Below are 113,892 nucleotides of genomic sequence, written 5' to 3' on the forward strand. Positions count from 1 at the left end.
AAAAACTAAAATAGAAGAGCTTTCGTGTATTTAGAGTTTGAAAGAATTAAAAACTTTCCATTTTTTTTCCTATTCTTTTCCCTTTTTTGATTTCCTTTCTCTCCTCCCTTCTCCCTCCTCCTCCACACCCCTACATTAAATCAACCCTTCCTGCCCTGCCACTACTGCAGCCACTCCTCTTTTTTTTTTTTTTCTTTTCCCTTCTCTCCCTTTCTCCCTCCTTCTCCTCCTTCCGCTTTCCACTCTCTTCCCTCCCTCCGCCCCTCCTCCTCCTCCTCCTCCCCCTTTCCCCTGCTACTCCCTGGTCACCAACCCCTTTTTCATTCCCTTTTCCCTCTCTAGAAAGGGGAAGGAGGAGGAGGGGAAAAGAAAAGGAGAAGAAGAAAGGAGAGGGAGGCAGAGGAAGGGAGAAAAAAAAAATGCAAACCACCAGCACTGGTGAGTGAGGTAGTGGCAATGACAACGGTAGGGTGAGGTGGGAGGGTAATGATAGAAGAGGAAGATGATGTATATTTTTGATATTTTGAGGTGTGTATTTTAAAACTTTGAAAGTATTTTTAGAGTTTACTATAGACAAAGTTATTAAAAAAAACTTATCTAATAAAAACCTCTTAAAGAAAGCAGACCCAAATAACCTAAGTGGGAGTTATGGTGATGGATTAGCCTTGAAATGCCTTGCTAGCTGCAACCTGTAAAATTTGTTAATGTGGTTGAGTTCAGGAACATCTCTTTGGTGAATATCAATACTTGCTTAACTTTTCCAATTTTTGGTTAACTTTTCTAGGCATAGGGAATGATTGTTGGCATTCTTCATGTGAATTGGTCCAATTATTAATTTTAGTTCTCCATGTTTGGAATTTGAGGCTGGCTGCTGTTATTTTTATGTTATTTTTAGTTATTGTGCCATATGATTGTAAATAAGAAGTGACTGTACTCCGCTAGTTATTACTACTGAGTAACCGGGGATTTTCACCTAAAGTGTCGATTCTCGCGTCAAAAGGTAGTAATTGCTATGAGTGCGTGGTCCCGTAGCGATTGGAACTGAGTAACCGGGCTCCTCCATCTATCAAATGTTGGAGTTCGCGTCAAAAGGCTCTAATGGCTAGAAACTAAGTCTTTTGTTATTATTGAAAAAAAAAATAGCAAAAAAAAAAAAAAAGAAATATAGAAAAGCGTGATAAAAAAGGTGAAGGTTGTGTAAGTGTATGTCTAAAGTCAGCTTACCGATCTATGGGTTAATGTTATTAATAGTTGGACCATTTGCTGATAAATGTGAGCAACCATTCCTTTTGCTTAGATTAGTTTGCTTTAAATTGGAGGAGTTGGTAGTTTAGATGTTAACCGGGGTGATTTTTCTTGGATCTTGACCTGTGTCGCTTGATATATGATTTTCTTGGTGTCTTGGCAATACGGTAGTTGGAGTAACAGCCATGGTCAAATTTTGGTGTTCAATTGTTGTTCTCATGCTTGAGGGCAAGCATGATTTAGGTGTGGGGGGAATTGATAGGGTGTTAATTGTTGGTTATTTTATTATTAATTTCCCATTTGTCCTTGCCAATTGTGGTTTTAAATTAGTAATATTTACTTATATTTGGTATTTGGAATCAATTTCAGGGAGTGGAACAGAAAAGTACAAAAAGGAGGGACTTTCTAAAAATAATTGAGACTTCAAACAAGCCACGAACCTGGCCCACATGGTGATACGGACGGATTGTATTTCTGTTGGCTGATTGGGAGTGTCTTGGGTACTAAGAGTCCTAAGAGCAACGAAAGACGAGAGAAAGAGGAAACATCAAGAGTCCTTGCCTGTTGTACTTTGATTTTGAATATGCAGCGGGGACCACGGGAAAGCATTGAGTCATTTTTAGCTTTGGAAGGAAAGAAGCGTAGGGAGCTTTGGCAGTGCTTGTTCCTTATCCGGCGGAACCACGGAGAAAAGTTAGGCAATTGTTTTAGAATAGGGAACTTCGTTCTTTTGGTTTTCTCCAATTCTTTCGTTTATTTATTTGCCCTTTTTCCGTTTCTTCGAGGACGGAAACATAGCTTTGTTTTAGAATAATTACTTCTGCAATTTTGCATGAGATTTCCTCCATGAAGATGAACTAATTCATTTCTTCTAGTCGAAGGTCAATTTGAGGACTCGGTTCCGAACATCTGTGAGATCTAATTATTTTTTTTATTTCTTTTATTTATTGGTATTTGTACGTTTCCTGATTTAATTGTTTATGATTGTTTTGTTATTTGAATGTCAAGGGCCCGATATTCGAATTAACCTAATAATTTTGTCATATTAATTGATTGAATCCGTAATTGTTCTATCGAGTAATACCAGTGGCGACTAGCGTGATTGGTTTCATGTTAGGGAAACGTATGATCTAACTTAAACAAACCCTCGTAGCGTGTTTGTTGGTTAGGGTTGGGCTTTTCTAATTATTAATGCAGTCAAGTAATTAAATCCTATGGTCGTACCTAGGGTTATTTCTTGGTTAGAGAAATAGTTAACGGTCGTACCTTAACTATCGAGAAATTAAGGAAAGGCTGGTTGTTCATCGCGTGTATGGCAACTATAACCAATCTATTAATGAGTAATTGAATTATCTTTGCGTCGATGATCAGTTGCATAGACCGTGTCTGAAAAGTTGTACTTTCGGCTAGAGTCATATTGGTTATTGATTAATTTCTATTAGTTGTTTTATTAGTTAGTTAATTAGTTATTTTATATTCTCCAAAAAAACCCCACATACTTTGGACCTTAAAAGAAACGAATTATCCCCAGTCCCTGTGGATTCGACCCTGCTTATCACTATCTACAGAAATTATATTTTATTTAAGCAGGTATTTATTATTGCACAGGTTCGGCACTTGTCATTGATATTACCATTAAGATTAACATGCTTCACTTCGTCAAGGGAAAAATAAATAATAACCACCAAAACTAACATGCAGATGGGTAAATTCAGCACGAATGGCAACATGCACAATCAAAAGAAAAGAAAAAAAGCAAATCAATGACCAACACTAACACGCATTGATTAGATAATTAGAAAAACAACATGCAAGCACCAAAGTAGGAAAATTAACGAGCAATAAACCAACAATCAAAACCCAAAACTTAGGACATAAACCCTTACAAAAGCCTAAGTTGGCCTTTGAATTGGCCACCAAAAGCAGAAGCAAAGTTGACAAATTCAACGGAAGAAGAAGAATAAGTACCTAAAGGAGAGCTGTAGTTGGATGTTTATGCTGAGATGTTGCCAAAATGACTCAAAATGTGTAGAGTGAAAATGATGTTTGGGCACTGGAAGGGAACATCAAATTAACACACTAAACTAAATGACTATTTTAGTTGACCTAAAAAAAAAATCTTCCATAAACCCCACAAATATATACAAAGTCTATTGAGGTCAAGAAATGCCAATCTTTATAGCATATGCTTTCCTGGCTGAGTGTGGTAGGATAGTCGGAAAAAGTCTGAGTATATTGATTTTGAATTGAACTTCGCCACCTCATTAATGCACATTTGGCAAATCTATATGCGGCCAAAATAAATTACTACTACTGCCATATTTGGTAATATTCTTTCAGTGGTCTGTGTCAGGCATTCCCCGAATGCTTAGAGTGGACGCGCATTCTCAATCAATGGCTTTAGGAGCAGAAAGCGGGTTTCAGCAATTGTGTGTTATTTGCACCATTCGACCTGTATGTATAATAACAAAATGGATTCAAAAAAAAGGGTAAATTATATATACGCCCCCTATGGTTTCATCTATTATCACTTGACCTTCTTAACGTTTTAAAATGACCACTTCACGTCCCGATAATTTTATGTAAAGTGGAAGTTTGACAAAAAATAATCTATATAATATCGTTAATTGAAATATTAAGGGTTAAATGCAAAAAACCCCCACAAACTATATACCGAGTTGCAGTTTACCCCCTAAACTATAATAATAGGCATTTTTCCCCTTTGAATGATATGTTTGGACAAATCTACCCCTTTTATTTTAAGCATTGTTATTTTTCTTTTTTCCCTATCATTTTCTTTTTAAATTCTTCCTTTTTTTCTTTAAACATTGTTTAAATAAGTAGACTAGATTAGTCAAAATTTGTTTATTTCTTAATTTCGTATACTAATATTTTATAAAAAAAAAATCTATGGAATACAAGATTTTTTTTTCCAAATGTTGAAGTCAATGTCATTTAAGAAATTGAACTTTTCAAATGTATAATAACAAAATACAGAAATTGATTAATCAATCATTAGTAGTATCAATAACAAAAAAGATGAACTACTATTGTTGTTTATTCTTATTTTTTATTTCACTACAAATAACAATTGCTAACTTTTCTTTTTTATGTGATATATAATGTTACTTTTATTATAAGTAGTTGAGTAACTGTGAACTTTTAATTAGTTTATAGGTACTTAAATTGTTGAATTACTAGATTAATACACTTTATAATATAAGCTACATATATTTTGTAATAACAAAGAGTTTATGACAAATTATTAAGAATGAATTTAACAAATAAACAAATTAAAAAAACAGTTTAAAAAATATTAAAATTTTTGATGTAAGTCTTTTCACATCGGAGAGAGATATTGGCTAGTTCCAAGAGACAAGAAGAGCAAAAAGAAAATAAAAGGAAAAAAATGAAAAAAACTAATAGAGAAAAAAAAAAAGAAAGGATTTAAGATAGTAGGGGTAGTATTGTCCAAACATATCATTCAAGGGGGCAAAATGCCTATTATTATAGTTTAGGGGGTAAACTGCAACTGGGTATATAGTTTGTGGGGTTTTTTGCATTTAACCCAAATATTAATAGTGTCCTTTCTTAAATATTAAATCAATCGATGACTTAACTACTTTATATAAAAATATAGGAAGATTACGTAGATAAATGCAAAAATACATGTGGTAAAGTGAATATTTACATAAACTATAAGGGGGTTACATGAAAATTAAAATTTTATCACACGTACTTTTAGATTGCATTTGATATAAACACTATAATTGATTGTACATTTTGTTTATTTTTCACTTTACATAAAATCATAAGAGAGTTATGCGACTATTTTGAAACTTTAGGAGGATCATGTGATATTATGTGAAATCACTTGACGGTTATAAGTAATTTACATCAAAAATAATAAAGTACATAAATATAATAAACTTTTTTCATTTATTAAAAATTGTGTTGAACAATCAATACGGTTTAACTGAATTCGAATTGCACCTATATGAACAATCTATGGCGTCGTGCTATAAAAGAAAATCCAACCCAAAGGAAACGATCACGTCAGGCTAGCAATTTGAGGCTATGACTTCAGGCAACCTCAAAGCCAATAGAATACTTCCCTTTGAAGCACATAGATTGAATAAGATAAAATGCAAAATGTTGAATCATCTTTAAAGATTAAGGGATTTCTATTAATTAATGGAAGAATGTTATCAGTAGGGAGAAGTTTATCAAAATGGTTTTTTGACAATTTCACTTCGGCCACTCTCCTTATTTTGAATGTCAATGTAACAATGTCAGCCCTCGTACCTATACAATAAAAAGATGAAATGCTTAAAAGTATTTTCATTTCCAAATTGCCATTCGATGGCTTATACATAATTGATGTCACAAATTCAACTAAAAAATAACTTGAAAATGCATCAAACAGATGAAAGAAATTTGCAACAAAAAATCGGATAAAGGTTATAGCAAACAATAGAGAGAATTGATGTCCAATTCTTGATGCTTGAAATACGTAGGATCACAAGAAATTTGAAGTAACAAATTTAACTTTTAAAAGAAGCTTAAAATTTCAATACAGAAAAGGGAGGGGAAAAAAGTGCAATTAGCAATGATGTAGGATATTAACAAGGAAGATTATTTCTCTACTACAGTTCGCTGCTGCAAGACATTAGTGCATCCAGATATAATAAGTTGGATGACAGCTTTTACAGTAAAATGGCAGATTTACAATCTTAAACATGTAAAGTTTGTATATTCATACACCAACAGCATCACATCTATAGATACAATCCTATTCAACAGCGGCATTGCCAACGATATGTAAATCAGTCTGATCTTCATTGCCGGCTCTCTCCAATGACATTGTTGAAAACATTGTTGGATCAACAGATATTCTTGACTCTCAGGCTTCTGCAGGTATATTGATCACGATACAAATTGTCTAGGTTACATTACGGCAATGAAAGAGCTATAGTGCTAGTTATCGTCTTCGCGAAAAGTTGTCTCTTTCTCATCTTCTTTGCTAGGACCATAAGCCTTGCTGCAAATGAGGAAATAAATCATGTTAAGCACACTTAAGCCAGCAAGAACCCAATAGTAATAATCATAGTGACCCTTATTGATGTTGGTCTCAATCCAGCTTTCTTTTCCTCCCAGTTTTGAGAGTTTGTCAATGGCGTTCATAAGAAAACTTGCAACAAGATTTGCCGCAGACACCCCAAGTGAGAACAAAGTGGAAGATATACTTGACATGCTTCTTGGAAACTCGGAATAATAGAACTCATTCTGTGCAATTGCGCTTGCAGTTTCAGCAGCGCCGATCAGGAAATATTGGGGAAGAAGCCAAAGTACTGACATGTCCACCACTGCATCTAAATCATCTGAATATCCTTCTCTGATAGCCAGACTACGTCGCTTAGCCTCCACTGTTGCTGTCACTATCATGCATACAAAAGACAGGGCCATTCCAATTCCCATTCTTTTCCTTGTCGAGAGATGAACAGGTCTCCCCATAATTCTTGACGCAACAGGCAAGAATATCTGTTGATAAAGAGCTATCCATAGTACTGCACTGACAACGGTAAACATACCAAAAGAACCTGCTGGCATCTCAAAGTTTGGACCAAATTTTCGGTTCATGGACTTTGCTTGAAGTACAGAAAATGAGCCCTGGCTGACATTTATTGACATTATCATTCCTGTGGACCATAAGGGAATCACTTTGAGAATCGACTTCAGGTCCTCAACTTGATTTACTGTGCAAAGACTCCAGGGATCTGCTACTCTTCCATCTGTTGTCAAGTCTTTCTCAGGATCTATGATGATGCAAGCTTTATTTAAGAACCTGGAAGACAAATTATTGAAGCTTCCATAAGAGAAACATTGTTTAAATGACCTAATAGGAACTTCTCTCTTGAATGTTCAAACTCCAAATGACTTTAAAGAAAAACACTCAGACTCAAAAAATGCTTTTACAAATTGTTGAATTCGCCACCACATGAAAAATAAAATAGGATTAATTGCAAACCAATTATAGCTACCAAATACAGGCAACCTTGTATAATCAAAATAAGTTGCTAAGAACTTGAAATTATTCAGATATATAAATCAAGAAAGAAATACAGCCCCAGTCTGAGAGCGGAGCCAATCGTTTTGGATAAGAGAACATCAAGATCAAGGGGACACTACTGTGAGGATGAAAATACACTCACCTTAGTTTTTCACTTGGAAGACAGATTGATGGACCCCTGTGGTGATGGTACAGCATTTTTGAGCTCTCTGTTGGCAATTCTATATGCCGTTTCCTATAAGAGGCTACAGCCACTTGAAACATTTCAACAATTAAACTTGATTTAGCCTTCAACTTGACATATAAGTGCGAAGCCAGGGAGAATGACAGAGTTGACAACAACATGAGCATGACCGGAATGCCAAAACCAACTTGCCATCCCAAGTTTTCTTGTACGTAGACAATGCAAGGTAAAGCAATTAAAATAGAAATTGTGCATAACGCATAGTACCAGCTGAAATAACACTCCAGAGCCCATCCATTGTTCTGCCCACCTGCTCTTCTCAACTGATCAGCACCAAAAGCCAAGGATGAAGATCCAATTCCTCCACCTCCAATAGACAGGAGTCCAAAACAACAACACAAGAGAAAGAGTTGCAAACTTGTCGCTGAGCTACAATTGTTATTCGATTCATAACATGGAGGCGGCTTTGCTTGTGGAATCATAGTTGTTAGCCATAAAAGAGCCATTCCCTTCAATCAAAGCAGAAACTCATTTTCAGATGATTCCATTAAAATCAGAAATAATATAGTAAATTTGAAGAACCAAATCTGGTCAGTAGTGTAATTTTTTCCGGCAGCAGCACGACTACTTTCATGCACCAACAATTGAAGCCTTAAAGAAAGATGCAGAGGATTTAAAATTCTTTAAGTTATTGTAGTGTAATGCGCAACAAATTATCTTCTAAAAGTCAGGTTCCTTTTCAGTTTTCTTCACTGCACATGAAAGATCAATGGAGCAGGATTTGTAACTGAAACTAAAATATAAAGCTGTTGTATGTGTGAAGAAACTAATGGCCTGCATTTTGGGATGACATAATGCCATATATGATTGGAATCCTCTCGGACAAAAAAAAGGATGATTATGGAGTTCCAACCAAAAAGTTCAGAAAGAGCTAATGTAAAATGAGAGTGCTAGAAGCAGAATTAGACAAGAAAGTCTAAAACATGCCTTCTCTGCAATTTTGTATCACCAGTTTCCTATGTGAACATGTTGGTTCATAATTCAAATGATCAATTATGTTTCTAAGCACGGGGTCCGAACAGATAGAATTATGTCATTGCATAAAGATACAACGTGAGAAATGATGTATTTTTCCGAAGCATCTGACAGTAACCTGAATAGTATTTCCACCCCTTTCAACAAAACCACCAGCAGGAAAATGATTTGCGCCATTCTTAAGCAACAATGGTGTAATTTTAAAGTACACCCCAACTCCCCCTTCTCACGATCATTGGAATATTCTTGTACTTTTTAATTTTTTTGGGTGGCAAGTTTAGTATAAAAAAGCTACTGTATCCGTTGGACTCGCCAGTATTTGGTATTGAATTTCTCACGAGAGTATTCAAAATAAATGCCATGGACATGAGATTGATGTTTCTAACTCTTAACCCCAATTTTCTTATGAAACTTAGCCATATTCCCTCCGTTTGAATTAGCTGGTTTTGGGGTGTTTTTAAAAAATTTTACTATTGTAGTGTATATGAAAAATTTTTACTATAAAATTTTTTTAAAATATTTGATATATTATATGGATGAGATATTTTTTGAGTTATTATGTATTACTGTAGTATTGTATTTGAAAAAATGACCAATCCAAACGGATAGTTATTGGTTTTACTATTGTATTTATATTTTACTCAATTAATAGTTATTGGATCTTAAGGAAACAAAAAAGAACTAAAATGTGATGTTTATATAGGAGAAATAGCAATATAATAAAAAGTGGCACAGACAGTGGCACAGGGTGTGGGACAGAAGATCCGTTGCGCCTTTTCTCCCTCTTTAACTTTATGATCCTATGCAGAATTGAAATTTAGTGACACATGCTTAATTATCAAGGATGGCAACGGGGCGGGGTTGGGGCGGGGGACTGCCTACTGTCGCGCCCCATTTTTCGCGATGGAAAAGAAAAATAAAGTGTGAGGTTTATAAAAGATATGATTTTATTTTTAAACAAGTTAAAAGGGACCTAGAATGGGACTTAAAAAGAATGCGACAATTTGGGTCCAAAATTTAGTCTAAAAGGGTTTTTAAGAAAAAACAGGAGTCGCCACTTGGTATGGAGTTTTGGTGTACCAAGTCACCCAAAAAATAAAGTAAAACAAAATAAAACCCTTTTTGACAACTCCAGGTCTTTGAAAACAAGAGAAAATGGATTCGGGAGTCACGGTTGAAGAAAGGGAAGGCAAAGATTCGATTAACTCAAATCTAAGGCACCCTTTCAACCTAGTCTAAGCTAGTTGCGAGGTTTAGTCAAAATTTTCCTAATCTAACCCTTAATTTATCACATTTGGATGTTTTCTATATGAATGCAAATCTAAAAAATATCGCAAGGGACAACATGTTCATTCAAGGGTTTAATTGAACCAATCGCATTAATTGCGAAGGTCAAAATAGATCCTCGAAGGTGTCACAAGGATGCAAATGATGAAAAAGAAAAGAAATTAAATTATATACATATATATAAGTGATCAAAGAAAAAGGGAATGCAACATAAAGGGTACGGGAGGCAAAAAAATTCGTGACATAATTTTCTTATACAGGGATTAATGGGGTATTTAAACTAAAAAGTTATAATCACCCATTTCCATATTTGAAAAATAATTCTCCTAATATGCACAAACAAATGAGCTAACTTACTATACAATGTCCTAAATGAAATGCAATTCTAAATGACATGATTAACACATATAGAGGATAGGGGATAATATAATAGGAAATATCATGCAAATGGGAAAAGATCCTAAAAATGAAAATATGCGTGAAAATGTAATAAATAGCACACAAAGATGAATCTAGCGCAAGACAACCTAAAGGGTCTAGCGTTGGACTAGCCCATTTCTAATAGTCCTTACTAGCGTTGGACTAGCAAGTAAGCGAAGAGAGAAGCCACAACTAGCGTTGGACTAGTGTGGTGACGTCATGCATTAACAATTCACAGTGAAACAAATAAAACATAAATTAAAATAAATAAACACATAAGAGCACGTAGCACATAACACGTAAACATAATATCTAGATGCCAAAATCCTAAGAAAAGCGGATAAAACACATAACACATAAGCCACATAAACACGCAACCTATCTATTACATCGGGGAGCGCCTAACTACAATCTAGAAGGGAAAAATATAATAAAACAAATCTAATTATCCTATCTATTACATTTTTGAGGTATTTAAATGCCTCTTGAATCATTGTAAAAAATTAACTAAAACATATGTAAGAAAACTTGAATGAATATTTAAATCAAATAAATAAAGCATATAAAAATATAAACACATAGGAACACATAAGAGCACGTAATTGACATTGAAATAATAAAAATAGGGGTACCTCCCGTTTGAAGTGGTGACTAAATGGAGTCAAATTGTCCTATTTATACTCACAATGAACAAAAGGATCATGGCACCAATTTAATTGAAAAAGAAAATAATAATACAAGTACTAAATTCACACTAATATGTCAGACGTAAAGAGATTTAAGCAAATCTAAAAATTCCAAGTTAAGTATATTCTAAAGTAACATAATTAGCTATTAAAGAAAAGAAACAATCATAATAAAGAGAGTCAAAATTTGCCAAGGACTGAATTGCAAAAATTGAAAACTTTTGGGGGACAAAAATTATATTTTCCAAAGTTCAGGGGTCAAAATTAAATGAAAGATAAAATTCAGGGACCAAAATGAAATTAATTTAAGGGCCTAGGTGAAAGGAATTTAAAATGTTCTGGGCCACAATAAAACTACTCCAAAGATCAGGGGCTAAAGTGCAAAATTTGATTTCTGATTGGGGAGAAAAAGGCCATTGGGCCATTATTGATTTCTTTGGGCCGAAAACTACCTAAGCCCAACCGAAAATCCATAGAAACGAGCAGGCCAGCCCGTCATTTTATCACTCAAACCTGACCCAGAAATGCATGGGCTCCAGCCTCCTAGCCCATCCGAAACCCAAAAAAAAAAAATAAACCAAAGCCCATTTCCAAAACCCAACCAAAACTAACTCCTGGCCCAACCGAAGAAAAAACATTAGCCCAAACCGTTTTCTTTCTTTTCTTTTCTTTCTTTTTTTTTTCTTCTTCTTCTTTCTTTTCTTTCTTCCCCGTTCGTTCCGTCTCTTCTTCTTCCCAGGCGAGCTGAAGCTTCAGCTGGCGGCCATGGTGGTCGCCGGTGGCGCCGCCGCCGCCGACCGCCACCGCCGGTGACCTCTCCGGTCACCAAAAATCCTCAAAATACACCTCCCCACTCGATTTTTCGCGTAGACTCCATTTTCGGAGTTAGTTTTTACAAAAGACGATCTAAAAGTGGCCAAAATGTCAAAATACAGTCCAGTTTTTATTTTTTAAAACACCCAAATCTTTCACCAAAAATCATAAAAAATATATTACAATACTCCTTATAACCTCTACAATACAACTATGATTTTAACTAACCAGAAAACAATAACAAAAGACTACATTAAGGCAAAACAGTACCTAAAAATCTTTTTGGCATTTTTTCAAACAATTAATATGCATTCACAGACATCATTTCCTTTTCCTTCATCTAGTTCATGCCATTTCCAAATTTTCAGCAATGCAACAACAACAATACAAGGCAGCGAGCAGAAATGAAAGAAAACTAAACAATGAAGCATTGATTTAATGTGCTAGACAAAGACTAAAAAAAATACCTCAATGTAGGTGTGTGTGAGGTTGAGATGGAACCGAGAGGAGTTGGGGAAGATTTTTTTTGTTCTATTTGTTTCCTCCGCCCGAGTCCGAGAGAGGGAGAGTGAGGGGTCAGCTGCAAAATTCCGAGAGCTTCCCTTCCTCTTCTCTCGTGCGTTTCTTTTTTTTTTTCTGCCTCTGCCAAGTGAGCCCAGAGGGATTGGAGTGCTTTTTTTCTTTTTGTGGCTTGTCTTTTTGGTCTCCTGAAACTAGAGAGAGCCGAGGGATGTATTTTTTGGGGGAAGCAAGAGTGGAGAATTTTTTCTTTGTGGCCTCCCTGATTTTCCAGAGAGAGCCGAGTGAAGAAAATGGGTCGCCAAATTAGCTTTTTGTGCGTGTTTTCTCCTCTGCAAATGTTGAGTGTTGGCAGAGCCAAAAACTCATGGCCAAGAAGGAGTCAAATGGGTTTGGTTTCCTTCAAAATGATGGCTTCTGCGGATGAAAAGAAAGGTCCCTGGCAATTGAGTGTGGAATGGGTTAATAGTTGTTTTGGTAGAGAAAATGATTATGATGATTTTTTTTATTTTCTTTTTTGTTGTTTGTTTTTTTTTTGTTTGTTTTTCTCTTTCTTTTTTTTTTTTTTTTTTTTTTTTTTTAAAAGCAAACCTGCAAAAATGAGAAAAATGCACATTAAAATGCTAGAAAATAAATAATTCATTAAATAGAAAAATCTTGAGAAAATATTAAAAATTGACAAAAATTTGGTGTCTACAGCTTGCCCCTCTTTGTCTAGAGTTTCAAAGAAACTCAAGACAAAGACGTAGACACCAAATTGCTTACCTGTCTCTTCTAGCTGTACCTGAGCTAAAATAGACAAGCTAACACTTGGCTGAAATTATTGGACAAAATGATGCAATAACATTGCAGAAAATGTGACCGAACCCATGTAGAATTGCCTACGTATCCCACCATGGGAATCAGGTCAAACGTAGTTCGAATGCAAGTGAACCACAATGAAACAAGTGTATTGACAAACTGCGGTCTTTGCAAAGTCGAAAAAGTTTGAGCTCTCAGAACTTCTAAACAGGAAATACAAAATGAATGAGATAGCACAATTATCAATCAAAACAGTCAAGAAAAGTAACTTGTCATAATTAGAAAAAGATGCGCGGAGGGACGCGGTTACGCTCCAACAGAAAATTAAATTTGTCTTTTAGAAAAAGATGCGCGGAGGGACGCGATTACGCTCCAACAGAAAATTTAAATTGATTCTTCTGATCTGTCAAGAAGGGGAGATAGAAGGGTGCGCGGTGGACGCTGAGACTCACCAACAGGAATTTAAATTGATTCTTCTGATCTGTCAAGAAGGGGAGATAGAAGGGTGCGCGGTGGACGCTGAGACTCACCAACAGGAATTTAAATTGATGCGCGGAGGGACGCGATTACGCTCCAACAGGAAATTAAATTGTCAAGAAGGGGAGATAGAAGGGTGCGCGGTGGACGCTGAGACTCACCAACAGGAATTTAAATTGATGCGCGGAGGGACGCGATTACGCTCCAACAGGAATTTAAATTTGTCAAGAAGGGGAGATAGAAGGGTGCGCGGTGGACGCTGAGACTCACCAACAGGAATTTAAATTGATTCTTCTGATCTGTCAAGAAGGGGAGATAGAAGGGTGCGCGGTGGACGCTGAGACTCACCAACAGGAATTTAAATTGATGCGCGGAGGGACGCGATTACGCTCCAACAGGAAATTAAATTGTCAAGAAGGGGAGATAGAAGGGTGCGCGGTGGACGCTGAGACTCACCAACAGGAATTTAAATTGATGCGCGGAGGGACGCGATTACGCTCCAACAGGAATTTAAATTGATTCTTCTGATCTGTCAAGAAGGGGAGATAGAGGGTGCGCGGTGGACGCTGAGACTCACAACAGGAATTTAAATTGATGCGCGGAGGGACGCGATTACGCTCAACAGAAATTAAATTGTCAAGAAGGGGAGATAGAAGGGTGCGCGGTGGACGCTGAGACTCACCAACAGGAATTTAAATTAGATGCGCGGAGGGACGCGATTACGCTCCAACAGGAAATTAAATTGTCAAGAAGGGGAGATAGAAGGGTGCGCGGTGGACGCTGAGACTCACCAACTGCGCGGAGGGACGCGATTACGCTCCAACAGGAAATTAAATTTGTCAAGAAGGGGGATAGAAGGGTGCGCGGTGGACGCTGAGCAAGAGGAATTACGCTGAGAAGGAGGGACGCGGATTAAGCTCCAACAGGATTTAATTTGTCAAGAAGGGGAGATAGAAGGGTGCGCGGTGGACGCTGAGACTCACCACAGGAAATTAAATTGATCTTCTGACTTTTTTGATTTTTTTTAATTGATTTTTTTTGTTTTTAATTTTTTTTTTTGAATTTTTGAATTTTTCTTTTTGAAATAACAGATTGGTGGGATAGACCCGGGTCCAATGAAATACTGAAAGAAATGAAAACGTAAGTCCAATACTATCAAACTGAAAGATTAAAATGCATGTTGCTCAAGTTGGTGGATTTGCAATCTTTTTTAGAAGGAATGAAAGAAACACACTTTTTCTTTTTTCTTTTTTTTTTGAGAAAAATCAAAAGTGACGAATTTTAAAACTTGAAGAATACCAATAACAACTCTCCCCTCAAGAGATCTGAGAGGTACATACATATGTCACTATCTTCTCGACTTTAAAAAACTCTCTTTTTTTTTTCACAAAGCCGATTTAGAATGTATTACCAAAATTGGAGCTCACTTCTTTTGATATTTGCCCCAGTGTAAATCATGTTTAACGAAGGCCACATTTTTCATGCTTTTGAAAAAGCAAAAAAAAAAAAGTGATCATATGATACCAATACCATGTGATTCCTTGTGCTCCTTTTGGCCTTGAGAACCATGCAAGCATGATCTTTTGATGTCAAAATTGCTCTTCAAGAGTTGTGCTGCAACTTGTTTTGAATCTTCTCAATTTTCAAGCATCAGTCAGCCATACCTCACTTTGTACCACAAATCAACTTTTCTAATGACCAGATTTGAATGAATGGCCAGTATCTCAAGTATCAGCAACCCACTTTTCGTTCATGATTCTCTTGTGCTCCAAAATCTCACCTTGATGACCTTAACCTTTCGGATTTTCACAAAGGTCACACCTTTTTATTTTATTTTGTTTTCATTTTCTTCTTCTTCTTCTTTTTTTCTTTTTCATCCTTCTCTTTTTTCTTTTTTTTTTCTTTTCAATCCCTTTTTTCTCTCTTTTTTTTCATTCTTTTGAAGACACCCTTTCAGGTTTTCGACATTTATCAACTCAGAAATGTATTTAAAGAAGGGATGGCATCAGCGCGACAACCCTTCCCATGTAAAAATGGTGAAGGTGTATTGACATCAATTGCCATTTGATTAAGTGATTTTTATTAGAAATACCACTAAGGCGGAGGTCGGGAATTTATGATTTTGATGATGGGGTCATGTGGGGTGTAGAAAAAGTGTTAAGGTTTCAAAGCAAAATCTTCAAAGAGGTTTCAAAAACCCTAAGACCGCATTCTATCAATATTTGCCCCAGTATGGGGGTATTAAAACTGAAAAAATTGCGCCAGTTTGGCTTTTGACTTCTTTTTTTTTATGACAAATAGGAGATAAAAATTGCCCCAGTATGGGGTTTGCAATCTTTAGGAGGGCTATCAAATGAAAGGTTAAATTATTCTGGAGGTTCAATGGGGAAAACTAGGGATAAGATGTTCAAAGAGAAAAGAAGAAGGCTCGCCTTTGATCCGCCATAGATGGTATTTCAAAAAGAAAAATCACATAATCAGATAAAGAATTTATTACACATGTCTGAATTGATTGGCAGAGGAAAGACCTGTCCATCCAGTTCTGTAAGAATGGACGTTCCTCCGGATAGCACTCTTTGAACAATAAATGGCCCTTGCCAAGTTGGAGCAAATTTTTCTTTAACCTCCTCTTGAATCGGAAGAATTTACTTCAAAACCTTATCCCTCACTTCAAATAAGCGAGATTTGTCTTTCTTGTCATAACTAACGAACCATCCTTTGATGATAGCATTGTCCATGACAAACATTCAACTTCTTTTTCATCAATCAGAGACAGCAACTCATTGTGCTCCTTAATCCATTTGATTTCTTCTGCCTGAGTCTTTGTCAAAATGTGCAAGGACGGGATCTCGGTTTTGGCATGTATTACCACTTCCATTTCAGCATAAGAGGACAAGGTGTTGCCCCAACTTAGAAATGTAATCTCCAATGAAATGCTCCCAGAGTTCAATTGCAAAATTTGCAAAATCGAAGGAAAAACTCTTTTTCTTTTTTTCTTTTTCTTTTTTTTTCAATCCCTTTTTTTTTTTTCATTCTCTCTTTTTTTTTTTTTTTTTCTTTATTCTTTTCTACTTTTTTTTTCACTTTTCATTCCCTCTTTTTCTTTTCTTTTCTCTTTTTTTTTTTCAAGTTGGCTGCTAAAGTATGTACTCCTTTTGAGCAAATAGCCGATCCTCTACTTTGCAATGTAGCATTATTGCTCCATTTTTATTCGTGACTAATCTCCAAATTTGCAAGTTGAATTGCACTTTTTCCTCGATCTCAACCATAAACACCTGCATAAGGAGAATTTTTCAAAGCACTTGAATTTTTCAATTTTCAAAATTTTTTTTTTTGTTTTTTTTTGAGTAATGATATAACAATTAACATTCATGCAAAGTGTTGACTTATCAAGATTTGAGAAATATACTTGACCTTGGACATACCCTACAAATGTATTAAAAATTTTACCTCAATTTGAACCTATTTGACAAAATCTCACAGATATATTACAAAAAATTTTGCCCCAATTTGGGTCTATTCTAAAATTTTATTCGAGTGATTCTCCATTTATTCGGACAAAACAAGAAAACTGTGTCTTCCAAAATTTAAAAAACTAACATGCAATGTGAGTTGATGTATAATAGAAAAAATGCATTTTTCCACAAAAAACTTTAAATGCCATGTAGAAAGCTCCATGATAAATCTCTCAAAACAAAACCAAATTACAAAAGATCTCTTCCTCTTTTTGGGATCGATATCGAGGGAAAAGGGTCCTCTTCTCGTTGGCTCATCTTTTAGGACCAATCAAATGGGTATTACTCATGATTTTGAGGTGACTCAGGGAGATGGTATGTCAGGATCTGTCTTTTTTTTTTTTTGTGCCCAAATTGTATCCAACACATTCAGTATCACATCTTGGTGAAAGCAAATAGCTTATCACCCTTATTTCTTAAGAAAATTCAGTTAACATATAAGCTCTATGGGCTTGTAATGTATGGGTAGAAACGATAGTTAAACATATGGAAACAAGTTATGGCCTAATGATCATGAGTAATTGGTAAATTCCTTAAAGGCGAAATCTTCACTTCAAATTGTCATGAAAGATAAGTCAGCAATGGACTTTATGAGCTTGTAATGTGGCTTAACAATGATAGCTAAAAAAAATAGAATTTTCAAGGACAACGCACTTAAGATCGCCTTCTTTCACAAAAATTGCCCCAGTTTTGGATTTAAAATCCGGGACCCCCTTTTGACTCCCTTTTTCTTATCAATCCTCTTTTTTCTTCAACAATCACTAAGGGGAATGCAGCATTGGATGTCTTCGTATTTTCTTTCTTTTCTTCTTTTTTTTTTCTTTCATCATTTTTCATTTTTTCATTTTTTCTTTTTCTCTTTTTTTTCTCTTTTTTTTTTTTTTTACCAATACTGATATCCCAATGTCAATGATAAAATTGAAAACTCCCTAATTTGGAGTATAGATGGCCCCTGTTTCTTTTTGATATTGAAGACCAAAATATCAATGGTAGAGTCAAATTCCCCCAACTTGTAATTTTTCTCTTGCAAAAAATTTTGAGCATTTTTGCCATTTTTTTTTCAATTCTCAAATCTCCTTCCCCAGTGTGGGGGTGCAATCATAAGTGCTTTTGAAACGAACCACCAATTTAGGTTCAAATGAGGATGCAAAGGATAAGAGTGTTTAGATGATAGAAACGATGGCCAAAGCATCATTCTTATTTCTCATGACAACTAAAGTAAAGAATAACCCGTTGGAAAAACCCATTTCCATTTGACATTCGAAAATTTTTCCGTGGAGGGTCATGATCATTGAGGCTTTTATTTGAAACGAAACTCTAGTTTTTGAAGTCTGAAATGGGGAAATAAATGATAAAATCTGTATAGATAGAGAGACGAAAGCCTAAAGTATCATTCCAAATTTTCAAAACAAAATAAGAAGTAATGTGCATTTTTACTTTCACTTAGATGTGAATTGAATCTGGTTAGACACACCGGACATTTTCACGGAAAAAATTATCTCACTTTGAAACTAGTCAGCCAATGCGACTGATCTTGGAGGTTCAATAAAAGTGGACAAAAAAATGAAAATGAAAAGTGTTGGGGTTGATCTTTTATGACAAGCTATCAAATTTGAATGACCCCTTTTATTTCCGACTATTCTCATTGAATAGTTTAGACCACAAATCTAGTGTATGCAAAGAATTTTGAGAATTGGACATACATTCATGAATTTCGAACAAGAGGTCAAAAAATTTCAATTTAACCTTATTTCTTAGGATTCATCATGAAATCTCCCAATGAACAAATAAAGAATGAGTATATACAAAACAATAGTTGTCTAGATAAAACTTTATTATTCAAATGTTTGAAAATTTCTCAAATGTGATACATGTGAGAAAAATAAAAATCTCTAAAGAATACACTTTCAAATATATACACACTTTCTCTTTCTATCTTTTGAGACAAAATGGATTAGGAACAATGAATCAAGAGATTTTTGAGATGCTTTACACTAGCATTTTCAAATGGATTTTTCATTCTTTTTTTTTTTCATTTTTTTTTCACATTGTAGGATCTGCCCAAGAATCAAGTAACATTTGTAATTTTTCAAAATTTATTAGATCCAAAAATATTATCAGATATAGGAAAAATATTTTTTTACCTTGTTAAAACAACTTTTATAAATGCAGGGGAGGGGGAAAAAATAAAAGCAAAATACCCAGAGTTAGTAAGCAAAACTGCAAAATCGGTATGCATGTCCTATGGGGGAACCCTTTTATGCCAAGGGTTGGCCTAGTATGAAAAATGCAATCCTCTGGGATAGGCACCATACAATACCTGATGGATCCGATCGACTTATTGAGATTCAATGAAAAGACAATTTTGAAAAGACTGGATAATTGGAGTGACAAGAGACAATTTGTCCTAACAAAATGAGGACAAAGTCCGAATGAATTGACTGCTTTGATTGACACATAAAATGATATCAAAATCAATTTAGTGTATAAAACTTACTTTTGAAAGGATTGAAATGTCTCGACTAATTTCTTCGGTGAACTATAGATCGAAACTTTAAAAGAGAATAAATAGGTTTAATGAATCGAATGAAATTGATGGTTAGTTCAAAAATTGACTGGATTATCCTGAAAGTGAATAAAACTGATCCAATGGATTGGATGAAATTGAAAATTTATTCAAAAATAAAAAATAAATAAATAAAATTGATTAAAAGAATAATGAATTGAATGAAATTGATGATTAACTCAAAATTGATTGTATTGTCCTAGAAATGTATAAATTGATCATATGGATTGGATAGAATTGACAGTTTATTCAAAAATCGACTGGATCACTGACCAAATGAACAGAATGAAATTGATGATTTATCTAAAATGAAATTGAATGAAAATGAAATTAAAAATGAGCAAAATTGTAAGGATCGAATGATCTATGAAAAAATCGATTCAATCATCTTAGATGTAAAAAATGGAATGAATGAAATTGATGATTTATCAAAATCGATGGAATTGTCTGCCCATTGGTAGTTTCAAAAAATTCATTGTGATTCATTAGTCTATGAGCATTCTAAAATCAAGATTTGGCCTCAATTATATTTATCGTCTCAACAATGTGAAATTTTGTGAATTTTTTCAATTTAATGTCCTTTACGCAAGGGATTTTTACCAATTCTGATAAAATGGCCAAAAAGTGATTATTAAAGGCTCATATTCTAATGCGTAAAAACTGTTCCATCATTCTCAATGCCGTCACACGAAAGGGATCGAATCCTACCTTACCTTGTGCACTACCACTTTGGATGGTACAAAAAATATAAACGTGCAAGTCTCATTGGATTATATATCCGAGACAAAAGGTGGCTTATTCCTAACGCGGGATCCCCTATGCGGCATTCCCTCTAAAGTTGATGTATGATGCCAGTTTATTAAAGCGGTTAAATATGCAATGAAATACTTGACATATGATCTAAAAGTGCCCCATTTAAATGCCGGGGTAAGCCTAGAATGACATGCATAGTATTAATGCGATAAACTAAAATTTAAACGTGCTATTTACAAAGGGTGGTCTGCCTTAACGAATACCACGTCAGGACTCTTATTTCTAAGGTTTGTGAATGCAGTGGAGACAAAAACTAAGAAAAGTTAGTTCAATCAGATAAATTCACATAACACATTGTAGCAAAATAATACACAGAGATAAAACAATAAAAAGAAAAAGAGGGATTGGATCCCTCCCCTCGTGAATAGTGTCCCTAATAGGGTAAGGCAGACTCTACCCTATGTAAACTATCATGGATGCATGAGATATTGGCTTACTAATGCATCTAGACTCAATAGGTTTTAAGTCCCCGAGCCTTCAGACTTGGAAACCAAAGGTCATCAACCCCAAGGTTCTTTGTCGGTGGCTCGAGCGATTCCCTAGACATTGCTACGCGCACGTCGTGCCATGGCCACATGTCCAAGTGAATCTATCAAAAATCCTCAATCTTCAACTAAAAGCTAAAGGCTATCAACCCAAAGCTTGAAATGGAAGATTGAGTGACCCCTCGGATCATGCTACGCACACGTCGTGTCGCGATCACACGTCCAAGTGGGTCGCCTAATCCTAACAGGGAAGAGTGGCGTGACAAGCCACTAAAAGAAAAATAAATAAGGGATTAAAAAAAAACGTATGCACGTATGCCAGTGCTCGGTTTGGAGGGGAGGGATCGAGAACCAATGCGAGGCTCTAGGGTAATATTCCCCACCCCCAAATGCAAAGCGCGATACATATAAGTAAATAAACAAAAATAAATAAATAAATCATTCATCACATATACGAGGAACGATAAACGAATACGAGGGTGAAATGCAAAATATCCTAAAAGAGAAAAATGCAACCTAAAACATCCAAATATGATAAATATAAGGGTTAAAAAGAGAAAAAGACGACTAAACCAAGTGCTTGGACTCTCTTAGGTCCCCAGTGGAGTCGCCAAGTTGTCGCGCCCCATTTTTCGCGATGGAAAAGAAAAATAAGTTTTATAAAAAGATGTGATTTAATAATAAATGAAAAAGGACCTAGAATGGGACTTAAAAGAATGCGACAATTTGGGTCCAAAATTTAGTCTAAAAGGGTTTTTAAGAAAAAATAGGAGTCGCCACTTGGTATGGAGTTTTGGTGTACCAAGTCACCCAAAAAAAATAAAGTAAAACAAAATGAAACCCTTTTTGACAACTCCAGGTCTTTGAAAACAAGAGAAAATGGATTCGGGAGTCACGGTTGAAGAAAGGGAAGGCAAAGATTCGATTAACTCAAATCTAAGGCACCCTTTCAACCTAGTCTAAGCTAGTTGCGAGGTTTAGTCAAAATTTTCCTAATCTAACCCTTAATTTATCACATTTGGATGTTTTCTATATGAATGCAAATCTAAAAAATATCGTAAGGGACAACATGTTCATTCAAGGGTTTAATTGAACCAATCGCATTAATTGCGAAGGTCAAAATAAATCCTCGAAGGTGTCACAAGGATGCAAATGATGAAAAAGAAAAGAAAATAAAAGAAAAGAAATTAAATTATATACATATATATAAGTGATCAAAGAAAAAGGGAATGCAACATAAAGGGTACGGGAGGCAAAAAAAATTCGTGACATAATTTTCTTATACATGGATTAATAGGGTATTTAAACTAGAAAGTTATAATCACCCATTTCCCATGTTTGAAAAATAATTATCCTAACATGAACAAGCAAATGAACTAGCTTAAATGGGATGCAATTCTAAATGACATGATTAGCACCTATAGCGGGTAGGGGATAATATAATAGGGAATATCATGCAAATGAGAAAAGATCCTAAAAATAAAAATATACATGAAAATGTAGTGAATAGCACACAAAGATGAATCTAGCGCAAGATAACCTAAAGGGTCTAGCGTTGGACTAGCCCATTTCTAAAAATCCTTACTAGCGTTGGACTAGCAAGTAAGCGGAGGGAGAAACCACAACTAACGTTGGACTAGTGTGGTGACGTCATGCATCAACAATTCATAGTGAAACAAATAAAACATAAATTAAAACAAATAAACACATAAGAGCACGTAACACATAACACGTAAACATAATATCTAGATGCCAAAATCCTAAGAAAAACGGATAAAACACATAACACATAAGCCACATAAACACGCAATTTATCTATTACATCGGGGAGCGCCTAGCTACAATCTAGGAGGGAAAAATATAATAAAACAAATTTAATTATCCTATCTATTACATTTTTTTGAGGTATTTAAATGCCTCTTGAATCATTGTAAAAAATTAACTAAAACATATGTAAGAAAACTTGAATGAATATTTAAATCAAATAAATAAAGCATATAAAAATATAAACACATAGGAACACATAAGAGCACATAAGAGCACGTAATTGACATTGAAATAATAAAAATAGGGGTACCTCCCGTTTGAAGTGGTGACTAAATGGAGTCAAATTGTCCTATTTATACTCACAATGAACAAAAGGATCATGGCACCAATTTAATTGAAAAAGAAAATAATAATACAAGTACTAAATTCACACTAATATGTCAGACGTAAAGAGATTTAAGCAAATCTAAAAATTCCAAGTTAAGTATATTCTAAAGTAACATAATTAGCTATTAAAGAAAAGAAACAATCATAATAAAGAGAGTCAAAATTTGCCAAGGACTGAATTGCAAAAATTGAAAACTTTTGGGGGACAAAAATTATATTTTCCAAAGTTCAGGGGTCAAAATTAAATGAAAGATAAAATTCAGGGACCAAAATGAAATTAATTTAAGGGCCTAGGTGAAAGGAATTTAAAATGTTCTGGGCCACAATAAAACTACTCCAAAGATCAGGGGCTAAAGTGCAAAATTTGATTTCTGATTGGGGAGAAAAAGGCCATTGGGCCATTATTGATTTCTTTGGGCCGAAAACTACCTAAGCCCAACCGAAAATCCATAGAAACGAGCAGGCCAGCCCGTCATTTTATCACTCAAACCTGACCCAGAAATGCATGGGCTCCAGCCTCCTAGCCCATCCGAAACCCAAAAAAAAAAAATAAACCAAAGCCCATTTCCAAAACCCAACCAAAACTAACTCCTGGCCCAACCGAAGAAAAAACATTAGCCCAAACCGTTTTCTTTCTTTTCTTTTCTTTCTTTTTTTTTTCTTCTTCTTCTTTCTTTTCTTTCTTCCCCGTTCGTTCCGTCTCTTCTTCTTCCCAGGCGAGCTGAAGCTTCAGCTGGCGGCCATGGTGGTCGCCGGTGGCGCCGCCGCCGCCGACCGCCACCGCCGGTGACCTCTCCGGTCACCAAAAATCCTCAAAATACACCTCCCCACTCGATTTTTCGCGTAGACTCCATTTTCGGAGTTAGTTTTTACAAAAGACGATCTAAAAGTGGCCAAAATGTCAAAATACAGTCCAGTTTTTATTTTTTAAAACACCCAAATCTTTCACCAAAAATCATAAAAAATATATTACAATACTCCTTATAACCTCTACAATACAACTATGATTTTAACTAACCAGAAAACAATAACAAAAGACTACATTAAGGCAAAACAGTACCTAAAAATCTTTTTGGCATTTTTTCAAACAATTAATATGCATTCACAGACATCATTTCCTTTTCCTTCATCTAGTTCATGCCATTTCCAAATTTTCAGCAATGCAACAACAACAATACAAGGCAGCGAGCAGAAATGAAAGAAAACTAAACAATGAAGCATTGATTTAATGTGCTAGACAAAGACTAAAAAAAATACCTCAATGTAGGTGTGTGTGAGGTTGAGATGGAACCGAGAGGAGTTGGGGAAGATTTTTTTTGTTCTATTTGTTTCCTCCGCCCGAGTCCGAGAGAGGGAGAGTGAGGGGTCAGCTGCAAAATTCCGAGAGCTTCCCTTCCTCTTCTCTCGTGCGTTTCTTTTTTTTTTTCTGCCTCTGCCAAGTGAGCCCAGAGGGATTGGAGTGCTTTTTTTCTTTTTGTGGCTTGTCTTTTTGGTCTCCTGAAACTAGAGAGAGCCGAGGGATGTATTTTTTGGGGGAAGCAAGAGTGGAGAATTTTTTCTTTGTGGCCTCCCTGATTTTCCAGAGAGAGCCGAGTGAAGAAAATGGGTCGCCAAATTAGCTTTTTGTGCGTGTTTTCTCCTCTGCAAATGTTGAGTGTTGGCAGAGCCAAAAACTCATGGCCAAGAAGGAGTCAAATGGGTTTGGTTTCCTTCAAAATGATGGCTTCTGCGGATGAAAAGAAAGGTCCCTGGCAATTGAGTGTGGAATGGGTTAATAGTTGTTTTGGTAGAGAAAATGATTATGATGATTTTTTTTATTTTCTTTTTTGTTGTTTGTTTTTTTTTTGTTTGTTTTTCTCTTTCTTTTTTTTTTTTTTTTTTTTTAAAAGCAAACCTGCAAAAATGAGAAAAATGCACATTAAAATGCTAGAAAATAAATAATTCATTAAATAGAAAAATCTTGAGAAAATATTAAAAATTGACAAAAATTTGGTGTCTACACCTACAAATTCCACCCACCCCCGCCCCGTCCCCCATCCCCCGCTCCCCCCGCCCCACCCCGCGGGTGCTCCCGCGGGACTAATAAAAATTTGTTATATAATTTTATTATAGTTAAATTTTATCAAATAATCAAGTACTAAAATATCAACATATCACCAAATTATTATTCATTGTAATTTCACAATTGAAACTTATAAAAATAATCAAACAAAAGTTATTTGAATACAATCCAATATGATGAAATAAATACAACTAAAGTAGTCAAGTTCACTTTTGGCACAATCACTAATTCATTATTGTGCTTGTGCTTTTTTTTTGAGAAAAAAATGTTATTGTATTAAGTGTAATTAGGAATTTAGTATAAATGTATTAGTAAATTTAGTATAACCAATTAATAATTTGTATTAGTACACATATATAATTATTAGTATAATTGATAATATCAATTATATTACATGTACTAATATACATTATATAATACATTAACTAATAATATCATTGTCATGAGTTTGTAACTAATTAAATTATCTATTATATATATAATTATATACATATATATTTTATATATTTATTTTTTTTAAAGCGGGTGGCGGGGCGGGGGTACACTCCCCCGCCCCATTAGCCCCCGACGGGCCACCCGCCCCCATTGCCATTCTTATTAATTATACCTCAATTTCAGCAATCTGCAGGATAGTTGCTTAGCTTCTAGATTATAATCTAGATTCCAAAATAAAAAATACTCACAACTAAACAAAGCATTTTTATATGTTCTTCGCTCCTTCCTGGCAGCCAGATTGTAAATCAAAAAAAAAAAAAAAAAAAGCCAGGGATACTTTATAAAATTAGTTCATTTTCACAGTACAATCTGAAGTAGACAATGACATGACGGATGAAAATGCAAGAAATAGGAACAGACTGCTTCTTGTGCTATGAAAAATTAAACATAATCAAAATAAATATTAACTACTGAAAACACTGAAGTGTGTAAATGGGATTTTACCAGAAGACTAATAACACAACCAAATAAGATCATCCGAAATCGACCCAGAAATGAATCTGCAACTATAGCACCAAGAAGGGGCATGAGATGTGTTGCTGCTGACCAAAGAAAGAGTATGTTGGACCCAGTAGCCATGTTCAAATGATACTCTCTTGTCAAGTACAGAATCATGTTAGGCTGTAGCCCATAGCTTGCCACCTGCGCAAGAGACTCATTTGCTGCCCCAGAAAAAAACCATTAAAACACAGAACGGTCAATTCTTAACAGAAAATTTCACTAAAACAATTCCTCAATAAACTTCAGTTAAACACACGTAGAATGAGAATCAGAAATAGCCAGTTTAATAAGGGTCGTTTGTTTCTTGTTTTCAATCAAGAAAGAAAAAAGAGTTACCTAAAATGAATGGCATGGTTCTGAAGCCACCCTTTCCTGAAAAACCGTCATGATCATCATTAAGTAAAGGCTTTGTAATCAGACTTTCTCGCTCAGCATCAGCAGAATTCTCCATCATGTATGTAGGGACTTCTGCTTCTTCTTCTTCTACTGCAATAATATGTATCAAAGTATTTTGATATTGATTCTCGTCCAACAACCATACTGAGCACTGAAACTGTGAAACAATTATTACTATTTTATATGACTAATTCTATACTAAGCGACAGTTAAGTGACAGACACAAATATTTTATCTTCTTCTACTAGACTTTGCAGCTGCCGGTGCTGGTAGTCCATAACATTAGACAGAAGAGACAAGTGACTGGACTTGCGTCAAAACCTCAGGTAATTTGATATTTTTGGGTTGAAAAGGCTGAGCTCCAATGTGTTGGAATGTAATGATGTGACATAACCTAATGCCGCTGGCACAACTTACCTTTGTGATCCGTCAATTTCATACCAATTTACAATCCAACCGTCCAGATTGAATTGCTAAATCCCACCTAGATGCCCTCTTTAAACTGGATTGGGGTCTTTTACAATCAAACTTTTGATTGTACGGTACAATTAACGTGAAGATGGATTTGATTTGAAATTGAATGGATGAAATTGAAGGTAGGACATAATTTCTAAGGATTGTGAAATTTATTGTATTTCGGTGTATTATTGCATTGGTGTTCATCTTTATTGTGGTCGCGTCGAATACGTATTGTGCTGTTGGTTACATTGTGCCATACAATTATACTTATAATGCGGAAGTTTATATTATAATTTGTAACATAGAATTAGAAATGGTGATTGTAGAAGCCCCTAATCCTTAATTGTAAGCAAATTACCTTGTGGTCCTTTTGGATGGATTTGGATTTGAAATCCAAATCTCTAGTCCAAATAAGTGAAGAAATTTGGTTGAGAATTTAAAATTATGCCAACTACTCGATAGGCCTAATAATTTGTTTTTGGATTTTAGATCTTGTTATTACACGTTAATTACAATTCAATTTAGATTGTGGAGATTTGTGTCAGGTTCAAATTGGCCAAGGATATAGTTAATCTTGACGATAACAAAATTTCTCACAGAAGGGATTTAATGTGTTGAAATGGATTTCTTTTTCTTTTCTTTTCTTTTCTTTTTTTGGGGTGTTGAAATGGATTTGAAAACCAACACTCCATATCTCGTTTCTCCAATAATCTGCATCTTTCCAATAATCAGTCGAGCGCCGGCCCCGCTGCAGGTACCAGCGTCTCTTGTGGCCAGACAACATTGGCTCTAAAGAGAAGATGACTAGTTCGTTTTTTGGTGTTATTCGAGCACTTCAAACATGTAGTACAGACTATATCAATTGCAATGCCTTGATTCTAGCAGCCAAGTAGTACAGACTACAGGATCGCGTTCGGCCACGTAGAAAGAAAGCAAACATTCAATTTCTATCCCAAAGTGTTTTTATTAATTGTGAATTCTATTATCTTATGATATCTTTTGAGCCAAACGATATACTTGAAACAATGTGTATTTCAAATCTATTCATTTTGCCTCAAAAAAGAAAACCTATTCTTTTGAAATCCATTCATTTCAATTTTTCTCTTGAATTCATGGTCACCGCCATACGTAACCTTAGCATAAATTTAACATATGTTACTTGAAATTTGTGGAAAATAATGGCAAACTTTTGTGGCAACTCAGAAAAATATTGTTTAAGAACGGAAATTTGCGGGTTAGTTTTTCAATCTCAAGCAATTTGGACAAATTTTTGTGGTAGATTGAGAAATAAAATAGGGTTAAGTTAAATTAGGGTTTAATTGGAAATTCAACCTATGTCAATTGAAATTTGTGGGAATTAATGGCAGATTCTTGTGGCCACTAAGTGAAAATATTGTATAAGAATGGAAAATTTCTTACAGCTTAGTTTTTCGACATCAAGTAATTGGACAAATTTTTGTGATGGATCAAAAAATAAAGTAGGGTTAAGTATTTAAATGTAAACTAGTATTTCATTAGCACAGTTCTTTCTTATATTTATATTAGTTGAAAATTTATGCAAGTATGAATAATTCAAAAAAGGATCAAATAATATTCATACCTATTTATGAATATTTATGTTAGAAAATTAATGTACCCAAATGTTCAAGTACCATTTTAACTTTTGAAAACTTCTATTTATATACATTTATTTTATTATTATATTATGCATTAAATATGTGAGCTATATGAAAGATTGATAGATATTATTTGAATGAATTATCAGATTTTTATATGATTAAAAACCTAAAGCTAAATATTTATACTCAACTAAATACCAAATATGCAAAAATATAATTTTCCGCATGAACAAATATTAATTTCTAGCAATGCTAGTGAAGTAACAATTAAAATAAAGTTAAAACATACAGATAAGATAAATTAAAGTGAATTTATAGATAAAAATTTAGTTTGTTAGACGAGAGAGGAAACCTATAATGAAAATATAATATAAACTTATTAAAAAATATATTTTGTTAGAAGAGAGAGAAAATATGAGAAAAGTTGGATATTAATATGAGTAAAACCCAAATATCCAAATGATCTAGCGATTCTCTTCAATTAAGTATACAACTTAGAAGAAAGAATATGGGTAATTGAATTAAGAACTTTTAATGTGTGTGTGTATGTATCGATGTATATGAGGTAACAAATATAACGTAAAGCGCCCCCATACCCATAAATTAGACAGCACCTTAGTTTATGGCAATAGCTTTATTCAATTTTTAACCTAAAGGTTTTAGCTCGAATAATTTAATAGTCAAGCAGAAGCCAAATTGATTTAAGTTGATATATCCTTGTATATTTAATTTAAATGTAAACACTCACATTTATATTTCCTTGCATACACACCCTCACATAGTACATTTTCACATTTTTAAAAATTTAACACCTAAGTCCTCTTTTAATAAGAATTAATTAACACAGTATAAAAGGCAAAAAGATGAAAGATCTTCCAAAACATATGAAACAAATAAATAAATGCAGAATCATATTTATGTGTGTATACACTTATCATCAATTGCATCGTATATTTTCACATTTTTGAAAGTTTAACACCTAAGTCCTCTTTTAATTAGAATTAATTAACACAACGTAACAAGGTAAAAGATGAAACAAGATGAAAGATCTTTCAAAATACATGAGACAAATAAATGAAAGATCATCAATTGCATCATTTATTTGTACCTTTGTGAAAGTAACAACTTCACTTGTATCTGCCTAGTTACGTGTATGTACGCATTAAACTCCATAGAAAACCGCATTTAGACTTTTAGGAATAACTTGACAGTTTATGGATGGCCAAAATAAAATCAAGTAACTGTTATAAGTTGAGTGCAACTATGAATCACGCCGCAGCTAACTCTGGTGGATGCGGGGTGTTGGATTATGAGGAAGCGGGCCAATGAAAGTAGCACCAAGAGCTGGTATAGGTAGGGAACTGGCCCCAACTGGTAGGCAAGGCAAGGAAGCAGAGAGAAAAGGAAAACGATAAGAAAGAAAAGTGCCAAACGGAAAAGGACGAGAAAGACGGAAGGGAAAAAAAACAAATGGGAGAAGCGAAAGGAAAATTCCAGTTTTCCCTCTATTCTTGAAAAAAAAATCTCCTCCTCTCGTCAAAAAATCTTTTGTTGAATTGAATTGTCATAGCAAACAATTTTTTTTTAATTAAAAAAATTTAGATGGATTCGGCTCCAATTATCACTATGAGTCAAGGCATATTTTCAAGACCATAGTTTAATTATAGAAATTCTCACATTTGCTGCGAAACTCAAACATGCACCTTACTTAGCCAACATGTGGTGCCGTGGTTGCCAGCCATTATAAATATCCAGCCTTGACGTTTTCAGACTCTTCTTGTTGGGATCTTTTTCAAAACGTGAGGATGTCCTGTGATGCCAAAATTTTTGCATTATGTTCAGATAAGATAATTTAGGTGGAAGTTACAGGTGACGGATTTTGTATGGCCCTGGTAAGTGAAAATGGTTCTATCTGTGAAAATTGCTAAACTGAACTTGGCTACCGCAATGCATGTTTGCAGTTTCTACCAACTTAAAAAAGAAAAATCATAATTTTTGCTACATGAATATATTAGGTGGTATTTGTAATATTCCAACCAAATGCTTATATGTGGACTTACTTCTCTATCAATGGCTTTAAAACCATCACGTCAGACTAGCAATCTGACTCCAATGGAAGGCAAGTGCTCAAAGCCATTGGAACACTCTCTTTTGAAACACATGATTAAAAGAGTTTAGATTTGCTAAAGTCTTATGGGATTTCTGAAATTAATCAAAGAGTATTACTGGCATTAAAAGCAACAACACTGTATAAAATCAGTATTTGTTAGGAAATGCATCCCACTGTAACCAATAAATCTTGTAATAATGGACTATGGATGCTGAAAAGCCCGTGTTACTATTGATCATTTGGAGCAAAAGGTCATAGTCGAAGACGAGGCATATAGAAAAAGAGACGGGTTTTTTTTGTTATTTTATTTATTTATTTATTGTTTGTAAGTGAGAGATTTTGAACTCAGAATCTTCTACTTATAATCGCTCTACCTTACCACCTAATTCAACTCTCCTCCTAAGGAAAAGGAAAAGAGACAGTTATGAAAGTGGGGAAAGCAGTTAGTTGTCAACCTAAGTTTTTCTTCAATTGAATTAAGGGTTAATTACAATTTATCACTCAAAAATACACTTTGATTCTTACTTTACTCTCTAATTTTATTTTGTATCACTTAACCTTGTGAGAGACAAAAATACCCTTCTACTATACCATTTTTTTGCTCTCTTTTAATTTGTAATCAAAATTAATTTTTTTTCAAATTCTTATTTTTAAGCAAATGAAAAATTTTGCTAACAAAAACGTAAAGATATCCATTCTCTAATTTCTAATTATGAAGAAAATACATAGATTTTTTGCATAATTAGTTAATTATAAATCAATATCATTTATTCTCTAATTTAACAAAAATTTTGTATTCTAGTTTCTTTTAATTGGACAATACAAAGTCAATTGCTCAATGTTTTATTATCACACATTCACATGTTAGTTATTTGGAAATTTTTGTTCTTTTTTCCTCTAATGGATATTTGCTTATTAGGTTATTTTTTTCTTTGCCTTTTTAAAGATAATCCATTGTTGGTGTATTTCCTAATATACATACTCCTCTCATTTGAATCTTTACCACTATCAATTACAGTAGTTAAAATTAAACCACATGTTAAAATTCAATGAAAAAAGGAAACAAAAATTTCTCCATTATTGCCAGATCTAAATTTCTCTGATGGATTTTTTAATTAGTTTTTTAGGTCGGCAATTTCTCCATTATTATTAGATCTAAATTTCTCTTTAAATTTGAACCAGTTTTAATCAAATTTGATTGTCAGAAGATATGCACCGATGTATGGGATTACGTACATTGATTCATCCGAATGTAAGATATATAGGAGCACCAATGTTATCTTTATTTCTATTGATTTCCTAGATCTATTGTATCTATTGATTTCATATCTATATGTATTTGTGTCATGTTTGTTTGATTTATGTTCTGCCTTTAGTGGAGATTTATTAAATGAAATGATCTGACAATGTATCAGCTTTTTATAAGGATTAATTTTTTATGTACTGACCATGTATTAGCTTTTTATGCACTAACACTGTAGTGATTTTTTTACACTAGCAGTTTGAATATATATCACATATGCATGACTTAAATTTCAAATTTAAATTCATGTTATGTAACATGATTTAAACTTGCTGGTATAAAAATTTAAAAAAAAAAGAATTACACACTAACAATGTATTAAAAAAAAGTTAGCCTAAAAGAAAATCCAAACCAAAGAAACCATCATGTCAAGCTAGCCATTTGAGGCTATGACTTCGGGCAACCTCAAAGCCAATAGACTCTTTTGAAACACATACATCAAAAAGGGTTAAAATGCAAAATGTTGAATTATCTCAAAAAGGGTTAAAATGCAAAATGTTGAATTATCTTTAAAGATTATGAGATTTCCATAAATTAATGGAAGAGTAATATTAGTAGGGAGAAGTTATCAAATTTGTCCTGCGGTTTATAACATTTTCTCTTGGGTCCCTTGTAGTTTTGAATATTATATTTACTATCCTAATTTTGAATTTCAATGTAACAGTGTCAGCCCTTACCTATAAACTATTAATATGAAATGCTAAAACGTATTTTCATTTCCAAATTACCACTATATGGCTTATAGGTAATTGGTGTAACAAATTCAAAGAATAAAAATAACTTGACATGCACCAAATAGATTAAAGAAATTTATAACAAAAAATCATGTATGGCAGGCTAAAAGAGTTAAATAGGTTATAACAAACAGCAGAGAGAAATGATATCAAATTGTTAATGCTTGAAATAGCAAATTTAAGTTTAAAAGGGCTTGAAATTTCAAAACAAAAAAGGGAGAAATATATATTCCATTAGCAGTGATGTAGTAGGCCTGACCACATTTTAGACGACAAAGTCAGTTTTTGTAAGCACCACATGATGCCGAATGTGTCCTAATCAGGTCTTAATCGAGAATTGGAAAAGGCAACATTTGTAGCAAGATTAATCTGAAACTGCTCTCTTTGGATGAACATCCAAGGATGGTCGCTTGCATCATCATCCCTTTGCATCATCTAAATCTCCATTCTGTATCTTCTACAGGTACTTCCTAGATTACAACAATCCTACCAGATTAAATACAGCTAGTGCTTTTGGCACATATTTGCTTTTGGCATACTCTATGTGTGTGCTTATTCCAAAAGTATATAATTAATTTTTTAATAATAAGTTATTGTATGTATGTAGAATCATATTTGCTTTTGGCATACTCTATGCGTGTGCTTATTCCAAAAATATATAATTAATTTTTTTATAATAAATTATTCCACGTAGAATCATGTTAGAGCATGTATGTTTTTTTTCCAGAAATCTATAAATGCTGCTCTTTTTTATTTAAGGAGTTATTATATTTAAAATCATGGTAGAGAAAAAGAGAGGGATGTGAGTAATTGTAGATAAAAATTAAATCGTGATTGGAAAAAAGAGAGAACTTGAGTAATTTAAAAACTAACTTTAGCGAGTATTTTTGGTATAACATTAAAAGGAATCCTCTCCTATTTTATATAACATAGATATCAATCTGAGACCAAAGATGTTGGTCAATATTATGCCTGCATCACTGCATGAATTTTTATGCGTACATTTCAATCATATACATATATAAAATATCCCCCTCCACACTTTAGCAAATGTCACGTAGCACATCCTTTGCCTCTTGTGCATGTAATATTTTTCACCAAACAATCATGCACAATGAATTTAGCTAGTATACTATTACTTTCTCGTCAATATTAGCATTATGGGAAGTAAATGGTGTGTCATAATTAACTGCCTCAACATTAAGTAGCAAAAGTGAAAGCGTGAAGCTCTTTTTTTTATTGCATCATACAAATCGATTTTTTTTTTCTTTCCCTGCAGAAAAATGACATGCCTGTAATCGTAGACTCTGTACGGATGGTGCAGGTGGCAAGGCAACTTGTTTTTTTGGCTATGGACAAGGCGCCTTGTGCTTTCCAAATTCAATGCAAAGATATTAGATGTTGATGTAATTGATACACATACACATAAAAGTACGGGAACTTGTATTGCACAAATTTCACTGAGAAAGTGAGATTCAAGACGATGATCTTGACACATATTTGATACTATCCTTGAAATGTTATTTGCTTTCACTATATAAAGTAAAGTATTTGTTACAAGATTTATCTCTAAAATACAATAGGATTTAGAGAATCTTGATATCAAATCTCAAGTTTTCTTTTACAAGGAAAAGTTCAAAATTCTTTGATTTGCCAGAAACTTGTCATTTTTATAGTAAAAGACATAACTCAAGAGTCGCAGATTAATCGACCACCATCTCTCACATTTATAGGCATTAAGAGACGGCAATTAAGTTCCTTAAATGGATAGAACATGCCAAAAATGTTTCATAAATTTTTTGGCTTTTAAGAAGAATCCACAAACGGATCCACTTCCTATAGCCGCAGATCCGGTCGCAGAACCATTGTGTTGACTCACCCTTTGTTTAGATATGCCAAAAAATTTTTACTTTCCTCATTTCAACAAATCTTATTTCTATTTTATTTCACAAACTATTAGAACATTAGACTTCATAGAATACACATCGTGATAATGTGATGGAATGGAGACACTGGCTCCAAAAGAAATTTGGGTTTAAGACATTTACGTACCTCCCTATTGGTTTGACCAAATTATTAATATGTTCAATTTTCTGTGGAGTCAGCAATAATTTGTTGCTAAAAACTAGTCTAGGGTAGTATTTCCAGCCACAAGGTGAAGAAAGGGTTCAATCAATGCATCCATCACTTCTAGCAATAACTTGCTAAATCTTCTTACCTCCTGATGAAGCTAAAATTTCATTTAAAAGGCAAAAGGGAAATTACCAAGGAAGATTATTCCTCTTCTGCAGTTCCCGGCCGCCAGACATCAGTGCATCCAGATATGACAAGTTGGATGACAGGTTTTCAAGTAAAACGGTAGACTTACAATCTTGAACATTTATGGTTTGCATATTCATACACCAAAAGCATGCATCTATAGATACAATCCTATTCAACAGTGGCATTGCCAACGATATGTAGAGCATGAGTCCGACCTTCATTAGCAGCCGTGTGGAATGACATTGTTGAAAACATCCAGATCAACTGATATTCTTGACTCCCAGGCTTCTGCAGGTATATTGATCACGATGCAACTTGTCTAGGTTTAACCAACTATATTACAGCAATGAAAGACCTCTAGTTCTAGTCATCCTGTTCATGAAAAGTTGTCTCTTTCTTATCTTCTTTGCCAGGACCATAAGCCTTGCTGCAAATGAGGAAATAAATCATGTTAGGCACACTTAAGCCAGCAAGAACCCAATAGTAATAATCATAGTGACCCTTATTGATGTTGGTCGAAATCCAGCTTTCTTTTCCTCCCAGTTTTGAGAGTTCGTCAATGGCGTTCATAAGAAAACTTGCTACAAGATTTGCCGCAGACATCCCAAGTAAGGAAAGAGTGGAAGATATACTTGACATGCTTCTTGGAAACTCGGAATAATAGAACTCATTCTGTGCAACTATATTTGCAGTTGCGCCAGCGCCGGTCAAGAAAGATTGGGGGAGAAGCCAAAGTAATGACATGTCCACCACTGCATCTGAATCATCTGAATATCCTTCCCTGATAGCCAGACTACGTCGTTTAACCTCCACTGTTGCTGCCACTATCATGCCTACGAAAGAAAGGGAAATTCCAATTCCCATTCTTTTCCTTGTCGAGAGATGAACAGGTCTCCCCAAAATTCTTGATGCAACAGGCAGGATTATCTGAAGATAAAAAGGTATCCATAGTACTGCACCGACAACGGCAAACATACTACAAGAACCTGCTGGCATTTCAAAGTTTGGACCAAATTTTCGGTTCATGGACTTTGCTTGAAGTACGGAAAATGAGCCCTGGCTGCTACTTACTGACATTATCATTCCTGTGGACCATAAGGGGATCACTCTGAGAATCGACTTCAGGTCCTCAACTTGATTTACTGTGCAAAGACTCCAGGGATCTGCCGCTTTTCCATCTGTTGTCAAGTCTTTCTCAGGATCTATGATGATGCAAGCTTTATTTAAGAACCTGGAAGACAAATTATTGAAGCTTCCATAAGAGAACATTGTTTAAATGACCTACTAGGAACTTCTCGCTTGAATGTTCAAACTCCAAATGACTTTAAAGAGAAATTCTGTGACTCATAAAATGTTATTACAAATTGTTGAATTCACCAACAGATGAAAAATAAAATAGGATAATTGCAAACCAATTATAGCTACCAAATACAGGCAACCTTGCATAATCGAAATTATGCATATATATGAATCAAGAAAGAAATACAGCCCTAGCCTGTGAGCGGAGCTAATCATTTTGGATAAGAGAAAATTAAGATCACACCTTAGTTTTTCACTTGGAAGACAAATTGATGGACCCCTGTGGTGATGGCACAGCAATTTTGACCTCTCTGTTGACAATTCTATATGCCGTTTCCTATAAGAGGCTACAGCCACTTGAAGCATTTCGACTATTAAACTTGATTTAGCCTTCAACTTGACATATAAGTGCGAAGCCAAGGAGAATGACAGAGTTGACAACAACATGAGCATGACTGGAATGCCAAAACCAACTTGCCATCCCAAGCTTTCTTGTGCGTAGACAATGCAAGTATAAGCAATTAAAACAGAAATTGTGGATAACGCATAGTACCAGCTGAAATAGGACTCCAACACCCGTCCATTGTTGTGGCCACCTGCTTTTTGTAACTGATCAGCACCAAAAGCTATGGATGAAGACGTAATTCCTCCAAATCCAATAGACGTCAGTCCTAAACAAGAACACAAGAGAAAGAGTTGAAAACTTGTCGCAGAGCTACAATTTTTATTCGATTCATGACATGGAGGCGGCTTTGCTTGTGGAATCATACTTGTTAGCCACAAAAGAGCCATTCCCTTCAATCAAAGTAGAAACTCATTTTCAGATGATACCATTAAAATTAGAAATAAGATAGTAAATTTGAAGAACTAAAAATGCACCCCTCTGTATTACTGGTCAGTAGTGTAATTTTTTCTTGCAGCAGCACGACTACTTCGGTGCATCAACAAGTGAAGCCTTAAAGAAAGATGCAGAGAATTTAAATTTCTTTAAGTTTTACTTGTGTGATGTGCAACAAATTATCTTCTAAAAGTCAGGGGTTCTTTTTCAGTTTTCTTCACTGCCCATGAAATATCAATGGAGCAGGATTTGTAACTGAAAACTAAAATATAAAGCTGCTGTGTGCGTGAAGAAAATAATGGCCTGCATTTTCGGATGACATCATGCCATATATGATTGGAATCCTCTCAAAAAAAAAAAAAAAGAAGATGATTATGGAGTTCCATTCCAAAAGTTCAGAAAGAGCTAATATAAAATGAGAGTTGCTGGAAACAGAATTAGACAAGAAAGTCTAAAACATGCCTTTTCTGCAATTTGTTTCACCAGTTTCCTATGTGAACATGTTGGTTCTTAATTGAAATGAAACACAGGGTCAGAACAGATATAATTTTGTCACTGCATGAAGATAAAAAGTGAGAAATGATGTATTTTTCCGACAAAAAAAAGCATCTGACAGCGGCAGGAAAATGATTTACACCACTCTTAAGCAACAATGATGTAATTTTAAAGTGCACCCCAACTCCTCCTCCTCACAAGATCATTAAGCATTTTTAAATGTTCTTTGATCCATCCTGGCCGCCAGATTGTAAATCAAAGAAAAAAGCCAGGGATACTCTATAAAATTCGTCCACTTTCACAGTACAATCTGAAGTTGAAAATGACATGATAGATGAAAATGCAAGAAATCGGAACAAACAACTTCTTGTGCGATGAAAAATTAAACATAATTAAAATAAATATTAACCACTGAAAACACTAAAGTGTGTAAATGGGGTATTTACCAGAAGACTAATAACACAACCAAATAAGATCATCCGAAATCGACCCAGAAATGAATCTGCAACTATAGCACCAAGAAGGGGCATCAAATTTGTTGCTGCTGACCAAAGAAAGATTGTGTTAGACCCAGTAGCCATGTTCAAATGATACTCTCTCGTCAAGTACAGAATCATGCTAGGCTGTAGCCCATAGCTTGCCACCTGCGCAAAAGCCTCATTGGCTGCCCCCGGAAAAAAAACCATTAAAACACAGAACGGTCAATTCTTAATAGAAAATTTCACTAAAACTATTCCTCAATAAACTTCAATTAAACAAAGACACATAGAATGAGAATCAGATATACCTAGTTTTAATAAGGGTCGTTTGTTTCTTGTTTTCAAAGTGAGGTTTCAGTCCTTCCCACCCCACCCCTTCTACAAATTCAAAGGAAAAAAGAAAGAAAAAGGAGTTACCTAAAACGAATGGCATTGTTCTGAAGCCACCCTTTCCTGAAAATCCGTCATGATCATCAAGTAAAGGCTTTGTAATCATACTTTCTTGTTCATCATCAGCAGAATTCTCCATCATGCATGTAGGGACTTCTACTTCTCTGCAATAATATGTGTCAAGTGTTTTGATCTCGGTTCTCGTCCAGCAACCATAATGAGCACACTGGAAAACAATTACTAATATTTTATATGAATAATTCTATACTAAGCATACGACCTAAGTGGCAATGCAAACTGAAACCAATTTATAATGGGCTGAGGGAGTAATGATGTGACGTTAACTAGTACCGCTGGCACAACTTACCATTGTGGTCCATCAACTGGATACCAATTTATAATCCAACAATCCACATTGAATTGCTGGATCCCACCTAGATGCCCTCTTCGAAGTAGAGTGGGGTCTTTTGATTTTACACTAAAATTAGGCGGAGATGGATTTGATTTGAAATTGAATGGATGAAATTGCAGGACGATTTCTAAAGATTGCCAAATTTATTATTGTCTTTTTTGTATGTTATTATGTTTTTTTTTTGTCATTCGTCGCTATTTTATCTATATCCTACTCTATCTTAATCTATCTAAGGGGAGACCCAACTGGACTTATGGGAGGTAGATGGGGACTGAACCTCTACCGGACCAAACGGGTGTACTACGCATCTGCATGGATTTTTCAGAAAAGCCACTTATTGTGGCAATTGGTGGGAAACCTTGCTTCTCACCTCACCAAGTCTTAAGAATTTGGTGGTGGCCACCAGGCTTTGGGCTAGTGGTTAATCTTTGTTGGTATTCATCTTTGTTGTGTTAATTTATTGTGACAGTATAGTACAATTATACTTATTGTGTGAATGTTTATATTGTACGGTATAATTAGGACTAGTGATCGTACAAGCCCTTAATCCTTCAGTGTAAACAAATTATATTGTTGTGTTTTTGGATGAGGATATTTGGATGCGTTTGGATTTGAAATCCAATTCTCTTATCCAAACAAATGAAGAAATTTGGTTGAGAATTTAAAATTTACCAATTACTTGGTATATCGACTAATTAGTTTTTGACCAATGATGATGTTCCAAATAAGACTTTAGATCTGATTAATTACATGTTTAATACAATTCAAATAACATTGCCACCATTTGGCGGTTGCCGGCAAGATTGGCTCTAGAAAAGAAGATGACTCATTCGTTTTTTGCTGTTATTTGAGCACGTTAGGAATGCAAATGAATCGAGCGGCTCAATTCAAACTCGACTCGAGCTAGATCAATATCGAGCTCGAGTCGAACTCGAGTTGGTCGAATTATTTGTCAGCTCGTCGAGCTCGAGATCGAGTTCGAATTTGATAAAATTAAGTCAAGACTCGGTTCGATTAAGTCAAAACTCGACTTGATTTGACTCGTTTGCATCCCTAAGCACGTCAAACTTGTATAGAAGTTTGTGTCTAAACTATATCAATTGCAATGCCTTGGAGTTGGTGCTATCGCCGGAATTAATCTAGAAGCCAAGTAACACACAGACTGCAGAATCGCGTCCGGCCATTTAGAGAAGAAAGCAAAAATTCAATTTCTACCCAACTGTTTTTATTAATTGTGAATTCTATTATCTCATGATAAACAATATACTTGAACAATGTGTATTTCACATCTATTCATTTCAATCCTTCCTTTGAATTCAAATTCACTGGCATATGTAACCTTACATTGTATTTAACATATGTAACATATGTGTTTTTTTATCTCAAGCAATTTGGACAAATCTTTGCGATAGATCAAGAAATAAAGTGGGATTAAGTTAAACTGGAGTTTAATTGGAAATTCAAACTGTGTTAATTGAAATTTGAGGAAAATAATGGCCAAATTCTTATGGCCAAATGAAAATATTGTTTAAGACTGGAAAATTTCTTATAGCTTAGTTTTTTTTTTGATAAAATATCATAATTTCATTAAAATCTACACTAATGGCAGAAATTATATTATCAAACATACACATATATCAAAAAACAAACCAGAAGAAAGGATATTTCAGATTTGAAAAACAATAAAAATTACATTATAAAACTCCAAATTTAAAAAAATGAGATAAAATAATTGTAATTCCACAAACATCTGTGCATGCTTCCAATCACCAGATCTGCTGATTAGCTATTTCAAGTCCAAATATTATGGTGAGATCTGCCAAATAGATTCAAGAAATTCCAGATCTGATAATCAAAATCTAAAAAACTCAGATCTAATAAAAAAATGAAAAAAATATCAAAAACTCTCACAACCAATCCCTATGAGAGAATAAGGTTGTGTTTGGATTGCATTTTCCGTGATTTTTCATGGAAAAAATACTGTAGCTATTTGATGTATGTGAGGGAAAAAGATAATAGGGAAATGTAATCACGGAAAGCGACGTAATTTTTCGACGGAAACCGGCAATCCAAACAAGCCCTAACACTCACTAAAAAATTTAGGCGAAAAGAAAACTCTCACTAAACAGCCCTAATGAGAGAAAAACTCTCATTAAAAAAATTTTTAAAAAGATTTGATACACACAAATGAAAAGATTTCTAAAGAGAGAACTCCTCCCATAAGGAAAGATCAGAAAAATCTGATCTCTCTCCCATGGAAGAGTTGAAGGGAGTTTTAATTAGAGAATTTTTTTCTAGATAGAAGGTGGAGAGAAGGAGTTTAGAGATTGATTCTTGTGAAAATTAGTGTATTTACAGCTTATTTTTTTGAAGTCACGAAATTGAACAAACTTTTGTGATGGATCAAAAAGTAGGGTTTAGTATTTTTTTTTTAATTAAACTCTTGGATTTTTATTCAATTAAAAAAGGAATGTTACACAATGGAATTCCGGCGCAAGGGCCTACATCTACGAAAAGAGGGAAAAGCCAATCTGTCTAAACGATAATTACCCCTGGCTAAGAATGGGAGGCCCACGAAGGTATCATACACACAAAATCTCTGATCTATATGGGCACAGCCCACATTAGACAATATATCCGCCACTGTATTAGCTTCCCTGTAACAGTGCACGAACTGAACCCTTCTACGAGTTAGATGCAAAATCTCCTCCACCTCCCCATCGATGGACCAAGGACAACGAGACTCTTGCCAGAGAATTCGTACTAGCATCAACGAATCTGATTCAATAATTAGATTCTCCAAAAAACCTCGTTGCACACATAACTGCAGCCCAAGTAGCAAAGCCTTGGCCTCCGCCTCCGCCTGTAAGCTAGTACATTGCCCCAAGAACCCCAAGAATGCAAATAGCAATCTACCCTCAGAGCTCCGAAGGATCCCACCTCCACCACTCACCCCAGGGTTACCTTTCGAGCATCCATCTATGTTCATCTTGACAAAATGAGGTGGAGGAGAGTACCAACGGATCAACTTAATTCGGAAGACAACCTGCCGTTGCTCTACCCTGTCGAAGAACGTAGGCCAATCCCATACCTGCTGCAACTCCATGAACTCCATGCCATAAGCATCTTTAAGATCCCGGAAAACAGCACGACAAACAATAACCGGGTTTATCCTGACCCCTTGGAATCGCGTCTTGTTGCTAGCCTTCCAGATGTGCCAGCAGATAAGACTAGGCAAGAGCCGGAAGATGAATTTGAGTCTCTCCGATTTGACCCGCTAGAGTCACCAACTCCCGAAAACCCCTCTAACGTTACCTGCATAAGGGGAAACCCCACAAACTGAACCAAAAAACTTCCAAACAGCACCCGCCAGATCCCCTTCTGAGAACAAATGTCCCACTGACTCAGTCTGCGAAATTAAACAACAAGAACACTTGGAGGGCATGTGAAAACCGTATGACGCTAGAACGTCATCCAAGGGGAGGCGATTCCTCAATAGCCGAAGAACAAAAAAGGACACCTTCAGGGGAACCCTTGGATGCCAAGCCTGTCGATACAGAAAAGAGGATGCCTTGCACTCACGGAGCTCACTGTATGCAGAAGTCAGCGAAAACTAACCCGAAGATGATGCAGTCCATACCATTCTATCCGGAGAATCCCCGATTGGACAAACCACCGCCAGGACTTGTTGCACCATGTCGGGAGGAAAAAGCTCCGCAAGCCTCCCCTGGATCCAACCACCATTATCCATAACATGCTGAAATGAGACACCTTCCTTGACCTGTACGCGCAGATGGAAGGCCCCGTGCCCCTTCCAGTTATCGTACCAGAAGTTGCATCGTCCCACGAAGAGCCTCCAACCAATCAGCAACTCCGTAAATCCCCTAATGTCCAGCATCCGCCCCCAGGTTGCTTATCCCAATGTAGTTATGGAGACTTGACAAGGATGAAACCCATGACAGTATTTCGCGCGCATGAATCTTGCCCACAAGGAAAGCCCACACTTGAAGTTCCACCAGAGCTTACAGGAGAAGGCCTTATAAGTCTCACTAATCGACCGCAACCCCAGCCCACCCTCATCAGTGGGAAAGCACAAGTCCTTCCATCGGAGCCAATGAAATTTATTGGATTCCCGACTTAATCCCCAAAGGAAGTTCGCACAAACCTTCTCAATAACCTTGAATACTCCCTTAGGCATCACACCCAACCCCAAGAGGTAGATCGAGATACTAGACAGGACATGTTTAATCAACACAATTTTTCCTCCGAACGACAAAAGTCGGGACTTCCAAGACAAAACCTTGTCAAGCACCTTCTGACACAGGTCAGAAAAGTAACTCACCTTCGCGTGACCAATAAACAGCGGTGCTCCCAGGTACCGAACTGGGAAATCTTTCTTCTGGAATCTGGTGATCCGCGCAATGACCCTTTGCCGAGCCGGGGAAAGACGAGGGTGAATTAAGTATCCACTTTTGTGCACGTTAACCAACTGCCCTGAATCATGCTAGTACCACTCAAGTATCTGTATTACTCTCTTTAGGGAAGCCGCGCCCCCATTAGCAAAAATGATGACATCGTCAACAAATGCCAAATGGGTGATAGGGAAACAGTGCCTAGGAACCTTAAACGCCGTGAAACTGGATTGATTGACAAGAGAATTCAAGCCTCGGGATAGAACCTCCGAACTGATGATAAATAATGCCGGTGATAACGGATCACCCTGACGGAGACCCCTAGAGGATTTAAAGAATCCATAGGGCACGCCATTGATAAGTACGGAAAACTAAACGTTGGAAATCAACCTCCACACCATGTCGATGAACCTTTCTCCGAAGCCAAACCGGCGCAACACGGCAATAAGAAACCCCCATGAGACCCGGTCGTATGCCTTAGCCATATCTAACTTAAGCGCTAGGTTGCCCCCCCTGCACTTCTTTCCTATTTCGGACATAAGCTCCTGAGCAAGCAAATAGTTATCTGAAATAGATCGACCTTAGATAAACCCACTTTGCTGCGGTGAGATGAGACGTGGCAATACACCTGAGAGCCTACCCAACAAGATTCGGGAAATCACTTTATTAAGAAAGTTACAAACACTAATGGGCCGAAATTGCTTAAAGTCCTTTGGATTCATCGTCTTGGACAGAAGGACTATAAATGTCACCGTGACAAAGCGAGGCAACTCCGCACCGCAGAAGAAGCTCACGACTGCTCTATACACATCCTGACCCACAACCTCCCAGGCAGCCATAAAGAATTGACCAGTGAAACCATCTTGGCCAGCCGCACTATCACCATCCATCTTGAATATCACCTTGCGTACCTCTTCGAAGGAGGGGACCTCCTCCAGAATGGTATTATCAATATCTGAACTCAAATTAGGGATAATATGGAGGAGATGATAATTGACAATAGGACCGGCCGTGAATAGGTCACCAAAGTATCTGACAGCTTCCTTTCCTATTTCTGCATCATCCGTCACCCACTTCCCCCGAGAGTCCTTAATCCTGTGAATAAAAGATTGGATCCTCCGCTGCTTGACAACCGAGTGAAAATATTTCGAATTAAGATCACCGTGCTGAAGCCACTTGATCCTAGCCTTTTGTCTCCAAAAAAGATCTTCAATTGCTAACTGCTTATTCAAGTGGCTTTGAGCCCGCTGTAGTTCAGTAAAGGCCTCGACGGACGGATCAGATTGGACCCTGAGATCAGCCACCGTAGCTTCACCTTTTTTACATTCTCAAAAACATCCCCAAACATCTCCTTATTCCACAGATGTAGGGCCGGAGATACACTCTTTAATTTTGTCCGCACCGCATAAAAAGATGACCCAGTTGCCTCAACTTGCCACGCCATCCTGATCACATAAAAAAAATCCCTCCTGGCCGGCCAGATGTTTAAGAAACGGAACGAGCGACACCGAATGTTGGACCTAGGGGTGAAGGATATCAGGAGAGGTGCATGGTCCGAGGGTGCTCGGACTAAATGAGAGACCGAGACTGATAAGGAAAATTCCAAGCAGGCCATATTAACCAATACTCTGTCTAGACGTTTCCAGATTCGTGCTCGCCCGAGCCTATTATTACACCAGGTGAACGTGGGACCAGTGAATCCCGCGTCAAACACCTCTCCATCATACATAAAGCTCGACAGCTCTAACACTTCCGTCAGCTGAAAACGCCTCCCTCCTCTCTTTTCATCTACCGATAATGTGAGATTGAAATTCCTCACCACATACCAAGGCCCTTGCCGTGGCTTATCTTGCAACAAACCCTCCCAGAGCCGTTCCCGTTCAGCTAACTGGCATTTAGCATGAACAAAGGAAACAAGAACCTCAGTAGAAAACCTAGGGTGTCTCAGGAACAGAGAGATATGTTGATCAGATTGTCCCATTACTCGACCAACAAAGGGGGCCCGAAGGATTACCCAGACCTCCCCCGAGGAATTACACACTACAGAATCGAAGTTTAAATGAACACGAATCGACTCAACTTCAGTCACAGGGAACTTGGGCTCACAAATCCCCACTACAGCTAATTTGTGGATGCAAACTAATTTTTTGAGTCTTCTAAGGTTTGGAGGCTTGAAAATTTCCTGAATATTCCAAAAATATGTATTAATCATGAGATTAGAGCTGAAATGAAGTTTGAGATTTATTTGATACCGACCTGAGTTCTCTATCCGAAGGTACCGGGGCACAGACACCCTGTCCTCTAACACAACGGCCGTCTTGTTCTAGGATTGCTACCTGATCCAGGTGTAGTGTCTCCGCAACCCCATGCCCTCCAATTTTCCCGCTGCACCTCCCATTGTATCTCCGCGGAGATAACGAACCAGCACAAGTAGTGGTGTCCAAAACCGCAGCATCCGGCACCTCGTCAGCTTTATCCTCCCCCACCGCCGCCGCGTCATCCTCTTCAACAGCCATGGAGTCATCTTCCTCTACAACCCGCGTGGCCAACTCGTTGATAATGGCATCGGCAGCAGCGTGGACAGCGCTCTCAACCACCGTGGTCGCGGCTATCTTAAGGTTAGCATCTTGCCGCATTCCTTTTCCCTCCTCCCGGATCTGTGGAGAAACCCCATCTTCCCTGCCACCCTCCAAGCAGATCTCCACACCCACAATAGGGCACTCAACTTCTGACGTCATTTGTCCCGCGTCAGAGTCACCAAGAACCTGCCCGACCTCCAATACGATCTCCCCACTTGCACCAGGTTGCTCTCCTTCCACGTGAAAAGGCTCTGCCCCTGTGATCCTGAGAGCAACGGCTTCTCCATCTTCCAGGCCCAATGCTTGATCCTTGTTCTCCCGCGATGGTTTCGCAGCTAGTTGAGTGTCCATCTTTGACCCTACTTTCTGCTCACGAAGTTCAGGATGTTTAACACGGCAACCCGACTGCTCGTGGCCCTGACGATGACAATGGGTGCAATATTATGGTAAACTTTCTGGATTAAGCGGCTGCCAAAACCCGTGGCCTTTCCCTAGCTGGATCCACACCCGTTATGGCAACTCCTTCAGAAGGTCTATCTCGACACAGACCCGAGCAGCACTAGGTCTAGACATCGCAGCTGTTGCAGAATCAATGAACAACGGCCGGCCTAGACAAGAAACTATGGGGAACAAGCATTGTTTGTCGAATAAATAAACTAAAAGTTTGGGCAGACTGAACCATACGGGCACAAGGGACGACTCCCTATCAACATGAAAGGTGGGTGTCCATTTAAACACTCGCATCGGGCTTCCAAGAACATACCAGATGTTCCGCTTCCATACACGCAAAAAATCAGCCTCATTATGAAGCCGAATGAGGACGTGCCGAGCATCCATCAAGCCAATAGTGAAGGTGTCTTTCAAGTCCAGAGAACAGAAAAACTTATGGATATCTTTCATGCGGGGCCTGCCGCGAGAGAACTTGCCCACCAGCGCGTAACAGAGTGGTTGTACGATAGCTTCAATGGCATCATGGGAAAAGGAGACCGCTGGTTCCTCACGGTGAGTTGACTGCGACGCTGAAATTTGTGTTCGTTACTGAGGCTTAAAAAGCTCCGAGAAGGACTTGGAATGGAATGTCGGAATTGTGGAGGGATGCCCACCCTTAATCGAGGGATGGGCAGCCTCTACAGCCATCAATCGTGATTGTCAGTCGGCCAAATTCAATTAATTTGTCGGGCACTTTCAGCAAAAGTTTTCTACTTTTCAAACAGTGTTGGCTTTTCTCCAATTTTTCTCACGAGATCTTAGCTGTCCTTTAGTATTATGTTGACTAGCACTATGGTAGGTGGACCCTAATGTCTAAGCCTTACCAGGTAATCGGAAATGAAAGAATCTCACAACTAACAGGTAGCATCGACGAACAGGGCAACTCCCTGACGAAGATCACCTAGGATATGATTGCGATCTTGCGTTGTTGCGAGATGTCCAACGAACAAGATTGGCCAAGCACGGGCCTGCAGTCGAACGGTGGCAACGGAGTTGACCAGTGAAATGATGACCGGCAGCTTTGAGGGTAGCGACAGAAGAACGAGGGAAAAGGACTGATGCGTGGCAGCGCAACAATTGAGGGAACAACATCAAACCTGATGGCAGACAAACAAGCAGAAGTCGAGGCTTGTTACAGTAGTAAACGGTGGCCGAACGGATGACGATGGCGAAATGAGTGATGGGCTGCGACTGACAGAATGTGAAACTGTGTGATTGTCAAAAGCTTTGCCGTCAACCCCAGAAGCCAACTTGGTAATTCATATGTGACCTTGAGCCGCCTCCTGAGCTGATGCCTCCGAAGCTGGTGACTCTGGAGCTAGTCCCGCTGGATTTGGTGCCGCAGGAGCTGGTTTCCGCAGGAGCTCCAGAGGAGGTGCCACCGGAGCTGGTGCCTCTGGGGCTGATGCCGCTGGAGCAAGCAGTGGTGGTGAAGGAATGGCTGCTGCAATCTTTGAGTTTTATTTTTGGACTTGCTCCAGATCCATAATAGGGAGGCAAACGACCAAAGAAAAGTGATGGCTGATCCAAGTTAATTCTAATTGACTTCGAAAAATTCAAGACAACTGAAATAAGTTGAATTACAACTCTGGGTTTAGGGTTTAGTATTTAAATGTAAATGAATTAATAAATAAGACAATGTGTTTTACAGGGTTTAGATGTAAAGGGCCACCCCGTACCCTTACATCAGAAAGCTCCTTAGATTATTGCAAAAGCTTTATTGAATTTTTTAACCTAAAAGTTTTGGCTTGAATAACTTAATATTGAAGCAGAAGCCAAATTGATTTAAGTTGATATTTTCTTGTATATTCAATTTAAATTTAAACACTCATATGAATATTCCCTTGCATATACACCCTCACACAATATATTTTCACATTTTTAAAAATTTAATACCTTAGTCCTCTTTTAAATTGAATTAATTGACATAATATAAAAGGGAAAAAGATGAAAGATTTTCTAAAACATATGAAACAAATAAATAAATGCAGAATCATATCTATGTGTATATATTTATCATCAATTGCATGGTATATTTTCACTTTTTTAAAGGTTTAACACCTAAGTCCTCTTTTAATTAGAATTAATTAACACAACATAAAAAGGAAAAGGATGAAAGATCTTTCAAAATACATGAAACAAATAAATGAAAGATCATCAATTGCATCATTTATTTGTACCTTTATGAAAGTAACAACTTTACTTGTATCTACCTAGTTACATGCATGTATGCATTAAACTCTATCGAAAATCATATTTAGATTTCTAGGAATAACTTCACAATTTGTGGATGGCTAAAATAAAATTAAAAAACTATTACTAGCTGAGTACAACTATGAAGGAGAAGGGAGCGATGGGTTGGGTGGGTTGGGAGGAGTGTAAGTGAGAGGTCTCTAATTCGATCCCTTTCAATTACACTACAAAATAAATAAGTACAACTATGAATCACACCGCAGTTAATTGGTGGATGTGGGGTGTTGATTTATGAGGAAGCAGACCAATAAAGGTGGTACCAAGAGGTGGTATAGGTAGGGAACTGGCACCAATTTTTTTCAGGATCATAGTTTAATGAAAAGGGTAAAATATAAAAAAGCCCCTTGAGGATAAATGAATCTATAGAAAACTCCCTATAGTTTCAAAACATATATTCCGGTATCTTATGGTTTGAATTACTTTTAAAAAGTAACAAAAATCGTTTGAATTAACGGGTTTAAAATACACGCACTTCTTTTGCGAGTATTTGTACTAGAAACAAACAAATTTTCAGTTGATATACCTATTATACCCTTAGAGTTATAATACAAAAAAGCTCCATATAGTTAAGGAAACCTACAGAAAAAATCTCTTATGGTTTCAAATAATACAATCCAATACCTCGTGGTTTGAACTAATGTGAAAAATCAACAAAATTCATTTAAATTAACAAGTTTGAGGTTGCTTGATATGGAAAATAATTTTTTAATTCAAATAAGATTATATACCTATTAAACCCCTTAGAACTCATAAAATTTTCAAAAACAACCTAAAACTCTCAAATACAACTCACCTTATTTTTATACATAAAATAAATATATAAATATTCTCAAATAAAACTCACCTTATTTCTATACATAAAATAAATAAATAAAAACTTCCAAATACAACTTACCTTATTCCTATGCACAAAATAAATAAATAAAAGGAATATGTAACCATAGTGGGCTTTTTCATAGATTGGTTTAACCACAGGGAGTTTTTCTGTAAGTTTGCTTAATAGGATGATTATTAAAAAGTCTTTTATTGCTTATATACATTAGGGTAATTGTGTCATTTCATCCACATTCGTTAGTTTTGGCGATTTTCGTTGTTGTTTCAAATTAGTTCAAACCATGAGGGATAGAAATGTATTATTTGAAACCATAAGAGACTTTTTTCGTAGATTAGTTTAATCACAGGGGACTTTTTTGGATTTTATCCTTAATTATAAGGATTGTTACAGGTCGACCACCAATACAATTCTCACGTTAGTAATGAAACTCAAACAAACAACCTTACCTAACCAACATATGGTGTCATAGATAGGGGTGACAATTTTCGACACGACCTGAAAATACGATACGAATCTAAAACGAATTTAATGGGTTTGGGTTAAGGTTTCGCGGGTTCGGGTCAAAATCCGGTCGAACCCAATGAACCCGAAAAAAAGGTCAAATTCAAGTCACTAACGGGTTAACTCGATAACCCGTTTATAATTTACAAATATTTTAATAAATACAAAAATATTGTATCTAAATAAGCTAAGTTATTCTTTTTTCCCCAAAGGCATTAACCACTTAATCCTAAATGAATTTGTTTAACTTGTGTGAAGTTGGAATTATTAAGTTTGGATAAATGATATATTATATTATTTTCTATTTTTATAGTATCTTAATTTATTTTAGATATGGTTAGGAATAAAACACTTTTATGGTGTTTTAATTTATTTCAGATCTAGTTTGGAATTGTTTTATCAAAATTTTTATTACTTGATTATGTAATTAGCTTTGTGTGAAATTGGTTCTGTTAGAAACTACAATGGTAATTAATAAATTGAATTTATGTTTTAGATCATTCAGGTTGATCCGCCAACCTATCAACCCGAAATTTTTGGGTTCGGGTTAGGTATCCTGACCCGTTTCGGATTAACAGGTCATGTTCGGGTCAATGAGTTTTGTGTTGTACCCGAGTCTCAACCTAACCCGCCAACCTGTTTTCTGACCTGGTTGCCACCTGGGAAACATCTACTATAAATATCCAGGCTTGACGTTTTCAGAAACTTGTTATTGAGATCTCGTGCAAAACGTGAGGATGTCCTGTGGTACAAATATTTTTGGAGTATGTTCAGATGGAATAATCTAGCTGGAAGTTATAGGTGATGCATTTATATCATCCTGGTAAGTGAAAATGGTTCTATCTGCGAAAATTTCTAAATTGAATTGGCTACCTCAATGCATGTTTGACAGTTTCTACCAAGTTACAAAAAATTTAAAAAAAAAAATCATAACTTCTGCTACATGAATATATTAGATGGTTTTTGTAATATTCCAATCAAATGGTTATATGTGGACTTATCTTCTCAATCAATGGCTAAAAAAAGCATCTCACGTCGGACTAGCAATCTGACTCAATGACTTCATCCAAGGCGAGTGCCTCAAAGCCATTGGAATACTCTCTTTTGAAACACAAGATTAAAAGAGTTTAGATTTTGCTAAAGTTTTATGGGATTTCTGTAATTAATCAAAGAGTATTACTAGCATTAAAAGCAATGACACTATATAAAATTAGTATTTGTAAAGAAATTTATCCCACTGTGATCAATAAATCTTGTAATAATGGACTACGGATGCTAAAACGCCTTGTATTACCATTGATCATTTGGAAGAAAAGGTCATAGTCGAAGACGAAGGCAACTAGGAAAAGAAACTTTTTTTTTGTTTTGGTATTTGTATTTGTATTTTTTTCGTAAATGGGAGGTGTTGAATACAGGACCTCCTACTTATAATTTTTTCCACCTTATCACCCAATCCAACTCTCCCTGACAAAAAAATATGGTTATGAAAGTGGGGAAGATGGTTAGTCGTTGACCTAAGTTTTTATGCAATTGAATTAAGGGTTAATTACAATTTATCCCTTGAAACTATACATTGACTCTTACTTTACTCTCTCAATTTTTATTTTGTCACTTAAGCTCATGAGAGACAAAAATACCCTTCTACTATATAGGTGTATTTTTCTCTCTTTTATTTTTTAGCCAAAATTAGTTTTTTTCAAATTTTTATTTTTGAGCAAATAAAAAATTTTGCTAACAAAAAAATTAAAGATATCCATTCTCTAATTTGTAATTATAAAGAAACTATATAGAATTTTTTTACACAATTAGTTAATTATATATCAATATCATTTATTCTCCAATTTAACAAAAACTTTTGTATTCTATTTTCTTTTATTTGAACAATTCAAAGTCAATTACCCATTGTTTTATAATCAAACATTCACATGTGAGTTATCTGGACATTTTTTGTTCTTTTTTTCTCTAATGGATATTTGCTTATTACATTATTTTTTCTTTGCCTTTTTAAAGATAATCAATTGTTGGTATCTGCAAGTAATTTTAAGGGAGACATGGATGACCCATGGGCGCGGTTAGTTGTGTCTTTGAAGCAGAGGCAGAAAGGGGTAGCGGTTGCTTGGAGGAGGCCTCCACTTCACTGCTTTAAGCTAAATACAAATTCGAGTGTTGCTCGGGGTCGAGTTTATGGAGGGAGGGGGTGTTGAGAGATTCTGATGGTCGGCTAATCTTTGCTTATTATAAGGAGTTTGGAGAGACGAATATACGATTTACAAAAAGTTTATCATCATTGCATGGTTTTCAACTGTGTCAATGGGAGTTAGAGGGGAAGTTAATGGTAGAAGTGGACTCAGAGAACTTGGTTCGACTGATTATATCAAGAATGGTAGCTAAATTGCCATTGTGTAACACACTTAGAAGGATACGAACTTTGTTGGACTTCTTTTCGGCTTTGATCGCGCATATATTTAGAGAGGCTAATTCATTAGTTGACATGTTAGCAAATTTGTTTCTTTCCTCAAGAGTTTTTTTGCACTTCATATGACCAGCTTCCTGGAATGATTAGGGCGTCTTTGCAGTTAGATTGTCGAGAGTTTTGTTCAGTGCACATGCAAGTTGTTCGGGAGTAGTTTATTAGGGTGTGAGGGGTAATTGGATCAGGAAATTAGCCAGTGAATTGGGGAAGGCAAAAACGATGTAGTTTTGATTAGGAAGGATTTAAAAGATAGTTAAGTCGATTAGAGACTAACTAACAGAATTTGCAATAAAATGTAGGGCCCACGTGCTACCCTCCACAGATTTGGTAATAACAAATTCATTTTCCTTTCTCTCTCTATCATTCTCCATCTTCCTCGTCTCTTTCTTCTTAATCCTTCTTCCCTCCAATTTCTAGAAGTACCAAATGCATGGTTAATTGGTAAACTTCACCTTCGCTCATAACAATTGGTATCTAAAGCAGTAGATTCTCGGAGTTTATTAGGCAAATCCATGGCTGAAAGCACTAGATTCAGAACATTAGAGGAACAAGTGAAAAAGCAAGAAATCAAGCTTCAAGAGTTGGTGGAATCTCTACATTCATCTCAATCTGAGCAACAACAACTTAAGAGCGATCTAAAAATGGAATTGGAAAAGAACAATAAAAGAATGGAGAATCAGGCAAATCCATGGCTAAAAGCACTAGATTCAGAACACTAGAGGAACAAGTGAAAAAGCAAGAAATCAAGCTTCAAGAGTTGGTGGAATCTCTACATTCATCTCAATCTGAGCAACAACAACTTAAGAGCGATCTAAAAATGGAATTGGAAAAGAACAATAAAAGAATGGAGAATCAGGCAAATCCATGGCTAAAAGCACTAGATTCAGAACACTAGAGGAACAAGTGAAAAAGCAAGAAATCAAGCTTCAAGAGTTGGTGGAATCTCTACATTCATCTCAATCTGAGCAACAACAACTTAAGAGCGATCTAAAAATGGAATTGGAAAAGAACAATAAAAGAATGGAGAATCTTTTGACAGGAATGGAGCAGAACTTCAGCAAGTTTTTGGAACAGAAATTCAACACACTTTTGTCTAAGATGACTCCTGGGAAGGACAAGATAACGGAAGGAGAAGGAAGAATGATGGTGGATCAGAAGCCAATTCTGCCTACACCTCCAGCTCATCAGAGATTGCAAGCTGAAGGAGAACAACAGAAATCCGTCAAAAGAGATTGGGATAAGTATCACCTTCCAAATCCTCCTAAGATAGATTTACAGTTGTTTACTGGGGAAAATCCTAGGGATTGGTTGCGTAAATGTAACAAATATTTTCTGAACTATCAAATTCCGGAAGACCGGAAGGTTGAAGTAATAGAAATGTATTTAGAAGGAAAGGCTGATAAGTGGTTCCAAGGTATAAAAATTGAGAAACTTGGATTATGTTGGGTAGAATTTGGAGAGCTATTATGCAAGAGGTTTACTGACAGTATTTGCAAGGATGTAATGGAAGAATTTAACAAATTACAATAAGAAGGCAGTATTGAAGAATATCAAGAGAAATTTGAAGAACTGAAACCCTTGATGTTGATCAAGAATCGGAATCTTGATAAAAGCTACTTCATTTCTAGTTTCATCAGTAGCTTAAGGGAGGAAATCAAGCCTATGATTAGAATGTTGAAGCCTACTACATTAACTGAAGCTTATGAGTTGTCTCAGTGGCAGGATTATTCACTTAAAGTGAAGAATAAGAACTCCAGAGAAAGTTCCAAACAGTTGGTGGAAAGTAGATTTGGACTGACAAAAGGAAATGCATCAACTCTAGGCAGTAACAAGATCAGCACAAGATTCCTGCCACTGAGGATTCCTGTCAATAATACTTTCAAACCTCCTAGATTCAGCACAAGATCTCATGAGGATACCAAAGAATTGAGGAAAATCTCAGCACAGGAGATGAATATAGAATGAGTAAGGGACTGTGTTTCAAATGTGGGGAAAGATATGGAATAAGTCACTAGTGTAAGGTAGGACATGCAAACTGTATGATACTAGAATAGGAGGAGGATGCTACTTTGAAAGATGCGTTAGGAGAGCAGGATGTATAGACAAGAAATCATAGACAGACTATGGAATTATCCCTGCATGCCTTGTCTGATTCACTGAGAAGGAAGACAATTATACTGACAGGCATCCTAGATGGTGAATAGGTGTTGATACTGGTAGACACTGGTAGACACTGGAAGCTCAGACAGCTATATCAATAGTGAAATGGTCATTGGAATAGACATTAACTACAGATGGGTTGAACAGCCAATCTTTGTCATTATGAGGAATGGAGCAAGTGTATCTAGCAATGCTATCTATCCTAATGTACACTGGAGGATTAATCAAGACAGCTTCAAATTCAATCTAAAGGTGATGGAGTTAGGGGGATGGGATATAATATTGGGAATGGATTGGATGACACATTTCAGCCCTATCACATTTGATTTCCAACAACTTAGGATATCCTTGCATAATGAAGGAAATGAAATCCACTTGCATGGACAAGCAGAGGACTGTGATCTGGATTTGATCAGAGGGAAGGATCTGAGGACATTCATTGAATACAAGAGGCAAATGTGCATGGCATTGAACACTAAAAGTGAGGCAGAAGAAGGAACATAACCTATACCATAGGGAGTAGTGGAACTACTACAAGAATATGAAGATGTGCTCTAAACCCCAAGCTCCTTACCCCCAAGTAGAAATGTAGACCATGAGATACATCTCAAACTAGAGGCACAACCATTTAAATTGAAGCCTTACAGGTACCCTCACTGTCACAAAGAGGAAATAGAAAAATAGGTTGCTAAAATGCTTCAAAAAGCTATAGTCAAATACAGCAACAACCCCTTTGCTTCTCCTGTGTCATTGGTCACGAAGAAGGAAGGAACCTGGAGATTCTGTGTGGATTACAGGAAGTTGAATGAGATAACCATGAAGGACAGATTTTCAATACCTAATGTAGATGAATTACTGGATGAACTAGCTGGTTCTGTTTTCAAAACTAAGTTGGATCTCACAACAGGATACCACCAGATCAGGGTTAAACCCTAGGATACTTTCAATACAGCTTTTCAAACTCACTGTGGACACTTTGAGTTCCTAGTCATGCCTTTTGGACTCACAAATGCACTAGTAACATTCCAGTCACTGATGAATTAGGTATTCCAACCATATATGAGAAAATTTGTCTTGATTTTTTTTGATGATATACTGGTATATAGTCATACATTGGAAGTTCATATACAACACTTAAGGATTGTAATGAGTGTTTTAAGAAAACATCAATTCTATGCAAAAAAATCTAAGTGTGCATTTGCTCAGAAGAAGATTGATTACTTGGGGCAGACCATTACTGATAAAGGAGTCAGTATGGATTACCCTAAAATCAATAGCATTTTACAGTGGCCTGTACCTCAATTAGTGAAGGAATTAAGGGGTTTTTTTGGGTCTCACAGGTTATTGCAAGAGGTTTATAAAACATTATGGTCTTGTTTGTAAACCACTCACTGAATTGTTAAAGAAAGATAGCTTTAAATGGAATAGTCAGGCACAAGGCTCCTTTGAGCACTTAAAAAAGTTGATATGCTCAGCTCCAATTCTCCAGTTGCCAGACTTTAAGAAACCTTTCATAGTAGAGACAGATGCTAGTGAGGGAGAAATTGGAGTAGTATTAATGCAAGAAAAGCATCTCATTGCCTTTTTGAGCAAGGCATTATCAATCAAAAATTTGGGACCATTAGTTTAGGAGAAGGAACTCCTGGTTTTAGTAATTGGCAGTAACAAAATGAAGGCACTATCTAGTTGGGAGTCATTTCATTATAAAGACTGATCATCAATCACTAAAATATCTCTTGGATTAGAAACTGAACACTGCTATTCAGCATAAATGGATGACTAAGTTGTTAGGGTTGGATTATGAGATACAGTATAAGAAAGGAGCTGAAAATCAGGTGGCAGATGCATTATCCAAGAGACATGAAGCTGCATCCAAGATGGAACTTAGATCCTGTTTGGCAATTACATCTGTTAAACCTGGATGGATTGAGGAGTTGCAGAAAAGCTATGAAGGTGACCTATACTGTCAAAATATTATGAGCCAACTAATATTGGATCCCAATTCCCATGTTGACTACACTCGATTGGATGGGATCCTAAAGTATCAAGGTAAAATTTATGTGGGAAGTGCCAACAGCATCAAGAGCCAACTAATTCAGACATTGCATGACTCAGCAATAGGAGGTCACTCAGGTCAGAGGAACTGTTGGCAGAAGTTTAAGACTCTATTCTACTAGCCAGGAATGAAGCAGGAAGTAATATCCTATGTGCAGAGCTGTGATATTTGTCAAAGGAACAAGTTTGAACATGTTTCTTACCCTAGATTGTTACAACCAATTCCAGTACCTAAACAAGCATGGCTCCGTATCTTTATGGATTTTATTGAGAGACTGCCTAAGTCACAGGGGTATAATGCTATCCTGGTGGTGATTGACAGATTCACCAAGTTTGGTCACTTCATCATGCTTACTCACCCTTTCACAGCTAGAAATGTTGTTCAGGTCTTCCTAGACCATATCTACAAGCTACATGGTTTACCAGATCTATCGTAACTGATAGGGACAAGATATTCACCAGTGGGTTTTGGAAGGAACTTTTTAAAATAGTAGGAATAGAGCTACATTATTCATCCTCTTATCATCCCCAAACTGACGACCAGAGTGAGAGATTAAATCAATGTGTAGAAAATTACTTGAGATGCATGACAGGGGAATTTCCTTCGCAATGGAGTAAATGGTTATCACTGGCTGAGTGGTGGTATAATTCCACTTATCATTCTAGTCTTGACATGACCCTCTTTGAAGCTCTTTTTGGGTACAAACCCACACCACTACCACTAGGACCTTATCTAGACTCAGTAGTACCTGCAGTATCCAATATGGTTCAAGAAAGAAACAGAATCTCAAGTTGTATCAGGGAACATTTAGCAAAGGCTCAGCAGAGAATGAAATACTATGCAGATCAACACAGGACTAAGAGAAACTTTTCTATGGGTGACTAGGTATTTTTAAAGCTGCAACCATACAGGCAGCAGACTGTGGTTGTAAGGAAGTGCCTCAATTTGTCAGCCAAATATTACGGGCCATTTCAGGTAGAGGAAAAGATTGGAGAAATAGCCTACAAACTAAAACTTCCAGCAGATGCAAGACCGCACCCTCTATTTCATGTTTCATTGTTAAAGAATAAACTGGGGTTATTATAGAGCAGTTCATCTAAGCTACCAGAGTTGGACGAACATGATCAGTGTCCATTGAAACTAGAAACTATCTTGAAGAGAAGAGTTATCATGCGAGAGGGGAAACCTGTCATCCAGTTCTTGATCAAATGGAATCATTTGAGCTATGACAAAACATCATGGGATGACAAGTCTTTTATTGAAAATCAGTTCCCTGACTTCTAGACTTGAGAACAAGTCTGATTTCATGGAGAGGAATTGTTAGGATGTGGGGGTAATTGGATCAGGAAATTAGCCAGTGAATTGGGGAAGGCAAAAACGATGTAGTTTTGATTAGCAATGATTTAAAAGATAGCTAAGTTAGTTAGAGGCTGACTAATAGAATTTGTAGTAAAAGGTGGGGCCCACGTGCTACCCTCAACAGATTTGGTAATAACAAATTCATTTTCCTTTCTCTCTCTATCATTCTCCCTCTTCCTCGTCTCTTTCTTCTTAATCCTTCTTCCCTCCAATTTCTAGAAGTACCATATGCATGGTTAATTGGTAAACTTCACCTTCATTCATAACATAGTTTCCCTACGGTAGTCAAGCCATTACCTCTATGTTTGCTCCTTTCTTGAACTCTTTGTATTTATTTTTGGATTATTAATAACAATTGTTGGTGTATTATATACATACTCCTCTCATGTGAAACTTTACCACTATCAATTATAGTAATTAAAATTGAGCCACATGTTAAAATTCAATAAAGAAAGGAAGCAAAAATTTTAATATTAAGAACTTGGCATAATAGAGAGGTATTTTTATCTCTCAAGGGGTTAACCGACACAAAGAATAGTTAGGGAAAGTCCAAGTCAGGTCTCAATCGAGTATTGATGGAAATAGGCCATAGTAGTAGCAAAATTGTCCAATGGCAGTACCTCCTAAGATGCATGGTCCCTTTGATCATTTGAAAGACAGCTATACCATTAGTTTGCTTAAAGGGACATTCGACCGAACACGTGATCCGTTAAACTGGAAACTACTACAACTTGAACGGTTTGGATATCAGAACGTTAAGGTTTTGAGTTTAAATTCTTCTTCATTTTTGTTTCTTAAATTCCATTTTTCTTTGCTGAAGAAAAATATTTAGAGAACTACCACAATCTGAAAACTTAAGGATTCCAACAACTTATGCATAATTTGGATTAGTTACTAGTACAAATTCTCTTCGTAAAAGAGTAGAACAATTGCTAAATTGCTAACTGAACTCGGAACTAGACCTGAAGCCTATGTGAGCTTTCAAATTTATGTGTATCAGCCTACACTAGATTTTTTGGACATGTAAGTAGAAAGAATCAAAACATCGAATGCACAGAAAATTTAGAAATCTGCACTCCGGACAAGTGTTTACTAGAAAACAAGTTAGGGAAGTTTAGAAGGAGAGGTCACTTTTTGTTGTTAGCAATATCTACACATCAATTGTGAAAATGACCAAAACATCTATAGTATATTTCTATGCCTTTGTGCGTATTTCTGTACTCACACATGAAGAAAACCATTTGGTTGTCAAGAGTGAAGAGTAGAAGAAACATAAATAGAAGGTTCCTTTTGGCTCCAAAAACAAAGAGTTTATTTTTTTTAATTTAAAATATTCTTAATCACTCTCTTTCTTATTGTGGAACTGTTTTATGTTACCTTATCCTGTGAGCTATTAGTAGGATTTTCTACAGGAAGGAATTTTAGTAATCATATGGTTAAGGTTTCACCCACAGATATATCAAAATGAAGACTTGTTCAGTCAATAAAAACTTATTTAAGAATTTATGGTGCTAATAATCTCGGAACAAACAATATAATTAGATTTTTGCCGTACCGTAATATAATTATATCTACTCTCCTAATTTTCACTTTCAATGTAACAAATGTCAGCCCTTACCTATAAAATATTAATATGAAATGCTAAAATGTATTTTCATTTCCAAATTGCCATCATGTGGCTTATAGGTAATTGATGTAACTAATTCAACGAAAAAAATAACTTGAAAATGCACCAAATAGTTGAAAAAAAAATTATAACCAAATATCATGTACGGCAGGCTAAAAGAGTTAATAGGCTGTAACAAACAGTAGAGAGAAACGATATCAAATTGTTGATGGTTGAAATACGTAGGTTCACAAGAAATTGAAATAACAAATTTGACTTTAAAAGGGCTTGAAAATAAAAAAAAAAAAAAAAAAGGGGGAGAAAAGTATATTCCATCAGCAGTGATGTAGTAGGCCACATGATCACATTTTAGCAGTTTGTGAAAATGAATGTCTTAATTATTAATATCTTAAGGTCATCTTATTTCCTTTTTATTGTATTTTCCAAAGTCCTTCAATTGAATTTAGTTGAGTTTATGAGTATACAAGGGTAATTTGCAAAAGAAAATGCCTTTTAGCAAAGTGAAATTGTAAAAAAACCTCAAGGAAAGCTTCTGAAATTATCCCTTATTGGTATTACAAGTAATAAAATGGCATTTCTGTAATTGATTGAAGACTATTAATATTAGTTACAAGATAACCAACAAGTCTGGTTATAAATTAAAATGCACTGTTATGGATGCTGAAACTGTCCTACGTACATTACATTACTTCTTATTCATTTGGTGGAAAGGATCATGATCTGAAACGAAGCCAAGTACAAGAAGATGGCTGTGCAAGTGGGAAGCACGGTTAGTTGTGGGGCAAATCTTTCTTCAATTGAGTTAAATCAGCGTTCGACAAAGCCAATTTCTGTAAGCATCATATTATGATGCCGAATGTCCTAATCGAGTATTGGAAGAGGCAACATTAATTTGTGGCAAGATTAATCTGAAACTGCTTTCTTTGGAATAGCATGTATGTTGGTAGCAACATTTGTAGCTGACAGGTTGTCGAGGCCTGTACAATAATAAAAATAAACCTAATTGTCAGTTAAAGTAGCCAAAACCCGATTCCAAGTACTGGAGCAGGGACTCTAAGTGTGCAATGAGTTACTTGATTCACCCTATTCCCGAAGAGTTTGCTTGATCCGATATACCGGAATGGGATGGCTTTTTTCCACAACTAATTATGAATTTGCAGACAGGGCAAGTAGGGTCGTATCCTCAGGGACTGGGAATATTTGTCTCTTTAGAAACCCAAAGTAACACAGGGGGTGTTTTTGTATAACAGATGACAATTAAAACAATTCAACTAAAAATAAAATAGGCAACTAAAAATTAAACGGCAATTTACTAAAATCAAGGCAATAATAATTAAATGTCTAGTCATGAAATAACCTCAGCAATGGTTCATCTAATTGATCATCGATGCACAAGCAGTTCCAATTATTTATTAATAAATAGGTTATAACTACCAAGCAAGCGATGGCAGTCAACCCCTCCTTACTGTGTCGGTGATTAAGGTACGCCCGTTAATCACTGCTCTAATTGGGAAATAATCCTAGATACGTCCATAAGATTTAATTCCCCAATTGCCTTACGTATTAGAGGAGCTCTATTCTAACCAAATAACACACTACCAGGGTTATTTCAGATTAGCCCGCGTATTCCCCTGACACAAATCTAATCGTGCCAGTTGTCACTATTTCAAGGCAATTAAACAATTATGGATTTAATGCCCTAATTGACAATAGATTATCAAGTTAACTAATTATTCGAATCCAAGACAATCAATTAATTCAATAATCACAAGTACTGCAATCAAGGAATATGTGAATACCAATAAATAAAAGGAAAGAATAAAATTAAATCGATCTCACAATTTTTAGGCAAACTAAAACCTCCGTTGTTCCTTGATTAGAGTGAGGACATGAGTTCATGTTTGATGCGAAAAATCCACACAAAATTGAAGAAAAAGCTGCGGCCATTGTCTCGGAAATTTGGAGAATTCAATTCGCTCCAATCAAGAAAAGATAGCAAAGTTACAAGAGGTGATCCTTTGTTTCACTTCGGATGACATACGAAAAAGGAAAAGAGATTACTAAGAGCTAATGGGGAAGAAAAGTCAAGCTCTCCTAATTGCCCTGACATGCGCAGGAGAGATCCTACTGAGAAGCATGAAAGGAAAAATCAAAAGCTAACTCCCTAAGTAGTGCTGGTTCTTTGCCACTCGCTTTTCATTCTACTCCCTGAAATAAATCCAAGTTACGAAAAGTGAGTAGAATCTAATAATTAATTCACATCAGATCAGATAGGAGGAAAAATTAATAATAAAATAGCAACCTATCAGTAGCAATATATAATTAATTTTTTTCCCCTGCAGAAAAATGACATGCCTGTAATCGTGATGGTGCAGGAGACATGACACCTTTTTTTTTTTGGGGTTAGGGACAAGGCACCTTGTGCTTTCCCGATTTAACACAAAGTTGTTGGATGTTGATGTAATTGATACACAAGCACATAAAAGTGTAAAAATTTGTATTGAGCAAATTTTACTAAGAAAATGAGGTTGAAGATGATGATCATGAGGCGTATTTGATGTTATCCTTAAGATGTTATTTGTTCCAGCTACATAAAGTATTTGCTACAATTTATGGCAAATTACCTGTAAAATACAATAAGATTTAGAGAAACTTGATAGCAAATTTCAAGTTTTCTTTTACAAAGAAAAGATCAAGAGTTTTTTTATTTGCCAATACTTGTCATTTTTATAATAAAAGACTTAACTCAAGAGTCACAAATTAATCAGCCACTGTCTTTGATGTTTATGGGCGTTAAGAGACAGCAATTAAGTTCCATTAATGGATAGAAAATGCCAAAAATGTTTCAGAAATGTTTTTTAGCTTTTAAGAAGAATCCACAAACGGACCACTTCCCATAGCTGCGGATCCGGTCACAAATCCACTGTGTTGACTGACCTTTTTGTTTAGATATATCCAAAAAATTTTACTGTCTTCATTTCAACAAGTCTTATTCCTATTTCATTTCACAAACTATTCCAACAGTAGACTTCATATTATACGTTGTGATAATGTGATGGAATGGACACATGGGCTCCAAAAGAAATTTGGGTCTATGACATTTACGTACCATCGTTTTGGTTTGGCAAAGGACAATAATAGGGCGACAGAACCACTGAGCCAAGCCACCAGGAGGGTTCAAACTTTTAGTAATTGCTGAACTAATTTTCTATCCTTTAGTAATTGTTTTGAAATGGACTCAAAAAACGGAAGAATAGATAGAGTTTCATAGTCAAACATGTGAAATTGAGTTGGATACTTGGATCTCAACAATACTGAATGAAACTACTGTAATTTAAAATAAATTCAGATTTAGATTCCTTTTTTTTTTTTCAGCTAAGTAGGGGATTTTAGATTCTTTTACGTGTAAGGAATCGTGGGCTTCATCAAGGGATTGGAGTTTGGGGCTTTTGTGAATTCTTGGAATTTAGGGGCTGGACAGTGGTTTGTCAGGAGACCTCTTGTCTGGGGTTGCTCAGCCTGTGGTTGCGGTGCTGGCGAGGGAAGAAGGCCTTGAGCAGTTGACTGTAACATAAAGATTTTCCTTGGGCAAATTATGGACCAACCCTCCAGGTTCGACCAAATTATTAATCTGTTCAATTTTCTGTGGAGTCCGCAATAATTTGTTGCGAAAAACTAGTCTAGTCTAGGGGGGTATTTCCAGCCACAAAAGGGAAATTACCAAGGTAGATTGTTCCTCTACTACAGGTCCCCGGCTGCCAGACATCATTGCATGCATCCAGATATAGTAAGTTGGATGACAGCTTTTACAGCAACGACATTGTTGGATCAACTGATATTCTTGACTCCCAGGTTTCTGCAGGTGTACTGAATTACTGATCACGATACAACTTGTCTAGGTTTCACCTACTAATTACAGCAATGAAAGACCTCTAGTTCTAGTCATCCTGTTCATGAAAAGTTGTCTCTTTCTTATCTTCTTTGCCAGGACCATAAGCCTTGTTGCAAATGAGGAAATAAATCATGTTAAGCATACTTAAGCCAGCAAGCACCCAGTAGTAATAATCATAGTGACCCTTATTGACATTGGTCGAAATCCAGCTTTCTTTTCCTCCCAGTTTCGAGAGTTTGTCGATGGCGTTCATAAGAAAACTTGAAACAAGATTTGCCGCAGATATCCCAAGTAAGGAAAGAGTGGAAGATATACTTGACATGCTTCTTGGAAACTCGGAATAATAGAACTCATTCTGTGCAGTTGCACTTGCAGCTGCTGCAGCGCCGATCAGGAAAAACTGGGGAAGAAGCCAAAGTACTGACATGTCCACCACTGCATCTGAATCATCTGAATATCCTTCCCTGATAGCCAGACTACGTCGTTTAAGCTCCACTGTTGCTGCCACTATCATGCCTAGAAAAGACAGGGCCATTCCAATTCCCATTCTTTCCCTTGTGGAGAGATGAACAGGTCTCCCCAAAATTCTTGATGCAACAGGCAGGATTATCTGAAGATAAAGAGGTATCCATAGTACTGCACCAACAACGCCAAACATACTACAAGAACCTGCTGGCATTTCAAAGTTTGGACCAAATTTTCGGTTCATGGACTTTGCTTGAAATACAGAAAATGAGCTCTGGCTGCTATTTACTGACATTATCATTCCTGTGGACCATAAGGGGATCACTTCGAGAATCGACTTCAGGTCCTCAACTTGATTTACTGTGCAAAGACTCCAGGGATCTGCTGCTGTTCCATCTGTTGTCAAGTCTCTCTCAGGATCTATGATGATGCAAGCTTTATTTAAGAACCTGGAAGACAAATTATTGAAGCTTCCATGAGAGAAATATTATTGTTTAAATGACCTAATAGGAACTTCTCTCTTGAATGTTCAAACTCCAAATGACTTTAAAGAAAAACACTCAGACTCAAAAAATGCTTTTACAAATTGTTGAATTCGCCACCACATGAAAAATAAAATAGGATTAATTGCAAACCAATTATAGCTACCAAGTACAGGCAACCTTGTATAATCAAAATAAGTTGCCAAGAACTTGAAATTATTCATATATGTGAATAAAGAAAGAAATACAGAACATTAAGATCAAAGGGACACTACTGTGAGGATTAAAATACACTCACCTTAGTTTTTCACTTGGAAGACAAATTGCTGGACGCCTGTGGTGATGGTACAGCATTTTCGGGCATTCTGTTGACAATTCTATATGCCGTTTCCTATAAGAGGCTACAGCCACTTGAAGCATTTCGACAATTAAACTTGATTTAGCCTTCAACTTGACATATAAGTGCGAAGCCAGGGAGAATGACAGAGTTGACAACAACATGAGCATGACTGGAATGCCAAAACCAAGTTGCCATCCCAAGTTGTCTTGTACGTAGACAATGCAAGTAAAAGCAATTAAGATAGAAATTGTGCATAACGCATAGTACCAGCTGAAATAGGACTCCAGAACCCGTCCATTGTTCTGCCCACCTGCTTTTTGTAACTGATCAGCACCAAAAGCTAAGGATGAAGACACAATTCCTCCAAATCCAATAGACGTGAGTCCAAGACAAGAACACAAGAGAAAGAGTTGAAAACTTGTCGCACAGCTACAGTTGTTATCCGATTCATAACATGGAGGCGGCTTTGCTTGTGGAATCATAGTTGTTAGCCATAAAAGAGCCATTCCCTTCAATCAAAGTACAAACTCATTTTAGATGATTCCGTTAAAATCAGAAATAATATAGTCAATTTGAAGAACTGAATAATGCACCCCTCTGTATTACTGGTCAGTAGTGCAATTCTTTCTGGCAGCAGCATGACTACTTCCGTGCATCAACAAGTGAAGCCTAAAAGAAAGATGCAGAGGATTTAAACTTCTTTTAAGTTTTACTAGTGTGATGTGCAACAAATTATCTTCTAAAAGTCAGGGGTTCTTTTTCAGTTTTCTTCACTGCACATGAAAGATCAATGGAGCAGGATTTGTAACTGAAAATTAAAATATAAAGCTGTTGTGTGTGTGAAGAAACTAATGGCCTGAATTTTGGGATGACATCATGCCATATATATATGATTGGAATCCTCTTCAGAAAAAAATGATGGTTATGTAAAATGAGAGTTGCTAGAAAGCAGAATTAGACAAGAATTGTAAAACATGCCTTTTCTGCAATTTTTTTCACCAGTTTCGTATGTAAACATGTTGGTTCTTAATTGAAATGATCATGATTCTAACCACGGGGTCGGAACAGATAAAATTTTGTCGCTGCATGAAGATACAAAGTCAGAAATGATGTATTTTTCTGACAAAAAAAAAGCATCTGACACCGGCAGGAGAATGATTTACACCACCCTTAAGCAACAATGATGAAATTTTAAAGTACACCCCAACTTCCCCTTCTCACAAGATCATTTGAATATTCTGGTATTTTTTTTTGGTGGCAAGTGTATTATAAAAAAGCTACTGTATCCGTTGGACTTGCCAGTAATTGACATCGAATTTCTCGCAAGAGTATTCGAAATAAATGCCATGGAAAAGAGACTGATGTTTCTAACTCTTAACCACAATTTTCTCTAGAAATTTAGCTATATTCTGGGAGAAACCTGATAGATTCAAAAAATGATATGAGAAAGCCTTTCCTCCTTCAACTATGTGATCCTGTACAGAATTGAAATTTCGTGACACATGCCTAATTACACCTCCATTTCAGCAATCTGCAGGATAGTTGCTTAGCTTCTAGATTATAGTCTGGATGCCAAAACTAAAATACTCACAACTAAACAAAGCATTTTTAAATGTTCTTTGATCCATCCTGGCCGCCAGATTGTAAATCAAAGAAAAAAGCCAGGGATACTTTATAAAATTCGTCCATTTTCACAGTACAATCTGAAGTTGAAAATGACAGGATGGATGAAAATGCAAGAAACCGGAACAAACAGCTTCTTGTGCTATGAAAAATTAAACATAATCAAAATAAATATTAACTACTGAAAACACTGAAGTGTGTAAATGGGGTATTTACCAGAAGACTAATAGCACAACCAAATAAGATCATCCGAAATCGACCCAGAAATGAATCTGCAACTATAGCACCAAGAAGGGGCATCAAATTTGTTGCTGCTGACCAAAGAAAGATTATGTTGGACCCAGTAGCCATGTTCAAATGATACTCTCTTGTCAAGTACAGAATCATGTTAGGCTGTAGCCCATAGCTTGCCACCTGTGCAAAAGCCTCATTTGCTGCCCCCGGAAAACAACCATTAAAACACAGAACGGTCAATTCTTAGAAGAAAATTTCACTGAAACTTTCCTCAATAAACTTCAATTAAACAAAGGCACGTAGAATGAGAATCAGATATAGCCAGTTTAATAAGAGTCGTTTGTTTCTTGTTTTCAAAGTGAGGTTTCAGTCCTCACCGTCCCCCTTTCCACCCCACCCCTTCTACAAATTCAAAGGAAAAGAAGTTACCTAAAATGAATGGCATGGTTCTGAAGCCACCCTTTGCTGAAAAACAGTCATGATCATCGTTAAGTAAAGGCTTTGTAGTCATACTTTCTTGTTCATCATCAGCAGAATTCTCCGTCATGCATGTAGGGACTTCTACTTCTTCTACTGCAATAATATGTGTCGAGTATTTTGATCTTGATTCTCGTCCAACAACCATACTGAGCACACTGGAAAACAATTACTAATATTTTATATGAACAATTTCATACTAAGCATACGACCTAAGCCACTGATGCAGACTACAAGATAATCCACCTTCTTCCGCTAGATTTTGCAGCTCCATAGCATTAGACAGAGGAGAAAGAACAATGAGTGGACTTGCATTAAAATCTCAAGTACTTGATTTTTTAAGGTTCGAAAGGTTAAACTCCAATGGGCTGGGGGAGTAAGATTGAATTACTGAATCCCAGCTACATGCCCTCACTAATGTACGGTGTGGTCTTTTTGTTGCACATGACGGATTAGGTGGAGATGGATTTGACTTGCAATCGAATGGATGAAATTGATGGTTGGACACAATTTCTAGGGATTGCAAATTTATTGTCTTTTTGCTTGTTATTGCGTTGGTGTTCCTCTGTGTTGTGTTTACATTGTATTGTACAATTATACTTATTGTGCGAGTATTTATATATATTGTACATATAATGAGAATTAGTGATCATAGAAGCCCCTAATACTTAGCTATAAACAAATTATTTTTTTGTTATCAACACACAGAGTATTTTAACTTTTTGTTGGACTAATCTCTCTGCGCTTGTGCACCCAATCTCACAAAGATACACAAGCGATAGAGAGGTGATTCGAACACGCGATCTCGAGACCTAACAAGATTATTTCGAAACTATCTGAGTCAATCCAAGGGGCAACTATAAACAAATTACCTTGTAGTGTTTTCGATGGAGGATGCATTTGGATTTGAACTTCAAATCTCTTATCCAAGCAAGTGAAGAAATTTGTATATCTAATAATTAGTTTTGACCAATGATAGTATTTCAAATAAGAATTTAGATCTCATTAATTATATGTTCAATACAATTCAAATAAGCAGTAGAGTTTTTGTTTGTCAAGATTCAAATTGGTCAAGGACGCAGTTGCTCCTGACGATAACAAAATTTCCCTTCATATCTCTTCATTTCTCCAATAATTTACATCTTTTCTTACTACAGTGAGTAGTGTACAGCTACACCGCCGCCCCCGCTGCCGGTACCAGCGTCTCCTGTGGCCTGAACCGATGCCACCATTTGGCGTTGCCGGCGAGATTGGCTCTAGAAAGAGAAAATGACTCGTTCATTTTATCGTGTCATTTGAACACTCCGAACTTGTTTAGAAGTTTGTGTAATGCCTTGATCGAGAGGAGTGATTGAAGGAAACTGGTTGTGGTGGAAGGCAGCAGATAAGGTTGGGAAAGAAGATTCCTGACATGAGTGCTGGTGACTTTTTTTTGTTTGGATATGAAATTATTTAAAATAATTACTATGACAATTTTATAATATAATTTTATAATATGATATATATATGAGATAGAAAGATGATTAAAAAGATAAAAAAATATATTAAAATTTGCATTCGGAAAGTAAGCAAATTATTATTTTTTTTCAAATCACTCCTGTCTAGGGATGTACGCGAGCCGAGCTACTCGCGAGTAGCTCGGTCAACGACTCGGCTCGAACTCGGGTTGACCGAGTTCGAGCCGAGTTTCGAGTAACTCGAATGAAAATCGAGTCGAGTTTCGAGTCGAAATAGCCCAGCTCGAGTCGAGTCGAGTAGCTCGACGAGCCGGAGTTATTTAAATAATATATTTATAATTTAAATAATATATATGTATTATAATTATAAAATGACCATTATGGGTATAAGTTATATGAAATTTACAATATATCCTTCTTTATAATAAAATCCTATAATGGCAAAAAAGTAATAACATAATTGTAAAAAGACCTAAAATGAAAAAAATTTCGAGCCTCGAGTATCGAGTCAAGCCTCGAGCCTAAAGGAAATTTTTCGAGTCGAGTCTCGAGTATCGATTTTTTGGGCTCGCTCGAGCTCGAGTCGAGCTCGAGCTTTGGTGTATATGAGTCGAGTCGAGCACGAGTATAGCAATACTCGAGCTCGACTCGGCTCGATTACACCCCTACTCCTGTCCAAACAAACTTTTCAAATCACTACTATTTGTATGTATAGGCAAAAGTTTCTGGATTTGATATTATTTAGAATTTTATGGGTTGTTGTTCTTTATCTTTACAGATTTGAGTTTTTGGACTTTTGTATTAATTTTCCTTTTTAATCATTATCTGAATTGTGGTTTTTGTATAATTTTTTGGACATTTATTGTAGAAGGAATGAAAAGGAAAATGAGAGAAAAAACTAATAACTTTTATTAAGATGAGTGACGTGGCTCCATAGAAACCATAAAGGTCTATATGTGGGCCATGAACCGATGCATCCAAGTATTTGTACTTTACATTTGGGTCAACGCAATAAGTAACTTGCCAAATTTATCTTTAGACGTGGAACATACAACGGGTCCATAACTCATTCCGGCCAAAATTGGCTTGAAAAGGTTATGTTAGGGATTAAAATCGCTGATTTTTATTTTGAAGGACTAAATTTTTATAATAGTGGTGTGTGAGGGACGATCAATTTAATTTTCCAGAAATCAATGGCATGCATAACCTTAGCATAAACTTAATATATGTTACCTTGAAATTGCAGAAATCAATGGCAAATAATTGTTTAAGAATGGAAATTGTAGGTTAATTTTCTTATCTCAAGCAATCTGGACAAATCTTTGTGATAGTTCAAGAAATAAAGTGGGATTAAGTTAAACTGGGGTTTAATTGGAAATTCAAACTGTGTTAATTGAAATTTGAGGAAAATAATGGCAAATTCTTGTGGCCAAGTGAAAATATTGTTTAAGATTGCAAAAATTCTTACAGCTTAGTTTTTTGACGTCAAGAAGTTGGACAAATTTTTGTTATGGATCAAAAAATAAAGTAGGGTTAAGTATTTAAATGTAAATGAGTTAATAAATATGACAATGTGTTTTAAAGTGTTTAGATGTAGAGGGGCACCCCATACCCTTAAATCGGACAGCTCCTTAGATTATGGCAATAGCTTTATTCAATTTTTTAGCCTAAGAGTTTTAGCTTGAATGACTTAATAGTCAAGCAGAAGCCAAATTGATTTAAGTTGATATTTCCTTGTATATTCAACTTAAATTTAAACACTCACATGAATAATCCCTGGCATATACACCCTCACATAGTACATTTTCACATTTTTAAAAATTTAACACCTTAGTCCTCTTTTAATTTGAATTAATTAACATAATATAAAAGGGAAAAAGATGAAAGATCTTCCAAAACATATGAAATGAATAAATAAATGCAGAATCATATCTATGTGTGTATATATTTATCATCAATTGCATCATATATTTTCACATTTTTAAAAGTTTAACACCTAAGTCCTCTTTTATTTAAAATAAATTAACACAACGTCAAACGGTAAAAGATGAAACAAGATGAAAGATCTTTCAAAATACATGAAACAAATAAATGAAAGATCATCAATTGCATCATTTATTTGTGCCTTTGTGAAAGTGACAACTTCACTTGTATTTGCTTAGTTACATGTATATATGCATTAAACTCCATAGAAAAGCGTATTTAGAATTTTAGAAATAATTTCACAATTTATGGATGGCCAAAATAAAATTAAGAAAATGTTACTAGTTGAGTAAAATTATGAAGGGGGAGGGAGGGATAGATTAATTGGTTCGAAAAAAAAGAAGTGTAAGTGAGAAGTCCCTCGTTCGAACCCTAACACTCACACTACAAATAAATAAATAAGTACAACTATGAATCACTCTACAGTGAACTAGTGGATGCTGGGTATTGGATTATGAGGAAGTGGGCTAATGAAGGGTGGTACCAAGAGATGGTACAGATAGGGAACGGGTTTCAATTATTTTCGGGATCATAATTTAATTGCAGAGATTATAACAAATCATTCATCAACACGGAACACAAACACACGAAAAATGAAATTAATGGGCTATTGTTGAAAGAGAAAAAGGGACGAATTTGGGTTATACTATTATGTCTGTTACGAACTAGAATCAAATATCTTCATTTGGTTTCATTTTTGTTTGATTTACAAGTATTGGTGATGGTTTGTCACCAAGATTAGTTTCTCTATTCCTAACGCCATTGGAGTATGGGGTTACTCTTGGCATAGGCAGCAATAGTGGTTGGCCAAGTTCTTTTCTGTTCAAGGAAGGTGATAGGCGATAGGTAGTAACTTCATAATTTGAGGTGTTAGATTAGTCAATAAACAAAATATAGTGTTAATTTGGGGTGGAAAGCTTTTTGAGGGTATTTTAGTTGGTAGTAGTGGTTATAATCGATTTGTAGGCAAAGTGATTTGGGTAGAGTTTGAGATTTTGATAATGCCGAAATCGATAGAATTTGGGGCTTAAGTTGGAGTGCAATTTTGGTAAATTTTGGGATTTTAGTGATGCCAAATTGATAGAATTTGGGGATTAAGTTGGAATTTGCTTGAACAGGTTGATGAGGTTTTGGGTTTACAATTATCGTGGAACATAGCAAGTCTGGATGAATGTGTTTGTTAACTCTTTTTTTTTTTTTTTAAAATTGATCACTAAAACCTTTTTTCACTTTCTTTTGATGTATGATATTGCATAAGGGCATTTTATGATACTTAAGTATAATTCTAACATGATGGGTCTATACTGTTACTTAAACAGTAAAAGTAAGGGAGGTTAGTGTGATTTTCTAAATTTGGGGGAGCTGAGTGAAATTGTTAGAAACCTCAAGGGGGGTTTATGAAATTATCCCTATTTTTTTCTTTGCCTTTATAAAGATAATCCATTGTTGGTGTATTCCCTAATATACATACTCCTCTCTTGTGAAACTTTACCACTATCAATTATAGTAATTAAAATTGAGCCACATGTTAAAATTCAATAAAGAAAGGAAGTAAAAATTTTAATATTAAGAACTTGGCATAATAGAGAGGTATTTTTATCTCTCAAGGGGTTAAGTGACAAAAAAAAAAGTTAGGAAAAGCCAGGACAGGATATACCTCAGAGAGATAAATTAAAAATAACCCTTGAATTAAATCAATGCTGAGCAAAATCAATAAAGCAGATCGAGATGCTGATTTCAAACAAGGAAAGTCTAAGTATTGATGGAAATAGGCCATAGTAGTGGCAAGATTGTCAAAATGGCGGTACACGCATGGTCCCTTTGACCACTATATTATTAGTTTGCTTAAAGGGACATTCCACCAAACACACTTACCCGTCAAACCGAAAACTACTACAACTTGTGCCAAAGCATTGTGCCAAAGCAGTCCCTGATCTAGTAAGATTTGTGTACCTGCTAATTCCAAATACAACTTCTTTAGGCTCCTCTTCCCCTGAGTATAGGATAGATAGGTAATACAATAGTTGTCGTTTCCGGAAAAAAAAAAAAAAAAAAAAAAAAACGTTAAGGGTTTGAGTTCAAATTTTTGGTTTTTTTTTTAATTTTCATTTCTTAAATTTCATCTTTCTTTTGATAAAGAAAAAATATTCAGAGAACTACTACAATCTGAAAACTTAAGGATTCTAGCAACTTATGCATAATTTAGACTAGTTACTAGTACAAATTCTCTTGGTAAAAGAGTCGAACAATTGCTAAATTGCTAACTGGACTCGGAGCTAGACCTGAAGCCTATGCGAGCTTTCAAATTTATGTGTATCAGCTTACACTATTTTTTGGACATGTAAGTAGAAAGAATCAAAACATCGAATACACAGAAAATTTAGAAATCTGCACTCCGGACAAGTGCTTACTAGAAAACAAGTTAGGGAAGTTTAGAAGGAGAGGTCACTTTTAATTGTTAGCAATATCTACACATCAATTGTGAAAATGACCAAAACATCTATAGTATATTTCTATGCCTTTGTGCGTATTTCTGTTCTCACACGCGAAAATGACCAAAAGATATATAGTCTATTTCTATGCCCTTATGTGTATTTCTGTACTCACACATGAAGAAAACCATTTGGTTGTCAAGAGTGAAGAGTAGAAGAAACATAAATAGAAGGTTCCTTTTGGCTCCAAAAACAAAGAGTTTATTTTTTTTAATTTAAAATATTCTTAATCACTCTCTTTCTTATTGTGGAACTGTTTTATGTTACCTTATCCTGTAAGCTATTAGTAGGATTTTCTACAGGAAGGAATTTTAGTAATCATATGGTTAAGGTTTCACCCACAGATATATCAAAATGAAGACTTGTTCAGTCAATAAAAACTTATTTAAGAATTTATGGTGCTAATAATCTCGGAACAAACAATATAATTAGATTTTTGCCGTACCGTAATATAATTATATCTACTCTCCTAATTTTCACTTTCAATGAAACAAATGTCAGCCCTTACCTATAAAATATTAATATGAAATGCTAAAATGTATTTTCATTTCCAAATTGCCATCATATGGCTTATAGGTAATTGATGTAACTAATTCAACGAAAAAAATAACTTGAAAATGCACCAAATAGTTGAAAAAAAATTATAACCAAAAATCATGTACGGCAGGCTAAAAGAGTTAATAGGCTGTAACAAACAGTAGAGAGAAACGATATCAAATTGTTGATGGTTGAAATACGTAGGTTCACAAGAAATTGAAATAGCAAATTTGACTTTAAAAGGGCTTGAAATTTAAAAAAAAAAAAAAAAAAAAAGGGAGAAAAGTATATTCCATTAACAGTGATGTAGTAGGCCACATGATCACATTTTAGCAGTTTGTGAAAATGAATGTCTTAATTATTAATATCTTAAGGTCATCTTATTTCCTTTTCATTTTATTTTCCAAGTTCTTCATTTGAGTTTAGTTGGGTTTATGAGTATACAAGGGTAATTTGCAAAAGAAAATGCCTTTTAGCAAAGTGAAATTGTAAAAAAACCTCAAGGAAGGCTCCTAAAATTATCCCTTATTGGTATTACAAGTAATAAAATGGCATTTCTGTAATTAATTGAAGACAATTAGTATTAGTTACAAGATAACCAACAAGTCTGGTTATAAATTATAATGCACTGTTATGGATGCTGAAACTGTCCTACGTACATTACATTACTTCTTATTCATTTGGAGGAAAGGATCTGAAACGAAGCCAAGTACAAGAAGATGGCTGTGCAAGTGGGAAGCACGGTTAGTTGTGGGGCAAATCTTTCTTCAATTGAGTTAAATCAGCGTTCGACAAAGCCAATTTCTGTAAGCATCATATTATGATGCCGAATGTCCTAATCGAGTATTGGAAGAGGCAACATTAATTTGTGGCAAGATTAATCTGAAACTGCTTTCTTTGGAATAGCATGTACGTTGGTAGCAACATTTGTAGCAATATATAATTAATTTTTTTCCCCTGCAGAAAAATGACATGCCTGTAATCGTGATGGTGCAGGAGACATGACACCTTTTTTTTTTTGGGGTTAGGGACAAGGCACCTTGTGCTTTCCAGATTTAACACAAAGATGTTGGATGTTGATGTAATTGATACACAAGCACATAAAAGTGCAAAAATTTGTATTGAACAAATTTTACTAAGAAAATGAGGTTAAAGATGATGATCTTGAGGCGTATTTGATGTTATCCTTAAGATGTTATTTGTTCCAACTACATAAAGTATTTGCTACAATTTATGGCAAATTATTATCTCTAAAATATAATAAGATGTAGAGAAACTTGATAGCAAATTTCAAGTTTTCTTTTACAAACAAAAGATCAAGATTTTTTTTATTTGCCAATACTTGTCATTTTTATAGGAAAAAATACCTATGAATGTCCATTGGATACTCAAATTCATAAGAATTTGGATATAGAGTTACTTTTTCAGCCCCAAAAGGGTATGGATCTGGATTTGGATCTAACTAAATTAAATGGATCTGAAACTGAATTAAAAGGATCCAACCCAGACCCTACCCATTGACATGCTTAATTGTGATAATGTGATGGAATGGACACATGGGCTCCAAATGAAATTTGGGTTTATGACATTTGCGTACTATCGTTTTTATTTGGCAAAGGACAATAATTGTGTGACAGACGCTCTAACGGGCGCGATGCCCACTGGGTGCTGAGCATCCATTTCTATTTTCTTTTTTCATAGCTTTCCATTTCTTTTGTTGTTCCAAGTAGGGCTGCAAACGAATCGAGCCGCTCGCGAGCGGCTCGAGTCAAGCTCGAGTCGAGCTCGTTATTAATCGAGCTCGAGTCGAGCTCGAGCCGGCTCGAGTCGAACTCGAGCTCGAGCTCGAGCTCAAAATATTAAGCTCGTTAGCTCGCGAGCCGGCTCGCGAGCTTGGGTATATATATATATTTTTTTTTATTTTTATTTTTATTTAATAATAAAATTACGTATATTATATATATATTTTTTATTTTTTATTTTTATAGTAAAATTACGTATATATCCTTAATATTTTATTATTTATTAAGAAAAAAATATTATTTTATTTATTTTTTTAAAATAAAATAATTATTTTTTATTTTTTTTCGAACTCGAGCTCGAGCTCGAAATTTGCCGGCTCGTCGAGCTCGAGCTCGAGCTCGAGCTTGGTAAAATTTAGTCGAGGCTCGGCTCGATTAGCTCAAAGCTCGACTCGGCTCGGCTCGTTTGCAGCCCTAGTTCCAAGTAAAGCCGCCAGTGGCAAAAGCTGCGAAGGTTCTGTTCAATCAAAGCCATTGCCAGAAACCACCGTCAAGCATCAAAGATGTCAAGTACGGATCTGACTTCTATGGATAGTTGGGAACAGGGGCAGGAACGTTAATCCTTGAAAAATGACACATGTTAAAGTATATATTTGCTATTTGTCATTTGCAATTAAGGAAAACGTTAAAACTAATAAATATAGTAAATTTTACTTAGAAAAGGTAATTGATAAGTTAGTTTAACTAGGATTTTTATGTCTAAATAAAATGTTAAAATAAAATATTTTACTTAGGGAGGCTTTTTGATAAGTTAGTATAACAAAATATTTTTCTAACTAAAATATAGTGATTTAAACATTTGAACTAAACAAACTAAAAACTATTAAATTGCATTAATTGAATTGATTAAATAGTAAAATAATTCAAGAATATATGTCATATTATTAGAAATCTTTTAGAAAACATGGACTAATAAATCTCTAGTATAATAGATTTCCACGTATTTATCCCATTACAATCTACACACAACTTTCAACTTTTTACTCTTCTTATGCTTTGGTCCAAACCGTTTCCTCCTACCCATTCATTCATGGGTTAATTCCACTTTGTCCCCCCAAACTTTGGACGATTATCCACTTAAATCCCTAAACTTCAAAATGGGACATTTAAGTCCCTAAATTTATAAATACCTCCCACTTAAGTCCCTGAACTTATAAAATGGGACACTTAAATCCCTAAACCCTTATAAAATGGGACACTTCGACCACCAACGGCATTCAGGATTTGTTAATAATTTTCCTTAAGTGGGAAGTATTTATAAGTTTAGGGACTTAAGTGTCCCATTTTGAAATTTAGGGACTTAAGTGGGTAATCGTCCAAAGTTTGGGGGGACAAAGTGGAATTAACCCTTCATTCATGCTTGTCCAACTTCCACTACCACTATTTTCCGCAGGTGGCCCATTCATTCATGCTTGTCCAACTTCTCACACCTGTGTCGCCCGTATTGTGCTCCTACGGTAGGAACGGTCAATGCGTTCCTACCATAAAGGGCAGTTGTCAGCTTTACCTTTTCAATTGTCGCAGACATTATTATTTCTAGCCTCATATTTCACTGGCTTTTGATCAAAAGACATCCACACCCAAAAGCACCTAGCAACCATGTCAAAGCCAGTCATCATCAAAAAATTGTAGTACTAATTTTCTATCTTTTAGTAATTGTTTTGAAATGGACTCAAAAAACGGAAGAATAGATAGAGTTTCATAGTCAAACATGTGAAATTGAGTTGGATACTTGGATCTCAACAATACTGAATGAAACTACTGTAATTTAAAACAAATTCAGATTTAGATTCTTTATTTTTTTTTCCTTTCAGCTAAGCAGGGGATTTTAGATTCTTTTAGGTGTCAGGAATCGTGGGCTTCACCAAGGGATTGGAGTTTAGGGCTTTTGTGAATTCTTGGAATGGTTTGTCAGCAGACCTCTTGACGGGGGTCGCTCAGCCTGTGGTTGAAGTAACTAAGATGTTGTAGTATTTCACTTAGATGGTACGAGGAACCGGACAAAGCAGGTAACAAGTTATGGACTGAGATAGAATAAGTTATAGGACGAGATCTGTAACTATTGCCCAAGTTATGGACTGTAACATGAAGATTTTCCTTTGGCAAATTATGGACCAACCCTCCAGGTTCGACCAAATTATTAATCTGTTCAATTTTCTGTGGAGTCAGCAATACTTTGTTGCCAAAAACTAGTCTAGTCTAGGGGAGTATTTCCAGCCACAAAAGGGAAATCACCAAGAAAGATTGTTCCTCTACTACAGTTCCCGGCTGCCAGACATCTGTGCATGCATCCAGATATAGTAAGTTGGATGACAGCTTTTACAGTAACGACATTGTTGGATCAACTGATATTCTTGACTCCCAGGTTTCTGCAGGTGTACTGAATTACTGATCACGATACAACTTGTCTAGGTTTCACCTACTATATTACAGCAATGAAAGACCTCTAGTTCTAGTCATCCTGTTCATGAAAAGTTGTCTCTTTCTTATCTTCTTTGCCAGGACCATAAGCCTTGTTGCAAATGAGGAAATAAATCATGTTAAGCATACTTAAGCCAGCAAGCACCCAGTAGTAATAATCATAGTGACCCTTATTGACATTGGTCGAAATCCAGCTTTCTTTTCCTCCCAGTTTCGAGAGTTTGTCGATGGCGTTCATAAGAAAACTTGAAACAAGATTTGCCGCAGATATCCCAAGTAAGGAAAGAGTGGAAGATATACTTGACATGCTTCTTGGAAACTCGGAATAATAGAACTCATTCTGTGCAACCATATTTGCAATTGCGCCAGCGCCGATCAGGAAAGATGGGGGAAGAAGCCAAAGTAATGACATGTCCACCACTGCATCTGAATCATCTGAATATCCTTCCCTGATAGCCAGGCTACGTCGTTTAAGCTCCACTGTTGCTGCCACTATCATGCCTACAAAAGAAAGGGCCATTCCAATTCCCATTCTTTCCCTTGTCGAGAGATGAACAGGTCTCCCCAAAATTCTTGATGCAACAGGCAGGATTATCTGAAGATAAAAAGGTATCCATAGTACTGCACCGACAACGGCAAACATACTACAAGAACCAGCTGGCATTTCAAAGTTCGGACCAAATTTTCGGTTCATGGACTTTGCTTGAAGTACAGAAAATGAGAGCTGGCTGTTATTTACTGACATTATCATTCCTGCGGACCATAAGGGGATCACTCTGAGAATCGACTTCAGGTCCTCAACTTGATTTACTGTGCAAAGACTCCAGGGATCTGCCGCTGTTCCATCTGTTGTCAAGTCTTTCTCAGGATCTAGGATGATGCAAGCTTTGTTTAAGAACCTGGAAGACAAATTATTGAAGCTTCCATAAGAGAAATATTGTTTAAATGACCAACTAGGAACTTCTCTCTTGAATGTTCAAACTCCGAATGACTTTAAAGAGAAATTCTCAGACTCAAAAAATGCTTTTACAAATTGTTGAATTGGCCACCACATGAAAAATAAAATAGGATTAATTGCAAACCAATTATAGCTACCAAATACAGGCAACCTTGCATAATCAAAATAAGTTGCTAAGAACTTGAAATTATTCATATATATATGAATCAAGAAAGAAATACAGCCCTAGCCTGCGAGCGGAGCTAATCATTTTGGATAAGAGCAAATTAAGATCACACCTTAGTTTTTCACTTGGAAGACAAATTGATGGACCCCTGTGGTGATGGCACAGCAATTTTGAGCTCTCTGTTGACAATTCTATATGCCGTTTCCTATAAGAGGCTACAGCCACTTGAAGCATTTCGACAATTAAACTTGATTTAGCCTTCAACTTGACATATAAGTGCGAAGCCAGGGAGAATGACAGAGTTGACAACAACATGAGCATGACTGGAATGCCAAAACCAACTTGCCATCCCAAGCTTTCTTGTGCGTAGACAATGCAAGTATAAGCAATTAAAAGAGAAATTGTGGATAACGCATAGTACCAGCTGAAATAGGACTCCAGAACCCGTCCATTGTTGTGGCCACCTGCTTTTTGTAACTGATCAGCACCAAAAGCTAAGGATGAAGACCTAATTCCTCCCAATCCAATAGACGTGAGTCCAAAACAAGAACACAAGAGAAAGAGTTGAAAACTTGTCGCAGAGCTACAACTTTTATTCGATTCATGACATGGAGGCGGCTTTACTTGTGGAATCATAGCTGTTAGCCACAAAAGAGCCATTCCCTTCAATCAAAGTAGAAACTCATTTTCAGATGATTCCATTAAAATTAGAAATAATATAGTAAATTTGAATGCACCCCTCTGTATTACTGGTCAGTAGTGTAATTTTTTCTTGCAGCAGCACGACTACTTCGGTGCATCAACAAGTGAAGCCTTAAAGAAAGATGCAGAGAATTTAAATTTCTTTAAGTTTTACTAGTGTGATGTGCAACAAATTATCTTCTAAAAGTCAGGGGTTCTTTTTCAGTTTTCTTCACTGCACATGAAATATCGATGGAGCAGGATTTGTAACTGAAAAATATAAAGCTGCTGTGTGCGTGAAGAAACTAATGGCCTGCATTTTCGGATGACATCATGCCATGTATGATTGGAATCCTCTCAAAAAAAAAACAAGAAGAAGATGATTATGGAGTTCCATTCCAAAAGTTCAGAAAGAGCTAATATAAAATGAGAGTTGCTGGAAGCAGAATTAGACAAGAAAGTCTAAAACATGCCTTTTCTGCAATTTGTTTCACCAGTTTCCTATGTGAACATGTTGGTTCTTAATTGAAATGATCAATTATGGTTCTAAACACAGGGTCAGAACAGATAAAATTTTGTCACTGCATGAAGATAAAAAGTGAGAAATGATGTATTTTTCAGACAAAAAAAAGGATCTGACAGCGGCAGGAAAATGACTTACACCACTCTTAAGCAACAATGATGTAATCTTAAAGAGCACCCCAACTCCTCCTCCTCACAAGATCATTAAGCATTTTTAAATGTTCTTTGATCCATCCTGGCCGCCAGATTGTAAATCAAAGAAAAAAGCCAGGGATACTCTATAAAATTCGTCCACTTTCACAGTACAATCTGAAGTTGAAAATGACATGATGGATGAAAATGCAAGAAATCGGAACAAACAGCTTCTTATGCTATGAAAAATTAAACATAATTAAAACAAATATTAACTACTGAAAACACTGAAGTGTGTAAATGGGGTATTTACCAGAAGACTGATAACACAACCAAATAAGATCATCCGAAATCGACCCAGAAATGAATCTGCAACTATAGCACCAAGAAGGGGCATGAAATTTGTTGCTGCTGACCAAAGAAAGATTATGTTAGACCCAGTAGCCATGTTCAGATGGTACTCTCCCGTCAAGTACAGAATCATGCTAGGCTGTAGCCCACAGCTTGCCACCTGCGCAAAAGCCTCATTGGCTGCCCCCGGAAAAAAACCATTAAAACACAGAACGGTCAATTCTTAATAGAAAATTTCACTAAAACTATTCCTCAATAAACTTCAATTAAACAAAGACACATAGAATGAGAATCAGATATACCTAGTTTTAATAAGGGTCGTTTGTTTCTTGTTTTCAAAGTGAGGTTTCAGTCCTCACCGTCCCCCTTTCCACCCCACCCCTTCTTCAAATTCAAAGGAAAAGAAGTTACCTAAAATGAATGGCATGGTTCTGAAGCCACCCTTTGCTGAAAAACAGTCATGATCATCGTTAAGTAAAGGCTTTGTAGTCATACTTTCTTGTTCATCATCAGCAGAATTCTCCGTCATGCATGTAGGGACTTCTACTTCTTCTACTGCAATAATATGTGTCGAGTATTTTGATCTTGATTCTCGTCCAACAACCATACTGAGCACACGGGAAAACAATTACTAATATTTTATATGAACAATTTCATACTAAGCATACGACCTAAGCCACAGATGCAAACTACAAGATAATCCACCTTCTCCCGCTAGATTTTGCAGCTCCATAGCATTAGACAGAGGAGAAAGAAGAATGAGTGGACTTGCATTCAAATCTCAAGTAGTGTTTGGATTGCATTTTTTTGAATTTTTTTTAAAAAAATTATTGTAACAATTTGATGCGAAGTAAAGAGGTATTAAGAAAATGTGTTCACGAAAAATGTAATAATTTTTAATAAATTAACTGTCCAAACACAGCCAAACTCTAATGGGCTGGGGGACTAATGATGTGACGTGACCTAAGCTAGTGGCTACTACCGCCAACTTACCTTTTGTGGTCCGTCAATTTGATACCAATTTATGGTCCAACCATCCAGATTGAATTGCTGAATCCCACATACTGCTCTTTAATGTACGGTATAGTCTTTTTGATGTACATGACGGATTAAGTGGAGATGGAAGTTGAATGGATGAAATTGATGGTTGGACACAATTTCTAGGGATTGCAAATTTATTGTCTTTTTGCTTGTTATTGCGTTGGTGTTCTTCTGTACAATTATAGTTATTGTGCGAGTATTTATATATATTGTACATATAATGAGAATTAGTGATCATAGAAGCCCCTAACACTTAGCTATAAACAATTTTTTTTGTTGTCAATACAGAAAGTGTTCTAATTTTCTGTTGGATTAATATCCTTGTACTTGTGCACCTAACCCCCCAAAGATACACAAGTAATAGAGAGGTGATTCGAATACTCGATCTCGAAACCTAATTAGACTATTCCAAAATCATCCGAACCAACCCAAGAGCAGCTATAAACAAATTACCTTGTAGTGTTTTTCGATGGAGGATGCATTTGGATTTGAAATTCAAATCTCTTATCCAAGCAAGTGAAGAAATTTGTATGCTATCGTTTGGGAAAAAAAAAAATAATAATTAGTTTTGACCAATGATAGTGAATTAATCTAAAATAATATTTTGCTTGCATCATAAACACAATTCTCAACCCACTTTTTTATATTCCCAACCACCTTTTTATCTCACATACATTAGATCACAAAAAGTGTGACAGTAATTATTTCAAATAATATTTCAAATAATACTCTATCCAAACAAACCACTAGTATTTCAAATAAGACTTTAGATCTCATTAATTATATGTTTAATACAATTCAAATAAGCACGTAGAGTTTTTATTTGTCAAGATTCAAATTGGTCAAGGACGTAGTTGCTCCTGACGATAACAAAATTTCCCTTCATATCTCTTCATGTCTCCAATAATTTACATCTTTTCTTACTACAGTGAGTAGTGTACAGCTACACCACCGCCCCCCGCTGCCGGTACCAGCATCTTCTGTGGCCTGAACCGATGCCACCATTTAGCGTTGCCGGCAAGATTGGCTCTAGCAAGACAAAATGATTCGTTCATTTTATCGTGTCATTTGAGCACTCCGAACTCGTTTAGAAGTTTGTGTAATGCCTTGATCGAGAGGAGTGATTGAAGGAAACTGGCTGTGGTGGAACGCAGGGGATTTGGGGCAGGGACGGTCATCAGTATGACCGTCCCTGCACGGTTGAGGGCCAAGATTGGCCCTCAAAATTTTGTGCGGCTGAGATTACACAATGTAACTCGATTTCCGCGTCAAGTGTGGGACCCACCACTATCTGTTGTGAAAATACATCCTGTGAAAAAAAAGTTACACGATGTACAAAGAAAGTTACATGGTGTTGATAATGACCAAAATTGGCAGCAACCATCCGTGCCCCGAGTCCGAAGGCAGCAGATAAGGTTGGGAAAGAAGATTCCTGACATGAGTGCTGGTGACTTTTTTTTGTTTGGATATAAGATTATTTGAAATAATTATTATGACACTTTTACAATATGATATATACGAGATAGAGATAGAAAGATGATTAGAAAGATAAAAAAATATATTAAAATTTGCATTTGGAAAGTAAGCAAATTATTTTTTTTTTCAAATCACTTATATCCAAACAAACTTTTCAAATCACTATTTGTATGTATAGGCAAAAGTTTCTGGATTTGATATTATTTAGAATTTTATGGGTTGTTGTTCTTTATCTTTACAGATTTGAGTTTTTGGACTTTTGTATTAATTTTCCTTTTTAATCATTATCTGAATTGTGGTTTTTGTATAATTTTTTGGACATTTATTGTAGAAGGAATGAAAAGGAAAATGAGAGAAAAAACTAATAACTTTTATTAAGATGAGTGACGTGGCTCCATAGAAACCATAAGGTCTATATGTGGGCTGATGGACCGATGCATCCAAGTATTTGTACTTTACATTTGGGTCAACGCAATAAGTAACTTGCCAAATTTATCTTTAGACGTGGGACATATAACGGGTCCATAACTCATTCCGGCCAAAATTGGCTTGAAAAGGTGTTGAAAAGGTGTTGTAGGTTAATTTTCTTATCTCAAGCAATCTGGACAAATCTTTGTGATAGTTCAAGAAATAAAGTGGGATTAAGTTAAACTGGGGTTTAATGGGAAATTCAAACTGTATTAATTGAAATTTGAGGAAAATAATGCCAAATTCTTGTGGCCAAGTGAAAATATTGTTTAAGCTTGCAAAAATTCTTGCAGCTTAGTTTTTTGACGTCAAGAAGTTGGACAAATTTTTGTTATGGATCAAAAAATAAAGTAGGGTTAAGTATTTAAATGTAAATGAGTTAATAACTATGACAATGTGTTTGAAAGTGTTTAGATGTAGAGGGGCACCCCATACCCTTAAATCGGACAGCTCCTTAGATTATGGCAATAGCTTTATTCAATTTTTTAGCCTAAGAGTTTTAGCTTGAATGACTTAATAGTCAAGCAGAAGCCAAATTGATTTAAGTTGATATTTCCTTGTATATTCAACTTAAATTTAAACACTCACATGAATAATCCCTTGCATATACACCCTCACATAGCACATTTTCACATTTTTAAAAATTTAACACCTTAGTCCTCTTTTAATTAGAATTAATTAACACAATATAAAAGGGAAAAAGATGAAAGATCTTCCAAAACATATGAAATGAATAAATAAATGCAGAATCATATCTATGTGTATTTATCATCAATTGCATCATATATTTTCACATTTTTAAAAGTTTAACACCTAAGTCCTCTTTTAATTAAAATAAATTAACACGGGGGAGGGTTGGGTTGGGTTGGGTGGTACGGGGGGAGGGAGTGTAAGCAAGAGGTCTCAGGTTCGAGTCCTCCCGCTTACACTAAAAGAAAAAATGTAAAAAAAAAATATATATATATATATAATAATAAATAAATTAACACAACGTAAAAAGTTAAAAGATGAAACAAGATGAAAGATCTTTCAAAATACATGAAACAAGTAAATGAAAGATCATCAATTGCATCATTTATCTGTACCTTTGTGAAAGTAACAACTTCACTTGTATTTGCTTAGTTATATGTATGTATGCATTAAACTCCATAGAAAAGCGTATTTAGAATTTTAGAAATAATTTCACAATTTATGGATGGCCAAAATAAAATTAAGAAAATGTTACTAGTTGAGTAAAATTATGAATGGGGAGGGAGGGCTAAATTAATTGGTTCGAAAAAAAAAAGTGTAAGTGAAAAGTCCCCGTTCGAGCCCTAATGCTCACATTACAAATAAATAAATAAGTACAATCATGAATCACTCCACAGTTAACTAGTGGATGCTGGGTATTGGATTATGAGAAAGTGGGCCAATGAAGGTGGTACCAAGAGATGGTACAGATAGGGAACGGGTTTCAATTATTTTTGGGATCATAATTTAATGGCAGAGATTATTAGAGATCATTCAGCAACATAATTTTCATGTCACGGCCAAACACAAACACACGACCTTACCTAGCCAACATGTGGTGCCATAGGAAACATCTACTAAAAATATCCAGACTCGACGTTTTCAGAAACTTGTTATTGGGATCCCGTGCAAAACGTGAGGTTGTCGTGCAAAACGTGGAGGATGTCCTGTGGGGTCTCGTGCAAAACGTGAGGTTGTCCTGTGGTACAAAAATGTTTGCACTATGATCAGATGACAGAACCGCTGGGCCAGTGGCTCAGTGGCCATCAGGGAGGGACTTAAGTCTCTTCTTGGGCTGTTGATGAGGGTTCAAATCTCATCAGCAGCGAAAAAAAATTTAAAAGTTGTGTTATAGCACTTTCTTGATTTAGTTGGGTCTGTATACCCACTAGCTCATACAAAAAAAAAAAAATAATCAGATGAAATAATCTAGGTGGAAGTTCTTTTTTTTTTCCTAAAGGAAACTTACTCTATGGGAATCGACTTTAAGAAAGATATCCCACTGTGATCAATAAATCTTGTAATAATGTACCACGGATGCTAAAACGCCCTGTATTACTATTGAACAATTGGAGGAAAAGGTCACAGTCGAAGACGAAGGCAACTAGGAAAAGTGACTTTTTTTTGTATTTGTATTTGTGTGTGTGTCTATACATATATATATATATATATATATATATATTTGTAAATAAGAGGTCTTGAATACAGGGCTTTCTACTTATAATATTTTTCACCTTGCCATCCAATCCAACCCTCCCCGACAAAAAAGAAGCGGTTATGAAAGTGGAGAAGATGGTTAGTTGTTGACCTAAGTTTTTCTACAATTGAATTAAGGGTTAATTACAATTTATCCCTTGAAATTATACTTTGACTCTTACTTTACTCTCTAATTTTTATTTTTTGTCACTTAAGCTCATGGGAGACAAAAATACCCTTATACTATATAGGTATATTTTCCTCTCTTTTATATTTTTTAGTCAAAATTAGTTTTTTCAAATTTTTATTTTTGAGCAAATAAAAAATTTTGCTAACAAAAAAAATTGAAGATATTCATTTTCTAATTTGTAATTATGAAGAAACTACATAGAATTTTTTTTTACATAATTAGTTAATTATAAATCAATATCATTTATTCTTCTATTTTACAAAAAATTTTGTATTCTATTTTCTTTTAATTGGACAATTGAAAGTCGCCATTGTTTTACAATCACACTTTTTTTTTTGTCAAACGACAATGTATAATCACACATTCACATGTTAGTTATCTGGACATTTTTTGTTCTTTTTTCTCTAATGGATATATTGCTTATTGCATTATTTTTTTGGGATAATTTTCAAAACCTTCCTTGAGGTTTCTGATAATTTCACTCGAATCCCCCCAATTTTAGAAAATTATATTGACCTCCCTCAATTCAATAAAATGACTACAATGCCCTCTATTTAATAGATAACTTACCACATATGTGGGACACAAAAACCAAACCAAAAGTAAAAGAAAAAATAAAAACCTGCAACAACTCGTTATCATCCCCAACCCTACTTTAATTAACAGTAGTTCCTTTTCTCTCTCCCTCCTTTTTTTCTACCTGTTATGATTCTCTCCTTCCTGCCTATAACTCCATAGTTTTTTGCACCCATCAACTACACCACCATGCAAACCTACCCGAAGTGTTTATTTCATGTCTACTTCTCTCTTTCTGTGATAGTTAACTATCAGCCCCTCTTATTTATTTCTTCTCGTATTATAATTTGTATACATTAAAGAATCAAAATTTCCAAAATTACAAATTGAGGAAGCAAATGAAAATTTCATGGTCAAATTAGATGGAGATGATGAATGTGGTTGTGATAGAGAGGAAAAATGAAATTAATGGGCTATTGTCGAAAGAGAAAAAGGGACGAATTTGGGTTATGCTATTATGTCTGTTACGAACTAGAATCAAATATCTTCATTTGGTTTCTTTTTTGTTTGATTTACAAGTATTGGTGATGGTTTGTCACAAAGATTAGTTTCTCTATTCCTAACGCCATTGGACTATGAGGTTACTCTTGGCATAGCCATCAATAGTGGTTGGCCAAGTTCTTTTCTGTTCAAGGAAGGTGACAGGCAATAAGTAGTAAGTTCATAATTTGAGGTGTTAGATTAGTCAATAGACAAAATATAGTGTTGATTTGGGGTAGGAAGCTTTTTGAGGGTATTTTAGTTGGTAGTGGTGGTTATAATCGATTTGTAGAGAAAGTGATTTGGGTAGAGTTTGAGATTTTGATAATGCCGAAATTGATAGAATTTGGAGCTTAAGTTGGAGTGCAATTTTGGTAAATTTTGGGGTTTTAGTGATGCCAAATTGATAGAATTTGGGGATTAAGTTGGAGTTTGCTTGAACAAGTTGATAAGGTTTTGGGTTTACAATTATCGTGGAACATAGCAAGTTTGGATGCAAGTGTTTGTTAACTTTTTTTTTTTTTTTTGGGTTAAATTGATCACTAAACCTTTTTTCACTTTCTTTTGATGTATGATGTTGCATAAGGGCATTTTATGATACTTAAGTATAATTCTAACATGATGGGTCTATACTGTTACTTAAACAGTATAAGTAAGAGAGGTTAGTGTGATTTTCTAAATTTGGGGGAGTTGAGTGAAATTGTCAGAAACCTCAAGGGGGGTTTCTGAAATTATCCCTATTTTTTTCTTTGCCTTTATAAAGATAATCCATTGTTGGTGTATTCCCTAATATACATTCTCCTCTCATGAGAAACTTTATCACTATCAATGATAGTAATTAAAATTGAACCACATGTTAAAATTAAATAAAGGAAGGAAATAAAAATTTTAATATTAAGAACTTGGCATAATAGAGAGGTGTTTTTATCTCTCAAGGGGTTAAGTGACAAAAAAAAAGTTAGGAAAAGCAGGGATATACCTCAGAGAGATAAATTTAAAATAACCCTTGAATTAAATCAATGCTGAGCAAAATCATAAAGCAGATCGAGATGCTGATTTCAAACAAGGAAAGTCTAAGTCAGGTCTCAATCGACTATTGATGGAAATAGGCCATAGTAGTAGCAAGATTGTCAAATGGCAGTACATGCATGGTCCCTTTGATCATTTAAAAGACAGCTATATTATTAGTTTGCTTATAGGGACATTCCACCAAACGCACTAACCCGTCAAACTGAAAACTACTACAACTTGAACGGTTTAGAATCCCAGCGTTGTGCCAAAGCAGTCCTTTGGTGTAGTAAGATCTGTGTATCTGTTAGTCTCAAATACAGTCTCTTTAGGCTCCCCCTCCCCTGTAGTATAGGATAGATAGGTAATACAATAGTTGTTGTCTGCGGAAAACAAAAGAAAAAAAAAACGTTAAGTTTGAGTTCAAATTTTCGGTTTTTTTTTTTATTTTCATTTCTTAAATTTCATCTTTCTTTTGATAAAGAAAAAATATTCAGAGAACTACTACAATCTGAAAACTTAAGGATTCTAACAACTTATGCATAATTTAGACTAGTTACTAGTACAAATTCTCTTGGTAAAAGAGTCGAACAATTGCTAAATTGCTAACTGGACTCGGAACTAGACCTGAAGCCTATGTGATCTTTCAAATTTATGTGCATCAGCTTACACTAGATTTTTTGGACATGTAAATAGAAAGAATCAAAACATCGAATACACAGAAAATTTAGAAATCTGCACTCCAGACAAGTGTTTACTAGAAAACAAGTTAGGGAAGTTTAGAAGGAGAGGTCACTTTTAATTGTTAGCAATATCTACACATCAATTGTGAAAATGACCAAAACATCTATAGTATATTTCTATGCCTTTGTGCGTATTTCTGTACTCACACGCGAAAATGACCAAAAGATATATAGTCTATTTCTATGCCCTTATGTGTATTTCTGTACTCACACATGAAGAAAACCATTTGGTTGTCAAGAGTGAAGAGTAGAAGAAACATAAATAGAAGGTTCCTTTTGGCTCCAAAAACAAAGAGTTTATTTTTTTTAATTTAAAATATTCTTAATCATTCTCTTTCTTATTGTGGAACTGTTTTATGTTACCTTATCCTGTGATCTATTAGTAGGATTTTCTACAGGAAGGAATTTTAGTAATCATATGGTTAAGGTTTCACCCACAGATATATCAAAATGAAGACTTGTTCAGTCAATAAAAACTTATTTAAGAATTTATGGTGCTAATAATCTCGGAACAAACAATATAATTAGATTTTTGCCGTACCGTAATATAATTATATCTACTCTCCTAATTTTCACTTTCAATGAAACAAATGTCAGCCCTTACCTATAAAATATTAATATGAAATGCTAAAATGTATTTTCATTTCCAAATTGCCATCATATGGCTTATAGGTAATTGATGTAACTAATTCAACGAAAAAAATAACTTGAAAATGCACCAAATAGTTGAAAAAAAAATTTATAACCAAAAATCATGTATGGCAGGCTAAAAGAGTTAAATAGGCTGAAACAAACAGTAGAGAGAAACGATATCAAATTGTTGATGCTTGAAATACGTAGGTTCACAAGAAATTGAAATAGCAAATTTGACTTTAAAAGGGCTTGAAATTTAAAAAAAAAAAAAGGAGAAAAGCATATTCCATTAGCAGTGATGTAGTAGGCCACGTGATCACATTTTAGCAGTTTGTGAAAATGAATGTCTTAATTATTAATATCTTAAGGTCATCTTATTTCCTTTTTATTGTATTTTCCAAAGTCCTTCAATTGAATTTAGTTGAGTTTATGAGTATACAAGGGTAATTTGCAAAAGAAAACGCGTTTTAGCAAAGTTAAATTGTTAAAAAAAAAAAAAAAAAACCTCAAGGAGGGCTTCTGAAATTATCCCTTATTGGTATTACAAGTAATAAAATGGCATTTCTGTAATTAATTGAATACTATTAATATTAGTTACAAGATAACCAACAAGTCTGGTTATAAATTATAATGCACTGTTATGGATGCTGAAACTGTCCTACGTACATTACATTACTTCTTATTCATTTGGAGGAAAGGATCATGATCTGAAACGAAGCCAAGTACAAGAAGATGGCTGTGCAAGTGGGAAGCACGGTTAGTTGTGGGGAAAAATCCACTTTTCAACCTCAAACTTTGTGACGAAGATACATTTGGTCCCTAAACTTTTCGTCAGAACACATTGAGTACATGAATTAACGATTTTTTGCCACATTTAGTCAAAAAAAGGGAATTTACTCAATTTGGACGGTGAATACCACGTGGCCGTTAACAAATGTCCAAATATCAATTTATAACCAACACAAGTTAGACACAAGTCCACACTTTACTCTCTCTCTAACCCACTAGCTTTTCTTCTCCAAGTTTCCCCCTTTTCTACTGAGTTAATGAAGTGAAAAGCTGCTTGAGATTAGCAGAGTTAAATGGAGTGATACAACAAAGCTTTTCCAATCCAGTATATTTAATATAAATTAAATGATTCGGAGTAAAATACTCATAAATAGCTATTATTTTGTTCGTGTAATAGAGGAAACCCCTAAAGAGCTGATATGTTATGGGCAATTTCTTTTCTTTTTTTTTTTACTTTCACGTATTTAATTTATATTAAATACAAAACCTACTAGTTTTCCTTTCGTAAAAATATTAGTATATCACTTTTTAAATTTTACTTACAAACATTTATGTATTTAACATAAATTATATGATTCAGAGTAAAATGCCTATAAATAGCTAGTATTTTATTCATATAATAGAAGAAACCCGTAAAGAGCTAGTAAAAAGTGGGTAATTTCTTTTTTTACTTTCACGTATTTAATTTATGTTAAATACAAAACCTACTAGTTTCCCTTTCGTAATAATATTAGTGTAACACTTTTTGAATTTCACTTATAAACATTTATGTATTTAATATAAATTAAATGATCCAAAGTAAAATGCTCATAAATAACTAATACTTTATTCATATAATGGAAGAAACTCGTAAAGAACTGGTATGTTATGGACAATTTTTTTTACTTTCAAATACTTCATTTATATTAAATACAAAATATGCTAGTTTTCCTTTGATAAAAATATTTGTGTAACGGCTGTTGAATTTTATTTGCAAATATTTATGTATTTAACATAAATTAAATGATTCAAAATAAAATATCCATAAAAACTTGGTACTTGGTTCATGTAATAGAGAAAAGCCATAAAGAGTTGGTACTTTATGAGATATTTCTTTTTTAAAAAATATTTAATTTCTTTTAAATAGATAACCTATGTTGACCTTGGTTGATCAGTCCTTGGTTTTGATGATTAACAAACCAAAATGTAGATTTGGACTAATGTTTTTATGTGAGAAAATTGTTAGAACAGGTCATTGATCCAAAAGAGAATCGACAAGATTTGAATCAAAGAGAAGTTAAGAAATATGAAGGTTCGGACGTAGAGGATCGGACGCTCGATAGATGATCGGTCGTCTGACTGACAACGATACTCTTTGGACGCTTGGATCGGACGCTCATTCATTGCTTCGGCCGTCCGACACAAAAAGAATGAACGTTGAACATTCTGACTTCTATGGGACGCAGGGTTCGGACGCAGAACAAATGGTTCGGACGTCCGATATGTGGTTCGGACGCATGGTTCGGACGCAGAGCAAATGGTTCGGACGTCCGACAGGCCAACGGCTAGTTTCGACAGCATTTAATATTTGACCGTTGGAGAGCCTTTTGGAGCCATTTCTCACCTTCTATAAATACCCCAAAGCACAAGAAGACACTGACTTTTGGCCAACACTAAATACAAGCTTACAAGTGAGATCTTTGAGTAGAAATATTCTTTGTTGGTTGTATAAGGGGTTGGGAAAGTTGGGTTGTGAGGTTGCTCAAGTGAAGATTACTCTCTAGGAGGAGTAAAACCTTGGTGAAGGTGAACCTATCACTTGGAGTGGTAAAACCTTGATAAAGGTTGCCTCACTTGTATAAAGTAGTTCTTAATTGAATGGGTAAGCTTTCAATTGTAGCTAGTTGAGGGTTTACTTGGAGAGTAGTAAAATTCCTTTGCTCAACCAAAGTATGTTTGGGGTGAGGAAGGAGTGAGCCTTCACTTGTACAAGTTGGTTAGCACTACCATCAATTGAAGAAACTATTTGGTGGATTCAACTCCAAGTTTGGAAGAAGCTTGGGAGTTTGATTGGTTTGAATTTCTTTTACTTTATTGTTACTCTATTTTTGTGCTTTAAAATTGCTTATATTCTTTGTCATTGTATTTACTTGACTACTTGTCTGGTTGAATATTTTGGTTGTATTCATTGTATTTACTTGACTACTTGTCTGGTTGAGTATTTTGATTGTATTTGGTTGCATCGGGGCTTACAACCTACTAGTTTTTTTTCATTTTACTTGAATTTTACTTTAAAACATTTATATTTTACTTAAAAACAGCTAATATACTCTAACACTTTTTGAATTTTACTTAAAAACATTTATATATTTATTATAAATTGAATGTTTGAGAGTAAAATGTCCACAAAAAACTAGTATTTTGAATAGGTAATGCCCGTTAAATAAGAACTTAAAATAATACCAAAATGGACAACTTGTTCAAGGAATTGTGTAATGTCCACAAAAAGCTGACTTGTGCTGGTTATAAATTGATATTTGGACATCTGTTAACAGCCACGTGGTCTTCACCGTTCAAATTGAGTAAATTCCCATTTTTTGACTAAATGTGGCAAAAAATCGTTAATTCATGTACTCAATGTGTTCTGACGAAAAGTTTTGGGACCAAATGTGTCTTTGTCACAAAGTTTGGGGATGAAAAGTGAATTTTTCCCGTTAGTTGTGGGGCAAATCTTTCTTCAATTGAGTTATATCAGCGTTCGACAAAGCCAGTTTCTGTAAGCATCATATTGTGATGCCGAATGTCCTAATCGAGTATTGGAAGAGGCAACATTAATTTGTGGCAAGATTAATCTGAAACTGCTTTCTTTGGAGTAGCATGGATGTTTGTAGCAACATTTGTAGCAATATATAATTAATTCATTTGTAGCAATATATAATTAATTTTTTTCCCCTGCAGAAAAATGACATGCCTGTAATCGTAGACTCTGATGGTGCAGGAGACATGACACCCTTTTTTTTTTTTTTGGTAAGGGACATGGCACCTTGTGCTTTCCAGATTCAACACAAAGATACTGGAAGTTGATGTAATTGATACACAAGCACATAAAAGTGCAGAAATTTGTATTGAGCAAATTTCATTAAGAAAGTAAGGTTGAAGATGATGATCTTGAAGCGTATTTGATATTATGCTTAAGATGTTATTTGTTCCAACTACATAAAGTATTTGCTGCAAGTTATGGCAAATTATAATCTCTAAAATATAATAAGATTTAGAGAAACTTGATAGCAAATTTCAAGTATTCTTTTACAAAAAAAAAGATCAAGATTTTTTTTATTTGCCAATACTTGTCATTTTTATAGGAAAAGACATAACTCAACAATCACAAATTAATCAGCCACAATCTCCGACGTTTATGGGCATTAAGAGACAGCAATTAAATTCCATTAATGGATAGAACATGTCAAAAATGTTCCAGAAATTTTTTTAGCTTTTAAGAAGATTCCACAAACGGATCCACTTTCCCATTGCCGCGGGTCCGATCGCAAATCAACCGTGTTGACTCACCTTTTGTTTAGATATGTCCAAAAAGTTTTACTTTCTTCGTTTCAACAAGTCTTATTTCTATTTTGTTTCACAAACTATTCCAACATTAGACTTCATAGTATACATTGTGATTAGGCATATTAATGGGTCGGGTCTTATCCAGATCCAACCTAGACCCAATATATTTGGGTAGGGTTTGGATTTAATTTCTCAAATCCAAATCCTACCCAAACCCAGACCCTGTGAGAGAGTCGTGGGTCTGGGTAGGGTCTGATTTTCTAAAATCCAAATTCATACCAGACCTTACGCAGACCCATATTTATTTAATTAAATAATATATATTAGTAAATTTATAAAATAATATAATATTTTATGGCTATTTGATCGAATACAGTAAGATTTTATGGCATTAGAATCTGTATTTAGTATTGGTGGTTGGGTGATTGATGAGACTCGTGTCAAATTGCTTCTGGATATGGTTGAAACATTAGTGATTACTGATGATTGAATTGAATCAAAAAAAATGAGTAAGTGTTTATAAATTTTTTTATTCTATTATTTATTTGTCATCGGTCCTTAGTCAAATGACTTTTATCTTATTCACTATTTTAGTGCTGGATTGCGAGATATCTACCAACATTGTTTAAATAAGAAAAAGAGGTACAAAATTACATTTTTTTAATAAGACTAAATATTTATATATGTTATGGTTGTTTCCTTTTTTAAAAAACTAGTCCTAGTTGTCATTGTAATTGATACAAATTTTTCAAGAAAAGGAGAAAAGGTAAAGGCAAACAAATGAAATATTAGATGTGGATGCAGTTGAATCTTTGAAAATATATAGAAGTAGTCAATAATAATTCTTTCTTTGAATTTACAATATTGCATTCAACTTGTTGAACGTTAATTTTATTATTTGAAAACAAAAATTGGATGGTATTTATATTATTTATGAATTTTATATATTTTAAATACATTTTTATTTTTGTATGTTCAAAAAATACCCATGGATGCCCATTGGATACTCAAATCTATAAGGATTTGGGTATGGACTTACTTTTTCAGCCCCAAAAGGGTATGGATCTGGATTTGGATCTAACTAAATTAAATGAGTCTGAAACTGGATCAAAAGAATCCAACCCAGACCTTACCCATTAACATGCTTAATTGTGATAATGTGATGGAATGGACACATGGGCTCCAAATGAAATTTGGGTTTATGACATTTGCGTACTATCGTTTTTATTTGGCAAAGGACAATAATTGTGTGACAGACGCTCTAACGGGTGCGATGCCCACTGGGTGCTGAGCATCCATTTCTATTTTCTTTTTTCATATCTTTCCATTTCTTTTGTTGTTCCAAGTAAAGCCTCCAGTGGCAAAAAGCTGCGAAGGTTCTGTTCAATCAAAGCCAATGCCAGAAACCACCGTCAAGCATCAAAGATGTCAAGTACGGATCTGACTTCTATGGATAGTTGGGAACAGGGGTGAGAATGCTCACCACGGCCACCCTCCGGTGCCGAGGTGATCTCACTTCATCCGTCACTCAAGCGCGGTCATGTCGTGAACATGACCCCTGGGTTCGGCCAGATCTCCGGCCTACAGCATGGATGACCTCTATACCTTAGGCTCCCACCTCGGTTGCACGCTGATGATGTCTACACGCTTGACATCACACAGAACCAGGGCTTTATCTAAAAAGCACATGATGCTCTTAATGGCTGCTGCACAAGACTCCCTGTTATCATGTCCAGACGGCTACAGTGTCAGAGTCAGACCTCCTGGTAGGGGACAGAGCCGTAATGGCCAGGACGTGGGTCCCACTAGCATGAGCCCTCCGTCCTGTCTTTCACTCCTACCCTATAAATACCCCCCACTCACTTTCAACAAGTAAGACTACTATCACATTCTTACTGTTCATTACTATTTATTCTTCCTATATACTAACTTGATCGTCGGAGTGATCTCAGGGGAGAAACCTCGTCATCCACTTCGGACAAGCGAATTCACCACACTTCACTTGAGAGAGGACTGATTCAGGTCGGCTCTATTACCCGCCAGAAATCACCTCTTCAATTGGCGCCGTTTGTGGGAACGAGATTACAAATAAATGAGATCCACGCGCTTCAGAAGCGGGAGAGTTCCTTCAACCGGGGCTGGGCAAGCCTCGGGAGCTCAGCAACGTCACATCTCAGAGGAACAAGGGTCCCCGAGGACCCAGCCCGTTAACGAAGACGCCATCGCCAGGATGACCGAGTTCGTAGCGGACAATCCCTACATTTTCGAAGAACTGGGAGGTACTTCAAGAGGCAGGAAAAAGAAAAAATTGAATCCTCCAAGAAGAGATCGACGAAGTCACCTAAAGTACCTTCAGGTGGGACTCTGATGATGGGCATCTCTCCCGGAGTACCTTAAGGCGCGCCTCTTCCAAGGCGACCTCTAAAATTGCCTCTATTTTCCTGGCGTTTTCCCGAGGTCTGCTGGGAAGATGAGCTGATGACGCACCTCGGTGCCCTGGGGGGCTAGCAGCCGACTACATGAGGGTTCCGCCCTTTACCGATGACATCAATGGGGAAATGGTTTCCCCTAACTTCAAGCTCCAAGAATTACAGCCCTACGATGGCCGAGGTGATCCCGAGGATCACCTCCGTGCATTCATCTCGGCATTCCGCCTCTACTGCGTCCCTGACGCCGTGATTTGTCGAGCGTTCCCCATTTTTCTACAAGAGACAGCCCGAAAATGGTTTTGGGGATTGGAACCAAGGAGCATTTTCTCACTGGAAGAGTTGGTGGACAGGTTTATTCACCGCTTTGTATTGTCTCGCCCGGTGATAAAGACTTCAACCTACCTCTTGAACCTACAGCAGGCTCCCGGCAAGTCAATGCGCTCGTATGTGCAGAGGTTCAATGAGGAAAATGTGCAGATACCTGATCAAAATGAGCAGGTAACCATAGTTGCCTTCACCAACGGGCTGATCGCAGAGATCTTCCACACCAAGATACATCGGAACTACCCCCGTTCACTTCGGGAACTTTGGGAACGGGTAGATCAAGGAATCAGAAGTGAGGACCTGAACTGCATGAAGCGGGAAGCCCAAGCAACCCGTACTGGGCAAGAGTCCCGGAGGAAAAAAGAAACCGGTCAACTCGAACAAGTCCCCAGTGGCTCGTCGAATCAATTCCGCGATCGCCGGAGTGTCATTGACCGCATCGTGAAGGGGAGGTTGTCCTCCTCGGACGCCGAGCTGACACCACTCAATTCCAGTCGGTCTCACATTGTGACTGTAATGAGACAGAACCACCTCGGCCGAGCCCCTCCTGAGATTCTGGGAAGGAAGGAGAAGAGGAACTCCAGCCTCTATTGTGCCTACCACGGAGATGTTGGGCACGAGACTGAGAACTGCAACGATCTAAAAAGAGAGATCGAGAACCTGATCAAACAGGGATACTTGAAACAATTCGTCCGCAAGGATGGAGGCTTCAACCGAAGTGCCTCCCATCAAGATAATCGACGCCCTCGCCGAGAAAACATGCGGGACACGAAGAGTCACTGCCATGGGCCCGAGAACCATAGGGAGGACCAGCGACCTCTGTGAGACGGGTCCCCCGACTACGGCCCCAACATCACGGGGGTCATCAATACAATTGCGGGTGACCCGACGGGAGGAGATAGCCAGAATTCTCAGAAACGGACCTACCGTCAAGCCGGTATGGAGTCAGCCGAGCCGATCTCCCGGCTATCCGAGGTGATCACCTATGGTCCCAGCGACTCTGTCCCGACCGCCTCCAACAACCACGAAATTCTCGTGATTGAAGTTCTCACCAATAATTACATAGTCAAGAAGGTTTATGTCGATCCCGGCAGCTCGGTAGACGTCTTGTACGACCGAACCTTCGAAAGTTTGAAACTGACCAGAGAGCAACTCACTCCTGTCAGAACCCCTCTCGTCCTCTTCGGGAGACACGTAGTCCACCCAAAGGGAATGGTGTCCCTGATGGTGACTATCGGACGTCACCCCTACTGCCGAACTATACCCGTTAGCTTTGCGATGGTCAAAGCAGATTCCCTTACAACATGTTACTAGGTCGGCCCACGCTCAACGCCTTGAGAGCCGTGTATTTCACCTACCACTTGAGTTTCAAATTCTCGACACCTGCGGGGGTGGTCGAGGTGAGCAGCGACGTGAACGCCGCCCGAGAATGCTACCTCGTCACCATCCAGGCCGCGGTCACTCCCTGTGCTGCGTCAAAGGCTGAGGAGAAGAGGCCAGCTGTCCTCTCCAAAGACAGTATTGATCTTCAGAAGACCGGAAAGTCCGGCAGGCTTGAGCCCGAAGACGAGGTGGAGGTGGTGGTCTTAGACGAGGCGAGACCTGACCAAATGGTCCAAGTGGGGACGAGTCTTCCCTCGCCCCTAAAAGAAGAGATGATCCACCTGATAAAAGACCACCGAGACGTTTTCGCGTGGTCCACTAATGAAGTGGTCGGAGTGCCCCCCGAACTCATGATCCACCAGCTTAACGTCAATCTACAAGCCCGTCCTGTGAGACAAAAACGTAGGCACTTCGGCCCCGAACGCAGCAAGGTCATATCCGATGAAGTCGATAAGCTCTTGCCTGTCAAGATGATCCATGAAATCTAATACCCCACTTGACTGTCCAACCTTGTCATGGTCAAAAAGGACACCGATGGGTGGAGAATGTGTGTGGATTTCACCGACCTTAACAAGGCCTGTCCCAAAGATTGCTACCCGCTGTCGAGGATAGACACCCTTGTCGACTCGGCAATGGGACATGAGATCCTCTGCTTTCTAGATGCCTTCAAGGGATACCATCAAATAGGAATGAGTGAGGAAAATCAGGAGAAGACAGCGTTCTACACCGACCGAGGTGTCTACTGTTACACCACCAAGCCGTTCGGGTTAAAGAACGTCGGGGCGACTTACCAAAGGCTGGTCAATTGCCTCTTCAAGGATCAGATCGGCAGCAACGTGGAGGCCTATGTGGACGACATCCTCGTCAAAAGTCTAACCAATTCGGCCTTCTAGTCAGATATAAGAGAGGTCTTCAGCATCTTTCGGGATTCAAGGATGACGTTAAATCCTAAGAAGTGCGTCTTCGGCGTCACTTCAGGAAAATTTTTGGGGCATTTGGTTTCCCGCCGGGGAATAGAGGCTAATCCCGACAAAGTCAAGGCCATCCAGGACATGTCCCCACCTCGAAACTTTCGAGAAGTTCAGAGGCTAAATGGACGCCTGGCCGCACTGAACCGCTTCCTGTCTCAATCTGCTGAGAAAGCTTTACCCTTCTTTAAGGTGCTAAAGAAGGCCGACCAATTCGTCTGGACCGAAGAGTGCCAGCAAGCTTTCGACCAATTAAAACAATATCTGCACCACCTGCCTACCCTCGCTTCACCTCGACCCGAGGAGAAACTATACCTCTACCTCTCCGCCGCCGACGAAGCTGTCAGCGCTATGCTCATCCGAGATGAGGGCACTCAAGTGCCTGTCTACTATGTCAGCCGAGCTCTCCGCGGGCCGGAGATTCGGTACACCCAGGTGGAGAAACTCGTGCTAGGATTAATCCATGCAGCTCGGCGGTTGAAACCTTATTTTTTAGCTCATTCCATCTCCGTTAGGGCAAATCAGCCTATTCGACAGATATTGGTGCGTCCCGAGACTTCTGGGTGCCTCACCAAGTGGGCTGTCGAGTTAGGAGAATATGATCTATCTTATGAGCCACGCACTGCCATAAAAGCTCAAGCGTTAGCTGATTTTCTTGCCGAGCTCACCTTCACGGAGAGCCAAGAATCCAGTTCAGCCATCGCCGAAGTGCCCGACCCGCACTTATGGATGTTGTATGTGGACGGATCCTATAACGGAGATGGCAGCGGCGCAGGATTGCTCCTGGAGGGCTCACATGGAGAAGTGTGCTCGTATGCCCTCCGCTTCGACTTCCCTGCCACCAATAATGAAGCTGAATACGAGACCTTGATTGCGGGACTTCATCTAACCCGCAGACTCGGTGTTCAACGGATCCATGTTTGCAGCGACTCCCAATTTGTAGTATGACAAATTCTTGGTAAATATGAAACCAAGGATGAGACCATGCAACGGTATCTCTCTAAAGTTCACCAACTCACTGCGTATTTCAAGTCTTTCGAAATCCAAAGAATACCCCGGTCGCAGAATAGGCGGGCCGACGCCTTATCCCGGCTGGCTTCCACCTCATTTTCTGACCTCAACAAAACGGTCCTAGTGGAAGTGCTGAACGAGTCGGGATACATGGAAGGGGTGGCCTGCCCCGTACACTCGGGAAATACATGGATGAGCCCATTCATCCTATTCTTAAGCCAGGAAATCCTTCCCGATGACCGAGCCGAAGCAAGAAAGATCTAACGCAAAGCTGCTCGGTACGCGCTCCGCGATGGAGAACTGTATAACGGGTCCTACCTTGGCCCGTGGCTGAGATGCATTACGCTCGATGAGGGACGCCAAATCCTCCACGAGATACACGAAGGTCTGTGTGGGACTCACGTCGGCCACAGGATGTTGGCCAAGAAGACCCTATTTCTCCGGTATTTCTGGCCTTCTGTCCGACAAGATGCCCAAGACCTTGTCCTCGGCTGTCCTTCCTGTCAGGTCCATGCCCCCGAGCACCACCAACCCTCAAACCTTATGGTCCCAATCACCTCACCCTGGCTGTTCGAGCAATGGGGGACAGACATCATCGGTCCCTTTCCTAAAGCTGTCGGAGGGCATACCTTCCTTGTAACCGCCGTAGACTATTTCTCCAAGTGGGTCGAGGCCGAGCCTCTAAAGACCATCACAGGTCTGGTGGTTCAAAAATTCTTCTGAAAATGCATCGTTTGTCGCTTCAGCATACCTCAGGTCATCATTTCAGATAACGAAAAGCAGTTTGCTGAGAACCCGTTTAAAAGTTGTGTGAGAACCTCGGCATCAAGCAACACTTCATTTCGGTAGGCCACCCTTAGGCCAACGGTCAAGCGAAAAATTTCAATCGAACTCTCTTGCATGGCCTCAAAACCAGATTGCACCAGGTTGGGTCATTCTGGGTAGAAGAACTCCCAAGCGTCCTGTGGTCCTATCGGACAACGCCGAGATCGGTCACGAAAGAGACCCCCTTCTCCTTGACCTACGGAACCGAGGCGGTCATCCCTGTTGAAATTCTCACACCCAATCCTCGGTTGGTAGCTTATGCAGCCGAGGTGAACGAAGAAGAAAGACAACTGGATCTCGACCTCGTCGAAGAAAGAAGAGATGTCTCCTCAGCTCGAGTTGCTTCATACAAGAACACCTTGGCCCGTTACTACAATGCCCGCGTAAAATATCGTCGATTCCAACCAGGAGATCTGGTCCTGAGGAAAAACTCAGTCAGCCGAGCTGAACCGCAAGGAAAATTATGCCCAAAATGGGAAGGCCCTTACCGGATTGTGGAATCTAACCTAAGTGGGTATTGTAAACTAAGCTATCGAGATGGTTCTCTAGTGCCAAGGACTTGGCACGCCGAGAACATTAGATTGTATTGTACTTGAAAATTTTAACAAGTTGTGACTTCAGACACTTCGTTATTTTTTAATACCTTGATATCAAACATCCGTTATTAAATAATAAGGGGGACAAGCAGGGGACGAAGCGAGAAAGTAAAAGAGCCGAGATGAGAAGAAATAGAGACTTCATTTAATGAAAAGGACATTACAAAAAGAATACAATAACCGAAATCAGGAGTGCTCCTAAGCACCTCCTGCCTCGGCATTTCCCTCAACACCTACAAGCTTAGACCCCGGTCTCGACTCCCTATTGGCCAATCTTCTCACCGGTCTCTCCCGCGTCAGGATGAGGCTCTCCTCCTCCCTCGTGCACCTCGCCAGTCTTCTCGCCGGCCTCTTCCCCGCTGAAAGTAGCCTCTTCTCCTCCCTCTTCCTCCTTGAACATCTCGTCGAGCTCGGATAACCATTTGTTGAATTCGTCCCGGACCTCGGCCAGGTTTCGTCCAGCTTGGATGCCCTCGACCATCCGATCGCACAGCTCCTTGGAGTTCTCGTTGTAGTTGGCCTTGTTCCTCAAGGACTCCAAGACCTCGGAGGAGAGATGAGGTGCGGCCTCGTCTATAGCATATGTGTAGCTGAACATGAAGTTCGGCATGGTCAGTTCGCCGAGGTCTTTGGTGAAGGTTTCGGACCTCCGAAAAGCCTCCACGCCGAGGCTCTAGCACCCTTGAGTGCCTGTTCGTGGGACTTCTTCATTTCGTCCCCCCTTTTCTGCTCCTCATCGACAGCCGATCTGAGGCTGTTTATGGTAGCCTCGGCCTCCTCCTCCTTCGCTTCGGCCTGCTGAAGTCGCTTCTGGAGTTCCGTCTTCTCAGACTCAGACACCGCAAGTTTTTTCTCCGACTTGGAGATCTTATTTTATAGCTTGCCTGATTCCTGCGCCTCGACCAGTCACTATACCGTTGTGCCATCTCGGCCACAAATGCCGTGGTGGAGGTCGTGGCCACCATGACGCTTTGGACCACCTCGACCGGAATCAGTTTCTTTGAAAACTCCACGTCCCTCGGCAGGCTCGAGTGCATCACTAACTCCTGCGCGGCCCGAGGCTGTGTACACCTGTCGTTGACAGAGAGCTTCCAGTTCGGACACCACTGCTCGCCGGGGTGCGTCTTGTCTTCCCCAAGAAACACAAGGGGGCTATGGAAACGATTCCATAGTGAAGACCCCGTGACCGGATTGACTGGGGGCTTTAACTGTTTGCCTCGACCATGAGAAAGCGTTAGTGCCGTTGTGACTCCCTGGAGGGGCACCCCTTCTGGCACTGACGAGGTGGACTCTGTGACTGCCGTGGCCGAATTACTTTTGGCTGCCGTGGCCGGGGTGCTCTTAGCCACCGCAGTCTTGACAACCTACCCTTGTGGTTTCTTTTTCGGCGAAGGTGCCGATATCTCGTCCGAGCTCTTCCTCTTTGACCTCTTGGCCACCTCTGCTGAGCCGGAGGTGATGATGTCGGACAATTTAACCACTGCATAAGGAGCAAACATTATTATTTGTAACAGTCGAAGTGAAAAGAAAACAAAGAAAGAAAAGTTACAAGGCTTCTTTAGTCTAGTGGAAAGGAAGGGATGCTTCTTAGGGTCGATCACGGCTCGGCTAATCCCCCCGTCGACCAACACTGCCTCGGGGTAGTCCCAACAATTGATCTGAAACCCTGACCCCATCAGCTTCTGGAAGGCCTCCTCGTCATGATCCCCCGCGGAAGGGTCGGCTTTCGATTTGAGCGGCCTCCACCAAAAATCCCAAGGGAAGTCCGCGGCTGGGACGAAGACGAAGTCGCGCTTCCAGTTCTTTATCGAAGTGGGAGCGTCGACCACGAGCTTCGGAATGGATTTGTTCCGGTTGCAGACGTAGAACCATCCCTTATTCGTCCCGTGTGCCTTGAAAGTGTAGCACCGACGAAAAAGGTTAACGGTGATCTCAAACCCCACCAAAATGTGGACCGCGTTCGGGGTGAGTTGAGTGATCCTGACGCCGAAGTGCCGGAGTACGTCCCTGAAGAACCTTGACGTCTGCGTTCTCAGCCCAACCTCCAACTACTGAAGGTAAATCACCACAGTGCCCATTGGGGGCTTCTCTGCAGAGTCATTCGGCCCGGGCGACCTGATGAGATACCCCGCCCTGAAGGGGTATTTCCTTATCACCTTTTCGCCCCCTGTCTTTCCCGACGCGGCTCCTAAACATCGGCACCTTGCCGAAGTCAATTTTGGCGACATCCTTTGGAGCGACCGGTTCTAGCACACCCTCATCGTGGGGTATTTCAGTTCCGAGATCATCGTTATATATGACCTCGGAACCACCCTCACTCATTTCGAAAGATTCCGATTCCGGGGTGGTTTCGGCAGTTTCTTCCTCGGCAGTTTCTTCCGCGGCACTAGACGTCGACTCCTCAGAACTGGACGAGGTCGTGTCTTCTGAAGGGTCGGGCCTTTCCTCGGCTTGGTAGCTCGGTTTCACTGTTTCTTTGTGGATTTTAGCCATTTTGGCCATGAGTGAAAGACGAGATGAAAAGAAAAATACTTACTATTGACTATGGAATCGGACGAGAACGAAGACTTCGTCTGTGTTCTCGGCTGAAGAAACTGATCTCGGCAACGCTCACGAGTTTGCAAGTCTAATGCGAAGATGGAAAGTGATGGGTAGTGCGGTGAAAAGGGAATCCGAAGAGGCGGCAAGAGCGCAAAGAGGTGGTCACGTTCGAATTCAAAAGGACGTGTCTTTCTCTCTCTTCATTAATGTCCCGTCCTTTCAACTGACGTCTTCTCTGCACCAAGCGTCCTACTACTTTATGACGCGACGGTTACCCATGACCGCTCTGCTCCCCACGTCCTCTCAACTGACCTGCTCACGTGTCACACCCCCTCATCTCCCGGAACAAGATCAGATCCCAGAATCTGAACGACCGCGACACAAGAAAACCTCGGTACCTCACGAGCCCCTGAGCTCCCGAGACTTGAGGGGCTTATTGAGGATGCTCACCTCGGCCACCCCCGGTGCCGAGGTGATTTCACTTCATCCGTCACTCAAGCGCGGTCATATCCTGAACATGACCCCTGGGTTCGGCCAAATCTCCGGCCTACAGTATGGATGACCTCTGTACCTTAGGCTCCCACCTCGGCTGCACGCTGATGATGTCAACACGCCTGATATCACACAGAACCAAGGCTTTATCTGAAAAGCACCTGATGCTCTTAATGGCTGCTGCACAAGACTCCCCGTCATCATGTCCAGACGGCTACAGTGTCAGAGTCAGACCTCCTGGTAGAGGACAGAGCCGTAATGGCCAGGACGTGGGTCCCACTAGCATGAGCCCTCCGTCCTGTCTTCCACTCCTACCCTATAAATACCCCCCACTCACTTTCAACAAGTAAGACTACTATCACATTCTTACTATTCATTACTCTTTATTCTTCCTATATACTAACTTGATCGTCGGAGTGATCCCAGGGGAGAAGCCCCGCCATCCACTTCGGACAAGCGAATTCACCACACTTCACTTGAGAGAGAACTGATTCAGGTCGGCTCTATTGCCCGCCAGAAATCACCTCTTCAGGGGGCAGGAACGTTAATCCTTGAAAAATGACACTTGTTAAAGTATATTTTCTATTTGTCATTTGCAACTAAGGAAAACGTTAAAACTAATAAATATAGTAAATTTTACTTAGAAAAGGTTATTGATAAGTTAGTTTAACTAGGATTTTTATGTCTAAATGAAATATTAAAATAAAATATTTTACTTAGAGAGGCTTTTTGATAAGTTAATATAACAAAATATTTTTCTAACTAAAATATAGTGATTTAAACATTTGAACTAAACAAACTAAAAATTACTCCCTCCGTCCCACTTTGATAGTCTTGTTTTCCTTTTTCGTCTGTCCCAAATTATAGTCCACTTTCCAATTGAAGAATGTAGTTGTATTTTAATTTTCCTAAAATGCCCTTATTCAATGTAAGTTGTTGTTACTATAAACCTACCCCATTTAATGAGAGTTGATTCTTTTTTTACCATCAATTCAAGTTCCCATAAAGTTGTACTCTATTTAATGTGAGGGTATTTTAGGAAAATAGCTATCTAAATTTACTTTTTCAACAAAGTTAACTACTTTTTCTTAAACTGTGTGAAAAAAGAAACGGGACTATCAAAGTGGAACGAAGAGAGTATTAAATTGCATTAATTGAATTGATTAAATAGTAAAATAATTCAAGAATATATGTCATATTATTAGAAATCTTTTAGAAAACATGGACTAATAAATCTCTAGTATAATAGATTTCCACGTATTTATTCCATTACAATCTACACACAACTTTCAACTTTTTACTCTTCCTATGCTTTGGTACAAGACGTTTCCTCCTACCCATTCATTCATGCGCGTCCAACTTCCACTACCAATATTTTCCGCAGGTGGCCATAATTAATGTTTCTCACGCGTGTGTCGCCGTATTGTGCTCCTACGGTAGGAATGGTCAATGCGTTCCTACCGTAAAGGGCAGTTGTCAGCTATACCTTTTCAATTGTCGCAGACATTATTTCTAGCCTCATATTTCACTGGCTTTTGATCAAAAGACATCCACACCCAAAAGCAGCTAGCAACCATGTCAAAGCCAATCATCATCAAAAAATTGTAGTACTAATTTTCTATCTTTTAGTAATTGTTTTGAAATGGACTCAAAAAACGGAAGAATAGATAGAGTTTCATAGTCAAACATGTGAAATTGAGTTGGATACTTGGATCTCAACAATACTGAATGAAACTACTGTAATTTAAAACAAATTCAGATTTTGATTCTTTTTTTTTTTCCTTTCAGCTAAGCAGGGGATTTTAGATTCTTTTAGGTGTCAGGAATCGTGGGCTTCACCAAGGGATTGGAGTTTAGGGCTTTTGTGAATTCTTGGAATGGTTTGTCAGCAGACCTCTAGACGGGGGTCGCTCAGCCTGTGGTTGCGGTGCTGGCGAGGGAAGGCGGCCTTGAGCAGTTGAAGTACTAAGATGTTGTAGTATTTCACTTAGATGGTACGAGGAACCGGACAAAGCAGGTAACAAGTTATGGACTGAGATAGAATAAGTTATAGGACGAGATCTGTAACTATTGCCCAAGTTATGGACTGTAACATGAAGATTTTCCTTTGGCAAATTATGGACCAACCTTCCAGGTTCGACCAAATTATTAATCTGTTCAATTTTCTGTGGAGTCAGCAATACTTTGTTGCGAAAAACTAGTCTAGTCTAGGGGAGTATTTCCAGCCACAAAAGGGAAATTAACAAGAAAGATTGTTCCTCTACTACAGTTCCCGGCTGCCAACATCTGTGCATGCATCCAGATATAGTAAGTTGGATGACAGCTTTTACAGTAACGACATTGTTGGATCAACTGATATTCTTGACTCCCAGGTTTCTGCAGGTGTACTGAATTACTGATCACGATACAACTTGTCTAGGTTTCACCTACTATATTACAGCAATGAAAGACCTCTAGTTCTAGTCATCCTGTTCATGAAAAGTTGTCTCTTTCTTATTTTCTTTGCCAGGACCATAAGCCTTGCTGCAAATGAGGAAATAAATCATGTTAGGCACACTTAAGCCAGCAAGAACCCAATAGTAATAATCATAGTGACCCTTATTGATGTTGGTCGAAATCCAGCTTTCTTTTCCTCCCAGTTTTGAGAGTTCGTCGATGGCATTCATAAGAAAACTTGCTACAAGATTTGCCGCAGACATCCCAAGTAAGGAAAGAGTGGAAGATATACTTGACATGCTTCTTGGAAACTCGGAATAATAGAACTCATTCTGTGCAACTATATTTGCAGTTGCGCCAGCGCCGGTCAGGAAAGATTGGGGAAGAAGCCAAAGTAATGACATGTCCACCACTGCATCTGAATCATCTGAATATCCTTCCCTGATAGCCAGACTACGTCGTTTAAGCTCCACTGTTGCTGCCACTATCATGCCTACAAAAGAAAGGGCCATTCCAATTCCCATTCTTTCCCTTGTCGAGAGATGAACAGGTCTCCCCAAAATTCTTGATGCAACAGGCAGGATTATCTGAAGATAAAAAGGTATCCATAGTACTGCACCAACAACGGCAAACATACTACAAGAACCAGCTGGCATTTCAAAGTTCGGACCAAATTTTCGGTTCATGAACTTTGCTTGAAGTACAGAAAATGAGAGCTGGCTGTTATTTACTGACATTATCATTCCTGTGGACCATAAGGGGATCACTTTGAGAATCGACTTCAGGTCCTCAACTTGATTTACTGTGCAAAGACTCCAGGGATCTGCCGCTGTTCCATCTGTTGTCAAGTCTTTCTCAGGATCTAGGATGATGCAAGCTTTGTTTAAGAACCTGGAAGACAAATTATTGAAGCTTCCATAAGAGAAATATTGTTTAAATGACCAACTAGGAACTTCTCTCTTGAATGTTCAAACTCCGAATGACTTTAAAGAGAAATTCTCAGACTCAAAAAATGCTTTTACAAATTGTTGAATTGGCCACCACATGAAAAATAAAATAGGATTAATTGCAAACCAATTATAGCTACCAAATACAGGCAACCTTGCATAATCAAAATAAGTTGCTAAGAACTTGAAATTATTCATATATATATGAATCAAGAAAGAAATACAGCCCTAGCCTGCGAGCGGAGCTAATCATTTTGGATAAGAGCAAATTAAGATCACACCTTAGTTTTTCACTTGGAAGACAAATTGATGGACCCCTGTGGTGATGGCACAGCAATTTTGAGCTCTCTGTTGACAATTCTATATGCCGTTTCCTATAAGAGGCTACAGCCACTTGAAGCATTTCGACAATTAAACTTGATTTAGCCTTCAACTTGACATATAAGTGCGAAGCCAGGGAGAATGACAGAGTTGACAACAACATGAGCATGACTGGAATGCCAAAACCAACTTGCCATCCCAAGCTTTCTTGTGCGTAGACAATGCAAGTATAAGCAATTAAAACAGAAATTGTGGATAACGCATAGTACCAGCTGAAATAGGACTCCAGAACCCGTCCATTGTTGTGGCCACCTGCTTTTTGTAACTGATCAGCACCAAAAGCTAAGGATGAAGACGTAATTCCTCCAAATCCAATAGACGTGAGTCCAAAACAAGAACACAAGAGAAAGAGTTGAAAACTTGTCGCAGAGCTACAATTTTTATTCGATTCATGACATGGAGGCGGCTTTACTTGTGGAATCATACTTGTTAGCCACAAAAGAGCCATTCCCTTCAATCAAAGTAGAAACTCATTTTCAGATGATTCCATTAAAATTAGAAATAATATAGTAAATTTGAATGCACCCCTCTGTATTACTGGTCAGTAGTGTAATTTTTTCTTGCAGCAGCACGACTACTTCGGTGCATCAACAAGTGAAGCCTTAAAGAAAGATGCAGAGAATTTAAATTTCTTTAAGTTTTACTAGTGTGATGTGCAACAAATTATCTTCTAAAAGTCAGGGGTTCTTTTTCAGTTTTCTTCACTGCACATGAAATATCGATGGAGCAGGATTTGTAACTGAAAAATATAAAGCTGCTGTGTGCGTGAAGAAACTAATGGCCTGCATTTTCGGATGACATCATGCCATGTATGATTGGAATCCTCTCAAAAAAAAAAAAAGAAGAAGATGATTATGGAGTTCCATTCCAAAAGTTCAGAAAGAGCTAATATAAAATGAGAGTTGCTGGAAGCAGAATTAGACAAGAAAGTCTAAAACATGCCTTTTCTGCAATTTGTTTCACCAGTTTCCTATGTGAACATGTTGGTTCTTAATTGAAATGATCAATTATGGTTCTAAACACAGGGTCAGAACAGATAAAATTTTGTCACTGCATGAAGATAAAAAGTGAGAAATGATGTATTTTTCAGACAAAAAAAAGGATCTGACAGCGGCAGGAAAATGACTTACACCACTCTTAAGCAACAATGATGTAATCTTAAAGTGCACCCCAACTCCTCCTCCTCACAAGATCATTAAGCATTTTTAAATGTTCTTTGATCCATCCTGGCCGCCAGATTGTAAATCAAAGAAAAAAGCCAGGGATACTCTATAAAATTCGTCCACTTTCACAGTACAATCTGAAGTTGAAAATGACATGATGGATGAAAATGCAAGAAATCGGAACAAACAGCTTCTTATGCTATGAAAAATTAAACATAATTAAAACAAATATTAACTACTGAAAACACTGAAGTGTGTAAATGGGGTATTTACCAGAAGACTAATAACACAACCAAATAAGATCATCCGAAATCGACCCAGAAATGAATCTGCAACTATAGCACCAAGAAGGGGCATGAAATTTGTTGCCGCTGACCAAAGAAAGATTATGTTAGACCCAGTAGCCATGTTCAAATGATACTCTCTCGTCAAGTACAGAATCATGCTAGGCTGTAGCCCATAGCTTGCCACCTGCGCAAAAGCCTCATTTGCTGCCCCCGGAAAACAACCATTAAAACACAGAACGGTCAATTCTTAATAGAAAATTTCACTAAAACTTTTCCTCAATAAACTTCAATTAAACAAAGACACGTAGAATGAGAATCAGATATAGCCAGTTTAATAAGGGTCGTTTGTTTCTTGTTTTCAAAGTGAGGTTTCAGTCCTCACCGTCCCCCTTTCCACCCCTCCCCTTCTTCAAATTCAAAGGAAAAGGAGTTACCTAAAATGAATGGCATGGTTCTGAAGCCACCCTTTGCTGAAAAACAGTCATGATCATCGTTAAGTAAAGGCTTTGTAGTCATACTTTCTTGTTCATCATCAGCAGAATTCTCCGTCATGCATGTAGGGACTTCTACTTCTTCTACTGCAATAATATGTGTCGAGTATTTTGATCTTGATTCTCGTCCAACAACCATACTGAGCACACTGGAAAACAATTACTAATATTTTATATGAACAATTTCATACTAAGCATACGACCTAAGCCACTGATGCAGACTACAAGATAATCCACCTTCTTCCGCTAGATTTTGCAGCTCCATAGCATTAGACAGAGGAGAAAGAACAATGAGTGGACTTGCATTAAAATCTCAAGTACTTGATTTTTTAAGGTTCGAAAGGTTAAACTCCAATGGGCTGGGGGAGTAAGATTGAATTACTGAATCCCAGCTACATGCCCTCTTTAATGTACGGTGTGGTCTTTTTGTTGCACATGACGGATTAGGTGGAGATGGATTTGACTTGCAATTGAATGGATGAAATTGATGGTTGGACACAATTTCTAGGGATTGCAAATTTATTGTCTTTTTGCTTGTTATTGCGTTGGTGTTCTTCTGTGTTGTGTTAATTTACATTGTACTGTACAATTATACTTATTGTGCGAGTATTTATATTGTATACTAGAGGTATCTCGGCTGTGCGAGGCACAGCCTTCGCCCCCTTCATAACTTAATTAAACATATAACAGCAAAACTTTTTGGTACAAAATAGACAAAAACACGAGAAAAATTGAGCATCAGAACAAATTCCATCTATGAAGTTAGCTCTTCTAAATCAAGGAGACAATAAACATAGTATCTATTAAATTCATAACTGATCTTGAAGTTAATGAAGGCAAGCAATGAAACAGGTGCACAGTTGAATACAATTGGGAAGGAAGAAATCTGATTTTTCTGTGCAACTTTTAGAAACAGATTTATAAAGAAATAGAAAAAGAGACTTTAATTGATTACATAAAGGAGCTGTTTAAATGTAATAATTGGTTAGCTACTAATCAAACATAATTAATCAATATCCAAGGATTAAAAGTTTTTCATTAATCTATAAAGCTTGATTCTATAGTCGTAAATTAGACAATATATAAAAACAATACAAGTTCTTGTGGTTATGCAAAATGACTTGCAATTGAAATCTTTTGTTTTATCCTGTATGGTACATCTTTTGTCTTGATCCATCAAGATAGAAGTAGGGAGATAAAAAATGGGAGAAAAATCATAAATATCTCGAAGGAGAGTTATGTCATGTGTCAAGAAATGGGAGTGCTACATTAAATTCCCATGTCTTCTTATATAATATGTAGACAATTAGAACAGAATGAAAATTGATCCAAGGGTTGTAATGTAGTATTAGTATATTAAAACTAATCTAATGGTGATGAATTAGACAGTACACTCACTTAATCAAATAATTAAGGTTAAAAAAATTCATTGGGCTCAGAAGGAGAATAAAGGAGCCAGACTTGCTCGGTTTGGCATGAAGAAAGAGCAGAAAAAAAAAGCGATATGCAAGAGGCAAGAAAAATCATGTGCAAGAAAAATATTAGAGTTATGCAACTTGTCAAATTATTAGGAAGCCAAGTGGCAACAAGGAAGGCAAAGAACTAAACCTCCCTTTTTTCTTATATACAAGGTAGAAATCACTGAGCTTGGTGGCCACCAAGTGGGACTTAAGTCCATCTTTGGGCTGTAGGTGAGGGTTCAAATACCATCTGCAGTGAAAAAAATCCAAGGATGGTGTCAGTGCACTCCTTTGGTCTAGTAAGGTTTGTGTACCTGCTAGTCCCCAATACAAGCCTCTAATATTTAGCTATAATAGGTTATACAACAATTATCGTCTTGCCCCTAATATTTAGCTATAATAGGTTATACAACAGTTATCGTCTTGTAAAAAAAAAAGAGTATTTATATTGTACATATAATGAGAATTAGTGATCATAGAAGCCCCTAATACTAAGCTATAAACAAATTACATTGTAGTGTTTTTCGATGGAGGACGCATTTGGATTTGAAATTCAAATCTCTTATCCAAACAAGTGAAGAAATTTGTATATCTAATAATTAGTTTTGACCAATGATAGTATTTCAAATAAGACTTTAGATCTCATTAATTATATGTTTAACACAATTCAAATAAGCACGTAGAGTTTTTGTTTGTCAAGATTCAAATAGGTCAAGGACGTAGTTGCTCAGGTAACAAAATTTCCCTTCATATCTCTTCATTTCTCCAATAATTTACTGCTCTGTTTGGATTCAAGAGTTTTTCAAAAATTAATTTTTTAAATACTATTAAAATTTTTAAAAAGTAAGCTAAAATATACTCTAAAAAGTAATTTAAATTTTTTAATATTTAAAAAATATCCCAAAATATTTTCTAAAAACTCTTCTACTTTTAAATATTCCAAAATATTTTCTAAAAACTCTTCTACTCTTAAATATCCCAAAATATACTATAAAAACTTTGCTGTAGTCAAAAACACCTCCAAAACAACTAATCCAAACGGAGCCATACATCTTTCTTAATACAGTGAGTAGTGTACAGCTACACCGCCGCCCCCGCTGCCGGTACCAGCGTCTCCTGTGACCAGAACCGATGCCACCATTTGGCGTTGCCGGCAAGATTGGCTCTAGAAAGAGAAAATGACTCGTTCATTTTATCATGTCATTTGAGCACTCCGAACTTGTTTAGAAGTTTGTGTAATGCCTTGATCGAGAGGAGTGATTGTGTCACGAACTCAAGGTTGTTTTTGGAATTTTATTGATTGAACTTGGATGAACAGGTAAAGTTCAGAAGAATTGGAGAAGAAGCAGGGGATTGAAGATAGAGAGAAGAGAAAGAAAGACGATTCAGAAGAGAGGGAATGGAACCAATGAACGTATATTTCTGTTATTCTTCAATCATGTGGGCCCCGCTTATATAACCAATCCTAACAACTTGTGTCAGATGGTTAACAACCGAATTACCTAACTAATGGACTCATTAAATGAAACGACATCGTTTGCTAGTGCTTAAGTAAGCCCAAAACAACATCGTTTTTACTAATCTATTGAATTAATAGCCTAATGCTCAGATTGAGCCTTTATTATGCTTAAGTCCCTACAATTTGCAGCCTGACAATCCCTTCCTCTTAAAAATAGACTTGTCCTCAAGTCTGGAATGCAGGAAATTGTCGTTCAATGAAAGACCTGTCCTCCCAAGAAGCTTCCTCAGGCTCCAGTTGATTCTATTTAATCAGGAACTGAATGACAGGTTGTCCATTCCTCAAAATGACTCTTCTGCGCAGGATTGCCTCTGGCTGTAATGGACATTGATCCTGTGTGTCGAATTCTGGTAGCTTAGTAGAACCCCCTTGCACCGGTCCAAGTTTCTTCTTAAGTAGTAAAACATGAAACACAGGGTGTAGTCTAGTGCCTGCTGGCAACTTCAGTTTATAGGCCATTGAACCAACTTTCTCCTCTACCTGGAAAGGTCCATAGTATTTGGCAGACAGCTTGAGGCACTTTCTTACTGCCACTGTTTGTTGCCTATATGGTTGAAGCTTCAGAAAGACCCAATCCCCTACTAAAAATTCCCTCTCACTCCTATGTTGATCAGCAAAGTATTTCATCCTTTGTTGAGCCTTGGCTAGGTTGTCCTTTATGCAATTGGAGATCCTGTTTCTTTTCTGTAGTAAATTGGAGGCTGCAGGCACGACAGAATCCAAATAAGGCCCTAATGGTATAGGCATTGGTTTATATCCAAACAGTGCTTCAAATGGTGTCATATTGAGGCTGGAGTAGTAGGT

At 37.0% G+C, this 113,892-nt stretch overlaps 4 protein-coding genes across 11 annotated transcripts; 1 reads left to right on the top strand and 3 right to left on the bottom strand.

Moving 5' to 3' along the window:
- Nucleotides 1–5,830: 5,830 nt before the first annotated feature.
- On the bottom strand, nucleotides 5,831–26,797 carry LOC113781220 (protein NRT1/ PTR FAMILY 1.2-like). The gene is made up of 4 exons (XM_027327117.1): nucleotides 26,465–26,797; nucleotides 26,072–26,289; nucleotides 7,458–8,008; nucleotides 5,831–7,090 (listed from the first exon to the last, which is right to left on the bottom strand). The coding sequence occupies exons 1-4, from the start codon at nucleotides 26,580–26,582 to the stop codon at nucleotides 6,223–6,225; spliced, it is 1,755 nt and encodes a 584-aa protein (XP_027182918.1). The 5' UTR covers nucleotides 26,583–26,797; the 3' UTR covers nucleotides 5,831–6,222.
- An 8,110-nt stretch (nucleotides 26,798–34,907) lies between these two features.
- LOC113781219 (protein NRT1/ PTR FAMILY 1.2-like) lies at nucleotides 34,908–81,437 on the bottom strand. Of its 7 annotated transcripts, none has more exons than XM_027327111.1 (5): nucleotides 67,428–67,616; nucleotides 67,134–67,339; nucleotides 38,090–38,307; nucleotides 36,555–37,105; nucleotides 34,908–36,242 (listed from the first exon to the last, which is right to left on the bottom strand). In XM_027327111.1, exons 2-5 carry the CDS (start codon nucleotides 67,327–67,329, stop codon nucleotides 35,375–35,377), a joined length of 1,833 nt encoding a protein of 610 aa, XP_027182912.1. In that variant the 5' UTR covers nucleotides 67,330–67,339; nucleotides 67,428–67,616; the 3' UTR covers nucleotides 34,908–35,374. The 7 variants fall into 7 exon arrangements, with proteins under 7 accessions (XP_027182912.1, XP_027182916.1, XP_027182911.1 ...); XM_027327115.1 differs by having other exon boundaries at nucleotides 36,555–36,981; nucleotides 37,081–37,105; nucleotides 67,134–67,615; XM_027327109.1 differs by lacking the exons at nucleotides 34,908–36,242; nucleotides 36,555–37,105; nucleotides 38,090–38,307; nucleotides 67,134–67,339; nucleotides 67,428–67,616 and adding exons at nucleotides 63,257–63,909; nucleotides 78,208–78,772; nucleotides 79,110–79,660; nucleotides 80,646–80,863; nucleotides 81,095–81,437.
- Nucleotides 81,438–95,927: 14,490 nt separating this feature from the next.
- On the top strand, nucleotides 95,928–97,413 carry LOC113780742. Its single transcript, XM_027326518.1, has 2 exons — nucleotides 95,928–96,114; nucleotides 96,347–97,413. The coding sequence occupies exons 1-2, from the start codon at nucleotides 95,928–95,930 to the stop codon at nucleotides 97,411–97,413; spliced, it is 1,254 nt and encodes a 417-aa protein (XP_027182319.1).
- A 9,080-nt stretch (nucleotides 97,414–106,493) lies between these two features.
- On the bottom strand, nucleotides 106,494–110,515 carry LOC113781217 (protein NRT1/ PTR FAMILY 1.2-like). 2 transcript variants are annotated; one of them, XM_027327108.1, is made up of 5 exons: nucleotides 110,347–110,515; nucleotides 110,053–110,258; nucleotides 109,605–109,822; nucleotides 108,069–108,619; nucleotides 106,494–107,731 (listed from the first exon to the last, which is right to left on the bottom strand). In XM_027327108.1, the coding sequence occupies exons 2-5, from the start codon at nucleotides 110,246–110,248 to the stop codon at nucleotides 106,864–106,866; spliced, it is 1,833 nt and encodes a 610-aa protein (XP_027182909.1). In that variant the 5' UTR covers nucleotides 110,249–110,258; nucleotides 110,347–110,515; the 3' UTR covers nucleotides 106,494–106,863. The 2 variants fall into 2 exon arrangements, with proteins under 2 accessions (XP_027182909.1, XP_027182908.1); XM_027327107.1 differs by having other exon boundaries at nucleotides 110,053–110,515.
- Between the last annotated feature and the right edge of the window lie 3,377 nt (nucleotides 110,516–113,892).

Source organism: Coffea eugenioides, chromosome 8 (assembly GCF_003713205.1).
Source record: "Coffea eugenioides isolate CCC68of chromosome 8, Ceug_1.0, whole genome shotgun sequence".
Lineage (NCBI taxonomy): Eukaryota > Viridiplantae > Streptophyta > Magnoliopsida > Gentianales > Rubiaceae > Coffea > Coffea eugenioides.

What these genes read in the sequence shown, in the direction of transcription:
- LOC113781220 (XM_027327117.1), bottom strand. Translation starts at nt 26,582, where the DNA reads ATGATGGAGAATTCTGCTGATGCTGAGCGAGAAAGTCTGATTACAAAG. An exon ending in AACCATGCCATTCATTTTAG is followed by an intron (nt 26,290 to 26,464) that starts GTAACTCTTTTT and finishes TTTCTGGGGCAG; the next exon opens with CAAATGAGTCTCTTGCGCAG. An exon ending in GTTGTGTTATTAGTCTTCTG is followed by an intron (nt 8,009 to 26,071) that starts GTAAAATCCCAT and finishes CTTTGATTGAAG; the next exon opens with GGAATGGCTCTTTTATGGCT.
- LOC113781219 (XM_027327111.1), bottom strand. Translation starts at nt 67,329, where the DNA reads ATGGTTGTTGGACGAGAATCAAGATCAAAATACTCGACACATATTATT. An exon ending in AACCATGCCATTCATTTTAG is followed by an intron (nt 38,308 to 67,133) that starts GTAACTTCTTTT and finishes TTCCGGGGGCAG; the next exon opens with CCAATGAGGCTTTTGCGCAG. An exon ending in CTTCCAAGTGAAAAACTAAG is followed by an intron (nt 36,243 to 36,554) that starts GTGTGATCTTAA and finishes TTTGTCTTCCAG; the next exon opens with GTTCTTAAATAAAGCTTGCA.
- LOC113780742 (XM_027326518.1), top strand. Translation starts at nt 95,928, where the DNA reads ATGAGATCCACGCGCTTCAGAAGCGGGAGAGTTCCTTCAACCGGGGCT. An exon ending in CATTTTCGAAGAACTGGGAG is followed by an intron (nt 96,115 to 96,346) that starts GTACTTCAAGAG and finishes GGGGGCTAGCAG; the next exon opens with CCGACTACATGAGGGTTCCG.
- LOC113781217 (XM_027327108.1), bottom strand. Translation starts at nt 110,248, where the DNA reads ATGGTTGTTGGACGAGAATCAAGATCAAAATACTCGACACATATTATT. An exon ending in AACCATGCCATTCATTTTAG is followed by an intron (nt 109,823 to 110,052) that starts GTAACTCCTTTT and finishes TTCCGGGGGCAG; the next exon opens with CAAATGAGGCTTTTGCGCAG. An exon ending in CTTCCAAGTGAAAAACTAAG is followed by an intron (nt 107,732 to 108,068) that starts GTGTGATCTTAA and finishes TTTGTCTTCCAG; the next exon opens with GTTCTTAAACAAAGCTTGCA.